This window comes from Pipistrellus hanaki (genome assembly GCF_964339955.1).
Source record: "Pipistrellus hanaki genome assembly, chromosome: 8".
In the NCBI taxonomy this organism is placed as follows: domain Eukaryota; kingdom Metazoa; phylum Chordata; class Mammalia; order Chiroptera; family Vespertilionidae; genus Pipistrellus; species Pipistrellus hanaki.
Genome location: NC_140510.1, coordinates 74,736,957 through 74,843,650, shown reverse-complemented (window position 1 = coordinate 74,843,650; position 106,694 = coordinate 74,736,957). Strand labels below are relative to the sequence as shown.

The following is a 106,694-nucleotide window of genomic DNA, read 5'->3' as shown; positions in this document are numbered from 1 at the left end:
CTTTATCTACATCAGTGTTTCCCAAACTTTCGACACATGTGTACCACTTCTATAATTTTTGAAACGCTGAGTACCCCTCGTACTCATGAGAACGTAGAATTAGGCGCAACTAAGCATGGTGCAGTGCATATCCCCACCAAACTCCGGTGCAACGTGTACCCTCACCAAACTCTTCCCGTACCCGTAGGGGTACACGTACCACACTTTGGAAAACACTGATCTAAATCTTAAAATAAATATAAATAGCAGCAATACCAAACAAAGTCAAATACATAGTGGCTACAACTGCATTTAGTACTGTTTAGACCTATACGAGTCACTCAGGGAAACTGCATTTTTGTAGAAACAATGGCTACAAAAGATAACTTCCAAAAGCAACCTTTATGGATAAAATTCAAGATTTGATTTGCCAATTAGTTTTTACTGTGAATAATTTTTATAAGAATAAGAATTGATCTGTCTGAAGATACTTTTAATAAAATATAATGCAAATTGGATCAGTAGAAATTATGTAACTGTGGTTTTAGAATAATGAAATTAAATTGGTTTCAGGAATTTACTTGGTATGATTTCTTATACATACTTTAATTTGGAGACCTCATGAGAGTAACTAACAAAAACTGGAGAAATTAAGACTTTCAGATTTCAGTGCAATATAGAGATTTCATATGAGGCTGGAACTATGGGGAAAAGACATGGGTAAGTACACCAGAGTCTAGCTTCCCACATCAATAGTCTACTTGCCAGGTACCATACTGAGTGTGCCTTATCTTCTCAAAGAGGGGGCTTAGGGTAACGGTCCCAACAGATGAACAGCTGCTACTGCAGGTGAACAGAGGCACATCAGGCAAAGGGAGTTGTGTTTAACTCACTGGCCTTATTTTTTTAAAATATGTTTTTATTGATTTCAGAGAGAGAGGGAGAAAGATAGGGACATTGATGAGACAGAATCATTGATTGGCTGCCTCCTGCAAACCCCACACTGGGGATCCAGCCTGCAACCTGGGCCTGAACCCTGACTGCAATCAAACTGTGACCTCCTGGTTCAAAGGTCAATGCTCAATTACTGAGCAACACCAGCCAGGCAGGCACTGGTTTCTAATTTCAAATAGAGTGAAGGGGAGCAACATAGAGGTTCATAGGCATTTCTCTTTAAGCAGCATTCAAGAGCTGTAATTTGATGCTTATGAATGTCTGTATCTGAATAGGCATCTGTATTTGAATACCTGGGAGTTAAACAGTTACTGAACAGATTGGCCTATGGAAGATTTCTTATAAAATACAATAGGTTTTGTGTATATATTATATTTTATATGTTTATTCATAGAGACCTGCTTGTAATAAAGATAAATTTTATATATATAAATCAATATATATATTGATTTTTTACAGAGAGGAAGAGAGAGGGATAGAGAGTTAAAAATATCGATGAGATGAAACATCAATCAGCTGCCTCTTGCACACCCCCTCCTGGGGATGTGCCCGCAACCAAGGTACATGCCCTTGACCGGAATCGAATCTGGGACCTTTCAGTCTGCAGACCATCGCTCTACCGCTGAGCCAAACCGGTTTTGGCCTATTAGTCATTTAGATAGACTCTTTTGTGAAAGACCAGTTTAAATTTTTAGCTATTTGTGAGTGTGTGTGAATGTGTGTGTGTGTGTGTGTGTGTGTTTGTGTGTGTGTGTGGTGAGGAAGGATGTCAGTTTTTTTCTTATTGATTTGAAGTTCTATGTAATGTCTGTGTGCTAGTCCTTTGCTGAATATATGTATTTTGAATATTTTCTACCAGTCTCTGGTTTACATTTTACTCTCTTAAACTTGTATTGTGATGGAAAGAATTTTTAATAGGATACAATGATTAATATTGTTCTTTATGATGATTGTTATTTACTCATGTAAATTATTTACTCCTTCTCCAAGGACATGAGATAGTCTCCTTAAACTATAGTGCTCAAACGTGAGTGGGCATCAGCACCATCATGGAGCTGTTTTGTTTTTTTTTTTCTTTAAAAAGAAATTATTTTATACATACCTCCAGAATGTCTAGTTCTTTAGGTCAGCAAAGTCACTAAGAATTTGCATTTTTTTTACACTTTTCAGATGATGTTGATTCTGATGGTCTGAGGATCACACTTTGAAAAACCACTTTATCTTTTAGATTGAAGCTTGCCTTTTACATTTAGATATTCAATAAGCCTGGACTTGATTTGTGTGTGTGCTATGAAATGGGGATAAAAGTTAATTTTTTCCATGTTAGTCAATTGACTAATAACAATGGTATGTGGCATCAAGTATGTTGTAATTTAAGTGCCTATATGTATACTGACCTGTTGCTGAACTCCTTATTTTGTTCCATTCTTCTGTTAGTCTATCCTTATGCCAATGTAATGTAATAGAGTAATTTTAATTACTTTAGATTTAATAAATCTGGTTAACCACTACTCTTCCTACTATGTTGTTGTTGTTTTTCAAGTGAATCTTGTAAAAGAAGAGGAAAAATTGTAAGAAAACAATACAGAAGTACAGGCTTTTGGGAAGCTAAGGGTTACTTCCTGTCTCTGAAGTCTAAATATCTGTGAGACACCTCTGTTAAAAAGAAAACACACATTTGCAAGTCAAGAGGAATTTGAAAAGTACAGAAGAAAAGTAAAAAAGATTTTGAAAAGTGAAAACATCCAGGGTATGGGCTGAATTTGTCCTTCCTAAAATTCATATGCTGAAGTCCTAACCCCAATATCTCAGAATGGGACTGTATTTTGACGACACGGTCACATTCATTATGGAGATTCAGTTAACACCAGACCTTTATGATGAGCCCTAATCCATTCTGAATACTGTCCTCCTAAGAAAAAACTGGACACTCAGACACCAGGAGAAACAAACCAACTGACACCTTGACCTCAAACTCTGCCCTCTCAAATTCTAAGAAATAAATTTTTGGTGTTTGAGTCACTCAGTCTGTGAGTAGCTATGGCAACCCTAGCAAACCAACACCTCTGGTGTTGGCAGAGTTTTCTTCTAGATGATTAGTCATTAGCAAAAGAGGAACAAGTGTGTAACAGGCATTGCAGGGTAATAACTAAATATTTAGGCGGCATTTTCAGAACATATTAGGGAAATATCAAAATCTTCTTAAAAATATATAACAAAGAGTTTCTTCACCTATATTCTAAATGACAATAAGAGCCTTGAAAAAATAAATTAGAAAAACAAACAAAACATTAAATGCAATCTACCAAAAGGGGCACCTGGCAGGTATATGAATTTTATCCCTCTCTAGTGATTGCTAGAACAGGGGAGCACTATTAGCAGTATAACCAACAAATGTTCATGGACCAAGAATTCTCATCAGTTTTTAATTGAGGAGTCAGGTTATATCGAACACACAGGTGTATTGTTGCTTGTTGTATAGGTTTAGTTCTAAGACTTTAGGGAACTTTATAAATTAAAAACAAGTTGAAATATTTTCATGGATATACAGGACTCACTGCTCAGGTCTGACGTAATCATTGCAGCCAATATTCTGGTGCTCAGATTGAGCAAAGCCACATAAGTAGTGCAAATATACACTGAGTGGCCAGATAATTATGACCACCTGACACTTGGACAAATTCGCTATAATTTCATGCTGAATTTGCATGAGGGCCAGACCATTATAAATGGGGAAGCAGGTTGTTTACCACGACAGTAGAAGGGATTTTTTTTTTCCCCATGAAGATATGGGTAAACAAAGCGATTTAACAGCCTTTAAAGTGAGATGATTGTTGGTGCTCTGAGCCATGGAGCGAATGTCAGCAAAACAGCTGAATGTGTTAAATCAGTGTTTCCCAAACTTCTCTCATGATGAGAATCACCTGGTGGAGTTGTTAAAACACAGATTCCTGAATCCCAACTAAGAAATGCTAAACTAGAATTTTTGAGAACATATAGGTAAAATTGCATACCTAACTTAGTGCTCTGTATATAAAATCTGTCTTAGAGCACTAGTTAAGTATACAATTAAGAGCCTTGAAAAAATAAATTAGAAAAACAAACAAAACATTAAATGCAATCTACCAAAAGGGGCACCTGGCAGGTATGTGAATTTTAAAATTGCATACCTAACTTAGTGCTCTGTATATAAAATCTGTCTTAGAGCACTAGTTAAGTATACAATAAGAGCCTTGAAAAAATAAATTAGAAAAACAAACAAAACATTAAATGCAATCTACCAAAAGGGGCACCTGGCAGATATGTGAATTTTAACTTAGTGCTCTGTATATAAAATCTGTCTTAGAGCACTAGTTAGGTATACATTTTTACCTATATGTTCCCAAAAATTCTAGTTTAGCACTTCTTAGTTGGGATTCAGGAATCTGTGTTTTAACAACTCCACCAGGTGATTCTCATCATGAGAGAAGTTTGGGAAACACTGTGTTAAATGTTCAAGAGCAGCTGTTGTTGAAGTGTTTAAAGACTGGACTGTCAGCCGAAAATCTGGGTCTAAACGTGCGAATTGAGGCCAACAGCAACTAATCAATGTTAGGGCAGAACAGAGAGTGTGGAGACTGGTACAAGACAATAGAGGGGCAAAAGTGCATCAAATATTGCAGATCTTAAACAGGGATCCTCTCAAATGATCTCTGAATGCCCAATAGGGTATACTACAATAGATTAAACAGATTTTTTAAAAATATGTTTTCACTGATTTTTTTTTTTTTTTTTTTTTTTTTTTAGAGGGAGAGGAAGGGAGAAGGAGAGCAAGATAGAAATATCAACGAGAGACACTTCCATCAACAGCCTCCTGCAGTCCTCCTAATGGGGACTGAGGCTGCAACCTGGGCATGTGCCCTGACCAGGAATTGAACCTGGGTCAGTGCTCAACCACTAAGCCACACTGGCTGGAAAGAGAAAACATTTGAGACTCATTCTATTCCTATACTTTCCCTCACATGAGAACTATCGCAGTCTTCCCAAGTAATGTTTTGTGCCATAATTTCAGAAATAAAACACATAACTGTGATTTACATTGTACACACAGGAATTTAAGGGTCACACAATAAAACAATGATTTAGTGTTGAAAGTGAATGAGAAAGGAAAGACTGAGATGATAGAGATGATATTGAATGGACAGGGACTATGAGGAAATGGAGAGGAGGCTGGGACTGTACTGGAAGGTAAATGGAGAATGACTACTAAGACATGCAGAAGTGAGAAACAAAGAAGGACCAGGATATGGAGACAAGTCAAGTGCCCATCAATAGAGGAGGGGATAAGAAAGTGGTAGTACAGATACACAGTGGAATATTACTCAGCCATAAAAAAGAACAAAACTTACCGTTTGTGACTGCATGGGTGGATCTAGAAGGTATTATTCTAACTGAAAAGAGTCAGTCAGAAAAAAATAAATGCCACATGACTTCACTTATACATGAATCTAAAGAACAAAATTGAAGCAAACTCATAGATACAGGGGACAAACTGATAGTTGCCAGAGGGGAGGAGGATTGAAGGAATGAGTGAAAAAAGTGAAGAGATTAAGAAGTAAAATTGATCCAGGCTGGCAAGACTCAGTGATTGAGTAATGACCTATGAACCAGGAGTTTATGGTTCGATTACGGTTAGGGCACATGACCAGGTTGTGGGGCATGGAGGAGGCAGCCGATCAATGATTCTCTCTCATCATTGATGTTTCTCTCTTTCTCTCTCTCCATCTCCCTACCTCACTGAAATCAATAAATATATTTTTTAAAAAAGAAGTAAAACTAACAATTACAAAATAGTCACAGGGATGTAAAGCACAACACTGCGAATATAGTTAGTAATATTGTAGTAACTATATAAGGTGCCAGGTGGACACTGAAAATAAGGAGGGGACACTTTATGAGGACATAATGGTCTCATCACTATGCTGTACACCCGAAACTAATACTACTAAACTGAAACACCTTATAAGGATATAACTGTCTTACCACTATGCTATACACCTAAAACTAATACCGAATAATATTTAACATAAACTAATTGAAAAGTAAAGTCTTAAAAAATGAGGGAAAATCAAAATGGGGAGGAGGAGCACATGAATGGTTAGAAAAGAGAGCCCAGTAGGACGCACAGAATGCTAGAGGGAAAGCTGACAAGACTAGACAACATTTACTTCTTTCAACCCAGGTATTTTACAGATAAGAAAACTGAGGCCAGAATGCTGCTGTGTTTTCTCCAGTTCACTGCATCCAGCAGGTGTCTCATCCAGGAATGTATCTTGACTCTCAGTCCTAAGATCCTTTTATGGCAAGAGATTTGCTGTGAAAGGCAAGAAGCACTCACATCAGATACACAGAGAGGCTAGAGGGTAGAAAGAGGATAGAGAAGCTTGAAGCCAAGTAGGAGGGAAAAGAAGCAGCTGAGTAAAAGGCACAGGCCTGTAAGAAGCAGTGGATTTCTCTAGTAGGGAAGTTGAGGTTACTGCTGACGGGGAGTGGGAGTTCAGCTGAGTGAGTGAGACTGTGTGGGAGGGGAGCTCTGGTCTGGGCTCTGAGGGGAGCTTAGAGGACAGAGAAATTCCAGAGCTCTGATGGTGTCTGTAGGAACATGAGCTGTACCTCGTGTAGGAACATGCCTGTACCTCAGCACCAGTGGGTCAAGAGGAGGGATCTCAGGGAGGTGTGAAGGCTCAGGGGGACATAGGCGTCCTGCCTGGCCAGTGTGGCTCAGCTCATGGAGTGCAGTCCCAGCACCAAAAGGGGGGCAGGACACGTAACAGGATGATGTGCTCTGTGAGGCGGTCACACCGGAAAGGGGTCTGGAAAAGAGCACTTTGGACACGTCAAAGGTGTGTTAACCCAAATGCACAGGAACAACAGCTCGCTTAAGGCAGACACACCTTTCAGACCTGGAGCATGAATGCCCATTGGGACCTGCCTACCGTGTTTCCCCAAAAATAAGACATCCTCTGAAAATAAGACCTACTTACAGGTTTCCTTCAGAGTGAAATATAAGGCATCCCCCTGAAAATAAGGCCCCCCCTAGGCTCTGTCTCAGAATGCTATTGCTAAACATGAGAGATTTGGTCCATTGATTCTGAAAGAAATGGAGCACAAGAAATTCACCAGGAAATTCAGGAATTGGATTGTTATGATGATGTCCCAGAAGATGATGACATGATTGTCATTGAATAAATGAGTAAATTCTTGATACTGTAGGATTCACAGTTTGTCTGGTTTGTGTTGACAACTACCCTACTACCGTACCGTATACAGGTAATAAATTTCCTTTATTTTCATTTAACAATAAATGTGTACTGTATTCTTCTTCATGGAAAAATAAGACATCCCCTGAAAATAAGACCTAGTGCATCTCTGGGAGCAAAAATTAATATAAGACACTGTCTTATTTTTGGGGAAACAGGGTAGTTAGCAAGTTATGATCAGGTCACCCTGTGAGGTTACTTTCTGTCACTGAACTTGTCAGACTGACCACGTGGCCCTTTCTAAAACTGAGGTGTGAGAGGCAAGTCTGAGGTAAAGATGAAGTAGGGAAGCATGGGGCTTTAAAGGTTGGTAATAAGAGGTGTTCAGTAACTAGTAGTCTGCCCTGCCATGTAGATTGGTTAAGAATGTTTCTGATAAAATCTTATTATGGGCAAGTCCCCTCATTTAAATTCTTCAAGAGAGAAGTAAAAGGTTCTCATGAGCCTGCAGGGTCTTAATTGTCTTTGGCTCAACATAATTCAAATGCTAAGGCTCAAAATAAGACAAATGCTAGAGTGGCACCTTCTGGGGAGGCCTGTTCTGAACCCCTACAATAGCTATGGAGAAATTTACTTATCAGCTTGTGAGCACCAATAGAAATATTTTTTTTATATTCATACAATTATCCCATTCTTTTCTCCTAAAATTCCCTTCCTCTTACCCTGTAATCAGAACACGATGTGGTCTCTGCTTGAATCTGTGCTTCCCAAATTGCAATACATCTAAACCCTTATTGCCTCAAGCTTTGGCTCTTTAATTTTTGGTTAAGATAATCCTAATATTTTTACAAAATATTTTAAGGGTTAGCCTTAGATAATTTCTGTTTACTTGTATACAAATAAATAACAAAATAGCCAGAGCACATTTATCTAGAAGTTACAAAGGAAAACATTATTTTAAGAGCCTTTTAAACATGATAACCATGAAAGAACAGGGTCAGCATGCCAAGCAAAGACCAATTTATGATAAAACAAGCTGGATCATCCAAGCAAGGCCAGTAAGAAGAAAATGTTAAATAAAGAACCCCAGAATATTCTATTAAATTAATTTCCCAATTATCAGTTTTAAAAAAAATCATAATCCTCTTTGTAAACTTCATACTTATTAGCATACTAGAGGCCCAGTGCACGATATTCATGCATGAGGTGTGGGTTCCCTCAGCCCAGCCTACACCCTCTCACAATCGGCTTGCTAGCTTCTAACTGCTCACCTGCCTGCCTGATCGCTCCTAACTACCCTCCCTGCCAGCCTGATCATCCCTAACCATCTCTGCCTGCCAGCTTGATCACCCCTAACTGCCCCCCATGCTGGCCTGGGTATCCCCAACTTCCCCCCAAGGCAGTCTAGTCGCCCTCTTCTGCCCCCCCCGCCCCCGCCAGCTTGGTCGCCCCTGTGTCTCCCCCTCCAGCCCCCCACCTGGTCACTCCTCACAACTTCACCTGCCAGCTTAGTCACCCCCAACTACTCCCCCTACCAGCCTGATCACCCCATGCAGCCTGCTGCTGGTCGTCTATCTGGTTGTTTTGTTCATGACAGTCCATGGCTTTTTATATATTAGGATATTTTAATCCTAAATAAAACTGTGTAATATTCTCATTTCACCAATTAGAAATATAAGCAAAGATTTCTGATATCTTAAACAATAATTTTTAAAATATAATGAAAAAATAATTGGATGCCTGAACCAAATTATTCAATCATTCAAACTCACTCGTTGAGCACCTTGCCAGGAGGCATTCCGCTAGAGTTGGGGACCCAGCGCAGCAGAGGTATACAAACCTAGCACCCTGAGCGAATCACTGGAGCCAAGATCCTGAGTGGGCAACGTCAGTTAAGGGCTGGGACTTTGTTTCAAGAAGGCTTGTTTTCTCCAGTCTGTACATTACCATAAACCCAGCACACCACGGCTTCTAGTCCTCAGTTTGTGTGCTCCCTTCTTAAGCAGAAGAAAAGCTCCTGAATAAAGTGATTGCCTGTAGACCACTAGATAGTCAAGAGTGTTGCAAGATGCTTGTATCCAGCAGGTGCTGAATGACTCCTGGGTCAATGAATATATATCACTGCAAGTCAAACAGAGATTTTTATGTTTCCAGGTTCCTGTGGTGTCTGTGATGGCTACTGGTTCTTCCCTAAGGATAATGGAGTAGTAGTTTATACTGTTACACAGGGCAACCATAGGAGATTCTGAAAATTAAACAACCAATGAGATGTCAGAGACATGACACAATTGGGTGGGGCTTAGACAGAGAAGAGAGTATTTAAAGAAAATTTAAATTTGTCAAGAAAAGGACAGAGTGACAGAAAAGGGCAGGGACAATAGAACATTAGGTAGGAATTGGAAAACCACTTAGTTTTATGCTTTCATTGTCTGAATGAGAAGGAAATATCTCCAGAGGGAAACTGACTTTTCAATGGCACATAAGACTTGGTCCATAGAGGCTGAGTTAGAGAAAGATGAACAGAATGAAGGCTGAACAAGGAAGATGCTGAAAGCCAGAGAAGAGAGTCAGAAGTGGAGGGGAATGAGAGGCTGAATTGGTGTCTAGAATTTAGGGAAGGGTTTGGGTTTTTTTTTGTTGTTGTTGTTCTGTTGTTAGATGAAGGAAGTCAGAATAGAGGTAGTACGAAGTAGTTTTATTTAAACACAAGCCAAAGACAAACTTTCCTGAGGAAAAAATAACATCTGTAAATGAAATGCTGTTTCTGCACATTCCATTGCTAGCTGTTCTCCTCGCAGCTGGTGAGAATGAAGATGGTAAGAACTCTGGCCACTGCCCTGTTGGGTACGTGTGTGTGTGTGTGTGTGTGTGTGTGTGTGTGTGTGTGTGTGTGGTGGGGCGTCCTCAGAACATACCTGGAGAGGAGATGTCAGCACAGTTCTGAGTATCCCGTACTCTGGGACCCTGTGCCCTTCTGAAGGTTGTCTGTAAAGCACGGGGCCCTGGGCAGTTGACCATGGCTTCTCTTATCTCCAGATTCTGAGTGTTTCCTTCTTGGCCAGTTTCTTCATTCTCTCTCCCTCCTAATGCCTTTTCCCCTCCTCATTCTGTTCTTTTGTCACAGCCTTCCAGGAGCAGATCTTCAAAATGATTTACAGCTCATCCTTCTACAACAGTTCCTGGGTGAAAACTCGGCACTCTGCATGGCTGGGTGATTTGCAGACTCATGTCTGGGACAGCAACTCTCAGACTCTTTTTTTCTTGCGTCCTTGGTCCAAGGGCAACTTGAGCAAGAAAGAGATAAAAGAACTGGTAGAGTTCCACCGTTTGTTCTCTGCTCAAATGCCCAACCAACTTCACAGACATGCCCAACAATGGCAGCTTAAATGTAAGTTCAATTCCCAAAATGGGAGTGCAATGTGCTGGGTAAGGGGGGTGTGTCTCAATGAATTCCTTATTCCATTTTTTCCAAATCACATTCAATCTCTTCAGCATTCTCTGTCTATAGAGTTATTGTAACCTATTGCATTTCATTCACCCTGGGTTATTATTATCACAACTCTCACACTAAGTGCTTTCTTATTCTCTTGCTCTCATCATTTGTATCACCTTCTTTCAACAATTTGCTCATTTCTATTTCCAAAAAAAGAAGTCATTCATTTTTTCCCTCTACCTTCAATTACCATCAGTTACACTTTTTCTGAACTTTTTTCTTTATTTTTATTGATTTTTTACAGAGAGGAAGGGAGATAGATAGCTAGAAACGTCGATGAGAGAGAAACATCGACCAGCTGCTTCCTGCACACTCCCCACCGGGGATGTGCCTGCAACCAATGTACATACCCTTGACCGGAACCGAAGCTCTACCACTGAGCCAAACCGGCTTCAGCTTTTTCTGAACTTTTGATCAAACCAAACTTTGTCCATTACCTCAAATCCCTTAAACTTCTTTCATTTCCTTTTTTTTTTTTTTTTTTTTTTTTTTTTGCTTCCAGTATTTCATCTTTACTCCCTCTTTTCTCTAATTTACAACCTGTCTTCCCTAGATCCCTTTGAGATTCAGATAACAGGAAGCTGTGAGCTGCACCCTGAGAAAGGCATGGTAGTCTTCCTGAAAGTTGCTTATCAAGGATCAGAGCTCATGCACTTCCAGAACAATTCCTGGCTCCCATCTGTAAAGGATGAAATTACAGCTCAGCCTATGATCAGATGAGTCAATCAGTACCATATCACCAACAGAATAGTACAGAGGCTGCTCAGTCACTCCTGCCCACCTTTCCTTTTGAGTATCCTTGATGCGGGGAAGGAAGATCTTCAGAGAAAAGGTCAGTCTCATATTCTTCCTTTGGGAATTTTCTAAAATCATACCTTCCCACCATCCCTTTAAAACGGATAAGGGGGAGAGAGGAGGAGAGGGCTGAGTGCTGCCTGGCGTTCCCTAGCAGGAAGGAAATAAAACCCCCAGCCTGGGCTGAACCCCCGAACCGGCAGCGGTGAGCCCCAGTTATGGGCCAGACCCTGGGGACTCAGGCTCCGGCAGGGGGAGACGGGGCTGTGAGGCGGAATCCCAGGCGAGCAGCGAAAAGCAGGGCCCCCGGAGTCGCGTGCACATTGCACGCAGAGGACTGAATGTTGACTCTGATGCTGGATTACCCTAACCGGAAGAAACAGGGCCTCCAGCGACACTGAGCCTCAGTCCGGACTGCTCTGAACCCCAGTTCTGGGCCAATCCCTGGGGACCCAGGCTCAAGCAGAGGGAGACGGGGCTGTGAGGTGGAGTCCTGGGAGAGCGGCGAAAGGCCAAGCCCCCGGAGTCGCGCACATTGCTTGCAAGGGAAGGAATGTTGACTCTGATGCGGGATTGCCCTGGAGGGAAGGAAACAGGAGCCCCGGCTGTGTTGGGCCCCAGTTTTGACTGCTATGAACCCTAGTCCTGGACCAGACCCTGGGGACCCAGGCCGAGCAGGGGGAGACGGGGCTGTGAGGCGGAATCCCAGGCGAGTGGCGAAAAGCAGAGCCCCCAGAGTCGCGCGCACTGCGCACAGAGGACAGTCTGTTGACTCTGATCCTAGACTCCGCTAGCGGGAAGGAGAAAAAAAAGCTCCAGACTGGAGGAATGCGACAGGGAGCAGGAGCCCCTGCCGGACACCGGCCAGCCGGGCACCAGCAGGGAGCCGGGCGACGGGGCCCCCGGGGGGGGAGGGGGTGCCACTGAGCCTTTGACCGCTGAGCGTGGGCAACGGAGCCAAGGCCGGGGGCTGCTTCCTGGGCAGCGCCGACCCCGGCAACAGGCTGGAGCAGCGAAGGAGCCCGAGGAGAACAAAGGGGTGCCACAGGCCAACCTGCTGAGTTCCCAGGACAAGGAGGAAGAAACCAAAGAAGTTCTCAATGTGAAGAAATCAAGTGAGAGCAAAAGATAGTAAAATCACTTAAGAAAGAATACAAAGAAGATCTTGAAAAATCAAAGACTAAGTCAGAACTCAACTCACCAGCCAACATTGCAACATATATGCGTTTAAAAAAAAAAAAAAAAAAAGGACAGAATGTTGGAACAGCGGAGGCCAGGCCTAGAGTGCCCAGGCACAAGGCAGTGGCAACCAGGCCCGGAGCAGCAACGGCCAGGCCCCAGAGCAGCAGCAGCCAGAACCAGAGCAACAACAGCCAGCACTGGAGCAGCCAGACCTGGGGCAGTGGCAGCCAGGCCTGAGGCAGAGGCAGCCAAGCCCAGGGTGGCCAGTCCAGGAACACCCAGACCCGGAGTGGCTGGGCCCGGAGAAGCCGGGCCCAGAGCAGCTGGGTTAGGAGCAGCCAGGCCCAGAATAGCAGTAGCCAAGCCCGGAGCATCCAGGCTGGGAGCGGCCAGACTCGGAGCGGCCGGGCCCGGGGCAGCCGGGCCCAGAGCAGCCAGGTCGGGTGTGGCCAGGCCCGGAGCAGCAGCTGCCAGGCTGGGAGCGGCCAGGCCCGGAGCAGCTGGGGTCTGGTGCGGCCAGGCCCAAAGGAGCGGTTGCCAGGCTGGGAGCAGCCAGGCCCGGAGCAGCAGCTGCCAGGCTGGGAGCGGCCAGGCTCGGAGCAGCCGGGTCTGGTGCGGCCAGGCCAAAACCAGCGGTTGCCAGGCTGGGAGCAGCCAGGCCCGGAACAGCCGGGTCTGGTGTGGCCAGGCCCGGAGCAGCACCTGCCAGGCTGGGAGCGGCCAGGCCCGGAGCAGCCGGGTCGGGTGCGGCCAGGCCCGGAGCAGCGGATGCCAGGCTGGGAGCAGCCAGGCCCGGAACAGCCGGGTCTGGTGTGGCCAGGCCCGGAGCAGCACCTGCCAGGCTGGGAGTGCCCAGGCCCGGAGCAGCCGGGTCTGGTATGGCCAGGCCCGGAGCAGCAGCTGCCAGGCTGGGAGTGCCCAGGCCCGGAGCAGCAGCTGCCAGGCTGGGAGCGGCCAGGCCCAGAGCAGCGGCTGCCAAGCTGGGAGCGGCCAGGTCCGGAGCAGCCGGGTCGGGTGCGGCCAGGCCCGGAGCAGCAGCTGCCAGGCTGGGAGTGGCCAGGCCCGGATTGGCCGGGCCCTGAACAGCCAGGCCCAGAGCAGCCGGGTCGGGTGCGGCCAGGCCCAGAGCAGCAGCAGCCAAGTCCAGAGCAACTAGGTCGGGAGCGGCAGTGACCAGACCCGGAGCAGCTGGTTGTGGAACGAACCAGAGCAACAGAGGCCAGGCCCGGAGCAGCCAGGCCCGGAACAGCTCGCTCCTTGCCTGCCCCTGCCCCACGGCTGCCTCTCAGACATGGCTGGAAACTTTTGTGGGAACTTGAGGGTCTGCTGAATCAAGTGATGAAGGCTTAGATCTGGATGTGTTGAGTTAGTATAGGGCTGGGGTGTTGATCTGTGAGTGCCTTGGGTGGGGCCTGGATGAGGCTGGTTGACCTATTTGGAAATGTCTTTTGTGTGAAATGTATCATTGGGCATGTGGAGGTATTATTGATATGAGAAAATGCTAAGTAACTGATTTACTATCTGAAAAGGGATTTACTATCGGGGAAAGGGAGGGAGGAAGAGACTGAACATAAACTGCACCTATGGATGAGGACAATGGGGGATGGGGAGGGGGCGGAGAGTGGGGTGGGAACCTGGTGGAGGGGGAAGAAATGAGGAACCTTTGTAATAATATGAACAATAAAGATTGATTTAAAAAAGAAAAAAAAAAGGATAAGGGGGCAAGAGGGAGAAGGAAAATGCATGAAATCCCAGCATGTGATAGATGTGTCCATCTAAACTGATGTGAAGATATGAACCTCCAAGTCTGTGTTAGTCCATATCTGAATATCTCTCCTGTCCTCTGCAGTAAAACCAGAGGCCTGGCTGTCCACTGGCCCCAATCCCGGTCCTGACCGCCAGATGCTGGTTTGCCATGTCTCTGGCTTCCATCCAAAGCCAATTTGGGTCAAGTGGATGCGAGGTGAACAGGTACAGCAGAGCACTCAACAGAGTGGCATCTTGCCCAATGCTGATGGGACATGGTACCTTGAGGTTTTCTTGGAGGTGGAAGCCACTGAGACATCTGGCCTATATTGCCGGGTGAGACACAGCAGCCTGGGAGGCCAGGACATCCTCTTCTACTTGGGTAAGAAAAACTGGGGCCCACACTGGGAATGGGAGGGGATGGTCCACAAGCAGAGCAGGAGAGCAAAGTGAAACATTTGGGATTTATGGACTCCAGACGCAAAAGAATGAAAATAATTAATTCAATAAATAGAAGAGTTGAAAATGAGAGACCTGCAGAAGTAGGAAGATGGTGAGGGTTAGAAGAGGGAGGAGAGAGGAAACAAGAACAAAGATTAGTGAGGGGAACACTCTAATAACAAAGGCAGAGCAGGGAGATGCAGTAAACAGGGGGTGGATTTGAAATGACACCTTGTGTGCACCCAAACCCACAGAACACCATCACAGCTCCAAGGGCTGGATCATCTTGGCAGTGATGGTGCCCCTGCTGCTCCTAACAGCTCTTGCATTTTGGCTTAGGAAGCTCTGGTGAGTTTTTTGTGCCCATCTTTCCCGTTCTTTCATCCACTCCCTACTTGTCATCCCACTTTTCTTCTCTCTCTCTCTCTCTCTCTCTCTCTCTCTCTCTCTCTCTCTCTCTCTATCTCTCTCCCTCTCTCTCTCTGTCTCTCTCTCTCTTTCTCTCTCCTCCCACCCCTTCCCCCCACTAGTTCTTCTTTCCCCAGTCCCCTTCCTTTTACTTTCAATTCTCACTTCCACCTCATGCAGAGTAACTTTCATCTCTCCTCTTATCAGGTCACACTGTGAGCTTCCTGCCAGTCTTCTTTCTTTGAAGTGAGATTCCAGAAGCCCTGGGTTCCAGACATATTTAAACGCAGCATGGCGACAATGTCCGTTCAACTCTCCATGTACAACTTCGGTTGTTTATGTTTTTTTATTTTTATATTTAATGATCTGTTACTAATATAAGCTAAAGGTAATCTGTTATTAAAATGATCTGTTATTAATATAAGCTAAAGGTAATAAATAACAAAATAGCCAGAGCACATTTATCTAGAAGTTACAAAGGAAACCATTTTAAGAGCCTTTTAAACATGACAAGAATGAAAGAGCAGGGTCAGCATGGCCAGCAAAGACCAGTGTATGATAAAACAAGCTGGAAGATCCAAGCAGGGCCAATAAGAAGGAAATGTTGGATAAAGAACTCCAGAATATTCTATTAATTTAATTTAATTTCCCACAAATTATCACTGTTTTTTAAAACTTATAGTAGGAGATTTAAAGTATCTGTATAAACTTCAGGCTTGTTAGCATGTATTTTAATCCTAAATAAATCTGTGTAAGATTCTCATTTCACCAAGTAGAAATACTAGCAAAGATTTCTGATTCCTGAAACAATAATGTTAAAAATCTGTGTAATGAAAGGAATAATTGGATGCCTGAACCCAACTATTCATTCATTCAAACTCACTCACTGAGCACCTTGCCAGCAGGCATTCCGCTAGAGTTGGGGACCCAGCGCAGCAGAGGTATACAGACCGGCACCCTGAGCGAATCACTGGAGCCAAGATCCTGAGTGGGCAACGTCAGTTAAGGGCTGGGACTTTGTTTCAAGAAGGCTTGTTTTCTCCAGTCTGTACATTACCATAAACCCAGCACACCACGGCTTCTAGTCCTCAGTTTGTGTGCTTCCTTCTTAAGTAGAACACAAGCTCCTGAATAAAGTGATTGCCTGTAGACCACTAGATATTCATGAGTGTTGCAAGATGCTTGTATCCAGCAGGTGCTGAGTGGATTTTGGGTAAGTATTCATTGGGTATCAATGCAAGTCAGAGGACATGTTTCTTTTTTAAAAAATATATTTTATTGATTTTTTTACAGAGAGGAATGAAGAGGGATAGAGAGAAACACTGATGAGAAAGAAACATCAATAAGTTGTCTCCAGAACACTCACTACTGGGGATGTGTCCACAACCAAGGTGCATGCCCTTGACGGGAATCGAACCTGGGACCTTTGAGTCTGCAGACTGATGGTCTATCCACTGAGCAAAACCACTAGGGTGATATTCTTTTATGTTTCCAGGTTCCTGTGGTCTCTGTGATGGCTACTGGTTCTTCCCTAGGATAATGGAGTAGTAGTTTACACTGTTACACAGGACAATCATAGGAGATTCTGAAAATCAAATAAAGCCACCAATAAGATGTCAGAGATATGAATGTGATGGGGTGGGTCTTAGACAGCAGAAGAGTATTTGAATCTGGCAAGAGAAGGACAGAGTGACGGGAAAGAGCAGGGACAACAGAACATCAGGTAGGAATTGGAAAACCATTTGGTTTTATGCTTACATTGTCTAAATGAGAAGGGAATATCTCCAGAGGTTATGATTTTTCAATGGCGTATAAGACTTGGTCCATAGAGGCTGAGTTAGAGAAAGATGAACAGAATGAAGGCTGGTAACAAGGGGAGAAGTTGAAAGTCAGAAGTGGAGGAAATGAGAAGCTGAATCAGTGCCTAGAGTTTAGGGAAGGAGCACTTTTTTATGTTCTGTTGGTAGAAGAAGGAAGTCACAATAGTGTGGAGTAGTTTTATTACAAACAGAAGCCAAAGACAACCTTTCCTGAGAAAGAAAGAACATCTGTAACTGAAATGCTGCTTCTGCAAATTCCATTGCTAGCTGTTCTCCTCGCAGCAGGTGACAATGAAGATGGTAAGAACTCTGGCAACTGCCCTGTAGGTTACAAGTGTGTGTGTGTGTGTGTGTGTGTGTGTGTGTGTGTGTGTGTGTTTCTGTGTGTTGCGGCGTCCTCAGAGGAGACTGAGAGGAAATGTCAGCACAGTTCTGAGTATCCCGTACTCTGGGACCCTGTGCCCTTCTGAAGGTTGTAAAGCATGGGGCCCTGGGCAGCTGAATGCTGCTGAGGTAGCCATGGCTTCCCTTATCTCCAGACTCTGTTTTCTTCCTGGCACCTTTCTTCCTTCCCTCTCCTTCCCGATGCCTTTTCTCCTCCTCATTCTATCTTTTCTGTTGCCACAGCCTTCCAGGAGGAGATCTCCTTCAAAATTATCTACAGTTTTTCCTTCTACAACCATTCCTGGGTGAAAAGTTGGAGCTCTGCTTGGTTGGGTGACTTGCAGACTCATGGCTGGGACAGCAACTCTAGAAGAATTATTTTTCTGCGCCCTTGGTCCAAGGGCAACTTTAGCAAGGAAGAGATGAAAGAACTAGAAAACTTTTTCCATGTGTTGTCCATTGACATGCCTCTAAATATTCAAAGGCATGCCAGTCAATGGAAGTTTACATGTAAGTTCAATTCCCAAAATGGGGAGGTGCAGTGTGCTGGGTGAGGGGTGTGTGTGTGTCACAATGAGCTTCTTATTCCCATTTCCCCCCACATCCGATCTCTTCAGCATTTTCTATACAGCTATTGTAACCTATTGCATTTCATTCACCCCAAGTTGTTATAATCACAACTCTTTCACACTAAGTGCTTCCTTATTCTCTTGCTATCACCATTTATATCACCTTCTTTCAACAATTTGCTTACTTCTATTTCCAAAAAAAAGAAGTCATTCATTTTTTCCTTCACCTTCAGTTACCACCAATTATACTTACTCTGAACTTCTGATCAAACCAAACTTTGTTCCATTATCTCAAAGCCCCCAAACTTCTTCTATTTCCTTTTTTGCTTCCACTAATTTCATGTTTACTCCCTCTTTCCTCTAATTTACATCCCTTCTTCCCTAGATCCCTTTGAGGTACAGGTAACAGGAGGCTGTGAGCTGCACCCTGGGGGAGCCATAGTAGCCTTCGATCAATTTGCTTTTCAAGGATTAGAACTCCTGCACTTCCAGAACAATTCCTGGCTGCCATCTGTAAAGGATGAAATCAGAGCTGAGCCTATGAGCAGACAATTCAATCAGCACCATGCCGACAACAAAATATTACGGAGGCTGCTCAGTGACACCTGCCCACGTTTCCTCTTGAGCATCCTTGATGCGGGGAAGGCAGATCTCCAGAGAGAAGGTCAGTCCCATATCCTTCCTCCATGAGTTTTCTAAATTATACCTTCACACCAACCCTTTAAATTGAGGATAAGGGGGCAGGAGAGAGAAGGATAATGTGTGAATTGCCAGCATGTGATAGATGTGTCCATCTAACTGATGTGAAGAAATGAACCTCCAAGTCTGTGTAAGTCCATATCTGAATATCTCTCCTGTCCTCTGCAGTAAAACCAGAGGCCTGGCTGTCCACTGGCCCCAATCCCGGTCCTGACCGCCAGATGCTGGTTTGCCATGTCTCTGGCTTCCATCCAAAGCCAATTTGGGTCAAGTGGATGCGAGGTGAACAGGCACAGCAGCACACTCAACAGAGTGGCATCTTGCCCAATGCTGATGGGACATGGTACCTTCAGGCTTTCTTGGAGGTGGAAGCCACTGAGACATCTGGCCTATATTGCCGGGTGAGACACAGCAGCCTGGGAGGCCAGGACATCCTCCTCTACCTGGGTAAGAAAAGTGGGGCCCACACTGGGAATGGGAGGGGATGGTCCACAAGCAGAGCAGGAGAGCAAAGTGAAACATTTGGGATTTATGGATTCCAGACCAAAAAGAATGAAAATAGTTCAATAAATAAAAGAATAGAAAATGAGGAAGATGTTGAGGGTTAATGAAAGATTCAGCTCTGAAGAGGGAGGAGAGAGGAAACAAGAACAAAGATCAGTGAGGGGAACACTCTAATAACAAAGGCAGAGCAGGGAGATGCAGTAAACAGGGGGTGGGTTTGAAATGACACCTTGTGTGCACCCAAACCCACAGAACACCATCACAGCTCCAAGGGCTGGATCATCCTGGCAGTGATGGTGCCCCTGGTGCTCCTGACAGCTCTTGCATTTTGGCTTAGGAAGCGCTGGTGAGTTTTTTGTGCCCATCATTCCTGGTCTTTCATCCACTCCCTACTTGTCATCCCACTTTTCTTCTCTCTTTCTTCTTAGTTCTTCTTTCCTCAGTCCCCTTCCTCTTACTCTTCAATTCTCATCCCCACCTCATGCAGAGTTGTAGGAAGTGGTTATAGGGTTAAGCCTAGGACTGACTGCTGGCAAAGTTGCAAACAAGTCCTAGCTTAGAGGGCACAGTCCTCTAAGCATAATTAAGCTTGATTTTCTAACTGCTCCCTAGATCTTTCCTGGGTAGCTAGTGGGCTGTGGGAGGGGCAGCAAGTGCTGCCAAAACAAGTGAAACTTATAACATTGTAAATTACCTTGTTTGTCCCTGACTATAAATGAAGCATCAGTTTTGTAGTCTGGATCTGTCCTGTGGCCTCAGCCAGGCACAGAAGACCCACCTAGACCCAGCTTTTTCTTTGTCTATCATTTCTCCATTCTTCGTGGGCCACGCTCAGGCTAGCCGAACCCTTGACTGTGCTGGCGCAGCACACAGTAACTTTCATTTCTGTTCTTATCAGGTCACACTGTGAGCTTCCTGTCAGTCTTCTTCCTTTGGAGTGAGATGCCAGCAGCCCTGGGTTCCAGACATATTTAAACGCAGCATGGCGACAATATTTGTTCAGCTCTGCATGTACAACTTCGGTTGTTTATGTTTTGTTATTTGTGTGTTTAATGATCTGTTATTAATATAAGCTAAAGGTAATTTTGCAGGACTTGCTTTCTGACCTGGTTCTGAGATTATAAAACTCTTATTTTAACCTGGATAAAATGAGATCCTAGCCACGGCTACATATTGAAAAACTGATGAATCTCAGGCCCATTTCAGATGTCATTTCTTTATGGGGACCTTCCCTGATTCACAAGTGGAAGCAGCATCTGAACTCCCACACACTTTCCAATGAACTTTGCTGAATCTACTTCTCACTTTTTATCCTTTGTTGCAGTTATGTAGTCCCCTTTTCACCTTCTAATTTTTAAGCTTGAGGACAAAAACTATGTCTTTTTAAAATTTGTGTAATCTACAAAGTGTGTAACTGTATGTAATATGCTTTCAATAAAAGCCTTATTAAGTTTGCTTAGTGTTTACCACAAAGATCAGGTACCTGAAGTTCTAGAGCAGCAGTTCTCAACCTTTGGGTCGTGACCCTTTCATAGGGGTTACCTAAGACCATAGGAAAACACAGATATTTACATTATAATTCATAACAGTAGCAAAATTACAGTTATGAAGTAGCAACGACAATAATTTTTTGGTTGGGAGTCACCACAACATAAGGAATTGTATTAAAGGGTGGTGGAATTAGGAAGGTTGAGAACCACTGCTCTAGATCAAGTGTTGAAAATAGTATTGAGAACTACGTAAGAAAATCAACCACTTGAGAACTAAGGTTTAAATAAAGTGGAATGAACCTAAGATTAGTACTTTTTCAAGACTGTCATGAAGTTCCTATATTTAAAATTAGCCCTTTGGCACTGGCAGTTAAAGTTGTTTGTACCTTGTACCTTCTTTTTCTTCTTCAAATCTCAGGCTCTATTTCTCCCAAATCCACGGGATATGCTTGGTTGCCATACAATCCATTTACCGACAAATTCACATTGTCCTTACAACCAGAGATTACAAGTTCCATTTATAAGACTGTGTAAAGAATAAAGTTATCCCATTCCTACTTTAAATTACTTAGATTAAGGATATAGGAAACTCCTCAGAAAAATGCGAATTAGACAAACATGCACAACAGAACAAAAGGAAAAACTGTACAAAGTGGCATTCTAGCTGGAAAATACCCTCGTTACTTGCAGGGATGGAGACACAGAAGGTTAAGTGTGAGGCAAAGAAAGGACGTGGATTTAACAGAACTCAAGTCATCCAAAAACAGGCCTGTGTGTTTTTCAACCTTGTCTCTAACTTCTTCTTCCTGCCTTTTAAACTCACACACCTGACTTCAGTTTTACCTTTCCTGTACTTCCGAGAGAGCAGTTCTCTGGGGAAAAGGCCAAGTCAAAGGCAAAGATTCCAAGTTCTCAGTAAACCAACCAGAACATTTAGATCCTGAATAACTGGGCTATTACTGACTTAGAAGCCACATGGACTGATTCCAAGAATATGAGTTTTGAACAAAAAGGAAACAAAATTCATCAGTCTCACCAACTCACCTGACAAACTTATGTTTGAATTTATCTAAATTCCCTAAATATATCTCCATTTTAACTTGAACAGGGCATGCTTTTGATTACTTAGGTATCTTAAAGTTGCATGAGTATAAGAAGTCCTTTGAGAAGATGTATTGCTACCACTAGGTTTTCCTTGATGGGATATGTCTGGATAAACTGACATAGTAACCCTCTAAACTGTATCCCTTTAACAAGTATTTAAATGTTTTCTCCCTTTAATATGTATAAGAACATTAAATCATTGCATCAGAAGGTAGTATATGAAGACCTCAGAAGGATGCTTGTTACCAACACAGTTTGCTGAGACTCACTTTTTAAAAGAGCTGCTCCTAAATTTTACTACCACATACCCAGATATGACGTACTGTGGACACATGACATTGGCAGTAACTGTATTAGGATGAGCCTAACTCCAAAACTGGATGGATTTTTCAAAGGTTCCTGATGCTCATGCCCTAAAGCTCTCCTTTGCCTGAGTTCCCCATTGTGTGGAACGCTGGACAGACAACTAGCAAAACCTGTAGGTAACATCTCAGTGCCCACTACATACAGAAAATGTCAGTCACAAGATTCTGTGACTACGGATTGCTATTCAATGGATTACGCTCCTGGCAAACTACTAACCTGGACCAAGTCCACAAGACAACAACATCACAAAAGCAAAGGAGGAAATCCATGCACCGCCATTTTAGGATCTCTGGGACTATGATACAGTGAGGAGGAAAGGTAGGATGGTACCTGGAGTAAAGGGAGATCATGTGACAAATACTGTGCAGAAAACCAAAGGGGCTCCTCACTCCTAGCTAGCAATCAACACTGGATAGCTTCCTATTGGCTCAGACTTTCAAACCAACTTCCGATGATGGGTGAGAACTTATGAAGCACTCCTCTCCAGACTACAAATTTTTCTGAGCACATGGCTCATGAAGACAGGCCCAGCTGCAGCTGCCTTCTCGCTGGTCCCTCATGGCTTGCACCTCCACCTGAGGGCTCTGGCAGCAGAGGCCTGGGGCAGCGAACCTTGGTTCCAGTCACTGTGTGACTTCACCCCTCTGAGTTTCAGTTGTCTCAGCTGAGATGGGTTGATCACCCGCTACCTCCAGCCTTGTTGCTGGGACTTGATGAGATAAATCCCAGTGCCTGGCACACAGTAATGTTCAATAGATGGCAATGCCCTCTCTCTGGGTGGGACCTATGGAGATGCTAGCCCCGCACCTCGCCTGGAAGGGTCTAGATCTGCTCTGTCCACCAGGAAAGTCATGAACCCCATGTGGCTACTGAACACTGGAAATGTGGCCAGTCAGACTTGAGATGTGCCATCAGTGTGAAATATACTCCAGATTCTGGCAGTATGTAAAAGGAATGCAAACATCTCATGAATAATGATTTATATTGACTACATGTTGAAATGACATACGTTTGGTACATTGGGTTACATGAAACATATTATTACATTTGAAAATTAAATCTTGTTTTTAGAAACTCATCACCACCACCAGCAAGACAGGCCTTGGAACTGCCCCGCCACCCAGCACACACTGTAGCCAATATCCTGCTACCCCAGCTGCAGACCCTCAGACACTAGGATCTCCACCACCAAAGACACACCATTCCGCAGCTAAAAAACCTCCGAGACCATGAGGATTCCTGCAACAGAGAGGAATTGACAGGAGTGCCCCAGCCATGAAGACAGAAGAGAAAAAGTCTAGAGATGGAAGATGCTGACGATGCCTCACCATACCAGCAGACAACAGCTGCGTGTTGCTGAAGGATGCCCAGGACCAAACCAGAGATGGTTGGACCTGCATTAACACCATTTGTCCACCAACCAGATCGGAAATACCATGGCTGACATGTATACATAGGAACTGTTTGACATTGAAACTGGGACTCAAAAGAACTGTTGGCCCAGAAAGGAACTCACTACAGACTGATTCATTTGCCTCTCAGCATAACCATTATGGCTTGTCTCGGTTTCGGTCCTTATAAGGGAACTCCTTGTAATCACATGATCTAACACATCTAGGGGAAATAATGAACAACATAAATTACTGAACAGAAACAGACCTAGAGACAGAGAAGCAGCAATCAGACTGTCAAACCTCAGAGGGAAAGTAGAGGAGGGTGGGGGCAAAGGGGAGAGATCAAGCAAAGGACTTGTGTGCACGCATATGGGCCTAGCCAGTGGTCAGGGACAACAGGGGGGTGGGGGCATACATGGGGAGGGGTTTGGATGGGAATGGGGGATGAGGACAATTATGTGATACCATAATCAATAAAGAAATTTGAAAAAAAATTACATCATTTAACTTTTTCTTGAGTAAAATAGAAACTTAACTCATTGAGTACTTTTCAGCCCACAAATGTATTTGGATATGCTGCTGTTAAGAGGACACACTCCTCTATTTTTACTACCTGAGAGTATGTTTTTCTTTTTCTTCTTTTAAATCCTCATTTGAGGGTATTTTTCCATTGATTTTTAGAGAAAGAGTGGGAGAGAGAGGGAATGGCAGGAGGAACATCAATATGAGAAAAACACATCAGCTGGTTGCCTCCTGCATGCATGAGCTCTGACTGGTGCCAGGTCAGGGGAGGAGCCTGCAACCAAGGTGCGTGCCCTTAACAGGAATCAAACCCAGGACCCTTCAGTCCACAGGCCAACACTCTATCTGCTGAACCAAACCGGGTAGGGCTAGTTTTCTTTTATATATATATATATATATACATATACATATACATACATATATATACATATACATATACATACATATATATATATATATATATTTTTTTTTTTTTTTACTTTAGAGAGGCAGGGAGAGGGAGAAAGAGACAGAAACATCAATGAGAGAGTCACTGATCAGCTGCCTCCTACATGCCCTCTACTAAGGATTGAGCCCGAAACCCAGCCATATGCTCTGACAGAGATCATAGGTTGATGTTCAACCACTGAGCCACACCAGCTGGATGAGTCTTAGGCTTTTAATTATTTAATTTGTTTGAACCTATCTCCTTTTAAAATTAAAACCTTATTTTTAAAAATTAATTTTAAGAATGAGGAGAGAGAGAGAGAGAGAGAGAGAGAGAGAGAGAGAGAGAGAGAGAGAGAGAGAGACATCGATGTGAGGAAAACACTCATTAGTTGACTTGCACCCAGATCAGGGCCTAAACCTGCAACCTCATGTGCCCTGACCAGAACTGAACCTTTTTGGTGTATGGGACGGGGCTCCAACAACTGAGAAAACTGGCTAGGGCAACAGTTGTTACTTTTGAAAAGAAATAACTGATGATGTAATTACTGGATAGTACTTGGTTTCTTGACAAAATACTCCAAATAAAATATGAGACAAGAATTGCAAAGGTCCTGGCTGGATGGCTCAGCTGCTCAGTGTTGTCGCATACACTGAAGGGTTTCAGGTTCAATCACAGTCAGGGCACATACCAAGGTTGTGGGTTTGAAACCCATTCGGAGCCAATGCAGGAGACAGCAATCAATGCTTCTCTCTAAAGTCAATAAAACTATATCCTCAGGTGAGGATTAAAAAAAAAAGAATTGCAAAAACACATTCATATAAAATTATTTATCTGGATTGATTTTATAAAAAATATGGCAAGTGCTGGCGAGCATGTGGAGAAAAGGAGCCCTAGTGCGCTGCTTCTGGGAATGCAGACTGGTGCAGCCACTACGGAAAACATGGAGTTTCCTCAAAAAATTAAATATGGAACTGCCCTTAGACCCAGTGATCCCACTTCTAGGAATATATCCTAAGAAACCAGATACATCTATCAGAAAGAATAGATGCACCCATTGTTCACAGGAGGGCAATTTGCAATAGCTAACTTCTGGAAACAGCCCAAGTGCCATCAGTAGATGAGTGGATAAAAAGCTGGTACACTTACACCATGGAATAACATGGAGCAGGTCCCTCCAAACTGTCTCTTACTCTTTGAGACAGCATGGAGGGACCCGGAGAGTATCATGCTAAGCGAAATAAGCCAGTCAGAGAAAGACAGTATCACATGGTCTCACTCATGTGTGGAATCTAATGAACAAAATAGATTCAGAGATATAGAAGCATAGAACAGACTGCAGAATCTCAGAGGGAGAGATCAACCAAAGAATCTGTATTCATATTTGCATAACCTGTGGACACAGACAATAGGCTGATGAAGGCCTGGGGTGAGGGGATGAGGGGGCTGGAGAGGGGAGGGCATTCTACAATAGAAGGGGTCACTGGATAGAAATGTGGGATATATGTAATACTTTCAATAATAAAGATTTAATTGTTTTTAAAAGTTCCTTAAAATACAGTTTTAACTGAGGTAAGAAGATAGCATCTAATTAGGTTGGTATTAATAAAATATGTAATATAAAAGTTAAATATCATATATAAAATATATTATATGTAAAATATAAAATAATAATAAATATTAAAATAAAGTGTTATTAAAACTCTCCCACAAAGAAAAAGTGTGGCTCAGAAAGATTGTTGAATTCACACATTTAAAGAAGAAGAAATACCAGCCTTACATTAAAACCTTTTAGAAAACAAAAAAGGCATACCTAATTTTTAAAAAATATATTTTATTGATTTTTTACAGAGAGGAAGAGAGAGGGATAGAGAGCTAGAAACGTCGATGAGAGAGAAACATCAACGAGCTGCTTCTTGCACACCCTCTACCAATGTACATGCCCTTGACCAGAATCGAACCTGGGACCTTTCAGTCCGCAGACCAACGCTCTATCACTGAGCCAAACTGGTTTCGGCGGCATTCCTAATTTACTTTAACAGTCAGCATATTCCTACTACTAAAAACTTACAAGATAATTGCAAAAAAATCAAACTATATACCAATTATTCTTATAAATACCAATACAAAACTCCTAACAAAATGTAATAGAATCTAGCAGTATATAAAATTATTATTATATGATGACTATTTGGGTTTATCCCAGACAATGAAGATTTTTTTTTAAATCAATCTTTATTGTTTATATTATTACAAAGGTTCCTCATTTCTTCCCCCCTCCACCAGGTTCCCACCTCACCCTCCACCCCCTCCCCACCCCCCATTGTCCTCATCCATAGGTGCACAGTTTATGTTCAGTCTCTTCCCGCATCCACCACCCCCCTTTCCCCGAGGACTGTCAGTCCACTCTCCTCCCGTATCTCCGACTCTACTACAATCAACAGCTAATATTGTTCATCAGGTTTATCACTCTCCTTTTGTTGTTGTTGTTGCTGTTTTTAATTAATAAACTTTTACACTTCTAAGAATAAATTTTAAAATCTAATAATTTTAAACCTTGTTTTTTCTGCCCTGGGAATTGAGAAGCAAACTTGTTTACATATAAACTTGCTCTTGGGCTATCAAAAGGTGTAGCCATTCAAATGTAAATGAACACATTGTTTAAAGATAGCTGCTGGCTGGAATTGGATTACCTGTTCTGGGTGGGAAGGGCTTGTCCTCCCCTTTATCCATTAAAATTAAGGTGTTAGCTTTAAAACCTCTTTTTGGCAAGAGACCTTAAACTTTCAGAACTTTAACTTTTTCAGATCGTAAATCAGTTACTTAGCATTTTCTCAAATCAATAATACCTCCACATGCCCAAGGATACACTTCACACAAAAGACATTTCCAAATACATCAACCAACCTCACCCAGACCCCACACAAGGCACTCACAGATCAACACCCCAGCCTTATACTAACTCAACACATCCAGATCTAAGCCTTCATCACTTGATTCAGCAGACCCTCAAGTTCCCCCCAAAGTTTCCAGACATGTCTGAGAGGCAGCCATGGGGCAGGGGCAGGCGAGGAGCGAGCTGTTCCGGGCCTGGCTGCTCCGGGCCTGGCCTCTGTTGCTCTGATCCTCTCCACAACCAGCTGCTCCAGGTCTGGCCACTGCCGCTCCCAGCCTGGCTGCTGCTGCTCCAGGCCTGGCTGCTCCCTACCCGGCCGCTCTGGACCTGGCCGCTCCAGGCCTGGCCGCTCCGGGCCTGGCAGCTCCCGGCCTGGCATGAAGATTTTTTTTAAATTTAAAAACCAAACATTATAATTCACCGTCAAAATAGAGAGGGATAGTCATATTTTATCTCAATAGTTAGAAATGACACATTGAGCATCTTCTTATGTCAAAAACTAGGAATGAAAGGGCACCTTCCCAATTTCATAAAGAGGGAAAAACCCAAACAGCTAACATCCTACTAAATGGTGACATTTTTGCCTTCTCTTCTAAGGACATCTGTATTCATCATTATAGTGAATGTCCCAATCTTATTAATTAAGAATTAATAAGACAAAATGAGAAATTAAAGCCGTAAGATTATACACCAAGAAGCTTAACCATCATCATTTGTAGAGGACATGACAGTTTATACAACAGAGAACACTTACTCCTGTTCTATATGCTCTTTCACCAGGTCAGAGTCTGCACAGTTAGTACACAGTTTGCAGTTTGTTGGAGAACCTAATTAGCAGTGTAACACACTAATCCAAAACAAAGGACTGTTTTTGCTCTATCTACATCTTAAAATAAATATAAATAGGAGCAAAAACAAAGTCAAATACATAGTGGCTACAACTGCATTTAGTACTATTTAGATCTATATAAGTCACTCAGGGAAACTGCATTTTTGTAGAAACAATGGCTACAAAAGATAATTTCCAAAAGCCAACCTTTTACAGGCAAAATTAAAGATTTGATTTGCCAATTAGTTTTTACCATGTATAATTTTTATAAGAATAAGAATTGATATATCTGAAGATATTTTTAATAAAATATAATGAAAGTTGAATCAGTAGAAATTATGTAACTGTGCTTTTAGAATAATGAAATTAAATTGGTTTCAGGAATTTACTTGGTATGATTTCTTATACATACATTAATTTGCAGACTACAGGAGAGTAACAAAAATTGGATAAATTAAGAATTTCAGATTACAATGCAATATAGAGATTTCATGTGAGACTATAACTATGGGGAAAAGACATGGGTAAGTACACCAGAGTCTAGCTTCCCACATCAATAGTCTACTTGCCAGGTACCATACTGAGTGTGCCTTATCTTCTCAAAGAGGGGGCTTAGGGTAACGGTCCCAACAGATGAACAGCTGCTACTGCAGGTGAACAGAGGCACATCAGGCAAAGGGAGTTGTGTTTAACTCACTGGCCTTATTTTTTTTAAAACATGTTTTTATTGATTTCAGAGAGAGAGGGAGAAAGATAGGAACATTGATGAGACAGAATCATTGATTGGCTGCCTCCTGCAAACCCTACACTGGGGATCCAGCCTGAAACCTGGGCCTGAACCCTGACTGCAATCAAACTGTGACCTCCTGGTACAAAGGTCAATGCTCAACCACTGAGCCACACCAGCTGGGCAGGCACTGGTCCTAATTTCAAACAGAGTGAAGGGAAGCAACATAGAGGTTCATAGGCATTTCTCTTTAAGCAGCATTCAAGAGCTGTAACTTGATGCTTGTGAATGTCTGTATCTGAATAGGCATCTGTATTTGAATACCTGGGAGTTAAACAGTTACTGAACAGACTGGCCTATGGAAGATTTCTTATAAAAAACAATAGGTTTTGTGTATATATTATATTTTATATTTTATTCATAAAGACCTGCTAGTAATAAAGGTAATTTTTTTAAAAGCTGCTTTTATCAGTCTCCTCTTCTGTCCTGCCTCACATTCCTCAGTCCATTCCCCCCAGGGACTGCAAGGCAACAGCCCCGAACTTGAGCTGCACTGGAGTCTTGTGCGCTGAGTCCTGAGGCTTTCACATGACGAGGTCGGGACCTGTGAGAAGGGATTACCGGGTCTGGGTGCTCAAACCGCAGATGTGCGGATTACACCTCAGGGACAGTCCTTGACTTTGTGGAGTGCGGATCACTGAACATGTTTGTGCGTGTATACTGATAACAAAACATTCATTTCTCATAGGAATATACATAGAAATGGAATTGCTGGGTCACAGGAGGAACATATGTTTACATTTAATAGAAACAGGATTTCACTGTGCTATACCAGTCTCCCCTTCATCTTCTCCACAAACTCACTCATATTTGATACTAGAGGCTCAGTGCATGAAATTCATGCAATAGTAGGCCTTCACACACACACGCGCGCACACACACACACACACACACACACACACACACACAGGCTGCCATCACCAGCTTTTCTCTAGCACTCGGGACTGGGCTTTCCTCACAGCCCTGGCTTTGTCCAGAAGGACATCCAGTCTAATTAGCATATTATACTTTTATTGTTATACAATAGATTATTAACCCCTTTAATTTTAGCCATTTGTGGGTATTTTTGGTTATCTAATTGTTGTTTATGGTTTATATATTCCTGTTGACTAATGGTACTTAACATATACAGTACCTATTAGTCATTTACAATAGATCGACTCTTTTGTGAAGGACCAGTTTAAATTTTTAGCTATATGTGAGTGTGTGTTTGTGTGTGTTTGTGTGTGTGTGTGGTGAGGAAGGATGTCAGTTTTTTTCTTATTGATTTGAAGTTCTATGTAATGTCTGGGTACTAGTCCTTTGCTGAATATATGTATTATGAATATTTTCTACCAGTCTCTGGTTTACATTTTACTCTCTTAAACTTGTATTGTGCTGGAAAGAATTTTTAATGGGATACAATGATTAATATTGTTCTTTATGATGATTGTTATATATTCCTGTAAATTATTTACTCCTTTTCCAAGGTCATGAGATAGTCTCCTTAGACTGTGGTGCTCAAACGTGAGTGGGCATCAGCAGCATTGTGGAGCTGTTTTCTTCTTTTGTTTTTCTTTAAAAAGAAATGATTTTATACACACCTCCAGAATGTCTAGCTCTTTAGGTCAGCAAAGAGGCCTAAGAGTTTGCATTTTTTTACACTTTTCAGATGATGCTCATTCTGGTAGTCTGAGGATCACCTTGAAAAGCACTTTATCTTTGAGAAGCTTGCCTTTTACGTTCAGATATTCAATAAGCCTGGACCTGATTTTTGTGTGTGCTATGAAATGGGGATAAAAGTTAATTTTTTCCATGTTAGTCAACTGACTAATAACAAAGAAATGTGGCATCAATCATGTTGTAATTTAAGTGGTGACCAGACGTCCCGATTTTGGCGGGACAGTCCTGATTTTTAACAATTTCTCTCATGTCCCACGGCATTTTTAAAAAAGTCCAAAATATTTAAAGGAATCTCTCCAAAAATTGGGACTGTTTTAAAACGCCGTGGGACAAATTGTTAAAAATCGGGACTGTCCCGCCAAAAGCGGGACGTCTGGTCACCTTAGTCCGACTCCAAACGTGTAAATTGAGGCCATCAGCTACTAGTCAATGTTAGGGCAGAACGGAGAGTGTGGAGACTGGAACAAGACAACAGAGGGGCAACAGTGCATCAAATATTGCAGATCTTAATCAGGGATCCTCTCAAATGATCTTTGAACACGCAATAATAACCTGGCCACTCAGGGAATAGTAGATAAAACAGATTTTTAAAAAATATGTTTTCAATGATTTTTTATTTTTTAGAGAGAGAGAGAAAGGGAGAAGGAGAACAAGATAGAAACATCAATGAGAGACACTTCGATCAACAGCCTCTTGCAGACCTCCTAATGGGGACTGAGGCATGTGCCCTGACCAGGAATTGAACCTGGGTCAGTGCTCAACCACTAAGCCACACTGGCTGGAAAGAGAAAACATTTGAGTCTCATTCCATCCCTATACTTTCCCTCACATGAGAACTATCGCAGTCTTCCCAAGTAATGTTTTGTGCCATAATTCCAGAAATAAAATCCATAACTGTGATGTACATAGTACACACAGGAATTTAAGGGTCATGCAATAAAACAATGCTTTAGTGTTGAAAGTGAGTGAGAAAGGAAAGACTGAGATGATAGAGATGATATTGAATGGACAGGGACTATGAGGAAATGGAGAGGAGGCTGGGACTGTGGTGGAGGCTAAATGGAGAATGACTACTAAGACATGCAGAAGTGAGAAACAAGGAAGTATCAGGACATGGAGACAAGTCAAGTGCCCATCAATAGAGGAGGGGATAAGAAAGTGGTAGTACAGATACACAGTGGAATATTACTCGGCCATGAAAAGAATGAAATCTTACCATTTGTGACAGCATGGATGGGTCTAGAAGGTATTATGCTAAGTGAAATAGCCAATCAGGGGAAAATAAATGCCACATGATTTCACTTATCCACGGAATATAAAGAAATTGAAACAAACTCATAGATACAGGGAACAGACTGACAGTTGCCAGAGGGAAAGAGGATTGATTGAGTGGGTGAAAAAAAGGAAAGAGATTAAGAAGTAAAATTGATCCGGGCTGGCAAGGCTCAGTGATTGAGCAACAACCTATGAACCAGGAGGTTGTGATTTGATTCGGGTTAGGGCACATGACAGCGTGTGGGCTCGTTCCCGTGTGGGACATGCAGGAGGCAGCCGATCAATGATTCTCTCTCATCATTGATGTTTCCATCTCTCTCTCCATTTCCCTACCTCACTGAAATAAATTTAAAAAAAATTTTTTTAAAGAAGTAAAATTCATAGTTATAAAATAGTCACAGGGATGTAAAGTACAACACAGGGAATATAGTTAGTAATACTGTAGTAACTACATAAGGTGCCAGGTGGACACTGAAAATAAGGAGGGGACACTTTGTGAGGACATAATGGTCTCATCACTGTGCTGTACACCCGAAACTAATACTACTAAACTGAAACACCTTATAAGGATATGACTGTCTTACCACTATGTTATACACCTAAAACTAATACCGAATAATATTTAACATAAACTAATTGAAAAGTAAAGTCTTAAAAAATGAGGGAAAATCAAAATGGGGAGGAGGAGCACATGAATGGTTAGAAAAGGGAGCCCAGTAGGACGCACAGAATGCTAGAGGGAAAGCTGACAAGATTAGACAACATTTACTTCTTTCAACCCAGTTATTTTACAGATAAGAAAACTGAGGCCAGAATGCTGCTGTGTTTTCTCCAATTCACTGCATCCGGCAGGTGTCTCATCCAGGAATGTATCTTGACTCTCAGTCCTAAGATCCTTTTATGGCAAGAAATTTGCTTTGAAGAACAAGAAGCACTCACATCAGATACACAGAGAGGCTAGAGGTCAGAAAGAGGAAAGAGAAGCTTGAAGCCAAGTAGGAGGGAAAAAGAAGAAGCTCAGTAAAAGACACATGACTGTAAGGGGCAGTGGATTTCCCTAGCAGGGAAGTTGAGGTTACTGCTGACGGGGAGTGTGAGTTCAGCTGAGTGAGTGAGACTGTGTGGGAAGGGAGCTCCGGTCTGGGCTCTGAGGAGAGCTTAGAGGTCAGAGAAATTCCAGAACTCTGATGGTGTCTGAGGAAGCACCAGGTAACAGCTGTAGGAACATGCCTGTACCTCAGCACCAGTGGGTCAAGAGGAGGCATCTCAGGGAGGTGTGAAGGCTCAGGGGGACATGGGCGTCCTGCCTGGCCAGTGTGGCTTAGCTCATGGAGTGCAGTCCCAGCACCAAAAGGGGGGCAGGACACGTAACAGGATGATGTGCTCCGTGAGGCGGTCACACCTGAGAGGAGTCTGGAAAAGAGCACTTTGGACACGTCAAAGGTGTGTTAACCCAGATGCACAGGAACAATGGACAGAGCTCGCTTAAGGCAGACACACCTTTCAGACCTGGAGCATGCGTGCCTATTGGGAGCTGCCTAGTTAGCATGTTATGATCAGGTAACCCTGTGAGGTTACTTTCTGTCACTGAACTTGTCAGACTGACCACGTGGCCCTTTCTAAAACTGAGGTGTGAGAGGCAAGTCTGAGGTAAAGATGAGGTAGGGAAGCGTGGGGCTTCAAAGGTTGGTAATAAGAGGTGTTCAGTAACTAGCCATCTGCCTGCCAGGTAGATTGGTTTAAAAATGTTTCTGCTGAACCCAAAACCGGTTTGGCTAAGTGGATAGAGCGTCAGCCTGAGAACTGAAAGGTCCCAGGTTCGATTCCGGTCAAAGGTATGTACCTTGGTTGCGGGCATATCCCCGGTGGGGGGTGTGCAAGAGGCAGCTGATTGATGTTTCTCTCTCATCGATATTTCTAGCTCTCTACCCCTCTCTCTTCCTCTGTAAAAATTCAATAAATAGATTTTTTTTAATGTTTCTGCTGAAAGCTTAATATGGACAAGTCCCCTCATTTAAATTCTTCAAGGAGGAAGTAAAAGTTTCCCATGAGCCTGCAGAGTCTTAATTGTCTTTGGGTCAATATAATTCAAACGCTAAGGCTCAAAATAAGACAAATGCCAGGGTGACACATCCTGGAGAGGCCAGTTCTGAACCCCTACAATAGCTATGGAGGAATTTACTTATCAGCTTGTGAGCACCAATAGAAGTTGGTGGGGTTTTTTTGTTTGTTTGGTTTTGTGTGTGTGTGTGTGTGTGTGTGTGTGTGTGTGTGTGTGTTGTGTGTGTGTGTGCATTCATGCAATTATTGCATTCTTTTCTCCTAAAATCCCCTTCCTCTCACCCTGTAATCAGAACAAGATGTGGTTTCTGCTTGAATCTGTGCTTCCCAAATTACAATAAAAATAAACCCTTATCGCCCCATGTTTTGGCTTTTTAATTTTAGGTTAAGGTAATCTTAACTTTTTTCCAAAATATTTTAAGAATTAGCCTTAGGTAATTTGTTTACTTGTATAACAAATAGCCAGAGCACATTTATTTAAAAGTTATGAAGGAAAACATTTTAAGAGCCTTTTAAACATGACAAGAATGAAAGAGCAGGGTCAGCATGGCCAGCAAAGACCAGTGTATGATAAAACAAGCTGGAAGATCAAAGCAAGGCCAATAAGAAGGAAAACTTGGATAAAGAACTCCAGAATATTCTATTAATTTAATTTCCCTAAATTATCACTGTTTTTTAAAACTTATAATAGGAGATTCAAAGCATCTGTGTAAACTTCATGCTTATTAGCATATATTTTAATCCTAAGTAAATCTGTGTAAAATTCTTGTTTTACCAAGTAGAAATACTTGCAAAGATTTCTGATACCTTAAACAAGAATGTTAAAAATCTGTGTAATGAGCCGAAACCGGTTTGGTTCAATGGATAGAGCGATGGTCTGCAGACTGAAAGGTCCCAGGTTCGATTCCGGTCAAGGGCATGTACATTGGTTGCGGCACATCTCCAGTAGGGGGTGTGCAGGAGGCAGTGGTCAATGTTTCTCTCTCATCGATATTTCTAGCTCTCTATCCCTCTCCCTTCCTCTCTAAAAAATCAATAAAATATATATTTTTTTAAATCTGTGTAATGAAAAATAATTGGATGCCTGAACCCAACTATTCAATCATTCAAACTCACTCATTGAGCACCTTGCCAGGAGGCATTCCACTCGAGATGGGGACCCAGCGCAGCAGAGGTATACAGACCGGCGCCCTGAGCGAATCACTGGAGCCAAGATCCTGAGTGGGCAACGTCAGTTAAGGGCTGGGACTTTGTTTCAAGAAGGCTTGTTTTCTCCAGTCTGTACATTACCATAAACCCAGCACACCACGGCTTCTAGTCCTCAGTTTGTGTGCTTCCTTCTTAAGTAGAATACAAGCTCCTGAATAAAGTGATTGCCTGTAGACCACTAGATATTCACGAGTGTTGCAAGATGCTTGTATCCAGCAGGTGCTGAGAGACTTTTGGGTGAGTATACATTGGGTATCAATGCAAGTCAGAGGACATATTTCTTTTTTTTTAAATATATTTTATTGATTTTTTTTTTTTACAGAGAGGAATGGAGAGGGATAGAGAGAAACACTGATGAGAGAGAAACATCAATAAGTTGTCTCTAGAACATTCACTACTGGGGATGTGTCCACAACCAAGGCCCTTGACGGGAATCGAACCTGGGACCTTTGAGTCTACAGACTGATGGTCTATCCACTGAGCATAACCGGCTAGGGTGAGATTCTTTTATGTTTCCAGGTTCCTGTGGTCTCTGTGATGGCTACTGGTTCTTCCCTAGGATAATGGAGTAGTAGTTTACACTGTTACACAGGACAATCATAGGAGATTCTGAAAATCAAATAAAGCAGCTAATGAGAAGTCTTACATATGAATGTGGTGGGGTGTGTCTTAGAAGAAGAGTATTGAATTTGGCAAGAGAAGGACAGAGTGACAGGAAAGAGCAGGGACAACAGAACATCAGGTAGGAATTGGAAAACCATTTGGTTTTATGCTTTCATTGTCTGAATGAGAAGAAATGTCCCCAGAGGTAAATTGACTTTTCAATGCCACATAAGACTTAGTCCATAGAGGCTGAGTTAGAGAAAGATGAACAGAATGAAGGCTGGTAACAAGGGGAGAAGTTGAAAGTCAGAAGTGGAGGAAATGAGAAGCTGAATCAGTGCCTAGAGTTTAGGGAAAGAGCATTTTTTTTTGTTTTGTTTTTTTGTTCTGTTGGTAGAACAAGGAAGTCACAATAGAGGTAGTGTGGAGTAGTTTTATTTCAAACAGAAGCCAAAGACAACCTTTCCTGAGAAAGAGAGAACATCTGTAACTGAAATGTTGCTTCTGCAAATTCCATTGCTAGCTGTTCTCCTCGCAGCAGGTGAGAATGAAGATGGTAAGAACTCTGGCCACTGCCCTGTAGGTTACAAGTGTGTGTGTGTGTCAGTGTGTGTTGCGGCGTCCTCAGAGGAGACTGAGAGGAAATGTCAGCACAGTTCTGAGTATCCCGTACTCTGGGACCCTATGCCCTTCTGAAGGTTGTAAAGCATGGGGCCCTGGGCAGCTGAATGCTGCTGAGGTAGCCATGGCTTCCCTTATCTCCAGACTCTGTTTTCTTCCTGGCACCTTTCTTCCTTCCCTCTCCTTCCCAATGCCTTTTCTCCTCCTCATACTTTCTGTTCTGTTGCCACAGCCTTCCAGGAGGAGATTTCCTTCAAAATTATCTACAGCATTGCCTTCTACAACCATTCCTGGGTGAAAAGTTGGACCTCTGCTTGGTTGGGTGACTTGCAGACTCATGGCTGGGACAGCAACTCTAGAAGAGTTATTTTTCTGCGACCTTGGTCCAAGGGCAACTTTAGCAAGGAAGAGAGAAAGAACTGAAAAACTTTTTCCATTTGTTGTCCATTAACGTGCCTCTATTTATTCAAAGGCATGCCAGTCAATGGAAGTTTACATGTAAGTTCGATTCCCAAAATGGGTGGGTGCAATGTGCTGGGTGAGGGGTGTGTGTGTGTCACAATGAGTTTCTTATTCCCATTTCCCCGCACATCCGATCTCTTCAGCATTCTCTATACAGCTATTGTAACCTATTGCATTTCATTCACCCCGGGTTGTTATAATCACAACTCTTTCACACTAAGTGCTTCCTTATTCTCTTGCTCTCACCATTTATATCACCTTCTTTCAACAATTTGCTTACTTCTATTTCCAAAAAAAAGAAGTCATTCATTTTTTCCTTCACCTTCAGTTACCACCAATTATACTTTCTCTGAACTTCTGATCAAACCAAACTTTGTTCCATTATCTTAAAGCCCCCAAACTTCTTCTATTTCCCTTTTTGCTTCCACTAATTTCATGTTTACTCCCTCTTTCCTCTAATTTACATCCCTTCTTCCCTAGATCCCCTTCAGGTACAGGGAACAGGAGGCTGTGAGCTGCACCCTGGAGGAGCCATAGTAGCCTTCAGTCAATTTGCTTATCAAGGATTAGAGCTCCTGCACTTCCAGAACAATTCCTGGCTGCCATCTGTAAAGGATGAAATCAGAGTTGAGCTTATGAGGAAACAATTCAATCAGTACCATGTCTCCAACAAAATAATACAGAGGCTGCTCAGTGACACCTGCCCACGTTTCCTCTTGAGCATCCTTGATGCGGGGAAGGCAGATCTCCAGAGAGAAGGTCAGTCCCATATCCTTCCTCCATGAGTTTTCTAAATTATACCTTCACACCAACCCTTTAAATTGAGGATAAGGGGGGAGAAGAGAGAAGGATAATGTGTGAATTGCCAGCATGTGATAGATATGTCCGTCTAAACTGATGTGAAGATATGAACCTCCAAGTCTGTGTTAGTCCATATCTGAATATCTCTCCTGTCCTCTGCAGTAAAACCAGAGGCCTGGCTGTCCACTGGCCCCAATCCCGGTCCTGACCACCAGATGCTGGTTTGCCATGTCTCTGGCTTCCATCCAAAGCCAATTTGGGTCAAGTGGATGCAAGGTGAACAGGTACAGCAGAGCACTCAACAGAGTGGCATCTTGCCCAATGCTGATGGGACATGGTACCTTCAGGCTTTCTTGGAGGTGGAAGCCACTGAGACATCTGGCCTATATTGCCGGGTGAGACACAGCAGCCTGGGAGGCCAGGACATCCTCCTCTACCTGGGTAAGAAAAGTGGGGCCCACACTGGGAATGGGAGGGGATGGTCCACAAGCAGAGCAGGAGAGCAAAGTGAAACACTTGGGATTTATGGACTCCAGACGCAAAAGAATGAAAATAGTTCAATAAATAAAAGAATAGAAAATGAGGAAGATGTTGAGGGTTAATGAAAGATTCAGCTCTGAAGAGGGAGGAGAGAGGAAACAAGAACAGAGATCAGTGAGGGGAACACTCTAATAACAAAGGCAGAGCAGGGAGATGCAGTAAACAGGGGGTGGGTTTGAAATGACACTTTGTGTGCACCCAAACCCACAGAACACCATCACAGCTCCAAGGGCTGGATCATCCTGGCAGTGATGGTGCCCCTGCTGCTCCTGACAGCTCTTGCATTTTGGCTTAGGAAGCGCTGGTGAGTTTTTTGTGCCCATCATTCCTGGTCTTTCATCCACTCCCTACTTGTCTTCCCACTTTTCTTCTCTCCCTCTCTCTCTGTTTCTCTCTCTCTCTCTCTCTCTCTCTCTCTCTCTCTCTCTGTCTCTGTCTCTTCCCACTCCTTACCCTCCACTAGTTCTTCTTTCCCCAGCCCCCTTCCTTTTACTTTCAATTCTCACTTCCACCTCATGCAGAGTAACTTTCATCTCTGTTCTTATCAGGTCACACTGTGAGCCTCCTGTCAGGCTTCATCCTTTGAAATGAGATTCCAGCAGCCCTGGGTTCCAGACATATTTAAACTCAGCATGGTGACAATGTCTGCTCAACTCTCCAAGTACAACTTCTGTTGTTTATGTTTTTTTATTTGTGTATTTAATGATCTGTTATTAATATAAGCTAAAGGTAATCTTGTAGGACTTGCTTTCTGACCTGGTTCTGAGATTATAAAACTCTTATTTTGACTCTGGATAAAATGAGATCCTAGCAATGGCTATATATTGAAAAACTGATGAATCTCAGGCCCATTTCAGATGTCACTTCTTTATGGGAACCTTCCCTGAGTCACAAGTGGAAACAGCATCTGAACTCCCACACACTTTCCAGTGAACTTTGCTGAATCTACTTCTCACTTTTTATCCTTTGTTGCAGTTTTGTAGGCCTCTTTTCACCTTCTAATTTTTAAGCTTGAGAACAAAGACTATCTCTTTTTAAAATTTGTGTAATTTACAAAGTGTGTAACAGTATGTAATGTGCTCTCAATAAAAGCCTGTGTTAAGTTTGCTTAGCATTTACTACAAAGATCAGGTACCTGAAGTTCTAGGCAAGGAAGGAGGAAGCAAGGAAGTAACAAATGTATTTGGAGATGCTGCTCTTAAGAGGACACACTCCTCTAATTTTACTATCTGACAGTTTTTGTTTTCTTTTTCTGTTTTTTTAATCCTCATTTGAGGGCATTTTTCCATTGCTTTTTAAGAGAGTGGAAGAGAGAGAGAAAGACAGGAAGAAACATTCATATGAAAGAAACACATCGACTGGTTGCCTCCTGCGTGCATGAGCTCTGACCAAGGTCAGGGCAGGGGAAGAGCCTGCAACCAAGATAAGTGCCCTTAACCAGAATCGAACTCAGGACCCTTCAGTCCGCAGACCAACGCTCTATCACTGAGCCAAACCGGTTTCGGCGGCATTCCTAATTTACTTTAACAGTCAGCATATTCCTACTACTAAAAACTTACAAGATAATTGCAAAAAAATCAAACTATATACCAATTATTCTTATAAATACCAATACAAAACTCCTAACAAAATGTAATAGAATCTAGCAGTATATAAAATTATTATTATATGATGACTATTTGGGTTTATCCCAGACAATGAAGATTTTTTTTTAAATCAATCTTTATTGTTCATATTATTACAAAGGTTCCTCATTTCTTCCCCCCTCCACCAGGTTCCCACCCCACCCTCTACTCCCTCCCCACCCCCCATTGTCCTCATCCATAGGTGCACAGTTTATGTTCAGTCTCTTCCCGCATCCACCACCCCCCTTTCCCCGAGGACTGTCAGTCCACTCCCCTCCCGTATCTCCGACTCTACTACAATCAACAGCTAATATTGTTCATCAGGTTTATCAATCTCCTTTTGTTGTTGCTCTTGCTGTTTTTAATTAATAAACTTTTACACTTCTAAGAATAAATTTTAAAATCTAATAATTTTAAACCTTGTTTTTTCTGCCCTGGGAATTGAGAAGCAAACTTGTTTACATGTAAACTTGCTCTTGGGCTATCAAAAGGTGTAGCCATTCAAATGTAAATGAACACATTGTTTAAAGATAGCTGCTGGTTGGAATTGGATTACCTGTTCTGGGTGGGAAGGGCTTGTCCTCCCCTTTCTCCATTAAAATTAAGGTGTTAGCTTTAAAACCTCTTTTTGGCAAGAGACCTTAAACTTTCAGAACTTTAACTTTTTCAGATAGTAAATCAGTTACTAAGCATTTTCTCAAATCAATAATACCTCCACATGCCCAAGGATACACTTCACACAAGACATTTCCAAATACATCAACCAACCTCACCCAGACCCCACACAAGGCACTCACAGATCAACACCCCAGCGCTATACTAACTCAACACATCCAGATCTAAGCCTTCATCACTTGATTCAGCAGACCCTCAAGTTCCCCCAAAAGTTTCCAGCCATGTCTGAGAGGCAGCCATGGGGCAGGGGCAGGTGAGGAGCGAGATGTTCCGGGCCTGGCTGCTCCGGGCCTGGCCTCTGTTGCTCTGATCCTCTCCACAACCAGCTGCTCCAGGTCTGGCCACTGCCGCTCCCAGCCTGGCTGCTGCTGCTCCAGGCCTGGCTGCTCCCTACCCGGCCGCTCTGGACCTGGCCGCTCCAGGCCTGGCCGCTCAGGGCCTGGCAGCTCCCGGCCTGGCTTGAAGATTTTTTTTAAATTTAAAAACCAAACATTATAATTCACCGTCAAAATAGAGAGGGATAGTTATATTTTATCTCAATAGTTAGAAATGACACATTGAGCATCTTCTTATGTCAAAAACTAGGAATGAAAGGGCACCTTCCCAATTTCATAAAGAGGGAAAAACCCAAACAGCTAACATCCTACTAAATGGTGACATTTTTGCCTTCTCTTCTAAGGACATCTGTATTCATCATTATAGTGAATGTCCCAATCTTATTAATTAAGAATTAATAAGATAAAATGAGAAATTAAAGCCGTAAGATTATACACCAAGAAGCTTAACCATCATCATTTGTAGAGGACATGACAGTTTATACAACAGAGAACACTTACTCCTGTTCTATATGCTCTTTCACCAGGTCAGAGTCTGCACAGTTAGTACACAGTTTGCAGTTTGTTGGAGAACCTAATTAGCAGTGTAACACACTAATCCAAAACAAAGGACTATTTTTGCTCTATCTACATCTTAAAATAAATATAAATAGGAGCAAAAACAAAGTCAAATACATAGTGGCTACAACTGCATTTAGTACTATTTAGATCTATTCAAGTCACTCAGGGAAACTGCATTTTTGTAGAAACAATGGCTACCAAAGATAATTTCCAAAAGCCAACCTTTTACAGGCAAAATTAAAGATTTGATTTGCCAATTAGTTTTTACCATGTATAATTTTTATAAGAATAAGAATTGATATATCTGAAGATATTTTTAATAAAATATAATGAAAGTTGAATCAGTAGAAATTATGTAACTGTGCTTTTAGAATAATGAAATTAAATTGGTTTCAGGAATTTACTTGGTATGATTTCTTATACATACATTAATTTGCAGACTACAGGAAAGTAACAAAAATTGGAGAAATTAAGACTTTCAGATTACAATGCAATATAGAGATTTCATGTGTGGCTGGAACTATGGGGAAAAGACATGGATAAGTACACAAGAGTCTAGCTTCCCACATCAATAGTCTACTTGCCAGGTACCATACTGAGTGTGCCTTATCTTCTCAAAGAGGTGGCTTAGGGTAACGGTCCCAACAGATGAACAGCTGCTACTGCAGGTGAACAGAGGCACATCAGGCAAAGGGAGCTGTGTTTAACTCACTGGCCTTATTTTTTTTTAAACATGTTTTTATTGATTTCAGAGAGAGAGGGAGAAAGATAGGGACATTGATGAGACAGAATCATTGATTGGCTGCCTCCTACAAACCCTACACTGGGGATCCAGCCTGAAACCTGGGCCTGAACCCTGACTGCAATCAAACTGTGACCTCCTGGTTCAAAGGTCAATGCTCAACCACTGAGCCACACCAGCCGGGCAGGCACTGGTTTCTAATTTCAAATAGAGTGAAGGGGAGCAACATAGAGGTTCATAGGCATTTCTCTTTAAGCAGCATTCAAGAGCTGTAATTTGATGCTTGTGAATGTCTGTATCTGAATAGGCATCTGTATTTGAATACCTGGGAGTTAAACAGTTACTGAACAGATTGGCCTATGGAAGATTTCTTATAAAAAACAATAGGTTTTGTGTATATATTATATTTTATATTTTATTCATAAAGACCTGCTAGTAATAAAGGTAATTTTTTTAAAAGCTGCTTTTATCAGTCTCCTCTTCTGTCCTGCCTCACATTCTTCAGTTCATTCCCCCCAGGGACTGCAAGGCAACAGCCCCGAACTTGAGCTGCACTAGCATATTGTGCGCTGTGTCCTGAGGCTTTCACATGACGAGGTCGGGACCTGTGAGAAGGGAGTACCAGCTGTGGGTGCTCAAACCGCAGATGTGCGGATTACACCTCAGCGACAGTCCTTGACTTTGTGGAGAGCGGATCACTGAACATTTTTGTGCGTGTATAGTGATAACAAAACATTCATTTCTCATAGGAATATACATAGAAATGGAAGTGCTGGGTCACAGGAGGAACATATGTTTACATTTAATAGAAACAGGATTTCACCGTGCTATACCAGTCTCCCTTTCATCTTCTCCACAAACTCACTCATATTTGATACTAGAGGCTCAGTGCATGAAATTCATGCAATAGTAGGCCTTCACACACACACGCACACACACATACACACACAGGCTGCCATCACCGGCTTTTCTCTAGCACCCGGGACTGGGCTTTCCTCACAGCCCTGGCTTTGTCCAGAAGGACATCCAGTCTAATTAGCATATTATACTTTTATTATTATACAATAGATTATTAACCCCTTTAATTTTAGCCATTTGTGGGTATTTTTGGTTATCTAATTGTTGTTTATGGTTTATATATTCCTGTTGACTAATGGTACTTAACATATACCTATTAGTCATTTAGATAGACTCTTTTGTGAAGGACCAGTTTAAATTTTTAGCTATATGTGAGTGTGTGTTTGTGTGTGTTTGTGTGTGTGTGTGGTGAGGAAGGATGTCAGTTTTTTTCTTATTGATTTGAAGTTCTATGTAACGTCTGGGTACTAGTCCTTTGCTGAATATATGTATTATGAATATTTTCTACCAGTCTCTGGTTTACATTTTACTCTCTTAAACTTGTATTGTGCTGGAAAGAATTTTTAATGGGATACAATGATTAATATTGTTCTTTATGATGATTGTTATATATTCCTGTAAATTATTTACTCCTTTTCCAAGGTCATGAGATAGTCTCCTTAGACTGTGGTGCTCAAACGTGAGTGGGCATCAGCAGCATTGTGGAGCTGTTTTGTTCTTTTGTTTTTCTTTAAAAAGAAATGATTTTATACATACCTCCAGAATGTCTAGCTCTTTGGGTCAGCAAAGAGGCCTAAGAGTTTGCATTTTTTTACATTTTTCAGATGATGCTCATTCTGGTAGTCTGAGGATCACCTTGAAAAGCACTTTATCTTTGAGAAGCTTGCCTTTTACGTTCAGATATTCAATAAGCCTGGACCTGATTTTTGTGTGTGCTATGAAATGGGGATAAAAGTTAATTTTTTCCATGTTAGTCAACTGACTAATAACAAAGAAATGTGGCATCAATTATGTTGTAATTTAAGTGGTGACCAGACGTCCCGATTTTGACGGGACAGTCCTGATTTTTAACAATTTCTCTCATGTCGCACGGCAATTTTTAAAAAGTCCAAAATATTTAAAGGAATCTTTCCAAAAATTGGGACTGTTTTAAAACACCGTGGGACAAATTGTTAAAAATTGAGACTGTCCCGCCAAAAACAGGACGTCTGGTCACCTTAGTCCGACTCCAAACGTGTAAATTGAGACCATCAGCTACTAGTCAATGTTAGGGCAGAACGGAGAGTGTAGAGACTGGTACAAGACAACAGAGGGGCAACAGTGCATCAAATATTGCAGATCTTAATCAGGGATCCTCTCAAATGATCTCTGAACCCACAATAATAATCTGGCCACTCAAGGAATAGTAGATAAAACAGATTTTTTAAAAATATGTTTTCACTGATTTTTTATTTTTTAGAGAGAGAGAGAAAGGGAGAAGGAGAACAAGATAGAAACATCAATGAGAGACACTTCGATCAACAGCCTCCTGCAGACCTCCTAATGGGGACTGAGGCATGTGCCCTGACCAGGAATTGAACCTGGGTCAGTGCTCAACCACTAAGCCACACTGGCTGGAAAGAGAAAACATTTGAGTCTCATTCTATCCCTATACTTTTCCTCACATGAGAACTATCGCAGTCTTCCCAAGTAATGTTTTGTGCCATAATTCCAGAAATAAAATCATAACTGTGATGTACATAGTACACACAGGAATTTAAGGGTCACGCAATAAAACAATGCTTTAGTGTTGAAAGTGAGTGAGAAAGGAAAGACTGAGATGATAGAGATGATATTGAATGGACAGGGACTATGAGGAAATGGAGAGAAGGCTGGGACTGTGGTGGAGGCTAAATGGAGAATGACTACTAAGACATGCAGAAGTGAGAAACAAGGAAGTATCAGGACATGGAGACAAGTCAAGTGCCCATCAATAGAGGAGGGGATAAGAAAGTGGTAGTACAGATACACAGTGGAATATTACTCGGCCATGAAAAGAATGAAATCTTACCATTTGTGACAGCATGGATGGGTCTAGAAGGTATTATGCTAAGTGAAATAGCCAATCAGGGGAAAATAAATGCCACATGGCTTCACTTATCCATGGAATATAAAGAAATTGAAACAAACTCATAGATACAGGGGACACACTGACAGTTGCCAGAGGAAAGAGGATTGATTGAGTGGGTGAAAAAAAGGAAAGAGATTAAGAAGTAAAATTGATCCGGGCTGGCAAGGCTCAGTGATTGAGCAACAACCTATGAACCAGGAGGTCGTGGTTTGATTCGGGATAGGGCACATGACAGCGTGTGGGCTCGTTCCCGTGTGGGACATGCAGGAGGCAGCCGATCAATGATTCTCTCTCATCATTGATGTTTCCATCTCTCTCTCCATTTCCCTACCTCACTGAAATCAATTAAAAAAAATTTTTTTTAAAGAAGTAAAATTCATAGTTATAAAATAGTCACAGGGATGTAAAGTACAACGCAGGGAATATATTTAGTAATACTGTAGTAACTACATAAGGTGCCAGGTGGACACTGAAAATAAGGAGGGGACACTTTGTGAGGACATAATTGTCTCATCACTATGCTGTACACCCCAAACTAATACTACTAAACTGAAACACCTTATAAGGATATAACTGTCTTACCACTATGCTATACACCTAAAACTAATACCGAATAATATTTAACATAAACTAACTAAAAAGTAAAGTCTTAAAAAATGAGGGAAAATCAAAATGGGGAGGAGGAGCACATGAATGGTTAGAAAAGGGAGCCCAGTAGGACGCACAGAATGCTAGAGGGAAAGCTGACAAGATTAGACAACAGTTACTTCTTTCAACCCAGTTATTTTACAGATAAGAAAACTAAGGCCAGAATGCTGCTGTGTTTTCTCCAATTCACTGCATCCGGCAGGTGTCTCATCCAGGAATGTATCTTGACTCTCAGTCCTAAGATCCTTTTATGGCAAGAAATTTGCTTTGAAGAACAAGAAGCACTCACATCAGATACACAGAGAGGCTGGAAGCCAGAAAGAGGATAGAAAAAGGAGAAGCAAAGTGGGAAGGGAAGGAAGAAGCTGAATAAAAGGCACAGGCCTGTAAGGGGCAGTGGATTTCCCTAGCGGGGAAGTTGAGGTTACTGCTGGTGGGGAGTGGGGATTCAGATGAGGGTGGGAGACTGTGTAGGAGGGGAGCTCCGGTCTGGGCTCTCAGGGGAGCTTAGAGGACAGAGGAATTCCAGAGCTGTGGTGGTGTCTGAGGAAGCATCCGGTAGCAGCTGTAGGAACATGAGCTGTACCTCAGCACCAGTGGATCAAGAGGAGGGATCTCAGGAAGGTGTGAAGGCTCAGGGGGACAGGGGCATCCTGCCTGGCCAGTGTGGCTTAGCTCATGGAGTGCAGTCCCAGCACCAAAAGGGGGGCAGGACACGTAACAGGATGATGTGCTCCGTGAGGCGGTCACACCTGAGAGGGGTCTGGAAAAGAGCACTTTGGACATGTCAAAGGTGTGTTAACCCAGATGCACAGGAACAATGGACAGAGTTCGCTTAAGGCAGACACACCTTTCAGACCTGGAGCATGAGTGCCTATTGGGAGCTGCCTAGTTAGCAAGTTATGGTCAGGTCACCCTGAGGTTACTTTCTGTCACTGAACTTGTCAGACTGACCACGTGGCCCTTTCTAAAACTGAGGTGTGAGAGGCAAGTCTAAGGTAAAGATGAGGTAGGGAAGCGTGGGGCTTTAAAAGATTGGTAATAAGAGGAGTTCAGTAACTAGCAGTCTGACCTGCCCTGTAGATTGGTTTAAAAGTGTTTCTGATAAATGCTTATTATGGGCAACTCCTCCATTTAAATTCTTTAAGGGAGAAGTAAAAGTTTCTCATGAGCCTACAGAGTCTTAATTGTCTTTGGCTCAACATAATTCAAAATAAGACAAATGCTAGGGTTACACATTCTGGGGAGGCCAGTACTGAACCCCTACAATAGCTATGGAGGAATTTACTTATCAGCTTGTGAGCACCAATAGAAGTTTTTTTGTGTGTTTGTGTGTGTGTGTGTGTGTGTGTGTGTGTGTGTGTTTTGTTTTTTGGTTTTTTGTTTTTTTTTTGTATTCATGCAATTATTCCATTCTTTCTCCTAAAATTCCCTTCCTCTCACCCTGTAATCAGAACACGATGTGGTTTCTGCTTGAATCTGTGCTTCCCAAATTGCAATAAAAATACACCCTTATTGCCCCACATTTTGGCTTTTTAATTTTAGGTTAAGGTAATCTTAACTTTTTTCCAAAATATTTAAGAATTAGCTTTAATTTGTTTACTTGTATGCAAATAAATAACAAAATAGCCAGAGCACATTTATCTAGAAGTTACAAAGGAAACCATTTTAAGAGCCTTTTAAACATGACAAGAATGAAAGAGCAGGGTCAGCATGGCCAGCAAAGACCAGTGTATGATAAAACAAGCTGGAAGATCCAAGCAGGGCCAATAAGAAGGAAATGTTGGATAAAGAACTCCAGAATATTCTATTAATTTAATTTAATTTAATTTCCCACAAATTATCACTGTTTTTTAAAACTTATAGTAGGAGATTTAAAGTATCTGTATAAACTTCAGGCTTGTTAACATGTATTTTAATCCTAAATAAATCTGTGTAAGATTCTCATTTCACCAAGTAGAAATACTAGCAAAGATTTCTGATTCCTGAAACAATAATGTTAAAAATCTGTGTAATGAAAGAAATAATTGGGTGCCTGAACCCAACTATTCATTCATTCAAACTCACTCATTGAGCACCTTGCCAGGAGGCATTCGCTAGAGTTGGGGACCCAGCGCAGCAGAGGTATACAGACCGGTGCCCTGAGCGAATCACTGGAGCCAAGATCCTGAGTGGACAACGTCAGTTAAGGTTTTGACTTTGTTTCAAGAAGACTTGTTTTCTCCAGTCTGTACATTACCATAAACCCAGCACACCAAGGCTTCTAGTCCTCAGTTTGTGTGCTTCCTTCTTAAGCAGAAGAAAAGCTCCTGAATAAAGTGATTGCCTGTAGACCACTAGATATTCACGAGTGTTGCAAGATGCTTATATCCAGGCAGGTGCTGAATGACTCCTGGGTAAATGAATATATATCACTGCAAGTCAAACAGAGATTTTTATGTTTCCAGTTTCCTGTGGTCTCTCTGATGACTACTGGTTCTTCCCTAAGGATAATGGAGTAGTAGTTTATACTGTTCCACATGGCAACCACAGGATTTCCTGAAAATCATATAAAGCCACCAGTGAGATGTCAGAGATGATATAATGGGGTGGGGCTTAGACAGAATAAGAAACTATTTGAAGAGTGTTTAAACTCAGCACGAAAATTTCAGTGTGACAGGAAAGAGCAGGGACAACAGAACATCAGATAGCAATTGGAAAACATTTAGTTTTATGCTTTCATTGTCTGAATGAGAAGGGAATATCTAGAGGGAAACTGACTTTTCAATGGCGCATAAGAATTATTTTATATAGATGAATTAGAGAAAGATGATCAGAATGAAGGCTGTACAGTACAAGGAAGATGCTGAAAGCCAGAGAAAAGTCAGAACTTTAGGGGAAATGAGAGGCCGAATTGGTGTCTAGAATTTAGGGAAGGACACTGGGTTTTTGTTTTCTTTGGTCTGTTGTTAGATGAAGGAAGACAGAATAGAGGTAGTGTGAAGTAGTTTTATTTAAAACAGAAGCCAAAGACAACCTTTCCTGAGAAACAAAGAACATCTGTAACTGAAATGCTGCTTCTGCAAATTCCATTGCTAGCTGTTCTCCTCGCAGCTGGTGACAATGAAGATGGTAAGAACTCTGGCCACTGCCCTGTGGGGTACAAGTGTGTGTGTGTGTGTTTCTGTTTCTGTGTGATGTAGCATCCTCAGAACATACCTGGAGAGGAGATGTCAGCACAGTCCTGAGTATCCCGTACTCTGGGACCCTGTGCCCTTCTGACGGTTGTAAAGCATGGGGCCCTGGGCAGCTGAATGCTGCTGAGGTAGCCATGGCTTCCCTTATCTCCAGATTCTGAGTGTTTCCTTTCTGGCACCTTTCTTCATTCTCTCTCCTTACCAATGCCTTTTCTTCTCCTCATCTATCTGTTCTTTTGCCACAGTTTTCCAGGAGATCTCCTTCAAAGTTATCCACAGCTCATCCTTCTACAACCGTTCCTGGGTGAAAAGTCGGAGCTCCGCTTGGTTGGGTGACTTGCAGACTCATGGCGAGGACAACTCTGGCCGTACTGTTTTCCTGCGTCCTTGGTCTAAGGGCAACTTGACCAAGAAAGAGATAAAAGAAGTGATGGAGTACCACCACGCGCTCTCCATTGAAATGTCGAACAAACTTCACAGACATGCCCGTCAATGGCAGCTTAAATGTAAGTTCAATTCCCCAAATGGGGAGGTGCAGTGTGCTGGGAGAGGGGTGTGTGTCTCAAGGAGCTCCTTAATCCAGTCCCCTCCAACTCCCACCCCCCTCTCCCCCCTACACATTCAATCTCTTCAGCATTCTCTGTCTGTATAGCTACTGTAACTATTGCATTTCATTCACCCTGGCTTATAATCACAACTCTCACACTATGTGCTTTCTTCTTCCCTTGCTCTCACCATTTAGGTCACCTGCTTTCAACAATTTGCTCACTTCTATTTCCAAAAAAGAAGTCATTTTTTCCTCCACTTTCAACTACCACAAATCCCACTTTTTCTGAACTTCTGATCAAACCAAATTTTGTTCCATTACCTCAAATCCCCCAAACTACTTTTCCTTTTTTTTTTTTTTTTTTTTTTTTTTGCTTACAACAATTTCATCTTTACTCCCTCTTTCCTCTAATTTATACCCCTTCTTCCCTAGATCCCTTTGAGGTACAGGCAACAGGAGGCTGTGAGCTGCACCCTGGGGGAGTCATAGTAGCCTTCTATCTACTTGCTTATCAAGGATTAGAACTCCTGCACTTCCAGAACAATTCCTGGCTGCCATCTGTAAAGGATGAAATTACAGCTGAGCCTATGAGCAGAGTATTCAATCAGTACCATGTCGCCAACAAAATAATACGGAGGCTGCTCAGTGACACCTGCCCACGTTTCCTCTTGAGCATCCTTGATGCGGGGAAGGCAGATCTCCAGAGAGAAGGTCAGTCCCATATCCTTCCTCCATGAGTTTTCTAAATTATACCTTCCCACCATCCCTTTAAAACAAGGATAAGGGGTCAGGAGAGAGAATAATGTGTGAATTGCCAGCATGTGATAGATGTGTCCATCTAAACTGATGTGAAGATATGAACCTCCAAGTCTGTGTTAGTCCATATCTGAATATCTCTCCTGTCCTCTGCAGTAAAACCAGAGGCCTGGCTGTCCACTGGCCCCAATCCCGGTCCTGACCGCCAGATGCTGGTTTGCCATGTCTCTGGCTTCCATCCAAAGCCAATTTGGGTCAAGTGGATGCGAGGTGAACAGGCACAGCAGCACACTCAACAGAGTGGCATCTTGCCCAATGCTGATGGGACATGGTACCTTGAGGTTTTCTTGGAGGTGGAAGCCACTGAGACATCTGGCCTATATTGCCGGGTGAGACACAGCAGCCTGGGAGGCCAGGACATCCTCTTCTACCTGGGTAAGAAAAACTGGGGCCCACACTGGGAATGGGAGGGGATGGTCCACAAGCAGAGCAGGAGAACAAAGTGAAACATTTGGGATTTATGGACTCCAGACGCAAAAGAATGAAAATAGTTCAATAAATAGAAGAGTAGAAAATGGCTCAGTGCATAGAGTGTTAGCCTGTGGACTCAAGGGTCCCAGGTTCAAGGGCATGTACCTTGGTTGCAGGCTCATACCCAGTGGGGAGTTTGGAGGAGGCAGCTGATCGATGTTTTTAACTCTCTATCCATCTCCCTTCCTCTCTGTAAAAAATCAATAAAATATATTTTAAAAAATTAAAAAAATGAGATCTGCAGAAGTAGGAAGATGTTGAGGGTTAGATGAAAGATTCAACTCTGAAGAGGGAGGAGAGAGGAAATAAGAACAAAGATTAATGAAGGGAACACTAATAAAAAAGGCAGACCAGGGAGATGCAGTAAACAGGGGGTGGGTTTGAAATGACACCTTGTGTGCACCCAAACCCACAGAACACCATCACAGCTCCAAGGGCTGGATCATCTTGGCAGTGATGGTGCCCCTGGTGCTCCTGACAGCTCTTGCATTTTGGCTTAGGAAGTGCTGGTGAGTTTTTTGTGCCCATCTTTCCTGTTCTTTCATCCACTCCCTACTCGTCATCCCACTTTTCTTCTCTCTTTCTCCTTAGTTCTTCTTTCCTCAGTCCCCTTCTTTTTGCTTTCAATTCTCACCTCCACCTCATGCATAGTAACTTTCATCTCTGTTCTTATCAGGTCACACTGTGAGCCTCCTATCAGGCTTCTTCCTTTGGAGTGAGATTCCAGCAGCCCTGGGTTCCAGACATATTTAAATGCAGCATGGCGACAATGTCCGCTCAGCTCTTCATGTACAACTTCAGTTGTTTATGTTTTGTTATTTGTGTGTTTAATGATCTGTTACTAATATAAGCTTAAAGGTAATTTTGCAGGACTTGCTTTCTGACCTGGCTCAGAGATAAAGTCTTATTTTAACCTGGATAAAATGAGATCCTAGCCATGGCTACATATTGAAAAATTGACAAATATCAGGCCCATTTCAGATGTCATTTCTTTACAAGGATCTTCCCTGATTCACAAGTGGAAGCAGCATCTGAACTACCACACACTTTCCAGTGAACTTTGCTGAATCTGCTTCTCACTTTTTATCCTTTGTTGCAGTTATGTAGGCCATTTTTCACCTTCTGATTTTAAAGTTGAGAGCAAAGACTATGTCTTTTTAAAATTTGTATCATCTACAAAGTTTGTAACTGTATGTAATATGCTTTCAATAAAAGCCTGTGTTAAGTTTGCTTAGCATTTACCACAAACATAAGGTACCTGAAGTTGTAGAGAAAGGAAGGAAGAAGCAAGGAAGTAACAAGCAACAATCCTATCTAAGACAGAAAAAACATGCTAATTGACCTTCACGACATTACAAAGATGGCAGCGCCAACAACCAATAAGGAGGGAATATGCTCACTGACTGCCATGTCCTTAAAGATGGCGGTTCCCAGTCCCCTCAGCCTTGCCTTGCCATAGGCCTGCATTCAGAGTCCCCCTGTCTCCTCAGTCCCCAGCTCCCCAGGGTAGGCCCAAGGGGCAGGCTAGCCTTGGCTGTCGGCTGCCCAGCAGCCTAGGGCTGCCCGAGGCTCAGGTAACCAGGGTCGGCTAATACTTGTGCTGTCGGCAGTAGCAGCAGCAGAAGTGTGATGGGGACCTTGCCTTCTCCTGATCACCAGATCGCCTCCTGCCCCTGGGGACTCCCAGATTGTGAGAGAGGGCAGGCTGGCTGGAGAGATCTGCCCCTCCAGTGCATGAATTTTTATGCACCAGGCCTCTAGTATTATATATCCTGCTATTTAACACAGACGCAATTTTCTATCAATTTGTAAAAAAGAATATACTATTTGTAAATTAATTCAGGCTTGCAGTATATGAAAAGAAAATTTGAGGCTATATTCATAAAAGTACACAGGAAAAAATCAAGAAGAACAGACTTTATTTTTTACATAAAAGTTCTATTTTCTTGTGAGGCAGCAACAAGTGTTCCGATACAGGAATACGTAAGTACATAGTAACAATATTTATCACCACTGGAAATGCTGTTTTTGGGGAGAATTTTATTAGAAAAACAAAATTTTTAAAATCTGCATTTAAAAAAGATTTAAACAGCTTCAACAGATGAAAGATACAAACTTTAAAAAAACATAAATTATATTCTTCAACAGGAGTGCATAAACAAAATATATTGTTCAGGGCTGCTCTGCCTATCATTAATTTAAGGCAGAGTAAAACTTAAACCTTAAAGTGCGGAGTTAATTTTTCTTAGCTTAATGCAAATTCAGCACTTCCACTGGTCCGGTTCACTCCAACGGTCCAAGCATCAAGGAATGAATCTTAAGTTTAGAATAATACAGTAAATTCAGTAGTGGCAATTTCCTTTTTCAAAAGAAAATCTTGACAACCCAGTCCTAATCTTGGACATACCCACGGCTACAAATTCTTCCTTTTTTTTCTTTTTAATACCTTCGAGTAAAAGCCAACCATTGAAAAAAAAAAGCCTGTCTTGTTGCCAGGTATTCCACAGGTAGCAATAGCACCTTCTGAAAGGTGGATTTGGCTTGTCATAGTGTTAGAAACATTTTAAACAAAATTAAGAATCTAGGACAAAATAATTTTGGCATTCATGCTCACAATATTAACAAAAAAGGAAAACAGATATTTTTAAAAAGCGTAACTGCTCACAAAAAACATAACAAGCAACAGACTCAGTCATGATCAAAACTAGTAAATTCACATATTGTTATCACAATTTCTTTAAGGGAAAAAAAAATAACTTAAGACTGATAAAGTAAATAACCACAGAATAGCTCCTTTTGCCAAAATATACATGCCACCTATTTCTTTTACTGCAATGGAAACACATTTACTTAAAAAAAAAAAAAAAAATTTAGATTCCCATTGAAGTTATTAATTTACTTACTTTCTGTACAGTTTTCTAAAAAATAACAATTCTAGAATGTAATTTTAGAAAACAATATTGAGACCCATTAAAAAAAATCAACCTCTTGGGAACTAAGGGTTAAATAAAGTGGAATTGATCAGGATTAATATTTTTTTTAAGACTGTGATAAAGTTCCTATGTTTAAAATTAGCCCTTTGGCACTGGCAGTTAAAGTTGTTTGTACCTTGTACCTTCTTTTTCTTCTTCAAATCTCAGGCTCTATTTCTTCCAAATCCACGGGATATGCTTGGTTGCCATACAATCCATTTACCGACAAATTCACATTGTCCTTACAACCAGACATTACAAGTTCCATTTATAGGACTGTGTAAAGAATAAAGTTATCCCATTCCTACTTTAAGTTACTTAGATTAAGGATATAGGAAACTCCACAGAAAAATGCGAATTAGACAAACGTGCACAACAGAGTAAAAGGAAAAACTGTACAAAGTGGCATTCTAGCTGGAAAATACCCTTGTCACTTGCAGGGATGGAGACACAGAAGGTTAAGTGTGAGGCAAAGAAAGGACGCGGATTTAATAGAACTCAAGTCATCCAAAAACAGGCCTGTGTGTTTTTCAACCTTGTCTCTAACTTCTTCCTGCCTTTTAAACTCACACACCTGACTTCAGTTTAACCTTTCCTGTACTTCTGAGAGAGCAGTTTTCTAGGGAAAAGGCCAAGTCAAAGGCAAAGATTCCAAGTACTCAGTAAACCAACCAGAACATTTAGATCCTGAATAACTGGGCTATTACTGACTTAGAAGCCACATGGACTGATTCCAAGTAAATGAGTTTTGAACAAAAAGGAAACAAAATTCATCGGTCTCACCAACTCACCTGACAGACTTACGTTTGAATTTATCTAAATTCCCTAAATACATCTCCATTTTAACTTGAACAGGGCATGCTTTTGATTACTTAGGTATCTTAAAGTTGCATGAGTATAAGAAGTCCTTTGAGAAGATGTATTGCTACCACTAGGTTTTCCTTGATGGGATATGTCTGGATAAACTGACATAGTAACCCTCTAAACTGTATCCCTTTAACAAGTATTTAAATGTTTTCTCCCTTTAATATGTATAAGAACATTAAATCATTGCATCAGAAGGTAGTATATGAAGACCTCAGAAGGATGCTTGTTACCAACACAGTTTGCTGAGACTCACTTTTTAAAAGAGCTGCTCCTTAATTTTACTACCACATACCCAGACATGACATACTGTGGACACATGACATTGGCAGTAACTGTATTAGGATGAGCCTAACTCCAAAACTGGATGGATTTTTCAAAGGTTCCCAAAGCTCTCCTTTGCCTGTGTTCCCCATTGTGTGGAATGCTGGACAGACAACTAGCAAAACCTGTAGGTAACATCTCAGTGCCCACTACATACAGAAAATGTCAGTCGCAAGATTCTGTGACTACGGATTGCTATTCAATGGATTACGCTCCTGGCAAACTACTAACCTGGACCAAGTCCACAAGACAACAACATCACAAAAGCAAAGGAGGAAATCCATGCACCGCCATTTTAGGATCTCTGGGACTATGATACAGTGAGGAGGAAAGGTAGGATGGTACCTGGAGTAAAGGGAGATCATGTGACAAATACTGTGCAGAAAACCTAAGGGGCTCCTCACTCCTAGCTAGCAATCAACACTGGATAGCTTCCTATTGGCTCAGACTTTCAAACCAACTTCCGATGATGGGTGAGAACTTATGAAGCACTCCTCTCCAGGCTACAAATTTTTCTGAGCATATGGTGGAATGTATACAGGAGTAGTGAAGAAAACAGCAGTTTTACAAATATTTCACTTAAAGCACAAACTTCTGACATCAAAAAACATAAATCACATCATGTACTAATATTGCTTTTTATTTCTTTTTTTTATATACTTGGTCAATGCATTTACTTATCAATTCTTTTTTTGGAGAAGAATACAGTCATGAGAATAAGATTGCTGGGGAAATGTCAACAATCCCTTTGGTCCCAAAGCTGAAAACAGCTGAGAAAAGCACACATTTAGAAAGGGAAACAAGAAACAGAGGCCACCAAAGAATCTTTTCAACATCTGTTTGCTACGTCTCAGAAAATGTAACATTGGTATTATAAAATAGTCATTATCATATAAAAGGTGGTTCTTGCAGCATCATTCACGTCTCCAGGAATCATTTGCAGGGATCGGTGTTTTGTTGTGTGTTTGTTTCTAAAGAAGTTTAATTTGAGAACAAAACAACAAAAAAAGTGGTATCAGCCCACCAAAAGTAAAGAATGAGACCTTTCTTGTCTCAGCTGGCGCTTTAGGAGAAAGCAGGCTAAGCACTGAGGGCTGGCCTTCCCAGCGAGCAGGCCACCAGGGGTGCTCTTCCAGAAGCTGTGCTGGGAGTCCCCGTGCAACGCCTGAGCACCGCACAGCCAACTGGGAGCGCACGGTGCCATCACAGTCAAGAGATCCGAGGGAACAGTGGCTGCGCAGCACTGGACCTACCCTTCAGCCTCCTCAATTGTATCGGGTGGTGAGAGTAGAGAGGACGATGGCATGACTGTACTTGTTCCTCGGGAGACTCGGTCTTGCTCTGCAGACAGGGAGGCCATAGCGATGGGCTGCAGCAGAGTGGTCGTCATGCCAGTGGTGACTGTCAGACTGTGGCCAGACCCCTTGAGGGTAAGATCTGGCGTGGGAAGGAGTGGCTTGAGGATGCTGACGAGGCAGAAAGCAGAGCCGCTTTTAGGAATGAAATTCACCTTGTTTTTGTCAGGACAGTAAAAGGCTGGGATTTCATGAAGTTGCTTTGGCCTAGATATAGAACAGACAACCCAATGCATTTAAGTCACAGAACAATGGAAATAAATTATTTTATTGTTTTTTTAAAAACAGACAATAGACACATAAAACAAAAATTCAAGCTATGTGAAAAGCTTCAAATGCTATGGACCAAAGCAGGATTAGACACGATTCAAAATATGTATTTCAGAACGCCGAAAGGACACCATTCACATTGCTGCCGTCAGTTCCCTGGCTAACCCTGTGCACCACAATCTTTACCAGGCTGCCAAAGTGTCCATGGCACAAAGAAGGAAAGAGCTCCTGCCAGAGGTCTGAGAGATGTGATAAAATGGCTTGTAAAGGTTTGCAGGCAGCACAGGGGGTGATAGCCAGTGGCACAAAGGAAGAGGGAGAGTTTGGGAAGCAGCAGCCCTCCAAAGGAAGTCACATCTGAGCTGGTTTTAAAGAATGAATAACAGACCTTGGGAGTGGGTGCAAAATGAAAAGTTTCAAGTAGACAATGCTTTAGGTGGCAATTTTTATTGATTAACAGTGACTACTACCCATGAATAGCTTTGACAAATGTAATAATTTATGAATAAAAGAAATTACATGAGGGAATAGACTCAAGAAGACAGGCCCAGCGCAAGCTGCCTTCTCGCTGGTCCTTCATGGCCTGCACCTCCACCTGAGGGCTCTGGCAGCAGAGGCCTGGGGCAGCGAACCTTGGTTCCAGTCACTGTGTGACTTCACCCCTCTGAGTCTCAGTTGTCTCAGCGATGAGATGGGTTGATCACCCGCTACCTCCAGCCTTGTCGCTGGGACTTGATGAGATAAATCCCAGTGCCTGGCACACAGTAATGTTCAATAGATGGCAATGCCCTCTCTCTGGATGGGACCTATGGAGATTCTAGCCCCGCACCTCGCCTGGAAGGGTCTAGATCTGCTCTGTCCACCAAGAAAGTCATGAACCCCATGTGGCTCCTGAACACTGGAAATGTGGCCAGTCAGATTTGAAATGTGCCATCAGTGTGAAATATATACCAGATTCTGGCAACCTGGTACATAAAAGGAATGCAAACATCTCATGAATAATGATTTATATTGACTACATGTTGAAATGACATATGACTGGTACATTGGGTTACATGAAATATATTATTACATTTAAAAATTACATCATTTAAGTTGTTTGTTGAATAAAATAGAAACTTCACTCATTGAGTACTTTTCTGCCTACAAATATATTTGGATATGCTGCTGTTAAGAGGACACACTCCTCTATTTTTACTACCTGAAGAGTATGTTTTTCTTTTTCTTTTTTTTAATTCTCATTCGAGAGTATTTTTCCATTGATTTTTAGAGAGAGAGTGGAAGAGAGAGGGAAAGACAGGAAGGAACATCAATATGAGAAAAACACATCAACTGGTTGCCTCCTGCATGCATGAGTCCTGACCAGGACCAGGTCAGGGGAGGAGCCTGCAACCAAGGTACGGGCCCTTAACGGGAATAGAAACCCAGAACCCTTCAGTCCACAGGCCAACACTCTATCTGCTGAACCAAACCGGGTAGGGCTAGTTTTCTTTTATTTATATATATATACATACATATATATATTTTATTTTATTTTATTTTATTTTATTTTACTTTAGAGAGGCAGGGAGAGGGAGAGACAGAAACATCAATAATGAGAGAGAATCACTGATCAGTTGCCTCCTACATGCCCTCTACTAGGGATTGAGCCTGAAACCCAGCCATATGCTCTGACAGAGATCATAGGTTGATGTTCAACCACTGAGCCACACCAGCTGGGTGAATCCTAGGTTTTTAATTATTTAATTTGTTTGAAGCTATCTTCTTTGCAACTTTAAATTGTATTTTTTAAAATTAATTTTACAGATTGGGGGTGGGGGAGAAAGAAGGAAGGAGAAAGGAAGAAACATTGATGTGAGAAATAAACATTATGCTAAGCAAAATATGCCAATCAGAGAAAGATAAAAATATCACATGATCTCACTCATTTGTGGAATAAAATGAACAACATAAACTGATGAACAAAAATAGAACCAGAGACAGAGAAGCATTGAATACGCTGTCTAACCTATGAGGGAATAAGAGATCAACCAAAGAACCTGTACGCATACATCTGAGCATAACCAATGGACACAAATGGGCGGAGGGCGCAGCCGGGGAGAGGTCAATGGGGAAAAAGGAGATTTATGTAATACTTTAAATACCCACTCCAACCTCTAGGTCAAGTCAGTTACTTCCCTTAAATTAAAAGTAATCCTGGGAGAAAATATTCTTTAAAGAATAAATAAGCAAAACATTTTTAATTAGGGCCAATAACTGACCTTTGCTTTAATGCCAGTGAATCCAGTGCATTTGCTCTAATTTTGAAATAGCTAGTGCAAAAAGAGACTAATTTTTAAACTCTGAGTTGTTTAATTTTATTTATTTATTTATTAAATATTTTGATTTTTACAGAGAGGAAGGGAGAGGGATAGAGAGTTAGGAACATTGATGAGAGAGAAACACCGATCAGCTGCCTCCTGCATATCCCCCACTGAGGAAGTGCCCACAACCAAGGCACATGCCCTTGACTGGAATTGAACCCAGGACCCATCAGTCCACAGGCCAAGGCTCCATCCACTGAGCCAAGCCAGTTTTGGCTAATTTAAAGAAAAGAAATATTTTTATAGAAAATATTTTTAATGAAATATTTTTATTGATTTTTAGAGAGGAAGGGAGAGGGAGAGAGAGAAACTTCAATGTGAGAGTGTAACAACAATTGACTGCCGCCTGCACACTCCCTACTGGAGTATGAACTTACAAACCAAGCATGTGGCCTGACCAGCAAGCAATTTAATCTAATCAGCTGATCCAACCAACCTGCTCTGACCAGCTGATCCAATCAACTCAATCCAATTCAGACTGTCTACAGTTTAATCCAATCAACTGGTCCAACCAATGTGATCTGATCAATCCTCATTCTCTCAATTTCCTCAGACCTCTGGTTTCTCTCCTCATTCACTCAATTTTCTTTCATCTCTCTCCTCATTCTCTCATAAAGAAACAAAAGAATACCATATTTCAAGGTGATTCCAAGATGTTCATAATGGAGGAAAAAGATAAATTATGCAAATCGGACAAGGTTGGATATTATCCACAATGTATTTTAGGTTTCATAGTGAGAAAGGCCTGAAGAGAGCCTCTTAGACTAGCAGCCATAGTGTGAGGGCTAAGTACCATCACCAAATTCCCAAATAATGTTCATCACCTATTTGCTCAGTCTCATTTTTTACACTTACAACCCGCAGCCATCACTTATAAAGCAAAAAACATTTCAGCTACTGAAAACCCAAGGCTGTAATACTTTCTGAGAAACTTTTGAGTCTAAAATTGGAGTACTTGACAAATACCAGTCAACAGGAGCATAGGTGATCACACACCAAAAGTAGCAGACACTGTTGACAATTTTATTTCTTACTGTCTTCATCACAGTAACATGATTCAGCAAAGTAACAGAATCCTGTTTCCTATATTGGCAGACAAAATGTTTTTTAAAACTGTTTAACAACTCAAAATGGATACAGGACTTAAACATCAGACGGGAAACCATAAAAATACTTGAAGCATCCACAGGCAACAAAATCTCAGACGTATGCCAAAAAAACTTCTTCACTGATACTACCCCTAGTGCAATGGAAGCTAAAGAGAAAATAAACAAATGGGACTACATCAAAATAAAAAGCTTTTTTACAGCAAAAGAAACCATCAACAAAACAACAAGAAAGCCCACTGTGTGGGAGAACATATTTGCAAATGTTACCACTGATAAAGGTTTAATCTCCAACATCTACAAACAGCTTATACAACTAAATAAAAGGAAGATGAATGATACAATTAAAAAATGGGCAATGGACCTAAATAGAATATTTTCAAAAGAAGACAGAAGGAAGGCCAAAAAGCACATGAAAACATGCTCAAAGTCACTAATTATCCGAGAGATGCAAATCAAAACAACAATGCGGTACTATCTCACACCTGTCAGAATGGCCAACATCAACAAATCAACAAACGACAATTGTTGGCGAGGTTGCGGAGAAAAAGGAACCCTCGTGCACTGCTGGTGGGAATGTAGACTGGTGCAACCACTGTGGAGAACAGTGTGGAGTTTCCTCAAAAAACTGAAAATGGAACTCCCATTTGACCCAGTAATCCCACTTCTAGGAATATATCCCAAGAAACTAGAAACACCAATCAGAAAGGATATATGCACCCCTATGTTCATAGCAGCACAATCTACAATAGCCAGAATTTGGAAACAGCCTAAGTGTCCGTCAGCAGATGATTGGATCCAAAAACTATGGTACATCTACACAATGGAATACTATGCTGCCATAAAAAAGAAGGATTTCTCATCATTTGCAGCATCCTGGATGGAATTGGAGAACATCATGCTGAGTGAAATAAGCCAATCAATGAAAGAGAAACACCACATGACCTCACTCATTTGTGGATAATAAAGAACATTATAAACTGGTGAACCATAAGATAGATATAGAGACAGTATATCAACAAGTAGACTGTCAAGTTACAGCGGGGACGGGAGGAAGATCTGGGGGAGATAATAGATCAACCGAAGGACTTGTATACATGCATATAAGTGCAACCAATGGACACAAAACTCTGGGGAGGGAGGGGATGTGTGGGAGGGAGGGAGGGGGTCAAAAAAAATCAATAAAATATATTAAAAAAAATAAATAAAAAATAAAAAATAAATAAAAAATAAAAATAAAAAAAATAAAAATAAAAAAAAAAGAAATAAAAAAAACAAAAAATAAAAAAAAAACTGTTTAACAAACTGAAGACCAAGAGTAAATAAAAACCAAAGGGAATTCAAGCCTTGAAAGAAGAAAACCACACTGGGTAAGATCCATGATATATCTTGAATAAATATACTGCTAAATTCAAAGTGTGATGACTGCATACAGGTTAAAAAATAACAGCCACAAATGATACAACTGAAAGAAGTGAGAAAAGGTTAATAACAACTGGATATTAAACATTACTGTTAATTTTCTTTGGTGTGATAGTGGTATTGTGGTTATGACGGAGTAGTGTGGTTACTTTTAGGAAACACATATTAAATTGTATTTAAGGTTTAGTGTCATGGTGCCTGCAAATTATTTTCAAACAGATCAGCAAAAACACTACCACAAACAAAGCAAACACAGCAAAATTTTATTACAGAACATAGGGAGTGGTTATATGGGTGATCACTGTACTATACTTCAATTTTCGTAATAAAAATTCTCACAATAAAAGCTTGACTCTGAGGGGAGGGTGTACTTACGAGCATTCCTCAAAGACTTTGACCCTTTCACAGCCCTCCGGAGGTTCCCTTTTGAACATGTAACTGTTGTTGGGTTTGGGTGAAGTTGCATATTTGGGCAAAGGGGAGTTGTTCCCATTCTCTGCAAAAAAAAATATGCTGGATCACTAAGAAATACTGCTACAGAAACGCATCGTCACACTGTAATTAATTGCTCTTGCCTTCTTCCTACTCCATGAGCTACTTGAGGGTAGAAACGGTGTTTTACTCATCAATATCACCCCAATATCTAATTCCTGATAAAGAGAAGATAATGTTTGTTAAATAAATGCATAAACAAATACAAGATTTTTATGTCTTCTCCACTTATAACCACCGCCTCCGAGGCCTGTCTCTGATTTGTTTTTAATCCATACACAGCACACAGACTTCAATTGCACTACCATTCTTCCCAGTACAAGTAACTGGTTGATTATCATTCTCTCCTGTGCTGCCCTTCAGAATTTCTCACTTGATTTCTCGGCTCCTCCAGTTACAATCTCTGCTCAAGGAAGTCAGAGCCTCTGCTCTGTAAGCCAAAGACTTCCTTTGCCTATGAACTTCTCCATGCCTAAGAAATCCTCTTCTGCCGATTTCCCAAAACTGCCTTCAAAGTCTGGCGCAAAGTTTTTAAAGTCTTTCCAAATTAATTATATCAAAGGGAACACTTCTTACTCTGGTATTCCTGTTCAGTGCTGATGTCCTCAGTTTATATATATTAACTTAAAAATTCTTGATATGTTACTTAAGTGTTCTGAATTTTCAGCCTGTGTTAGCTAAGCTATAAATTCCTTGTCAAGAGTAGCATGGTGGTTCTGTTTTCTTACAAAAGAAATTCAGTGCAGCTAGTCAGTCACTAATCTCCTAAAATAAAATACAGTAGGACACAAAATTTATGACATGCTGTCAAAGGGCAGATTTTAATGGCCACGATTTTTTAAATGTTGGAGGGTATGTGGGATTGAACACTAAGTACCAGGAGTAAGCTAAATAGTTTGCATTCACTACCCCATTTAATTCTCATAATAAACATAAGAATTAATTATTCAGATTCATGACAAGAAACACATGGCCCAATCAAAGGATTTAATTGAGCAGGTGTCAAGCTTGTGTGTACATTGGAATCATGGAGCATCTTCTAGTACCTATTCCTACACCCCCAGGAGCTGTGATTTAATTGGTCTGGGTGTGGGCCTGGAACAGTCATACTTTATTTAACCTAGAAGCTGGGCATTAAGTGTTCAAATAATAACATTTTACAATGGCCCATAGTTTGAAGTGACTTCTTCAGAAAACCTTATGTTCTCTGCATGTATGTACTATAGTCTCAATAACTTAGGTGTTTGGTAGTAATGGTCAGCTGTAACAATGAAACATTTTAGGATGTTCAGCACACTGTGAGTATGAGGTCCTAAATAAATGACTACTGAACTGAGATGTAGGATCCTATATAATAAAAACCTAATATGCAAATTTCCCCCTCAGATGGTCATTCTACCAAAAGACCAAGAGTTTGACCACTCGCTATGATGTGTACTGACCACGAGGGGGAGGTGTGAACATCGCAGGTGTCAGCAATGCGGCGCTGCCTACCCCAATGGGCCCTGACAAGAATGAGACTGCGATGGGATGGTGGACTAGGTGAGCAAGTGGCGCCAGGCCAAGGCAGAGTGCCGGGCAGACTGCAAGGCTGCAAGGTCGGGGGCACGAGCTGGGGCCCTATCTCCACAGGCCACCCCAAGGGACCCCATCCATGCACAAATTCGTGCATCGGGCCTCAAGTTTACAAATAAATATCTTGCTATTGCTCTGAAGCACATGCAGTAACTAAAGTTAGGCTAACAAAATATTGCTCTGACACAGACATATGAAAGGTCCTATTTGTTTTAAAAGATAAGAATACTAGTAATTAATATTCAAACTGCTTAGGTCACCACGTTATTTTTCAAGTTGCATTAAGTAGTTTAATACTGTAAGTAGCCCTCCAGGCTTCCCTTGAATAGTCATTTTGCATGATATAAATCAGCTCTATACTTTCTAGAAATATCAAAAGTATAGATCCTAAAAAACACGAACTTAAAGGTTTCACAATTAAAAAGTAGTGGGTAGTAAAAACATGACTACTAAACGACAGACTAAAGTGCTCTTCAGGACCAATGTTCATCTCATTTATACCCAAAAGAATGTTTCTCACTAATAAGACACTTGTATTAACAAGCACAAAAAAGAAAAAAGAAAAAAAGAGGAACAAAAACCTATAAACCCACCCAACGTGACCATCACCCGAGCACACCACAATAAAACCTACTGTTTTGTACTCCAATTTTTAAAAATCTGTTTTGAAACATTTCAAACGAGTTACCTGAGTGCAGCTTTAAGTGTGTGTGTTCTGCTAGAAAATAAATAGAATAAATGATAACATAAGTGGTATTCCCTTATCATCTGGTAACCAATTCCTCCTGCACTGTACCTTTATCCCTGGGATCAACGAGCAGGTCATCAGCTGAACAAGGGCTCTCTTCGCTGCCTTCGTTGGAGATGGTGAGGAACGACGCTGGGGACACAGACTGAGAGCGGCTGCTGTTGTTGCTCCCCCTGTCGGCCCCCCCAGGGGTCTGCGTGTCAATGCTGCGTGTGCTGCTACTTCTCTGTACGAGGGGAGGAGGTGCACGATGGCCATCTGGAATGTCTTGTGGCTGTTATAAAAGTTTTAAACATATGCATATTTATCACTGATTTTGATACTCACCCAGAAATGCACTCAATGTTGACCTTCCCCTCTTGTTTCAGAAGATTCCTAAGTCAGAATCCCCTACTTATAATCTTCATGAGAAAGAAACCTTTGTGTTGCTCCATTAGTGACACCCCTGCCTAATCTGACTCCCCCACTGGACACCAAGCAGCCTGGGCAAAGACCCTCTCTTTCTAGGGACTGGCACCTGACAGGTGGTCAACGCTTACTGAATGAAAAATTGCACTGAATTACTACTTATCATGTGCTAAATAGTACTTTAAAATTTATACAGAAGGGCCATGGTAAAAAGAGAATTCTAGGTGTTAACACTCAATTCCATTATTAGAAGAAAAGGTTATCTATTGTGGGAACTTGAGATACCTGATGTTAGGCCGTTACCTTCTCCCCCTGCCAATTCTGAGTTTTTCCAAAGAAACTTTGCTACCTGAGGAAAAAATTAACCACAATAGTGCTACTTATGGGGGGAATCAAGGGAAATAATTTGAAAAAAGCTGGTGGGGCTCACTTACCAGGGAAAGCAGGAACCTGTCTACCTGTGCTTCATTTACATTTATTACACGAGGGAAAGATACCCTATCATGCAGTATGGAGGAGAGAGTGTAGGGAGTTGTGTTTCCTCTAATCTAAGCAAACCTTTCATCTTAAGCATCAATGAAATACTACTTAAAACTCCTCAATTTGTTCACTGAAGAAAAAAGCTTAGTGCACTCTGTGACATGGTTTTAAATACAAACAGGAAATGTTCTCACAGTGTCTTACGTATGAATCATTCTTATGTGTATAAAGTTAGTATAACAGTACAGTCTTTTGTGCATGAGAGGTAAGAACTGCACTTTATGATGTTATCATTAACTTTTGAAAAGGCAAGTGACCGCCAAAACCGGTTTGGCTCAGTGGTAGAGCGTCGGTCTGCAGACTGAAAGGTTCCCAGGTTCGATTCTGGTCAAGGGCATGTACATTGGTTGCGGGCACATCCCCGGTAGGGGGTGTGCAAGAGGCAGCTGGTCGATGTTTCTCTCTCATCGACGTTTCTAGCTCTCTATCTCTCTCCCTTCCTCTCTGTAAAAAATCAATAAAATATATATTAAAAAAAAAAAGAAAGAAAAAAAGAAAAGGCAAGTGACCAACAATAAGGAACAGACAGCCCTGGCCGGATGGCTTGGTTGGAGCATTGTCTAGTGCAGTGGTTGGCAAACTCATCAGTCAACAGAGCCAAAAAACAACAGTACAATGACTGAAATTTCTTTTGAGAATCAAATTTTTAAAACTTAAACTATAAGGTAGGTACATTGTTATTAACTTAATTAGGGTACTCCTAAGCTGGCCTTTGTTAAAAACTCAAAGGAGCCAAAGACTCGCATGTGGCTCACGAGCCAAAGTTTGCCGACCACTGGTCTAGAGCATCTAAAGTTTATGTACTGGATCAATTCCAGGTCAGGGCACATACCTAGGTTGTGGGTTTGATTCCCAGTCCATGGGAGGCAACTGATCAATATGTGTCTCTGTGTGTGTGTGTGTGTGTGTGTGTGTGTGTGTGTGTGTGTGTGTCTCTCTCAATATATTCTAGAGTATTTAGAAAAAAGAAGAAACATTTCCTGCTTAAAATTTGATGTCATATCCCTCTCTCCCCAACAAATTAGTAGCCTAATCTTTTCTTAAATGGAGTTAAAAGTATACCACCTGTGTGGTGCTTTTCAAATACAGATAAATAAATAAAGTTTCTATTCAAGGATCCAAATTTAAGTCACATCAGTAGTCTCTATGACATGCAAAGAAATGAAAACTTTTCACTCACTTGCTAAGGTAAAAGTTTTTCAAAAGATAAAAATTGTAATTGTCTCTCAACAAGAAGAAACCTAAGTAAATATGAAAAACAAAATTGTAAATGTTTTAATAGGTAGAAGAGTTAATGAGTAAGGATTACTTACTATAAGTTGTTCTTCCTTTTCCCCTGTCTCTTTAATTATTATTTCAATCTCCTGATTCAAACCTTCCACACTGTTCCGGAACCGAGAGCCTGTTGATTTGGTGATGGGAATTACTGGAATAAGAGTACTCTTTGGAATAGGAGCCTTGAGGAAATAAAGCAGGGAGAAGAGAGGTTTAACATTCATTTGAAACATACTTTTAGTTGATATGAGTAACTCTAAACAAAAAAGTCTATAGGCCTCCTAAAAAGTGTGGATGACCAAATCTTCTTCTCAGTATACTGTACATGAAATATAATCTATATAATAAAGAGGTAATATGCAAATTGACCATCACACCCTCACAAAAGATGGCCACCCCCATGTGGTCACAAGATGGCTGTGCCCATGTTGTCACAAGATGGCAAGCAGGGGAGGGCAGTTGTGGGCAATCAGGCCAGCAGAGGAGGGCATCTAGGGGCAACCAGGCCAGCAGGAGAGGGTTGTTGGGGGCGACCAGACTGGCAGGGGAAGGCAGTTGGGGGAGACCGGGCCTGTAGGGGAGAGAGAGGGCAGTTGGGGGTGATCGGCCGGATGGGGAGGGTAATTGGAGGCAATTGAGCCAGCAGGGGAGCAGTTAGGCATCGATCAGGCTGGCAGGGGAGTGGTTAGGGGGTGATCAGGCTGGCAGGCAGAAGCAGTAGGGGCTATCAGGCAGACAGGCAGGTGAGTGGTTGGGAGCCAGCAGTCTCAGATTGTGAGAGGGATGTCCGACTGCTGATATAGGCCCAATACCTGTGGGCCTAATCCAGCAATCGGACATCCCCTGAGGAGTCCCAGATTGAAGAGGGTGCAGGCTGGGCTTATGGACACCTACACACACACACACACACACACACACACACACACACACACACCCGCATGATTTTCATGCACCAGGCCTCTAGTTTAAAGATAAAAATCCAGACAAGAAGCATACACATCTATGAGGAACTATAAAGAGAAAACGAATAAAAGAATACTAAAAGAATTTCAATCTCAGAAATTGTTTTATGATTTTAACAGAGTTCTAATTTCAGACATAACTTTAAAGTCCTCTAGTGACACAATTAATTATATTTATATCAAGACTGAGATGAGAATAAGGTCCTGTAAAATTTAATCACTTATACATCCATTGTAATGATTTTAATGTTTTGTTCAGGAATGAAAATTATATGATTCATTTTCTTTTTTTCCAAAGCCTCTAACTTTAGAAAACTTTTTTTTTCACTGACAGTTATTACTTCTGAAAAGAAATAACTGATAACATAATTGCAGGATATTACTTGATTTCTTGACAAAATACTCAAAATAAAATATGAAACAAGAATTGCAAAGGACCTGACAGGATGGCTCAGCTGCTTGAAGTGTTGTCCCATATACGGAAAGGTTGTTGGTTGAATTCCCAGTCTGGGCACATACCTAGGTTGCGGGTTCAAAACCCAGTGGGAAAGAGGATAGGAGGCAACCAATCAATGGTCCTCTCTCTATAAAATCAACAAAAACATATCCTTAGGTGAGTATAAAAAAAAGAATTGCAAAAATATCCACCAACGTTAATGGCAACAGTGTGTCTGAGATCTCTTGTACACTGCCTTGCTGCCTGGTAAAGAAATGTGATTAACCCACCCTTCATTTGGAGGTTTCGTTGAAAAATTTGTCTTTCCGAGGAAGGTGGGTAAGCAAAAGGTAACAGGGCCTTTGATCAATTATCACGAGTTTCATTCAATGAACAACCCTGTCCTCTGACTAGAACTTAGTGTTAAACCTGTATTCCTCCTCTTTTATTCCTGCTCACCATTACATTTCATATTTTTAAAAATTAAGCAAAATACAATAACATCTTTGGAACAGGCAAGACCCGGGAGGAAGATCCAAGGGGAAGCTTCAATCTGGAATGCTGGGGCTGCACTTCTCCGCTGCTCACTGCGGGGCCTCTGCGTCCCACTTTCCTCGCGTAACAGGGGAACACAACCACCTCAGATGGTAACGTGTTTATCTTTTTCATTTCCTCTATCTTTAACATCTTTCTATTCTTTAGAATTATTATTTACCAAATAACATTCATAGCTGAATGTATTTTGTTGTATAAATGTATTAAGAAATAAATGTTTTGCTCTTGGACAAATAGTTTCCAATTTTTTACTACTCAAAAAATGCCACTATAAACATCCTCTTAAATAAATATTGCATACAAATATAAATATTTCCTTAGGATAAATTCTTGGGCCAGAGGGACTACTGACTCAATGTAAAGGGAAGACTTTCAGGACTTTGATTCATACTGCTAAATTAATCAGCAAAACCATTTTTTACTCCTCTCAGTATCTGCACTTTGTGTTCACTGCAGCATTATTTCTGATAGCCAAGACATGTTAAACCTAAGTGTCCGCTAACAAATAAATGGATAAAAGTAGGATTATACACACGAACAGTGAAATATTATTCAGCCATGAAAGAGGAAATCCTGCCAATTGCAATAACATGGATGAACCTAAAGGACATTAGGCTAAGTGAAATAAGCTGGAGAAAGACAAATACTGTGTGATGTTACTTATATGTGGAATCTTAAAACAACAACAACAACAACAAAAACCCTCATAGAAACAGAAGTAGATGGATGGTTGCCAGGAGATAGAAGAAATGAGTGACTGTGGTTAAAGAATACAAACTTCTGGTAATAAGATGAACATGCTTTAGGGATCTAATGTATAGCATGGTGATGATAGTTAATAATGTTTTGTATACTTCAACTTGCTGAGACAGATCTTAAAAGTTCTCACAAGAAAAAAAAAAAGGTAACTATGTGAAATGATGGATGTCTTAACTAATCGTATTGTGGTAATAATTTCACAATATTATACATATATCAAGCCATCAAAATGAACTGCTTAAATGCACAATGTTAAATATCAATTATATCGCAATAAAGCTGGGAGGGGGTGATACACTGGACTTCTTCAAAATTATTTGAAAATAGTTTTTTCTCTGTGAAAGACCCTGTTAAGAGAATGAAAAACTAATTCGGACTGGGAGAAAATATTTAGAATTCACAAAGCTAATAAAGGACCTGTATCCAAAATATGTAATGATCTCTCAAATATACAGTAATAAAACAATTTAAATATGGGCAAAAACTTGAACATACATACATTCATTAAAGAGGATGTACATATGGCAAATAGTCTTAGAAAAATGAAGTGCAAATTTATATCACGTACAATACCACTACACATCTATTCAAACAGCTAAAATAAAAAACATAAGAGGCAGAGGAAGTAGAAGTTACCCTCACCCTCCTCCAAGGTCCAAATTGGAATTACAACTAAATTACAGAACATTCAGCCTGAATAGCCAACTGAAGACTAGCTGAACAGAAGTTTTGTAACCAAGGATTTAAAGAAGAAGCCACATTGAGACTGGTAGGAAGGGCAGAGACTTGAAAAGGGCTGGCCCCACATCCATGTATAGCAGCTGGGAATCTGGAGGGACATCTCAGCTGCAAAAGTCACCACCTGAGAAACAAGGGGTCTCAACAAACGCTTGTGCATGTGGGAGGAAGAGCCCATATAACACCTGGTTGTGAAAATCAATGGAGAGTCTACCTGCCAGGGCAAGATAGTACTCTGCTCAAAACCCAGGTGCCCTCTTAAAGGAACAGCACACAAAATCTCATTCGTGGCCATATGGTCTGGGCTCCAGCAGAGAGAGGGAAAAGATCAGAGCAAACTGGAGATGTGGGAAGACAAACAAGGTTGTGAGGCTCCAGGGAAAGAGTTGAAAGGATAGCTGCCAGGGCCTCTATGCCAAGTTCCTCTCAGACAACACTCACAGATGACATCTTTACTGGGTCAAGCCCTCCCCTCCATACTGCATCAGCCTTGATAAATGCACTAGCCCCACCTTCATGACTCTGTCACCCTGTCCTGAGGAGCTGTTGGAAATTACAACCAAACTTTAAAAATATGAAATCAAATTTGACCCATGTACCAATATTTTAGGACAAAATTAGTTTGAAAAAAATATATACCAAAACATACTTTCTCTTGAAAACAATCCGAATATCCTGGACAATCACCAGAAGGTATCAACCTATAAAAGGAGTTGGCAAACTTTTGTTTCTCCTTGCCAAGGGACCCCATCCCAATTTCAATTCAGTTAAAGAGAAATGCTCCCAGTGTGAGCCATCAATAATAGTTTATAGGATCCTATTAAGGAATCAGAGCAGATAAACATTTTCCTCTAGTAAATGACTTTATGAGACAGCTATCATTATTACCCTCAATCTTCAGACGAGGAAACTGAGACTTAGAGCAGGTTACCTGTCCAGGGTCTGATTCCATAGCCAGTGCATATCTCTATTATTCTGCCTCCAACATACTAAATTGATAGATACAAAAGTACAGTAAGTCAAAATATGAAAAATTAGCTTTGTCTCTTAGAAGTCATATCACAGATCACCAAAGGAAAATATTATTTTGTCAATTTAATATTCTGTGGGGGGTGTGTGTGTGTGTTTTTGGTTTATTTTTATTAAGTTTATGATTTAGTATTAATTAGTTTTAAATATGTTTTTGGCTCTTTTGTCCCAAAGTCACCTATAAAATAACAAATCACCTGCAAAATAAAAAATCTACTGTCTGCATTTTACATTTTCTGTGCTCCTACCTGACTCTGGTTAATGGCTGAATGGTTGCCATGGAATGGTGACTGTCTTTCTTTATCTCGATGATGTCGACTGCTATGCTTACTTCTCTGCAATTGCTGGCGTAATTTTGCAATCTGGAAAGGGGAAAAAATAACACATGCATCAGAGTGTTTCCCATACTACATAAAGCATCCTTGCTTAATAAGAACCAGAAAAATGCAGTCTTAATAAAAGTTTTGAATTTTTAAACTGTATCACAAAATCCTATTGTATATACTCATGCATATATAGAGATATTCCAAGTACTAAACATGTGAAGTTTTCAGCATTTAGAATTATATTACAACTTTCACAAAGAATTAAAAATTAATAGTTATTTTCTCATTGCCCTCATAAATCACATTTTATTTACATTTCTTTATCAAACTTGTGACCTTCAACAGTTCAAAAAACTAAGCGATTTGAATATCAATTCAAGCCACAAAATGCACTCACAGATATAAACTTTAAAAATATCAAATAAGAATGGACAACCAAGATGGCAGGAAGGTGGTGTGGGAAGTGCTGAAGAGACTGGACAAAAATCGTACACCTATGGACTAGGACAGTGTAGGGGAGGGGTTTAAGGGCATGGGGTCGGATGGGAACCAGGTGGAAAGGAGCTATGGGGAGAAAAAGAGGAACAACTGTAATAATCTGAACAATAAAAGTTTCATTTTTAAAAATACCAAATAAAATTTTAATCAATATCCCATGTTATTTCTGCACTGAATTTTCCTGGTTTTGTTTTTCCCCCCTACATTACATGTAAAATAAGAATGTTATAATTATAGACAGAAAATGGTAATCAGGTAATTATACCATAGGGGCAAAATCAACTTAGTGATACTGGGTTACTAAATGGCAGAATCACTACCATAATACAATATATGTGAATTTTTTCTATCACTAAAGTTTATATATCTGATATTTATATTATATTAATAGGTATAGACTTTCATTTTGTTAGAAAAGAAGGAAAAACACACTATCAGGTAAGTAATGTATACATTTCTCCATTCAAATCCTTATTCAATTAACATAACTTTTTCTGTTGTTAATTCTTAAGTAAACAGAACTAAGACAAAAACACACAAACCCCACACACAATGGAAACTGACAAATCTCTGCTGCCCACAATTTCAAGGAACTAGCCGATGAAGGAATCAAGTTTCCACACCAACTTTCTTGGCACCATATTCCTGACCTCCTTCAGTTGATCTGTGCTGCCCCAGGATGCTGAACGCTTGTGAGACCCTTTCTTCTTCTCATAATATTCTTCAGCCCATGCAGCCTCTGTCTATAATGAGAAAAAGAGGGAAGGGAAATTTTAATAAAAGAATCATTTAACAATAATTATACCACATTTGCCACAACATGGATGGACCTTCAGGGCATTATGCTAAATTAAAAAAGTGAGACAGAGAAAGACAAATACTGTATGTGGATTTTAAAAAAAACCACAAACATACCAAAGAAATCATATTCAGTTTCTGATCAGAGCCAAGGGATAGGTTGGCAGGGGATGTGGATAAAGGTGCACAAAAAGTACAAACATATATATATTATTTTTTTAAAATATATTTTATTGATTTTGTACAGAGAGGAAGGGAGAGAGATAGAGAGTCAGAAACATCGATGAGAGAGAGTCATCGATCAGCTGCCTCTTGCACACCCCCTACTGGGGATATGCCCGCAACCAAGGTACATGCCCTTGACCGGAATCAAACCCGGGACCTTTCAGTCCCCAAGCCGACGCTCTATCCATTGAGCCAAACCGGTTTTGGCCAAACATATATTTATAAAAGAAATAAGTACTGGAGATGTAATGTACAGCATGAAGGTTTTAATTCCCACAGGTGTATAGTACATTTGAAAGTTGATGTTTCTTTCTCTCCCTCTCCCTTCCTCTTTAAAGTCAGAACAAAAATATTTTTTAAAAATCAATAAGGAGATAAAAGTTTTGAACACTATAACCAATATGACCCAATATATACTCATTGAACATTATACCTTATGATTTCTGAACATATGGTTTCTTTATCCCAGCATTCATGAAACATTTATCATCACAGACCATATTCTAGACCATAGAGATGTCTCAGTAAATATTAGAGGATTCAAATCACTGAGTATATTCTCTGATCACAATGGAATTGAATTTGAACTCAATAATAGTAAGACATCAAGAAAATATCCAAATATTTGAAAAGTAACCAACACAATTCTAAAGAAACTAACTCAGTCAATGAAAGATTCAAAAGAGAGATTAGAAAATATTTTAACCTAATGATAATGAAAATCTAGCATATTAAACTATGTGAGATACTTCAAAATGTACAGAGAGACCTCAAAGTTCAAATGTTTACATCAAATAACAACAAGGAATTTTAAAATCAGAAGTAACCTAAGCTTCCACCTTAAAAAGTAAGAACAAAAAGAGTGTTTAAAAGGATTGTTATATGGTGTCTATGTAGGTTTACCACAGATAAGGAAGATTTATTTTAAATTTAAAAATCTAGCATTATAATCACCATGGTAACAGAATATAGGAGAATAACCATATTTATCTCTATACGTAGAAATAAAATATTTGAGACATTCAGTACCTTTTTAAAAAAATATGTATATTTTATTGATTTTTTTACAGAGAGGAAGAAACATCGATGAAAGAGAATCATTGATCAGTTGCCTCTTGCACACCCCCTACTGGGGATGTGCCCACAACCAAGGTACATGCCCTTGACTGGAATCGAACCTAGGACCTTTCAGTCCGCAGGCCGATGCTCTATCCACTGAGCCAAACTGGTTTCGGCTTCAGCACCTTTTTGAGGCCAAAACTTCCAATAAACTAGAAACGAAAGGGCACCTTCTCAATTTCATAAAGAGAATTTAAAAACAACAGCTAACATCCTACTAAATGGTGACTTTTTTTTGCTTTTCTTCTAAGGCTAAGAAGAAGGCAAGGAAGAGTCTGTGCTCACCATTTGTATTAATCATAGTAGTGAAAGTTCCAATCTTAGTAAGAATTAATATGACAAAATAAGAAATTAAAGTTATAGCCATAAACAGCTTGGCTCAGTGGATAAAGCGTTGGCCTGCGGACTCAAGGGTCCCAGGTTTGATTCCGGTCAAGGGTTGCGGGCACATACTCAGTAGGGAGTGTGCATGAGGCAGCTAATCGGTGTTACTCTCTCATAGATGTTTCTAACTCTCTATTCCTCTCCCTTCCTCTCTATAAAAAAATCAATAAAATATATTTTTTTAAATTAAAGTTATAAAGATTATAAAACAAGAAGTTGAAACAAAAAAAACAACAACAAATAACAAGAAGCTTAACTATCTTTATTTGTAAGGGACATGATAGCCTATATAACAGAAAACATTTCTATATGCTCTTTTATCAGTTCAGAGCCTGCATAGTTAATTTGCAAAGTTTGCTGAAGAACCAAATTAGCAATATAATAAGTTACTCTAAGACAAAGGACAATGAGCTAAACTATTTTTTCTTTATGTAAAATTTTCAACTAAATATGAATAACAGCAAAACCAAAACAAAATACTTAGTATATACAGTTGCATATAATAATATTTAGGTCTATACAAGTCAATCAGGGGAAATTACATTTTTGTAGAAACTGGCTACAAAAGATAACTTTCAAAAGCAAACCCTTTACAGGTAAAATTCAATATTAGATTTCGAATTAGTTTTTAGCATGTATAATTTTTATATGAAAAAGGACTGATTCATCTGAATATACTTTTAATAAAATAAGCAGAAATTGTGTAACTGTGGTTTTAGAAAAATGAAATGAAATTGGTTACAGGAATTTACCTGGTATAATTTCTTATACATACTTTAAAATTTGGAGATTAAAGAAGAGTAACTAACAAAAATTAGAGAAATTAAGACTTTCAGATTACAATGCAATATAGAGATTTCATGTGTGCTGTCTGTAACTATGGGGAAAAGACATGGGTAAGTACATCAGTGTCAAACTTCCCACATCAATAGTCTACTTGCCAGGTACCATACTGAGTGTGCCTTATCTTCTCAAAGTGGTGGGTTAGAGTAACGGTCCCAACAGATGAACAGCTGTTACTACTGCAGGTGAACATAGGCATATCAGATACTGGGTTTTTAATTCAGAATGGAGTGAAGGTGAGCAACATAGAGTTTCACAGGAATTTCTCTTTAGACAGCATCAAAGAGTTGCAACTTGATGCTTGTGAATGTCTGTATTTGAATAGTTTTCTATATTTAAATAGGTGTCACTGTGTGTTAAACAATTACTGAACACACTGGCATATTGGAGATTTTCTATGAAAAAATAGTTGATTTTGTGTATATATATTTTGTGTGTATACTCAAATTTAAAAAACCTGCTTGTATCAGTCACCTCTTCTGTCCTGTCTCACATTTTCTCAGCCCACTTCCTCCTTCCCCGCCCCGACACTTAGAGATTTCAAGACAACAGAACTGAACTTTAGCATGTGTTTTGCATTGTTTTACTAAGGCTTTTACATGGCGTGGGTTGGGACACCTGTGAGAGGCTGATGATCATTTGTGGGTGCTCAAAACTGCAAATGTGGGGGAATTAACACCGCATGGGACAATCCTTGACTTTGAGGGATATTATGCTCAGTGAAATAAGCCAGTCAGAGAAAGATAAATACTATATGATTTCACTTGTATATGGAATCTAAAGAACAAAACAAACAAAATAGAGAACAGACTAATGGTTGCCAGAGGGGAGGGGATTGGAAGAGTGGGTGAGAAAAGTGAAGAGATTAAGAATTACAAATCAAATGAATTCTCTAAAAATGTATCTGGAATAAAAAAAAAGACCAACAGCTGCAACAACTCTGAGAAAGAAGAACTAAGTAGGTGGGATCTCAATACCAGATTTCAAACTGTATTACAAAGCCACTGTTCTAAAAACTGCCTGGTATCAGCATAAGAACAGACATATAGACCAATGCAATAGGATAGAGAACCCAGAAATCGACCCAAACCACTATGCTCAATTAATATTTAACAAAGGAGGCATGAGCATATAATGGAGTCAAGACAGTCTCTTCAATAAATGGTGCTGGGAAAATTGCACAGATACATGCAAAAAAAATGAAACTAGATCACCAACTTATACCATACACAAAAATAAACTCAAAATGAATAAAGGGCTTAAATGTAAAATGGGAAACCATAAAAATCTTAGAGGAATACACAGACAGTAAAATCTCAGCATAAGTCGAAGCAATTATCTTCACCAACAGAGCTCCTAGGGCAATGGAAACTAAAGAGAAAATAAAACAAATGGGACTACATCAAAATAAAAAGCTTCTGCACAGCAAAAGAAACCATCAACAAGCCCACTGCAAGAGCGAACACATCTGCCAATGTTATCTCCGATACGGGGATAAGGGTTTAATCTCCAACATTTTTAGGGAACTCATACAACAAAAGGAAGATAAACAATTCCATCAAAAAATGGGCAAAGTGCCGAAACCGGTTTGGCTCAGTGGTAGAGAGTTGGTCTTCGGACTGAAGGGTCCCAGGTTCGATTCCGGTCAAGGGCATGTACCTTGGTTGCGGGCACATCCTCGGTAGGGGGTGTGCAAGAGGCAGCTGGTCGATGTTTCTCTCTCATCGATGTTTCTAGCTTTCTATCTCTCTCCCTTCCTCTCTGTAAAAAGTCAATTAAAAATATATATTTTTTTAAAAAAAGGGCAAAGAAAAGGAAAACAAAACTGCCTTTGGTTAAAATCTTTTAGAAAGTATTTGTTAGTTAATCTGTCACATAAAAAAAAAAAAAATGGGCAAAGACCTAGATACTTTTCGAAAGAGGACATACAGAAGGCAAAGATACATATGAATACATGCTCAAAGTCACTAATCATCATAGGGATGCAAATCAAAATGACAATGAGGTACCATTTCATACTTGTCAGACTAGCTATCATCAACAAATCAACAAATAACATTGCTGGCGAGGATGTGGAGAAAAAGGAACCCTTGTTCACTGCTGGTGGGAATGCAGACTGGTGCAGCCACTATGGAGAACAGTATGGAGTTTCCTCAAAAAACTAAAAATGGAACCCCCATTTGATCCAGTGATTCCACTTCTAGGAATATGTCCCAAGAAACTAGAAACACCAATCAGAATGGATAAATGTACCCCTATGTTCATAGCAGCATAATTTACAATAGCTAGGATTTGCAAACATCCTAAATGCCCACCAGAAGATGAGTGGATTAGAAAACTGTGGTATATCTACACAATGGAATACTATGCTGCTGTAAAAAGGAAGGCACTCCTACCATTTGCCACAGCATGGGTGAACCTGGGTCATCAAACAGCGGCTCCCGAGCCACATGTGGCTCTTTGGCCCCTTGAGTTTTTAGCAAAGGCCAGCTTAGGAGTACCTTAATTAAGTTAGTAACTACGTACCTACCTAGTTTAAAAAATTTGGCTCTCAAAAGAAATTTCAATCGTTATATTGTTGATATTTGGCTCTGTTGACTAATGAGTTTGCCGACCACTGTACTAAGCGAAATATGTCAGTCAGAGAAAGATAAATATCACATGATCTCACTCATTTGTGGAATATAATGAACAACATAAACCAATGAACAAAAACAGACCCAGAGACAGAGAAGCATCAATTAGACCGTCAAACCTCAGAGGGAAGGCAGTGAAAGGTGGGGGGAAGGGAGAGATCAACCAAAGGACTTGTATTTATGCATATAAGCCTAACCAATGAACACAGACATGAAGGGAGTGAGGACATGAGTGGTGAGGTGGGCAGAATGGGCAATGGGGGGATAAGGACACATATGTAATACCTTAATAAAGAAAAAAAAAGAAAAGAAAATTTTATATATATATATATATATATATATATATATATATATATATATATATATATGTATATTATTTTTTTTTTTTAAGGGAACAATTTAAAAAAAAGAATTACAAATCAGTCCTGGCCGGTTTGGCTCAGTGGATAGAACGCAGGTCTGCAGACTGAGCAGTCCCTGGTTCAATTCCTGGTCACAGGCACATGCCTGGGTTGTGGGCTAGATCCCCAGTAGGGGGTGTGCAGAAGGTAGGCAATCCATGATTCTTATCATGAATTTTTCTATCTTTTTCTCCGCCTCCAAAATCAATAAACCCATATCTTAAAAAAAAGAATTACAAATGAATAGTTATAAAATAGTCATGGGGATGTAAAGTACAGCATAGAGAATATAATCAATAATATTGTAGTAACTATGTATGGTGCCAGGTGGATACTAAAAATATTGGAGGGACTACTTTTGTAAGGATATTATTATCTCACCACTATGTTATACACCTAAAACTAATACTAAATAATACTGAATGTAAGCTGTAATTGAAAAATAAAGTTTAGCTGAAACCAGTTTGGCTCAGTGGACAGAGCGTCAGCCTGCGGACTGAAAGGTCCCAGGTTCAATTCTGCTCAAGGTCATGTACCTTTGTTTAGGGCACATCCCCAGTAGGGGGTGTGCAGGAGGCAGCTGATTAATGTTTCTCTCACATCAATGTTTCTAACTCTCTGTCCCTCTCTCTTCCTCTCTGTAAAAAAATCAATAAAATATATTTTTTTAAAAAGAAAAAGAAAGTTTAAAAAAAGGAGGGAAAAGTAGACCAGGAAGAAAGAGGACATGGATAGGGGGAAAAGGGAGCCCAGTAGGAGGCACAGAATGCTAGAGGGAAAGCTGACAAGATTAGACAACAGTTACTTCTTTCAACCAGTCATTTTACAGATAACAAAACTGAGGCCAGAATGCTGCTGTGTTTTCTCCAATTCACTGCATCCGGCAGGTGTCTCATCCAGGAATGTATCTTGACTCTCCATCCTAAGATCCTTTTATGGCAAGAGATTTGCTGTGAAAGGCAAGAAGCACTCACATCAGATACACAGAGAGACTAGAGGGTAGAAAGAGGATAGAGAAGCTTGAAGCCAAGTAGGAGGGAAAAGAAGCAGCTGAGTAAAAGGCACATGACTGTAAGAAGCAGTGAGTTTCTCTAGTAGGGAAGTTGAGGTTACTGCTGGTGGAGAGTGGGGATTCAGATGAGTGTGTGAGACTGTGTGGGAGGGGAGCTCCAGTCTGGGCTCTGAGGAGAGCTTAGAGGACAGAGAAATTCCAGAGCTCTGATGGTGTTTGAGGAAGCACCAGGTAACAGCTGTTAGAAAGAGCATAAACATGCCTGTAGCCTAAGCACCAGTGCAGTGGGCCAGAAGGAGGGATTCCCAGGAAGGTCTGAAGACAGAGGGGAAAATGATGGACTTTCCCTAAGGTAGCTGGGTACTCTGCCTGGTTGAGTTCTAATCAGGATATATCGCACTTATCTCAGTTCTCTCCTCTGGGGCTTTCTGTGTCCAGTGAGCACACAATAGTGACCTAAATAGACAACTCCTTCTCTACCAATTTTTTTTTTTTTTTTTTTTTTACTGGTTCTGGTTGCCTTTCTTCACCCCTGTTTTTATCTCTTAATTTTGGCCTCTTTTAGTACCAATTGCATTTAATCTTTTCTTTTTTTCTAATTTATTTTGTCATGGCTCTTATCATCATACGAGAGGCCCGGTGCACGAATTTGTGCATGGGGGGGGGGGGGATCGTGGGAGGTTGGCTGGTGACACTGAGGAGGGAGCAGACAATCATCCCCCCTCTGGGGAAGGGGCTGCATCTGCTGCCATCCACCCCCGGTTCCCCATCTCAGCCTGGGGCCTGAAGGCCCCAGCAGACTTGGGAGAGGAGGCAACGGTCACCAGGCCAGGCGCGGAAGGAACGGACACCGGATGCCAATGCCACCACACCACTGAGCAGTTACCTGCCTCCCCCACTTCTCCTTCCCTCACCGCGAGGCCCCGGGAAGGGAGAGGACGGGAGCACCGAGACAAACCCTTATGTTGAGGGCTGACTTTCAATTGATCACAGCGAGGGAGCTGCTCTGCCACGTACTAAACCCCAGAGGCCGGTTGCCTATGAATGGTTTAGCACCAGGACCGATGGGAGCTAGCCAGGGGAGGGACCCTAGAGTGGTTGGCTGGCCAAAGGAGGCTGGCTGTAGGAGCACACTGACCACCAAGGGGCAGTGTTGAGCTCCTGTGTTGAGTGTAGCAACTAGTCAACTGATCACTCTGGTCATAACGGTCGTGGACGAAATTCATTCACGGTAGTCTCTAGGCCTGGCCGGCGATCAGGGCCCATCAAGTTCCCCGTCTGCCTGCCTCCTCCTTCCCTCGCTGCCCACACGCTTCCTGGCCTCCTGCTTCTGTTACTCCCTCAGCACCCCACGGCTGCTGCTGGTCGCCCGCCATGTTCCACACCGCCCCTTGGTGATCAGTGTACTTGTCACAGCAAGCCATTGAATTCCCAGTCTTCGGTCGAAGTCCCCAGAAGACACTTTTCATCTTAGCCTTTTATATAGAAAAAAATAGAAAAATAGGTAGAAAGTTGGTAAAGAAACTCTTTGCTATGTGTTTACTCAAATTTCTTATTTTTAGGCAGGTGCTTTGATTTTTGATTTTTGGGATTAAGTCTTCCAAGGAGTCCTGCCTTTCTCGCAGCAGTATGAAACCTCGTATAGTTTAGGAGAAGGTGCTTTACTGTCCTGTCCCCTTTTCCTAGCTGCAGTGCATCTTAACCTATACCCTGAAAACTATAGAGCTTTCTGTCCTATTCCGATCAGGTTAAGTTTTTTTGTGTTTTTTTTTTTGGTTGGAAGATAAGATAGAAAGATCTGGTGGAAAGCTTTTGCCATTCTCATGCAGTTGTTGGCCTCATGCCACAGGTTTGCATCAGGAGAAAAGTTTTTCTGGTCCCTATTCTTGACTCCAATCTTTCAGGAGTCTATGGTGAGGGCTATGGAAGAATTCTAGAAATGTAAGTGAATTACCCACGTTTTTAATTCTCAGGTGTTCTATATACTCCTAATAGCCTTTAGTAATTTGTTAATGTTGTTTCCCAATCTACCTTTCTTTACTTCTTATGGATTTGGACTGGACAAAATTAACAAAAAAAAAAAAAAAGGACTCTAGCCCTAACCGGTTTGGCTCAGTGGATAGATTGTCATCCTGCAGACTGTGGGGTCCCAGGTTCTATTCCAGTACCTTGGTTGCAGGTACATCCCCAGTGGGAGGTGTGCAGGAGGTAGCTGATTGATGTTTCTCTCTCATTGATGTTTCTGACTCTTTATCCCTCTCCCTTCCTCTCTGTAAAAAAATCAATAAAAATATATATATATTTTTTAAAAAGTACTCTAATACATGCATATGGAATAAATCATAAAATGTCAGATCATAATGTGAAGCTCAAAGAAGTGAATGAACTAGGTACCATTTTATAACTTTTAGATGAAGAAACAAATTTGCCAGAAATTTACAGGAAAAATAAAGCTAGTGCTCATTCTAAGCAGGTGTAGGTATTTGTTTTTGAGGAATCTAAACAAAATTTGAGCTCAGGTAGGAAATTAGTAAAGGCATTACAAGGTTTGTTTATACACACTTTTTTACTCTGGATTTTATAACTCTTGTGAAAAAGTTCTCTCTCAGTGCTTCAGGAATGGGGAGGGTATCTATCATGGAAATTTATTTCCTTTTTTAAGTAGATAGAGGAGGGTCACAGAGCTCTTCCTGCTCTTGCTGCTATTCATTGATTTTTAGTTCAAAATAATATGTCACTGTGGAAGGTCTTGGGGCACCAACTCTGAGCCCCAGCATTAATTTAAGCTGAGTTATTCTGACTAGCCTGTGCCTGTGGCCCAGGAGAGGAACAATTCGCACACCCCGTGGTCCCAAACTCCTGCAGTTGTGGCCTGGGTGAAGCTGCCTACCCATAGTCCCCTGCGGCTGCAGCCAGCCCAGGAGAAGCCAGCCTAGGTTCTAGGTGCCTGCGGCCAGCCAGAGGGAGGGAAGCCCAGGTGCCAGGTGCCTGAGACCAGCTGGAGGAGGGAATCCTGGGTCCCTGGTGCAAGGCAAGGAAGAGGCGGTTAGGGGCCATTAGGCCAGCAGGAGAGCAGTTAGGGGCAATCAGGCCGGTAGGGGAGCAGTTAGGGGCAATCAGGCAGGCAGGTAGAGGTGTTTAGGGGCGATCAGGCAAGCAGGCAGGCGAGCTGTTAGGAGCCAGCAGTCCCGGATTGTGAGAGGCAGTCGGACATCCATCAAGGGGTCCCAGATTAGACAGGGTGCAGGCTGGGCTGAGGGATCCCCATCTCCTGTACATAAATTTTGTGCACTGGGCCTCTTATTTATTTAATTTTTAAAATATATTTTATTGATTTTCCAGAGAGGAAGGAAGAGGGATAGAGAGCTAGAAACGTCGATGAGAGAGAAACATCAACCAGCTGCCTCCTGCACACCCACCACCCCCTGCTGGGGATGTGCCCGCAACCAATGTACAGGCCCTTGACCGGAATCAAACCTGGGACCTTTCAGTCCGCAGGCTGATGCTCTATTCACTGAACCAAACCGGTTTGGGCTGGGACTCTATTTTAAAATGAAACCAGACCAGTCATTCCAAAGGAACTACATTTCACATTTTACTCCTTAAAACTTTAGAATGCTTGAACTGGGCCAGATCTTTGGACAGACCAAACCAGTATTGTCTTTCAAACAACTGTTTGCAAAGCTAACAAGAAAGCAGACATTTTGACCACTTATTTTAGGACTATTATACTCTGTCAATGTAAGAATGTCCAAACCTGTACAGAATTTTTATAAAAGTACGAGTGAATTGATGACATATATTAGGGAGCAAGATCTCAAATACTTCAAAGAATAACCGTTTTGTACCTTCTTTTAAGCATTAAAATTAAGAAGGAAACATAAGGAAGATTACATGGAGGTAGGAGACTGGAATACAGGATAATTACAATTATTTTTATGCTTTTATAGTATGAATGAAAATAAAATGTCCCCATAGAGGTAAATTGACTTTTCAATGCCACATAAGACTTATTTATTCATTAGAGACTGAATTAGAGAAACATGTACAGAATGAAGGCTGATAATGAGGGAAGATGCTGAAAGCCAGAGAGAGAAGAGAGTCAGAACTGGGAGGGAAATGAGAGGTTGAATTGGTGTCTAGGATTTAGGAAAGGAGCACTGTTTTTTATATGTGTGTGGGTTTTCTTTTTTTTTCTTTTTTCTTTTGTGGTTTGTTGGTAGAAGGAAGTCAGAAAAAGGGGTAGTGTGGGGTAGGTTTATTTAAAACACAAATTGAAGACAAACTTTCTGAGAGAAATATCTGTAACTGAAATGCTGTTTCTGCAGATTACATTGCTAGCAGTTCTCCTCGCAGCTGGTGACAATGAAGATGGTAAGAATTCTAGCAACTGCCCAGTTCAGGGTTGGGGGTGGGGAGGGCATGGGGGGTGTGTGTGTGTGTGTGTGTGTGTGTGTGTGTGTGTGTGTGTATGTGCGCGCGCGCGCGCGCGCGCACTGTCCTCACGGCATACCAGGAGATTGAGAATAAGTCAGCATAGTTCCATTCTGAATATACCTGTGCTCTTCCGAAGGCTGTATGTAAAGCATGGGGCCCTGGGCAAGTGAATGTTTGCTGGGGTAAAATGGTTTCCCTTATCTCCAGATTCTGAGTCTTCCCTTTCTGACACCTTTCTTCATTTTCCCTCCTTCCCAATCTCTTTTTTTCTCCACATTCTGCCTGTTCTTTTGACACAGCCTTCCAGGAGCAGATCTCCCTCCACATAATCCACATCTCATCCTTCTACAATCATTCCTGGGCACAAAACTGGGACTCTGGTTGGGTGAGTTGCAGATTCTTGGCTGGAACAGTAACTCTGGCAGTCTTATTTTCCTGCGGCCTTGGTCCAAGGGCAACTTCAGCAACAAGGAAATGACAGAAATGGAAAAGTTCTTCCGAAAGTTACACATCGAATTGCCGCCTTTAATTCGCAACTATGCCAGAAAATGGAAGTTTGAGTGTAAGTTCAATTCCCAAATTGAAGGAAAGGGGAGGTGCAATGTGGGTGGGATGTGCGTGGCTCACTGAGTTTCCTATTCTGATTTTCCCTGTGTTCAATCACTTCAGCAATCTCTGTCTATATATTCATTGTGACCTCCGGTATTACATTCACTCTACATCAGCGGTCGCCTTTTGGACCTCACAGACCACCTGTGGTCCATGAACCACCGGATGGCAACCACTGCTCCAAAGGTTTCCTTAAACCAGCGGTCGCCAACCTTTTGGACCTCATGGACCACCAGTGGTCCACAGGCCACTGGTTGGTGATCGCTGCCCTAGATTATAATCGTAACTACCTCACATCAAAGCCTTCTTTATTCTCTTGGCTCTCATCATTTGTCACCTTCTTTCAATTTGTTCCCTGTCATTTCCAAAAAAAATATGTCATTCTTTTTTCCCCCCACCTTCAACTACCACCAATTATGCTTTTTCTGAACTTCTGATCAAACTAAATTTTGTTCCATTACCTCTTAATACCCCAAAATTCTCTCTTCTACTTCCTTTTTTCAATTCCACTAATTTCATCTTTACTACCTCTTTCCTCTAATTTACACAACCTCTTTCCCGTAGATCCCTTTGAGGTACAGATAACAGGAGGCTGTGAGCTGCACCCCGGGGAAGGCAAGGCAGTCTTCCTGCAATTTGCTTATCAAGGATCAGAGCTCCTGCACTTACAGAACAATTCATGGCTGCCATCTTCAAAGGGTGACAGTAGACTCAGCATATGTGTGGACTATTCAATCAACGCCATGTCGCCAAGAAAATAATACTGAGGACGCTTTTGGGCCTCTTTGATGCAGGGAAGGCAGATCTCCAGAGAAAAGGTCAGTCCCATATCCTTTCTCCAAGCATTTTCTATTCTAAAATTTACCTTCCTATCCTCCCTTTACATTGAGGAGGTTTGTAGCATCACATAAGTTTAAACAGACACATCCATTCCCAGCATGTGATAAATAAGTCTGTCTAAACTGATGTGAAGAAATGAACCTCCAAGTCTGTGTAAGTCCATATCTGAATATCTCTCCTGTCCTCTGCAGTAAAACCAGAGGCCTGGCTGTCCACTGGCCCCAATCCCGGTCCTGACCGCCAGATGCTGGTTTGCCATGTCTCTGGCTTCCATCCAAAGCCAATTTGGGTCAAGTGGATGCGAGGTGAACAGGCACAGCAGCACACTCAACAGAGTGGCATCTTGCCCAATGCTGATGGGACATGGTACCTTCAGGCTTTCTTGGAGGTGGAAGCCACTGAGACATCTGGCCTATATTGCCGGGTGAGACACAGCAGCCTGGGAGGCCAGGACATCCTCCTCTACCTGGGTAAGAAAAATGGGGCCCACACTGGGAATGGGAGGGGATGGTCCACAAGCAGAACAGGAGATCCAAGTGAAACATTTTTGGATTTATCGACTCTAGACTCAAAAACATGAAAATAGTTCAATAAATAGCAGAATTAAAAATGGGAGACCTGCAGATGTAGGAAGATATTGAGGTGAAAGATTCATTTCTGAAGAGGGATGAGAGAAGAAAGAGGAATAAAGGAGATTAATGAGAATATTCAAAAAAAAAAAAAAAAAAAGGCAGAGCGGGGAGATGCAGTAAACAGGGGGTGGGTTTGAAATGACACCTTGTGTGCACCCAAATCCACAGAACAACATCACAGCTCCAAGGGCTGGATCATCTTGGCAGTGATGGTGCCCCTGGTGCTCCTGACAGCTCTTGTATTTTGGCTTAGGAAGTGCTGGTGAGTTTTTTGTGCCCATCTTTCTTGTTCTTTTATCCACTCTCTAGTTGTCTTCCTCTCTCCTTGCCTCCCTCTCCCCACCCCTTTTTTTTTTCTTAGTTCTTTCCCCAGACCCCTTCCTTTTACTTTCAATTCTCACCTCCACCTCATGCAGAATAACTGTCATCTCTGTTCTTATTAGGTCACACTGTGAGCCTCCTGCCAATCTTCTTCCTTTGGAATGAGATTCCAGCAGCCCAAGGACTCGGGACATATTTGACACATGTGGTGATAATATGCTTTCAACTCTCCTGGTACAACTGTTACTGTTTATGTTTGTTTAATGATTCATTATTAATACAAGCTAAATGTAATTTTGCAGGACTTGCTTTTTGACCTGGCTCAGAGATAAAAAGTATTATTTTAACTCCGGATAAAATGAGATCCTAACAACCTCTACATATTGAAAAATTGATGAATCTCAGGCCCATTCCAGATGTCACTTCTTTATGGGGGCCTTCCTGATTCACAAGTGGAAGCAGTGTCCGAACTCCCACCATGCTTCTCAGTGTACTTTGCTGAATCTACTTCTCACTTTTTATCCTTTGTTGCAGTGTATGTAGGCCCTTTTCCCCTTTTGGATTTTTAAGCTTCTTAAGAACAAAGTCTATGTCTTTTTTAAAGTTTGAATCATGTCCAAAGTGTATTAACTGAATGTAATATGTTTTCAATAAAAGCCTGTGTTAAATTTATGCCAAATATATAGTCTTTTCTTATTCTTTATCTTCCTGACATGTTTGTTGTAATTGAGACATTTTATGCTCTTTTTGTTTTCTTCACCCTTTAGTAGCTCCTTAGTAACTTCTCTGAGTTCCTGATGAGAAACAAAATTTTGCCTCTGACCATTCTTCTTTTATTTTTTAATCCTTACCCGAGGATATTTTTTCCATTTGGAGAGAGAGGAGGGGTAGAGACAGAGAGAAAAACAATGATGTGAGACACATCGATTGGTTACCTACTGCATGCGCGCCAACCTGGGCTGGGGATTGAGCCTGCAACTGTGGTATATGCCCTTGACTAAAGTCAAACCTGAAACCCTTCAGTTCACAGGCTGATACTCCAGCCACTGAGCTAAACGGGATAGGGTACCTCTGACCATTCTTATAATTTAATTATAGAGACCTACTGGTGTGACAGTTTTGTTCCAAGTATTTTAAACAGAAAGAGGAAGGAAGGATATAGTCCTTGCTATTTAGTGTGGCTCAGGGACAAACAGCAGAGTTATCACCTTGGAATTTGTTAGAAACCTATATTCTTATACCTCACCTCAGACTTACTGAATCATAACTACATTTTAGCAAAATCAAAAGGGATTCACAGGTACATTAAAATTTGAAAAGCACTGATACTGATCTAGTCTGAGTATAAGTGTGTCATAGAAGCAAAAAAAAAGATGGTCAAGAAAAGAGAACAGCATGTTGACAGTCAGGACTGAAATGAGACCAAAGCAAGGAGAGTACACACAGTACATTCTTGCTATTTATAATGGTTGTGTTAAAGGCACTGTGATCACTGAGTTAATGAATGCTCAGCCACTGCTCCTAGGGAAAATACAAGGTTATGCTCCTGTAAATTTCTGGTTAAAACATTTTGATCAACTAAAGAATACACACACAGCTCTGTTTTCTGTGTATTTCTGTTTAAAGACGCTCTTTTTTACCATAGATATAATTTCAAATAATTTTTTTATTGCATGTAGTATTTTTTAATGTTTTATTTATTTGAGAGAAAGGGAGAGGAAGAGAGAGAAAGAAACATTAGTGTGAGAGAGAAACAGCAATCTGCCACCTCCTGCAAGCACCCCAACTAGAGATTGAACCCACAGGAACAGAACTGGTGACGTTTTGGTGCATGGCATGGCACTCAATCAACTGAACCACAAGGGTTAGGGTTGTATTTTTTAAATACTAAAACACCTGCCAAAAGTATTTCACATTTTCCTGACCCTGGGCAATGTAATTATAAGTATTTTTTACTTTTAGCCATACAGCTGTGCTATCATATTTTTTAAAAAACAAAAAGAGCCGAAGCTCAGTGGATAGAGCATCAGTCTATGGCCTGAAAAGTACCAGGTTCGATTCCAGACAAGGGCATGTACATTGGTTGCGGGCACACCCAGTAGAGGGTGTGCAGGAGGCAGCTGGTCGATGTTTCTCTCTCATTGATGTTTCTAGCTCTCTATTCCTCTCCCTTCCTCTCTGTAAAAAATCAATAATATATATATATATATATTTAAAAATAGTCATTTTATCATGAATTCATAAATCCAGTTCCTTCTTCATCTATTCCATAGCTTAATCATAGCATTATAAATGATACTTCAGCACATTGTGAGCAGCTCCACATACAGATCAGCAAATTCCTTTGCTTTTTCCAGGCCTACTGACTGTGTTGTAGATTTATTAACACATGCCTGACTGGGAATCAAACCTTGACCTCCTGGTTCCTAGGTTGATGCTCAACCACAGAGCCATATAGGCTTGGCTAGCTTCAGTTGCATTCATACTACCATGAATTGTTTTTACATAGGTGAGCACAAATTCCTTTTTTCTGGTTCATAAGGAATTCTAAAGTGACACATATAGGGAGGGGATTTTACAGCTTTAAAAGCATTTATTTGTAAATAAGACAAACTAAAAACATACGAATTAAGATTTTGAGGAAGCAAAAAAATAAAACAAAATTAAAAAATTAGAAGGTATAAAATTTTAAAGCACTAAAAGTTAAAATAAAAAGCAAAACAAAAAGTTGATAAAGGTGGGTCAAGATGGTGAAGTAGCTGTATCCACCTCCTCCCATGACCACTAAAAGTTATAACTACATTTACAGAACCATCATTGAGTACTGCCTGAAGTCTAGTTGAACAGAAGTCCTATAACTAAAAATATACAGAAGAAACCAAGTCAAGACTAGTAAGAGGTAAAGATGATGAATGGGCTGGTCTCACACACATGAAGCAGTTAAAAATCAGGATAGCCCCCTGGCTGGTTTTGCTCAGCGGATAGAGTGCCAGCCTATGGAATGAAGGGTCTTGGGTTTGACTCCAGTCAAGGGCACATGCTGGGATTGCGGGCTAGATCCCTAGTGTGGGGTGTGCAGGAGACAGCCAATCAATGATTCTCTCTCATCATTGATGTTTCTCTCTCTCCCTCTCCATTCCTCTCTGAAATAAATAAAAATAAAAATAAATTTTAAAAATCAGAAGGGTTATCCTGGGGGCAGAGGTATCCCCTCAAGGAGTGAGGGCTCCCAACCCCCTATCAGGTCCTCCAGTCCATAGGTTTTAGTGCCAGGAAGAGAAGTTCCCATAAGTTCTGGCTGTGAAAATTAGCAGAGATTGTGGCTGCAGGGAAGGGCTCTGGAGTCCCAGGCATTCCTCTTAAAGGGCCTGAACAAACTATTTGCTGACAGGCTCACTCATTTTGAGCTCCAGTGCTAAGGTGGCAGCTCAAAAGGCACCAGGGATATAGGAGAAGGTACTAAATTGTGTGTCTTTATATCAAGGACTAGAGGTGCAGCTTTCTCTTAGAAGTGCTAACAAAGGCCATTTTCCTTTGCTAAGTTCTCCCCCTACAGGTGCAGGCAGGCACTATGTTTGAGTATCCACCATCTTAGCTAACACCATCAATTCTGTCCTAGTAATTCTATGAGATCCTGACATACCAAAATTGTGGGCCCAAGCAAGCCTCTTCCAGTAGTTTTCCATACAAACGGCCTGTCTTGTCTCATATAGACTTTCCTAAATCACTTCACGCCTCACAAACCCTAAACATGTGAAATTTGGCCTCAATGTGCCCTGTATCACTTGATAAGTGGCCTCAGGCTAGCCACTTGTGGCAGCCAGATTTGGTTCACAGCTTGGCCTCTCTCAGGCACCACCAAGTCCAGCACAAGGGGCAACCATCTGCAGATCACTTTAGAGCTCAGAGCAGGTGGCCCCCAAGCAGGGCACAGGCAGTGGCTGACCTTGGCCTGCACCTCCCAAGAGGCCTGAGAACCAACATACCCAGTGTCCAACTCCACCAGAGCACCACATCCACAAATAACACACTCAAAAGGCAGACTGGCCAGGCACCAGAAGCCCACTAAAGCGAATCCTGCTCCATAGGATTAGCCTTTGCACAGTATCTCCTCCACAATAGTCACAATCAGTCCTCAAATCAATCAGTCTGAGGATCAATTCCCTCCCATTGACACACCAACAGCAATCAAGGCAACTATCCTAGAGGGCACATAGGACTCACATGAGGAACACACCTGGAGTGCCTGGCTCAGGTGAACAAAAAGCATGTGCCACTGAGCCACACAGGGCACTTGCTACATAAAAACACTCTTACCAAAACAGAGAGGAAGCCAAAATGAGGAGACAAAAGACCATGTCCCAAATGAAAAAACAGAACTCCAAAAAAGAATTAAACAAATTGGAGACAAGCAATGTATCTGATGCAGAGGTCAAAAACTCTGGTAATAAGGATGCTCAATGATCTCAATGAGAACTTTAACAAAAAGATAGGAAACAAACTCCTTTTCCCCAGGAGTGTGGGGTCTTAACCCACAGAAGGATCCCCAACACAACAACAGTGATGGAAAGAGGAACCTGCATAGATGAGCTTCTGCTGGTGAAAATTGGTGGGGATTTAGTCTGCCTGGGAGACAAGTGAGTCTGCTCAAGACACAGACACTTTTCCAGGTAAGAGCACTCCTATTGTTATAGCACCAGCCTGGGGAATACACTGCCTGGTCCCCAACTGCTGGCCAGACCACTCTGCTGTGCTGGGGTCCTGCGGAGGAGGTTTGCTGGCTGCACCCAGCAATGACGTTCAGGGCCCCCTTTTTCTGAGGAGGTTCCTGATGAAGACTTAGTGACTAAACTGTGTGCCTTTGGAAAGGGGACCAATGTCCCCCACCTTGAGCGCAAAGCCAATCCCCACAACCCCACCTGTTGAATTACTTGTCCAGCCTTGTCCTGCTGAGTTCAGCTGTAAAGGGGGATCAGAGGTTGTGCAGAGCTGGCACTTGCATAGTGTGCCTCCCGGAGAAGCTTTTTAAAAATTATCTACTTATTTACTGTTTTACGTAATCCCCACTCCAGAATATGTTTATTGACTTTAGAGGGAGGGCAGGGGAAAAAGAAAAAGAGAGAGACATCAACTGATTGCCTCCTATACATACCATGACCAGGGATTGAACCACAACCTTCCAGTGTACAAGACAACGCTCCGACATACTAAGCCACCAGGCCAGGGCTCCCAGGGAAACGTTTGTCTAAGAATTAGAAGGTTGAGTGCTGGTTTGTGTGGCTATATCACCAGGAAGCCCCGCTTCTCTTCTCTGCAAGCTCACCACACCCTACCAAGGAAGGGGAAGAAGTGCCTGCTCCCCTACTACAGGTTTGCAGGCACCACCCCCAATGGGAGTCTGTTTGGATCTGCCCTTCCAAGTCCCAGACACCCAACCTAGCTGAGCTCAGTTCTGCAGGAGGAAGGGAGAGCAGCTCAGAGCTGGGATATTTGAGCATGAGTCCCTCAGAGGCTATTGTCTGCAACCAGGAAAAAGTCTCCTGTTGGGAGACTCTTGATCTGTCCTCCTGAGTCCAGTGGCTCTGCCCAGCAGATTTGACTCATGCAGAGAAGATGGCTGGTTGCACCCAACTTAAAACTATGGCGTGCCCATCCTGGGTGAACCTGAGTTGGCAGTGAATGAGTGGTTTAGCTCTGGAGTAGGGGTCACTTTCCTCTCATTGAGTGCCTGACCACATGACCTCCAATTAGGGGGTCTCTAGCTCCATCCTCCAATCCTGGTTACCCACCTCTACTAAGCTTGCAATCTGTGGACACACTCTCCACTTGTTCTTCAGAAGGCTCTGGAAGAAGACCAGGCAACTCTAGGGAGAGGTGGATCTCAGAGAATCTCAGTCCTCTTACATACCACCAACTTGAAGTTGGAGGAAACTGACCCTTATACACAGACTAGAGGCCAGGTGCACGAAATTCATGCACGGGTAGGGTCCCTAGGCCTGGCTGGCAATCAGGGCCGATCAGGGCCTTCCAGCTGCCACTGGGGCCTCCCTTCCCCAGCTGCCGGCTGCCAGCCAGGGTCTTCCTTCATTCTGTGCCACCCCTTGGTCAGTACATGTCATAGCAAGCAATTGGTCTCCCAGTTGAACTCCAATGGGGACAATTTGCATATTAGGTTTCTAGATAAATAGATAGATAGGACTCTCCCACACATACCCAGGCCAAGGAGATGCAGCCACAAAGGTGAAGAACACAGTAGCTCCCGACAGGTAGCCCAACGCTGGTTAAGCATAACATCTGAACCTCACCCAAATGGGCCCAAAACCAACACAACCAGTGGTGGACTTCAGACCACACCAGAGCTCAACCCAACTAGCCAAACAATTGGCATACCCCAAAGGGAATTCTGAAGTTGCTGGATACAACTTCACCTTAGGGAGCAGCCCCTGCACAGCACCTCACACAGTGATTGAGGTTTATCCTATGGTCAGCCAGCCTGAAGGGTTAAGTCCACCCACAAAAGGCTAAACAGCATTCAAAACTAAACTACAACAGGAGAGTGCACATAACACACAAACATTCCTGGAGCACGGAGCTCAGGTGCTCTGGAAGGTTTTGCTACTGAGCCCAACACCTTCATCATACAGCCACCATAATGAGTTGGGGAGTTATACCAGATCTACCTAATACACAGAGACAAAATGGAGAAACAAGTAAAAAATAAGAGAAATACCCAAAGAATTAAATTAAATAAAGCAATCAAAATACCAGAGGCAGAATTTAAGACAATGGTTTTAAAGATGCTCAAGAAACTTAGGGAAGAATGGATAGCTCAGTCTTAAAGAGTTATAAGCATCAAAAAAGGACACAGAAACCACATAAAAGAACCACTCAGAAATGAAGAATAAGTAATACAATTTAGTCAAACCTTGGTCCTCAAACACCTCCCATCTAGAACAATTCCGTTCTCGACCACGTTGTTCACAGAAAAAACATCTCCATTGTGGAACCAAATTTCGGTTTTCAACCTGACAGCCCATTCATGCATGACAAAAAGCATCTCACAGGCAGCAAAGGAGAGAATGCTTTTAAAACATAAAGAAGCAAACCGGTTTGGCTCAGTGGTAAAGCGTCGTCTGTGGACTGAAGGGTCCCAGGTTCGATTCCGGTCAGGGGCATGTACGTTGGTTGCGGGCACATCCCCGGTAGGGGGTGTGCAAGAGGCAGCTGGTCGATGTTTCTCTCTCATTGACGTTTCTAGCTCTCTATCTCTCTCCTTCCTCTCTGTAAAACATAAAGAAGCCATCAAGAGTGCTAATGTTACGAAGAGTGTGAAAATGCTCACAAAATAACCATAGGCTATTGAAAAGGTAGAAAAACTGTTGCTGATTTCGATAAACAAAAAGCAGTAAGCTGGTGATAGTATTTCAAAGGTAGTGATATATGAAAAATTCTGTTTAAGGCTAGTAGGGGGAAATGTACATTCTCAAGCCTCAACCAAAATCTACTACAGAATATCTGGAGATCAGGCCTGGGAATCCGCTCTTTTGATAAGTTTCAGATTATTCTAAGGTACACGGATGTTTTAAGAATTTGATCACAGACAAGAACAAATAATTATGAGAAATAAAAATAAAAATTATGAGAAACAGTCTCAGAATAAAACACTTCAGGATAGAACCTGTAATACACCTACCTGTGTAGCTTTGTCTTTCATGCAAGGAGCAGTTTGACCATGATTATCACGAGGCCAGTGCCCTGCAAGGTATGGAGCAGCAAGTGTATCCAGAGAGGAAGTGCGGCGAATAATAGAAGAGGGGCTTGAGGAAGGCGGTCGTGTTTTGTCACCTAAATTTAAGGCAAATATATTTATTTTAAAAATAGATGATAGAAGAAAAAAAAAGTAGAACCTAAGTTTTAAAATAGTCAGGAGTTTTCTAACTAAAATATAAAATATATATAATAAAAATAAATTATAAACTTCTAGAGGCCTGGTGCATGAAATTCGTGCACATATCGGGTCCCCAGGCCTGGCTGGAGATCAGGCCAGCCGGGGCCTCCCTCCCCTGGTGGTCAGCACACATCACAGCAAGCAATCAGTCTCCCAGCAAACTCCCATGGGGACAATTTGCATATTAGGCTTTTAAATATAGACTGACTCACACAACATTGGATAAATATCCAGGGAATTATACTAAAACAGTCAATCTTAAATGATTTTATTTATTTAACATTTTTGAAATGACAACATTTTAGAAAAGATGAAAGCTTAATGGTTGCCAGGGGTTAGAGATAAGGGAGGAAAAATAAAAGCACTGGGAGAGAAGCAGAGACCCTTGTGATAAGGAAGTTTTCAGTATCTTGACTGAAGTGGCAGATATAGAAACATACAAACAGCCGAAACTGGTTTGGCTCAATGGATAGAGCGTCAGCCTGAGGACTGAAAGGTACCGGATTTGATTCCGGTCAAGGGCATGTACCTTGGTTGTGGACACATCCCCAGTAGGGGGTGTGCAAGAGGCAGCTGATTGATGATTCTCCCTCTCTATCCCTCTCTCTTCCTCTGTAAAAAATCAATAAAATATATATTAAAATATTTTTTTTAAAAAAGAAAAAAGAAACATACAAACAAATGTAAAAGTGTACATGTAAAATTGAAGACATCTGAATAAAGCAGTGAATTTCACGATGTCAATATTCTGGATATAACGTTGTAGAGTAATAGTTCTACAAAATGTCATTGGGGGAACCCAGGCAAAGCGTACAAAAGATCTTTGTTTTATTTCTTCCAACTGCAATTATCCCTACAGACACATACACATACACACACACACAGAAAAGATAAATGCATATCTATCAACTTAAGTGTTCATCTTGGTTTTAAAATTAAATTGGTATGATATGTAAAATACTCATTCATCATGATACCATCTAACTCAAAAGGATATAAGGCAGTTATGATAAAGTTAAAGTTACATTTTAACCTTGGGGCAGGTCTTGGCCCATCCTCCACACCCCTGCCCAGCCCCTCCCACCGTGACACCAGGTCACCTGTATGCAGGCAGCCCTGCTCCTCCTGCCACTGCCAACTCCACTTGCATGAAATTTGTGCATATTAAAAGGGGATTAACTAGAGGAAATAATATTGCTATTTGCCCTTTCTCTATAATAGAAGTGTCAGAGATGAAAGAAAATTAGTAAAATGTATATGAAAACCTTCCTCCTGTCAGAGTCTGGGGCGCACCTCAGGACCCAGAGTCAAGTCCTCGCCCACCCACATGTGCTGCCCCACCCATTGGGCTAGATCCACACCTAGCCAGTCCCACCCTGGACAAACCCCGCCAGGCAGGAGTAACCTCAGGTCCCCTGGCCCAGTGCCAGGACAGGGGGCGTGGCCTGAGGTCCCCTAGCCCAGACCAGGGTGGGGGGCATGGCCTGAGGTCCCCCATCAAGCCCTGCCAGGTGGGGGGGAGGGGCGGCGCACAGCCTCAGGTCCCCCATTAAGCCCCACCAGCAGGAGGTGGGGGGCACTACCTCAAGTCCCCCGTCAAGCCCCACTGTTCCCGGGGGTGCAGAATGAGTTCTCCCAACCCAGCACTGGGGGTGCACCTTGAGGTACGCTGTGAAGCTCTGCTGGGTCGGGGGCATGGCCTGAGGGGGGTGCAGCCTAATGTCCCCTGGCCCAGTGCTGGGTTGGGGGCATGGCCTCAGGTCCCCTGTCAAGCCCAGCCAGGCAGGAGGGGCGCAGCCTCAGGTCCCATCAAGCACCAGGGACTTGCAGTCTGAGGTCTCCTAGCCTAGTGCTATGGAGAGGGGCACGGCCTTAAGTTCCCTGTCAAGCCCTGCCAGGTGGGGGTCATGGCCTGAGGTCCCCCGCCTGGTGCTGGGGTGGGGGGAGCAGCCTGAGGTCCCCTACCCCAGCACCAGGATGGGAAGCGCACCTTTTGAGGTCCCCAGTCAATCCACCCTGAGGTCCCCCATCAAGACCTGCCAGGTGGGGGTGGGGGTGGAGCCTCAGGTCCTCCATCAAGCCCCACTGGCAGGGGGCACAGCCTCAAGTCTACTGTCAAGCCCCGCTGGGCAGGGGGCTCAGCCTGAGTTCCCCCGACCCAGCACTGGGGGTGAACCTTGAAGTCCCCTGTCAAGCCCCGCTGGGTGGGGGGCATGGCCTGAGGTCCTGTCAAGGCCAGCCAGGCAGGGGGCATGGTATGAGGTCCCCCAGCCTGGCACTGGGATGGGGGGAGCAGCCTGAAGTCTCCTAGCCCAGCACCAGGACCAGGATGGGAAGCCCACCTTGAGGTCCCCTGTCAAGCCCTGCTGGGTGGAGTGGGGAGGCACAGCCTGAAGTCCCCTGTCAAGCCCTACCAGGTGTGGGGGGGGGGGGGGGGTCGTGGCCTGAGGTCCCTTATCAAGCCCCATGGTGGTTGGGGAGGGGATAGCCTCAGGTCCCTGCTGATTGCCGGTTAAGGCTCCTTTATGGAAATTTGGCCTCAGCTGTGGGTGCAGCCATCTTTGTGACAGAGTGATGGTCAATTAGTATATCCCCTCTTTATTAGATAGGATGGTGACTATAGTTGACAACACTGTTGTATAATTGAAATGTGCTAAGAAATAGAACTTAAATGTTCTCTAAAAGGAGGAGGAGGAGGAAGAGGAGGCATAGCAAAAGGAGGAGGAGGAGGAGAAAAATAAGTGAGGTGACAAACTAGATGGGAGGAATCCTTTTATAATGGATATCAAATCACGATGTACACTTTAAATGTCTTGCAATTTTATTTGTTAATTATACCTCAATAAACACACACACACACAATGCCCTAACCCGTTTGGCTCAGTGGATAAAGCATCGGCCTGCAGACCGAAAGGTCCCAGGTTTGATTCCAGTCAAGGGCATGTACCTGGGTTGCAGGCACATCCCAGATAGGACATGTGCAGGAGGCAGCGGATGGATGTTTCTCTCTCATCGATGTTTCTAACTCTCTATCCCTCTCCTTTCCTCTCTGTAAAAAATCATAGAGCGTCAGCTTGGGGACTGAAGGGTCCCGGGTTCGATTCCGGTAAAGGGCATGTACCTTGGTTGCGGGCATATCCCCAGTAGGGGATGTGAAAGAGGCAGTTGATCGATGACTCTCTCTCATTGATATTTCTAACTCTGTATCTCTCTCCCTTCCTCTCTGTACAAAATCAATAAAATATATATATTTTTAAAATCAATAAAATATATATTTTTTAAAAACACACAAGAAAATCAAATCTCTACAGAAGTTAACTACAATCGGGTGTGGCATTAAAATTTCAGCCAAAGGCATTTGGACTCCTAAACCACCTGTACTAGTTCAACTGGTTCCTGTGTAGCTTCAATGTCAGTGGAGCATCCCAAACCATGGCCCTAGGTATTACATTATGAAGGTTCTAAAACCTGATCGGCTATTGACTTAAAGGCTGTAGTTCCTGTTATCCACAAAATCATTTAACAAGAAGAAGGGATATACTAGACATAATTATCTGTTCAAAAAGGGGGGAAACCCTAGCATGTGTGGCTCAGTGGTTGATCCATGAAGCAGGAGGTCTTGGTTCAATTCCAATTCAGGACATATGCCCAGGTTGTGGGCTCGATCTCCAGTGTGGGGCGTGCAGAAGGCAGCCCATCAATGAGTCTCTCATCATTAATGTTTCTTTTTCTCTCCCTCTCTCTTCCTCTCTCTCTAGAAAAAAAAAAAATCAATAAAAACATAGTTTTTAAAAATCAATAAAGTCCTGACCGGTTTGGCTCAGTGAATAAAGCATCGACCTGCAGACTGAAGGTTCCCGGGTTCGATTCCAGTCAAGGACATGTACCTTGGTTGCAGGCACATCCCCAGTAGGGGGTGTGCAGGAGACAGCTGATCTATGTTTCTCTCTCATTGATGTTTCTAACTCTCTATAAAAAATCAATAAAATATATATTTTTAAAAGTCAATAGAAAAAAATCCTCAGGTGAGGATTAACAACAAAAGTACAGTACAAGTCTAAGATGCTGCAAACATTAAGTTCTGATACCCTGATTATTAGTCTAGATACCTCAATCTCTTGTTGCTCTTGCCACTTCCTCCACCCCAATAAACAACCAAATCCACACACAACATAATGCATCCAAAATAAGGGAGAAATTAGCAAAACCACAACTTGCTATCTACGTATCAGCCACACTGCAAAAAATAACTTTTACACATACTGTACTAAAGCCATTTTTTCTAATGAGGACTTTTCAAATTTTCTTTTGGTGCTTCTAGTCACTTTTTTTTGTTTTAGAGGACAGTAAAATCAGTGGGTGGAGATGAGGCTTTCAAGGTCTGCACCAGGGTCTGGTAGCCTGCATTTTTATCAAGGACCCTAAGTGATTCTGATAAAGATGAACTAGACCACACTTTGAGTGACAGTTCTGGATGTTCACAGGCAATATTCTCTCCAACATGAAATTTCATACAACCATGAAAACTAAGCCTACATTGGCAATCTATATTACATTCACTAAAACTATTGTAGAAGCAAACTAATATGATACACAATAGCCAACTTTTATGATGAGATACAGTACTATTTTAAAATTTACTCTCACCGAAAACGGTTTGGCTCAGTGGATAGAGTGTCAGCCTGCGGACTGAAGGGTCCCAGGTTCGATTCCGGTCAGGGACATGTACCTTGGCTGCAGGTGAGTCCCCAGTGGGGGGTGGGGGGGGGTGCAGGAGGCAGCTGATCAATGATTCTCTCTCATTGATGTTTCTGACTCTCTGTCCCTCTCTCTTCCTCTCTGTAAAAAATCAATAAAATATATATTTTTTACCACAGCTCACATTGGGACCCAGGTAACAGAGACTTGGATGACAGCAGCTGCCCTCTCATTGCAATAAGACTTGTTTGAGATGTCTTGTACCCATGGTGTGGGCAAGTGAGTTTTTAATATCCAAGTCCAGCCTAGTAGCAGGAATGCGCAGGCCCTTCTCAAGAAGGTAAATAACCATTTCCACTAATACACACATGGTAAATAAATACACGGATAATAAATTACATCTATAAAATTTTTACTTTATAAAATTAATTTTCATTTGTAATGCTAACAGCAAGACACCCATGAAAAACACACATGGTGTCTAAATAAGACAAAGGAAAATCGTTTGGGCAAAAATAAGGATCACAAATCAATTTTATAGAAAAGATTCCTTTATTAACTTTTGGTCAAGAATATGTTTGTATATTTTCAGAAAACAATTCCAAGACCATGTGGATTCCTGCAACAGAGAGGAATTGACAGGTCTGCTCCAACCACGAAGACAAGAGGAGAAACAGTCCAGAGAAGGAAGACACTGACGATGCCTTGCCACGCTAACAGTCAGCACCTGCACGTCACTGCAGGTTGCGTAGGACCAAACCAGAAAGGGTTGGACCTGCATTGCCACCATGTGTCCACCATCCAGATATCACATAAGGAACTGTTTGACATTAAAACAGGGACTCAGAATTATTGGACATTGAAATTGGGACTCAAACATTTTTTGTTATTATATGTTTATTTCTAATCTGCAGAGGCAAGATTTTTCAAAGGAAAAAAATGGGGGGGGGGGGGAGATTGATACAGAGGCAAAGAAGCATTGAACAGACTGTCAAACTACAGTGGGAAGGCAAGGGAGGATGAGGGGGAAACTAAGAGATCAACCGAAGGACTTGTATGCATGCATATAAGCATAACCAATGGATATAAGACATGGGGGAGGGGGCAGGAAAGGGCATGTACTGGGGAGTAGGGGAGGCTGGGGGAAGGTCAATGGGGGGGAAAAAGGAGACATAGGTACTACTGTTGGTAATACTTCAAACAATAAAAAAATAAATAAAATAAAAATTAAAAAAAAAAAAAAATACTAGAGGCCTCATGCACGAAATTTATGTACGGGGCTCAGCCCTCACAGTCACTGCGGCTTGCCTCGCTCCTCACAGCTCGAAGGACATCAGGAAGGTAGTTTGGTTGTCCTGTCTAATTAGTATATTACACTTTTATTATTATAGACTAGAGGCCCAGTGCACGAAATTCATGCATGGGGGAAGGGGTCCCTCTCAGCCCAGCCTGTACCCTCTCCAATCCGGGACCCCCCAGGGGATGTCCGATTGCAGGTTCAGCCCAATCCCAACCCACAGTCGGACATCCCTCTCACAATCCAGGACCGCTGGCTTCTAACTGTTCACCTGCCTGCCTGCCTGATTGCCCCTAACTGTCCCCCCTGCCAGCCTGATCACCCCCAACAGCCTCTGTCTGCTGGCCTGATCACCCCTAACTTTCCCCTCTGCCAGCCAAAACTGTCCCCCTGTTGGCCTGGTCGCCCCAAATTGCCCCTCCACCCCACAGGCTTGGTTGCCCCTAACTGCCCCTCCTGCTAGCCTAGTCACCCACATAGCCTGCTGTTCAGTCATCTGGTTGTCCCTCACTAACTCTACTGCCAGCCTGGTCGTCCCATGCAGCTTGTTGTTCTATCATCCGTCCAGTTGTTTCGGTCGTGAGGGCCCCTGGCTTTTGATATATTATGATAGTCAAGCTATGGAAGTAACTCAAGTGCCCATCCAAAGATGAATGGATAAAAAGGCTTTGGTACATTTACACAATGAAATACCAATCAGCCTTAAAAAAAGAATGAAATCTTACCTTTTGTGATAGCATGGATGGACCTAAAGAGTACTATGCTAAGTGAAATAACTTAGAAAAATACCATATGATTTCACTTATATGAGAAATCTAATGAACAAAACAAACAAACAAAACAGAAACAGATTCACTGATGCAGAGAACAGAATGAGGGATTGGAGAGCTTGGTGAAAAAGTAGAAATTGGTAGTTATAGTACAGTCACCGAGATTTAGATTACATCATAGGGAATATAGTCAGTAATATCAATGATAACTGTATGGGGCCAGGTGGGTACTTAAAGCAGTGGTACATTATTTTCAAACCACTTTGCTACACATCTGAAACATGTTTACAGAATACAGAATACGGGATGTAATTGAAAAAAAAATTAATTATCTGTCAGAGATTGGTGCTTAGATTATCTTACTGCAGCTATTTTCAACCCTTTTCATCTCATGGCACATAAACTAATTACTATAATTCTGTGGCACACCAAAAATATATATATTTTATGCTGATCTGACAAAAAAATAGGTATAATTTTGATTCATTCACACCAGATGGCTATTGTTGTGTTGGCTATTGTCATTTTTTATTTCACAATCTAAGGGAAAAAAGTTCAGGGCCTCTGACTAGTCAGGTATTGCATGTCTTAAAAATTCTTGACGCACATTGGTTGAAAATCACTGCCAAATAGTAGTCAAGAAAAAGGGAGTTCTCAAAGAGCCAATGAGTAGCTCTAAACCTGGAGGAATAAGGCAACTGTGCATGAATCCAGCACAATAGGAACAACCTCCAAGGATCCTGAGACCTTCACCTCAGGGACTTTCAGATACTTTTAGAACCTAATAAAGGTTATGGCATCCATTTCATCTCAGAGACCCCAAAAAGTGGTAGCCTGATCTACATGGACCCTGGAATTTGAGTCAGATGGGTTTACAAAACTATAAAGTTGACACTTCCCCTCTACCAGTTGAGATTTCTAAATTTCACGGAGGCTGTAAACTGACCTCTAATTTAAAAGACTCTTCCTTAGGCCCTGGCTTTTTAGATCAGAGCATGATCCCAAAAAGCTAAGGTTGGGGGTTCGATTTCCTGTCAAGGCACATACATGAAACAACCAACAAATACATAAATAAGTGGAATAACAAAGAAATGTTTCTCTCTCTTTCTCTCTGTCTCCCTTCCTCTCTGTAAAATCAATCAATAAGTAAAATAGCCCTATCCAGTTTGGCTCAGTAGACAGAGCATAGGCCTTCAGACTAAGAGTCCTGGGTTCGATTCCAGTCACAGGCACATGCCCAGGTTGCAAGCTCAATCCCCCAGGAGGGGTCATGCAGGAGGCAGCCATTCAGTGATTCTCTCTCATCATTTTTAAAATATGTTTTTTATTGATTTCAGAGAGGAAGGGAGAGAAGGAGATATAGAAGGAGATATAGAAACATCAGTGATGAGAATCATTCATCAGCTGCCTCCTGCACGACCCCTACTGAGGACAGAGCCCACAACCCAGGCATGTGCCCTTGACGGGCATCGAACCTGGGATCTTTCAATCTGCAGGTCGGCGCTCGATCTACTGAGACAAACCAGCTGGGGCCTCTCTCAACATTGATGTTCTAACTGTCCCTCTCCCTTCCTGAATTCAATAAAAATCCTATATAATAAAAAGCTAATATGCAAATCGGCCAAACATCGGAACGACCTGTTGCTGACACACACTGACCACCAGGATGCAAACACTCAATACAGGAGCTGCCCCCTGGTGGTCAGTGCACTCCCACAGGGGGAGCACCACTCAGCCAGAAGCCTGACTTACAGCTGGCAAGTACAGCGGAGGTGGTGAGAGCCTCTCCCGCCTCCACAGCAGCACCAAGGACCCCTGGGGGATGTCCGCCTGCCGGCAGGGAGTAGGCCTAAGCCAGCAGGCGGACATCCCCCGAGGGGTCCTGGACTGTGAGAGGGTGCAGGCCAGGCTGAGGGAACCCCCTGCCCCTAGTGCACGAAGGTCGTGCACAGGGCCTCTAGTAAATACATACATACATACATACATACTCTTTTTCCTTGTCTCTCTTTACAGTTTTAGTCTGAGAAAAAAAAAGCAAAATGCAAATGGTCTAGTTTGTGCTACGAAGACTTGAAATCTGAAAATTGTTTGTTCTACTCTGCATGGAAGTTCACCAGAATGAAACATGAATACAATCCTGGAAAGGAAGCTATCAGACATCCACTTCAGTATAACTTAGTAACAGATGGTATCCCTTTTCAGTTGAGAGTGCTGCATTAGAGGAAAAAGAGTTTTTTACTTTGGGGTTTTTTTTGGAGGGTGGGTAATGAGCGGGTTAATTTAACAGCATGAATACTCTATGGAATAACAGACTGAGGGGAGGTAGCTATGGGAAGCATGGGCAGAATGGGCATGTCAGGAGCCTGAGATCTCTGGAAATCCAACAACTCTGTTCTAGAGATCAGAAGAAAAGAGCACCTCTCTCCACACATTGAGAGATCCCTGGAAATCCAACAACTCTGTTCTAGAGATCAGAAGAAAAGAGCACCTCTCTCCACACATTGCCAATACCTAATGTTACCTCTCTCCCTAGACTGCTGCTCTACTTCCAGGGTTAAACTGTTGGAGGGGAGCCAGACTACAATCAGAATGCAGTCACCACCTCCTCCCTCTCTCTCTACTGCCCCCACTTAGCAGCTCTCCTTCCCTTCTACCTGCCACACACTATGCCAGCTCCAGAGGTCTGACCGTAAACTGGAGCAATTATGTTCACCAGATACTTCAAAAACTAAGCACATGCAACTTTGGTGTGCAGTATTTCCCAGGTCCTATCATATACATCATAAAGCTACTGCCTTGATACAAGGTAAAGGGTAGTTTGGAAGTACCACGCAGCAGAGTTCAAATATCAACTGTAATCCTTGTTACTTAAGCTCTCTAAAACCTACTGTGAAAATTAAAATGAGAATCTGTCGGTAAATCTCCTACTGGCGGAAGCTCAGTAAAGTGGTAGCTATTATTTGAAGAAGAGGATGTTCTAGTACTTTTAACAGTTTTTAAAAAGCACTTTGCATTTTCAAAATATTTAAATCAGCACTCTGGCTTTAATTAGAAAACACTATTGATCATTTTTCAGGGCAATTCTCTCCAAAACTTCTGATAAAATACATAGGAAAGATTCACCCTACTCCCTGCATTTCTGAATGAACCTTTGAAATCACTCCATCTGTTTTATTTGATTAGGAAGTACTGTACAGTTTCCTGAAATTCCCAGCCATTCTGCCTGCGAGATTTAAACAGAAATTCCCCAGAAAAAGGGAAGACAAAGGTGTATGTTGACAGTATTCACGCACAAGCTAAAAACCACTCACATCTTTCTTCACCAGATTCTAACAGGAAGACAATCAGGTAATAAATTTTGCCTCTATTTCCCCAATCTGAATTTCTCTACTGAGTTACTCTTTATGAATGACTCTACTAGAACCCAACCACTCCGTTCAGGACCTTTCCAGGGACCTTTCTCAGGTATAGAGAAAAAAAACAAAAACCAAAAAAATTAGTCCCTAAAATAATAGAAAAACCCTGGATTTTCTTTTTTTTTTTAGAAAAAAAACAAATGGTTTTACATCCTACACACAAAACCGGTCGGCATGTCAGAAATACACGCAGCCCCTCAGACAAAGCCCATAAACCTTCCAAAGGCATCCTCTTCCTTTCCTTCCCTCCCTCCCAGCCTCCCGACTCTGCAGGGGCCCTGGTCTGCCGTGCTGACGTCTTCAGTCCCGCAAATCTGGGGCCGTTTTTTGTGAAAGAGAGATGCTTGGCAGCAGTGTGCGGTATTCCCGTGAACCATGTCGCTAACACAAAGTGACCACCCGCCCCCAGCCTCGCCACCAAAGGGGGGTGAGCAGGTCAGCAGGAGCCCGCGGGCGGCCGAACCCCAGGTTTACGCTCCACACACATCAGAGCCCGCACAGGGCGGCCGCGGCCCTCCGCGGTCGGGGACAAGCGTGGCCTGGCTGCGGGGAGGGATGAATGAGGCGGGCGGGGACCTGCGGGGGGGTGGGGGCGGGGGAGGAAGGGCCACGGGATGGAGAGGGGGGACCCCGCGGGGCAGGCGGGTCCGCCCCACCCGGGCCCCGCCCCCGGCCGCCCCGGCCCCGCCGCAGCGCCGCAGTCCCCGCGCGGTGGCCCCGGCCCCGGCCCGCGCCGCCCGGCCCCCGGCACGTACCTGCTTTGCAGACCGGGGCGCTGGGGCTCCGCCTCTCCGGGGAGCAGCGGCTCTGCTCCGGGGAGCGCCGCCGGTGGCGGACGCGGGCCGGGGGTGGGGCCGCGCTCACCTCGCCCGTCCACAGGTGGGTGGGCGACGAGCTCGGCGACGAGACGGTGCCCAGCAGCGGCGGCGGGGGCTGCGGCCGCGGGGGGCTCCCGCGGGCTGCGGGCGCGGCGCCGCGCGTGGGGCTGGTGCCTCGCGTGGAGGTGGCGGCCGCGCCGGTCTGCGTGGCCACGGTGGGGCTGGTGCGCGCGGCCGCACTGCCGCCGCCGCGCGTGGGGCTGGTGCTGCGCGGGGCCGTGCGCAGGCCCCCGCCGCCCGAGGGGCCTGAGGCGCCACCGAGGCAGCCACCGTTGTTGTTGCCGCCGCCGCCGCCGCCGCTCCGCGTGGGGCTGCCATGTTGCTGCTGCGGCTGCTGCTGCTTCAGCTGGAACGGAACCGTCGCCCTCATGGGCTGCAGGCGGCTCCCGGCTCCCCCGGCCGTGGCGACCGCACCGCCCCCGAGGGCGCCGGCCGGCGTGGGGGACCCGTTGCGCCTCATCCGCTGGGACATGGTCCACGCTCCCCGGCGACTGGGCGAGACGGGGGCGGGGGCGGCTGTCGGGTTGAAGGGGGAAGGTTCTCGAGGCCGAAAAGAAGGCCCCGCGTCGGGGTGACGAAGCCGGAATCCGGGGTGCGGGGGGCGCCCGGGCCGCGGCAGGCAGCTAGGAGGTGGTGCAGCCGCCGCCGCCGCCGCTTCTCATCAACAATAGTGTCTCCGCCGCTGCCCCCGCCCCCCGCGCACGCCCATTGGCGCAGCGTCAGCCGCGCTCGAGCCGCTCCGCCGCGCCCATTGGCTGCCGGCAGCTCGGGCCCTGGCCCCCGGGGCCTAACAGAGCCTGGGTTTGCGCGGAGACCGTCCGCTCTTTAACGAGAGCAGCCCGCCCCCTCCCGTGGGGGGGTGAGGGGAAGCGGGGAGAAGGCCGTGTGTATGTGTAACGCGTGCGCGCGCCTGTGCGTGTACCCGTGAGTGCGCGCGCGCGCCTGTGCGTGTACACGGGAGTGCGTGTGCGTGTGTGTGTGCGTGTGTACACGGGAGTGCGCGTGCGTGTGTGTGTGTGTGTGTGTGCGTGTGTACACGGGAGTGCGCGTGCGTGTGTGTGTGTGTACGTGTGTGTGTGTATACACGGGAGTGCGCGTGCGTGTGTGTGTGTATGTGTGTGTGTGTACACGGGAGTGCGCGTGCGTGCGTGTGTGTATGTGTGTGTGTGTGTGTGTGTACACGGGAGTGCGCGTGCGTGTGTGTGTGTATGTGTGTGTGTGTGTGTGTGTACACGGGAGTGCGCGTGCGTGTGTGTGTATGTGTGTGTGTGTGTGTGTGTACACGGGAGTGCGCGTGCGTGTGTGTGTGTATGTGTGTGTGTGTGTGTGTGTACACGGGAGTGCGCGTGCGCGCCGGGCCACGCGCGCCCCCGGGCCACGGAGGGCAGCCCTGGGCGCCCAGGCTGGAAGGATGCCCACGAGAACGTCCCGAGGCGGAGCCGTCCCCGGGGATGTCTCCAGGCTTTCCTCACTCGTTTCCTTTCCCCTCCGTGTGCCCGACCCAGAGGACGTGTCCATGGCCTTTTATTTTTTATTTTTTCTGTTCTGTCCTAATTCCATCCACGTTTGGGCAGGGCTCACAAGGAG

The 106,694-nt window shown here is 42.4% G+C and overlaps 6 protein-coding genes across 8 annotated transcripts; 5 read left to right on the top strand and 1 right to left on the bottom strand.

The window, feature by feature from the left end:
• Positions 1–8,155: 8,155 nt before the first annotated feature.
• Positions 8,156–15,495, top strand: LOC311626260 (T-cell surface glycoprotein CD1a-like; the record flags this gene model as incomplete). Its single annotated transcript, XM_084891332.1, has 6 exons — positions 8,156–8,230; positions 9,956–10,016; positions 10,297–10,560; positions 14,492–14,770; positions 15,084–15,177; positions 15,445–15,495. The coding sequence occupies 6 exons, from the start codon at positions 8,156–8,158 to the stop codon at positions 15,485–15,487; spliced, it is 816 nt and encodes a 271-aa protein (XP_084747458.1). The 3' UTR covers positions 15,488–15,495.
• A 1,457-nt stretch (positions 15,496–16,952) lies between these two features.
• LOC311626313 (T-cell surface glycoprotein CD1a-like) lies at positions 16,953–20,667 on the top strand. Of its 2 annotated transcripts, XM_084891412.1 has the most exons (6): positions 16,953–17,357; positions 17,685–17,951; positions 18,396–18,674; positions 18,878–19,156; positions 19,466–19,559; positions 20,112–20,667. In XM_084891412.1, exons 1-6 carry the CDS (start codon positions 17,297–17,299, stop codon positions 20,152–20,154), a joined length of 1,023 nt encoding a protein of 340 aa, XP_084747538.1. In that variant the 5' UTR covers positions 16,953–17,296; the 3' UTR covers positions 20,155–20,667. The 2 variants fall into 2 exon arrangements, with proteins under 2 accessions (XP_084747538.1, XP_084747539.1); XM_084891413.1 differs by lacking the exon at positions 17,685–17,951 and having other exon boundaries at positions 20,112–20,611.
• A 14,511-nt stretch (positions 20,668–35,178) lies between these two features.
• Positions 35,179–38,853, top strand: LOC311626259 (T-cell surface glycoprotein CD1a-like; the record flags this gene model as incomplete). Its single annotated transcript, XM_084891331.1, has 5 exons — positions 35,179–35,200; positions 37,402–37,680; positions 37,885–38,163; positions 38,473–38,566; positions 38,811–38,853. The coding sequence occupies 5 exons, from the start codon at positions 35,179–35,181 to the stop codon at positions 38,851–38,853; spliced, it is 717 nt and encodes a 238-aa protein (XP_084747457.1).
• Positions 38,854–48,405: 9,552 nt separating this feature from the next.
• On the top strand, positions 48,406–52,086 carry LOC311626981 (T-cell surface glycoprotein CD1a-like). Its single transcript, XM_084893011.1, has 6 exons — positions 48,406–48,927; positions 49,238–49,498; positions 49,972–50,250; positions 50,452–50,730; positions 51,242–51,335; positions 51,503–52,086. The coding sequence occupies exons 1-6, from the start codon at positions 48,867–48,869 to the stop codon at positions 51,543–51,545; spliced, it is 1,017 nt and encodes a 338-aa protein (XP_084749137.1). The 5' UTR covers positions 48,406–48,866; the 3' UTR covers positions 51,546–52,086.
• A 641-nt stretch (positions 52,087–52,727) lies between these two features.
• On the bottom strand, positions 52,728–105,796 carry FAM117B (family with sequence similarity 117 member B). The gene is made up of 8 exons (XM_084893206.1): positions 104,985–105,796; positions 93,794–93,945; positions 72,494–72,586; positions 71,268–71,381; positions 66,579–66,722; positions 64,366–64,591; positions 61,878–61,998; positions 52,728–56,548 (listed from the first exon to the last, which is right to left on the bottom strand). Exons 1-8 carry the CDS (start codon positions 105,577–105,579, stop codon positions 56,236–56,238), a joined length of 1,758 nt encoding a protein of 585 aa, XP_084749332.1. The 5' UTR covers positions 105,580–105,796; the 3' UTR covers positions 52,728–56,235.
• LOC311626404 (T-cell surface glycoprotein CD1a-like) lies at positions 82,830–86,956 on the top strand. 2 transcript variants are annotated; one of them, XM_084891671.1, is made up of 5 exons: positions 82,830–85,125; positions 85,339–85,617; positions 85,948–86,041; positions 86,223–86,308; positions 86,403–86,956. In XM_084891671.1, exons 1-4 carry the CDS (start codon positions 85,026–85,028, stop codon positions 86,263–86,265), a joined length of 516 nt encoding a protein of 171 aa, XP_084747797.1. In that variant the 5' UTR covers positions 82,830–85,025; the 3' UTR covers positions 86,266–86,308; positions 86,403–86,956. The 2 variants fall into 2 exon arrangements, with proteins under 2 accessions (XP_084747797.1, XP_084747796.1); XM_084891670.1 differs by having other exon boundaries at positions 86,223–86,956.
• Positions 105,797–106,694: the final 898 nt, after the last annotated feature.

Excerpts from the sequence above, each read along its gene's own strand:
- LOC311626981 (XM_084893011.1), top strand. The coding sequence starts at position 48,867 with ATGCTGCTTCTGCAAATTCCATTGCTAGCTGTTCTCCTCGCAGCTGGT. Across the intron at positions 50,251-50,451 it reads GGCAGATCTCCAGAGAGAAG|TAAAACCAGAGGCCTGGCTG; the intron begins GTCAGTCCCATA and ends TGTCCTCTGCAG. Across the intron at positions 50,731-51,241 it reads GGACATCCTCTTCTACCTGG|AACACCATCACAGCTCCAAG; the intron begins GTAAGAAAAACT and ends CCAAACCCACAG.
- FAM117B (XM_084893206.1), bottom strand. The coding sequence starts at position 105,579 with ATGTCCCAGCGGATGAGGCGCAACGGGTCCCCCACGCCGGCCGGCGCC. Across the intron at positions 64,592-66,578 it reads AAAAGGAAGAACAACTTATA|CCACAAGACATTCCAGATGG; the intron begins GTAAGTAATCCT and ends CTTTTATAACAG. Across the intron at positions 61,999-64,365 it reads CGTTGATCCCAGGGATAAAG|AGAATGGGAACAACTCCCCT; the intron begins GTACAGTGCAGG and ends TTTTTTTTGCAG.
- LOC311626313 (XM_084891412.1), top strand. The coding sequence starts at position 17,297 with ATGCTGCTTCTGCAAATTCCATTGCTAGCTGTTCTCCTCGCAGCAGGT. Across the intron at positions 17,358-17,684 it reads AGCAGGTGACAATGAAGATG|CCTTCCAGGAGGAGATCTCC; the intron begins GTAAGAACTCTG and ends CTGTTGCCACAG. Across the intron at positions 19,560-20,111 it reads TTTTGGCTTAGGAAGCGCTG|GTCACACTGTGAGCTTCCTG; the intron begins GTGAGTTTTTTG and ends TGTTCTTATCAG.
- LOC311626404 (XM_084891671.1), top strand. The coding sequence starts at position 85,026 with ATGTGTGGACTATTCAATCAACGCCATGTCGCCAAGAAAATAATACTG. Across the intron at positions 85,126-85,338 it reads GGCAGATCTCCAGAGAAAAG|TAAAACCAGAGGCCTGGCTG; the intron begins GTCAGTCCCATA and ends TGTCCTCTGCAG. Across the intron at positions 86,042-86,222 it reads TTTTGGCTTAGGAAGTGCTG|GTCACACTGTGAGCCTCCTG; the intron begins GTGAGTTTTTTG and ends TGTTCTTATTAG.